General features: G+C 54.3%; 3 protein-coding genes across 13 annotated transcripts; 1 reads left to right on the top strand and 2 right to left on the bottom strand.

Moving 5' to 3' along the window:
• Positions 1–8921: 8921 nt before the first annotated feature.
• Ube3b (ubiquitin protein ligase E3B) lies at positions 8922–56976 on the bottom strand. 9 transcript variants are annotated; one of them, XR_013047886.1, is made up of 29 exons: positions 56819–56976; positions 53309–53390; positions 49825–50006; positions 49555–49675; positions 47428–47487; positions 47032–47136; positions 45685–45781; positions 44058–44143; positions 42982–43064; positions 39191–39296; positions 38790–38910; positions 37803–37980; positions 36243–36406; positions 35066–35233; positions 31854–32025; positions 30255–30373; positions 29618–29732; positions 28842–28941; positions 25129–25248; positions 20158–20334; positions 19936–20046; positions 18825–18962; positions 18517–18582; positions 17228–17286; positions 14848–15030; positions 14442–14553; positions 11500–11592; positions 9710–10749; positions 8922–9323 (listed from the first exon to the last, which is right to left on the bottom strand). XR_013047886.1 is itself a non-coding variant. In XM_006993942.4 (28 exons), exons 3-28 carry the CDS (start codon positions 49983–49985, stop codon positions 10558–10560), a joined length of 3207 nt encoding a protein of 1068 aa, XP_006994004.1. In that variant the 5' UTR covers positions 49986–50006; positions 53309–53390; positions 56819–56976; the 3' UTR covers positions 8922–10557. The 9 variants fall into 9 exon arrangements, 5 of the variants coding, with proteins under 5 accessions (XP_006994004.1, XP_015842938.1, XP_076417529.1 ...); XR_013047889.1 differs by having other exon boundaries at positions 49825–49967; positions 56819–56971; XR_013047887.1 differs by having other exon boundaries at positions 56798–56961.
• A 239-nt stretch (positions 56977–57215) lies between these two features.
• On the top strand, positions 57216–82319 carry Kctd10 (potassium channel tetramerization domain containing 10). 2 transcript variants are annotated; one of them, XM_015987455.3, is made up of 7 exons: positions 57216–57354; positions 62925–63138; positions 70794–70963; positions 73212–73301; positions 74522–74574; positions 75869–76064; positions 80097–82319. In XM_015987455.3, exons 1-7 carry the CDS (start codon positions 57352–57354, stop codon positions 80319–80321), a joined length of 951 nt encoding a protein of 316 aa, XP_015842941.1. In that variant the 5' UTR covers positions 57216–57351; the 3' UTR covers positions 80322–82319. The 2 variants fall into 2 exon arrangements, with proteins under 2 accessions (XP_015842941.1, XP_006994007.1); XM_006993945.4 differs by having other exon boundaries at positions 57225–57354; positions 73215–73301.
• A 123-nt stretch (positions 82320–82442) lies between these two features.
• Myo1h (myosin IH) lies at positions 82443–127426 on the bottom strand. Of its 2 annotated transcripts, XM_006993946.4 has the most exons (31): positions 127268–127426; positions 125178–125293; positions 123521–123719; positions 122099–122179; positions 118231–118410; positions 114370–114468; positions 112342–112455; positions 111907–111978; positions 111151–111270; positions 109232–109299; positions 108775–108880; positions 107881–107961; positions 106344–106435; positions 103826–103920; positions 100548–100594; positions 98668–98748; positions 97443–97548; positions 96498–96615; positions 93970–94083; positions 91821–91897; positions 90566–90634; positions 89055–89139; positions 88068–88227; positions 87108–87191; positions 86268–86361; positions 86086–86141; positions 85178–85313; positions 84874–84944; positions 84662–84759; positions 83588–83687; positions 82443–82844 (listed from the first exon to the last, which is right to left on the bottom strand). In XM_006993946.4, the coding sequence occupies exons 1-31, from the start codon at positions 127391–127393 to the stop codon at positions 82821–82823; spliced, it is 3069 nt and encodes a 1022-aa protein (XP_006994008.1). In that variant the 5' UTR covers positions 127394–127426; the 3' UTR covers positions 82443–82820. The 2 variants fall into 2 exon arrangements, with proteins under 2 accessions (XP_006994008.1, XP_076417531.1); XM_076561416.1 differs by lacking the exons at positions 125178–125293; positions 127268–127426 and having other exon boundaries at positions 123521–123765.
• Positions 127427–127699: the final 273 nt, after the last annotated feature.

The raw sequence follows: 127699 nt of genomic DNA, 5'->3' as shown, positions 1-127699 counted from the left end.
AGAGCTTTGTCCAGGCAGGGCAGAGGACGAGCAGACCGGGGTCTGGGAGCTCTGTGGAGGGGTCTCAGTCATTTATGGAATCAGAACTAAAGCCATCATTTGTTACCCTTGGAATCCGGGGAGCTGCGCACACGCTCTCCTTAGTGTGGTGCACATGTTCTTCCGGGGTTGGTCACCACGTTCGTGTGCCTCCTGGAAGTCCATGTGACCCAAGGTAAGACTGCCATGCAAGCTGGGCACTGTGGCATATGCCTGTTGTCAAGGCTGAGGCAGGTGGATTGGCTGAACAACCTCGAGTTTAAGACCAGCCTAGGCAACATAGCAAGACCCTGTCTGAAAAAAAACAAGCAAAAATAACAACACCCTCTTCAAGGGCTAAGTGCAGATCCATGGGACAGCTCCCTCCAGCAGCCACTTAGGGGTTCATGTAGCCCCAACCTTGAAGGTGAGAGGGAATGCCTGGAGCTAGAGAGGCTTCTGGAAGACCTGGATATCTGCAGGACCTGAAAGGACAGTGAATGACTGGCAGGCACATAGCTCCATGCCGGCCTCCTCCACCCTGAGAACAGGCCTGTCCCTTCCTGGCTTCTGAACTTGGGACATGCTGGTCATCTTCATACTTGCCTCTCACTGGTAAAATGATGACAAGTCTTCATGCTCTGTGGTCCCTGGGAGACCTTACTTAGGGCGTGTTTAACAAGGCCCTGGCAAATGCTAGCTACTGTTACTTGAATTCAAATCCCAGCTTTGCCACACCTTAGCTCTGTCAGCTTGAACAATTCATTTAGCGACTGTGTGGCCCAGGCTGGCCTGGAACTTGTGATCTACCTGAGGGCTCTTCCTCCTCTAGAGTGGGAGAAGTGGGGTGTACCACTGTGCCTGGCGCTCTTCAGCATCGTAACAATAGCAGCAACTTCCTGAGGTTCGAGGCGGACTCCAGGGGCCTGGTCAGTGTGGCTGTTGTGGCTGAGCAGCTTTGTCCTCTTCAAAGCCTTTCTGAGCTCCAGGTGTGGAGCCGGGCTTCAAGATAGGCTTTTGCCACGGAGCCAACTGACCTCAACTCTAAGATCTTCCGGCCTTCGTTTCCTGAGTTCTGTGATTCCAGGTATGTGTCGCCACACGCAGGCCACCCCTCACACTGTGGGCTGGTGAGCTGTCTCGGCAGGCCAGGGCACACTTGCCGCAGAGCGGATGTCCTGAGTTTGACACCTGGAGTCCACACGGTGGGGGGAGAGAACAGACTCCTACAAGTTCTCTTTGGACTTCCATGCATGCGTAATACATGTGTGTGCATAATCATACACACAGTCAAACAAGATAAATGTCAATAAACCCTTCACACCATAACTAACCCTGAAAGCACCTTGCCCACAGCAGCCCCGCAAGCCGCCATTAAGCATCCTTGTGTCACAAACACAGAAGCTGGGGGGCTGAGAAATGACGCCGTGGCTGGCTTCTGCAGTCAGAGGCCACTCTGGGACTTGAGCCTGGCTCTTCCTCTAGCCTGCTTACCTCTGCACAGGGGCCACACTACACCAGCAGAGCCTGTCGGGTTCCCAGGGGTGGTCTCCTTGGGAAGTTAGCTGCTAGGGCATGGCTGGTAATTAAGTGGGGTAGGCTGCTTGTGTAGGAGCGGAGGAAAGAATTGAAAAGCTCCCAGAGGACCCCGGTTGTCCCAGCCAGAGGTCTCCATTCCAAGGAAAATGAGAAATAGGTGCCAATTCAAAGTGTCACAAAGGCCCCCAGAGAACCAACCCAATAGATGGCACAAAACCAACCTGATAACTCCAGATCCTGGGTGCAAGGTGACCTCTCCATCTACCAGCGCTCTAGAAGCAACTCCCCGTGGCTGATCTCGGGTCACAGGCCCTCTGGTCCTCCCCACTGGCCATCTGTAATGCCCACATCCCTCCCCAGCTAGTAGGTGCCTTTATTTACGATCACCTTGGAAGGGTCGAGCAGACATATGTTGCTAAAGGGGCGTTTATTCTTGTTTATAAAATTTATGGCTTCACCTCAATTACACACTGTCAAAACGGGAAGGATCGGCCCCAAAGCCTCTTGCCGCCTGACTGCTTCAGACGTGCGTACATCTGTTAACTCCATGGGAGCTGTACAGGGAAATCAGGTCCACTATAACTCAAGCTCGCTGTCCTGCCACGAGGTGTGAGCTGCAGGCCTTGAGCAGACACATCCAGGCATGCATGTGGGCAGGGAGGCAGCGAGCAGCTGTGGTGGCCATGCCAGGTGGCCAGATGCACGGACTGGCCACGGCCTCTGTCAAGGTGCTTTAAGCTGGGGAAGACGCGAGAGAGAACTTTATTTCCATGGCCTTTGGGACTCAGCTGCAGTGTCCCAGCGGCTGGAGAGTTTTGAGCCTGTGGCTTTCCACCTGGCGATACCAGTGGGAGAAAAGCATGCCTCTCCAGCGTGGGGGAGTGAAAGTGGGCATGAATTTCGGGGGGACAGTTTGACAACTCTCACGAGAGTCCTGAGAGTGCATGTCCCCCCTCCAAACATCTCAGAGGGAAATGTGTCTCAGCAGAGCCCAGAGGGTCTCGTTTAGCGATGTTGCTCATTACCGTGAAAAACCGGACACTCGCGTGCAGGACGAGAAAGCTAGATGATTCCACGAGTGAGTGTGCTATTTAACAATGAGCGACTGTAAGAAATGTCATGACTTCTGTAGTAAGTGGGCATGGGGACCTGTTCCAAAATGCTGTGTAGCGAACAGTCCGAATTCTGTGGAATCGATGTGTGTATTCACACAGGAGGACTGAGTATTTAACAGTGCTTGCCTCTACATGAGACTATCCTGGGTTAACACTTATTTCCTTCTTTAAGTCTGGATTTTCTAACTTTTCTGCAGTGGATTCAGTTAGATTTGAGGAGGGCTCACTGTGTAAGAAGCCCAAGGGAGAACGGGAAGCAAGTGAAAGCCGGGCCTGGCCTGTGACTCTGCTGATAGAATGCCTGTCTAGCATGCACGGAGCCTTGGCTTGGTCCCCGACATGGACTAAACGTGTGTGGTGGTGCATGCCGCCAATCTCAGTACTTTGGAGGTGGAGGTGGTCGTACCAGTTCAAGGACAAGGTCATCTTGGCTACATATCAAGTCTGAGGCTAGCCTGGGCTACATGAGACCCTGGTCAAAGACAAATAAATAGAAAGACCGAAAGAAGGCGGAAGATGTGTCCCTCTGCCTGCCTTCCTCCCTTGGGACAGCTGGAGTCACGGTAGTCCCTGGAGGATGATAATCCCTAGAGCTGCCCACTACCCATGGGTGCCTCTGATACTGTCCTCCTGTCCTAGCACTGTGAGGAGACCCCAGGACCGTGGTAACTCTTACAAAGGAAATCCCTGAATTAGGACTTGCTTACAGTTCAGAGGTTTAGTCCATTGCCATCATACTGGGAACATGGCAGCATGGAGGAGGACGTGGTGCTGGAGAAGTCGCTGAGAGATACATCCTGACCCACAGGCGGAGAGAGACTTCAAAGCCTACGTCCTCCAACCAGGCCATGCCTCGTAATCCTTTCAAACAGTTCACTCCCTGGTGACCAAGCCTTCAAATCTATGAGCCTGTGGAGGCCATTCTTAATCCACACCACCACAAGCTTGCAGCCTGGGGGATGTGTGCTGTGCCGTTCCTGCCATAGACAGGCGACTGGCTGGACTCCAGCCTGTGAATGCAGACCTGGCTTCTACTCTAGAGTGACCCAGGAGGGAAAAAACGTGTTCCCATCCCCCCTGAGATGCCTCGCTGGACAAGTCTCCCTCAACATCAGTCTCCACCACCATCTCAGGCAGAAGCTGGGGCCACTGCCATCTCTCTCCTCTTTCATATTTATTATCTCATGCCTTTACATCCTGAATGGTCAACTTAATGCCCTCCGGACAAAGGGGCACACTGACAGGTGGAGAGATGAGAGGCTAACGTGCCTCAGTGCCAGCCTTCTGGAGCAAACCGGTTCCTTTCTCTCTTCTGCTGTGAGCGGAGTGGGCTGACCCCAAGAAGGGAAAGAGAAGCCAGTTGAGTGGATTGTCAGTCACAAGGAAGAAGATTGAGCCCGGAGGCCGGATTCTATAGAAAGGAATTTGGTAATCTGTTAGTAATGTCTGCCATGGCCTCATAAAGGTACAGAATAAGAGACATGCTTTTGTTGTTACGTCTGCATTCTTAGGGTAAAACCCTCACTGATCTCAAAGGAAGGGAGATTTCATAAGGAGGTGTGGTCTCCAGACTGCTTTTGGGGATCAGACTGCCCCTCCAAAGCAGCCCCTCCACATGATTCTCGACACCCCATGAGAACTAACTAGCAGAGGAAAAATTTCCAAGAGCTTTGAGGTGACAAATCAGGGCCATAGATCTCTAAGAGTCAAGCGCTTATAAATCTGACTAATTAATTAGTCAGCTCTGACGAGCTCCCCACCATAATTCAGCATCTGCAATTAGATTTCATATTAAAGCATGCAAATTCAAGATTAAAGCCAGTGAGAGACGGTGTGACAGCTCCACCCCCTCCAGCCTCTGCCATCCCATCCCGCACCACCACCGGCTCCTCGGGGTGCAAATTCTAGAATCTTCCCTTCGGCCGCTTTGTCTCCCAGGTCCCCATGGTGCTGCGCCCAGCGGGGTGAGGAACCAGTGCCAGCGCTTCTCCTGGAAGATGGCTACATTTAGATGAGGCAAACATTTTGGCCCAGGGACGTTTGAGGACTTACAGGTTGCAACATCCTGCGGCCAAAGGTCATGAAGGAAACCTCTGTATAGTTACCTGGCTGCTGGGGGACAGGCATGCCATGGAGGAGCAGGGGCTTTGGGATCAAGCCAGGTGACCTGAGGGAGGGACTCCAGATTGGATAATCTCAGGAAATAGGACTAATTTTTTGTTTTGTTTTGTTTTGTTTTGTTTTTCAAGAGAGGGTTTCTCTGTGTAGTTTTGGTGCCTGTCCTGGAACTCACTCTGTAGACCAGGCTGGCCTCGAACTCACAAAGATCCACCTGCCTCTGCCTCCCGAGTGCTGGGATTAAAGGCATGCGCCGCCGCCGCCGCCGCCGCCGCCGCCGCCGCCGCCACCACCACCACCCAGCAACAGGACTAATTCTGTGATTATTATAGATAGACTTTTCCCCCCTCGGAGGGAGGAGCCAACGACCCAAGCCCGCGCAGCCATGCTGCTCACAGTGCACAATGATGTTTCGATCAACGCAGAGTCACATCTATGACTTTGGCAGACCGCTGACATTATAGCTTTTTGAGTGCACTCTGTGATGTTCAAACGGCGATAAAACAGCCCAGAGCAGGTTTCTGAGACGGTTTCCCCACCAGAAAGTGACGCGTGGCTCCTTTAATTTACTGGAGGGTCAGGTGGGCGGTTGGCAGCTGCTTGGGTGACACCCTCCTCTCAGGTCTGGTGTTTCCCCTCGGCTGGGACCCGGGGCCAGCTGCTGCTCTGTGGCCTGCCGCTTCCTCCGAGTCTGCAGGACTTGGGAAGCCAGAGCTCGGAGTTCTCACTTTCGGAACTCTCAACACGGGTGTGACCTGTGTCCGCTTCCAGCAGCCTCTGCAAGGTGTTGGGGCCAGGGAAAAACAGCAGACAAGGGACAGAGCGGCCCTTCAGCTTTGCCTAGAGGCCTCTCCCCCTTTCTGCCCACTCAGCCCTGGTGAAGGCTTCGGGATGTTCGGACCTGGCATACTAGGGTGACGGTTTTCGAACCTCAGTTTTCCCAGCTGTTAAGTGGGCCTCAGAATAGGTGACACAGGACACTGGCTGGAGTGACCAGGGTACGCAATGCCACATTCCTTTCTTTGGATTAGTTAAAGCTGCCTGGAGTAGGGACAGTTGCCCACATTGCTCATGGCTGTAACAACACCCGCCCCAGCCCGAGGCACGGAGTTTTCTGGACCTATTTGTTAGGTGAGTGAATGCCCGTCTGGCTTCCTGGGCCAGCTCTCAGCTGGAATACCTGCCAGCTGCTCAGCCCATCTGGCGCCATCTGGGCCAGTGACAAAACCATCCGGCAGACTGTACAGGGAAGCCCCCACAGTACATACAGAGGACACCCCCTCCCCCGGACAGCGTCCTGTGTAGGAGCAGGTCGTGGAGTTCCCAGGAGCCCCTACCAGCAAAGGATTGTGGGTGCAGATGCCTGGCTGGTACCTAGGGATGGCAGATAGCTGGTGGGCAAAGCAGCGCCACGTTTGCCCGTGGCTCAGCTTCGCTCCCCTGCCTCCCTGGGGACCTCTCTCCCGAGTCTGGCCTTGTCCCCACTGGCTTCAAACTCCCAGTTTGGAAGGTAGCCTGAGCCCTGAGCCCTGGCTCCCCACGGAGCACAGCCCCTGCCCAGGACAACCAAGTCACTGCCCGGGGCTGATTCTCAGTTGGAGTGTTTTTGAGTTGTGATCTCATGCAAGCCAAACATGGGTAGGATGAGGCAGGCTACACCCCAGTTCCTGAGATTCCTGGGTGGGTTTACAGCAGTCTTCTTGGCAGAGGCTCAACAGAGAGTGGGCAGGGCAGGACAGACAGCCTTGGCCGTCACCACGTGGCGCATGGTGCTCACACGTGCCCTTGTGCAGATAGTGTTTCATCTGCCACCATGCCTCACATGTTGGGTCTTTTTGCCTCTGCCACAGGGCTTCTACCTCCACGGTGAAAACTCTGGCCTGGGTGGACATATGAACACTTCCTTTCTGAGCCTTTCTGAGCCTTTCTGAGCAAGGCCTGGCCCTGGCCTGGCCCTGGCAGGCAAACCTACTCTGTCAGCTTTGCCCAGCCCTGTGGTGACCTCAGGTGGGAATGTGACCCTTCAATGTATCTCATCAAAAGGATATGATGGGTTCATTTTGACTGGTGCAGAGCTGAAGTTTTCCAGGTACCAAAAGGCACAGTTACTACACACTGGACAGTCCCAGGCTCTGTTTCCTGTGATCCTTGTGACATCCAGCACACATGGGTGCTTCCGATGTTATGGAAACTATACAAATTCCTCACATGTGTGGTCAGAGGCCAGTAACTCTCTGGAGATACACGTCTCAGGGCTATCAAGGAAGTCCACTTTGATGACCTCAAAAGTCCCTGTCCTGGCCCCTGGAGAGAACCTGACACTCAAGTGTTCCTCTGAGATAAGTTGTGACAGATTTGCTCTGTTCAATGAGGGGGCAGTGATCGCACTCAAGTCTATGTTCATCAGCCCTGGCCCTGCCCTGGCCCTGGCCCTGGCCCTGCCCTGGCCCTGGCCCTGGCCCTGGCCCTGCCCTGGCCCTGGCCCTGCCCTGGCCCTGCCCTGGCCCTGGCCCTGCCCTGGCCCTGGTCCTGGCCCTGCCCTGGCCCTGGCCCCTGGACATGAGCCCTAGTTGGGACATGAGCCCTGTGGCAGGATGCTCTTGGCCCTGGATGCCTAGTTATGTCCTCCGTCCAGGCTCCCGGACTACTCCATCTGCTACACATATGCTCGTCATCAGCGTTGGCTGTCATGACCACAACGAGGAAATTATTTCAGTAGGACCCGTGTGCCAAGGGCTGGGGACTGCTGGCCTGTCTGTCCTAAGTCCTGATGCAGCCTCTCCAACATTGTTCCAACATTGGTGTGGGAGGCATAGCCCAGTTCCTGGAGATGCACAAGCGTGCAAACACCTCAGGTGTGCAACCACACCTCGGGCCAGACCCTGGCTGAAGCATTTTTTGGGGAGGCACTAGCCACACGGAGGAGTCACCCATCTGTGCGAAGAAATGGCAGGTGACCTTTACCCACTGACCGCTCTGTGAGGGACAGAAGTCACTCTGGAAGCTTGGTCAGGGTGCCTCCTCAGGCCGGTGGGTAGTCCTGACTTCTTGTTTTTTTTTGTTTTTTTTGTTTTTTTTTTTTTTGTGTGTGTGTGTGTGTGTGTGATTTGAGTCCAACTGCTGTTTATCCCAGGCTGGCCTTGAACCTTTAAATCTTCCTGTCTCAGGCTCCCAGGTTTTGGGGTTATTGGGGTGTGCGGTGGCTCTGCCTGGAGAAGCAGGAAGTAGACTGCCATCTAGAAGCTAATCCTGAGCCAGGCCCAGTCCCCGGACGGCTATCACCACACCGATTATCAGAACATAGGACTCAAACTCCAAAGTCTCCCAGACAGAAATGGGCATGGAACTGGGCTCACAGGCCTCAGTCAGGGGCCTGACTCCCCAGCCCATGCAGTGGGCCTCTTTCCATAGTCCCACAGCCAGTCTGAGCAATTTAAGGTTCCAGTGAGGTGTGGTGACAGGAACCGGTGATCCCAGCGCTCAGGCAGCCCAGGCACATAGTTCACCCCAATCTTGGGTGCACTGGATCCAGACGTGGACCAAACACAGGGGGACCCAGTGTCTGCCCGATCTCCACGCCTGGCTGCACAGCTGAAGGACGACAGGAGGCCAGGGTGTTGCCGACCTCACCTAAATGTTCTGCCGTTCGCACCGACTTCAGTTCCAAACACTATGCCAGGGCCGGGCTTTGGTTTCAGGTGGGTGTATATCACCCTGCAGGCAGGTGGTGTGTCTTTGGGGCTTTGCAGTATTTTTCTGTTAGTGGGGACCCTGGGGTCCCAAAGATGTCCTAAGCAAGAGACATGTCTGAGTTACCTGGTCTCTCCCCATCAAACAAGCTGGCATTTGTAGGTACCATGTAAATCAGGAACTTCAAAGCTATGCTTGCAATCCTGGTTCCACTACCTGCAGGAAGGGGGCAGAGGGAAACTGGCTCTAGGGATGTGTCCCTGAAATTTCACTTCCAAAACCAAAATTGGGCACGTGTGACAACTGCCCAGCTCTCCTAACTCAGCTCTGAAGCTAGGATGTCTGTCAAAGCACTCTTGTCTTTTTGGTACTGTGGGGGTGTGGGATGGTGACCTGAGCCGTCCAGGCACAGGGCTGAGTACGAACCAGAACAGGCACCGAATGCTCAAGTACAAATTTATTAAAGCCCTGACACGTCTTGAGTCCACAAGTTACCTACAAAAACAATTCCCACTCCTTTTTGGAAGCCACCAAGAGCCAATGGGGTGCCAGTGAAACCTGGCTGTGACACAGACTTGGTGCTTGGATGGTGTGATGTTGTACCTGCGGGAAAGCAGGCCCGAAGTGAACTACAGACAACCCTAGGTCAAAAACCAAGCGGGTCAAGTTGACATTGGTGTTCACAAGCCGCTCTCCCCGTCCACGTCCCCGCTGTAACTCTCAGGCTTCATGTTATTCGCACAGTCTGTGCACAGAGACCAGGAGTATGTGGGAAGCTGAGCACACACCCAGATGGCTGCAGACATCTTCCAAGGACCTTGCCATCCTTCCATCCAAGTGAAGCTGGCGCCGCTCTCCAGAAGCCCAGGGACCTTCCCCAGGCCCCCGGCCACAGCTTCCTGCCAAAGTGGGACAGGGTGTGCCCCCTTTCCCACAGTGTCCCAATGGAAGGCATTTCCTAGCTTTGAGTGCTATAGTCCTAAGCCGGCTCCACAGAGTGGAGGAGGGACCAGGACTCCTGGCCTCCACCAGGGTGGAGGGATGCAAGAACATGATGAGACAAGAGACACAGAGTGGTTACCAGATCACTAAGCCCAGCGCCTCTGCCTCCACATCCTGAACCTGGAGAAGGTTCTTAGGGGGAAGGGGGGAAGGAGGGCCCAGGCGCACAGGGGGAGGGACGACAGAGTGAATCCGAAACAAAGCAGAGAGAGCGGCGCCAACAGAGCTGGTGTGAGGGTGTGTGGGTATACCTCGGCCTCCTGGGCCGCTCAGTGCAATAGGACTCCTGTGCAGGGGACCGGCCTGGCAGTCCCTGGAATAAAGCACTGCCCAGACAGATGGCTGGGCACTGCAGGCGCTCGTGTTTCTCCGTAAGGTAACGAGGAGGGCAGACACACAGCCGTAGGTTCTGGGTACCCCAGAGATGGGGCTGCTCTCCAGGGTGAGGGGTTCTCTCCCAAGCTCGGACACCATGGGACAGGCCCGGGGCTGACAGCAAGGGTTCCCTGACAGTGTGCCCTGCTGAGAACTTGGGAGGGAGGGCTGTGGTGTGGAACACCTGCTCCCCTGTAAGAGAGACCCTAAACTGTGCTCAGCAGCCTCCCCGGCAGAAGCTGGGTTTGACTGCCCAGGAAGAGGCTGCTGTGGACAGGGTAGAGGCAGGGGACTCTGCTGTGCATAGAGGCTTGGCGAGGCCTTACCTGAGTTTTCAGAACGGAAGGAGGAGCTCACAGGCACAGGCTTTGTGTAGTCAGAGGGCAAAGGAAGAAAAGTCTCACAGAACTTCCAGGAGCTCCTCTGCAATCGCTAGGCCCAGGCTTCAGGCCCCAGAAGGCAGGGAGAGGGAGCATGGGGTGGGGTGGGGGTGGGGGGACGACCGGGGTCTTATTTTCAACAACACTCCCCAACACACTGAGTGCACTGTGCTGCATCCGAATTTGGGCATCTCATGGCTATTGAGAGGGTCTGAGGGCTCCAGTAAGCTGCCACCCTCCTGGGAGCAGGCTGCCTCCAGGAGCGGAAGGGCTCTGGAGTCTGGGTGCTCTGGAGGGCAGGTGGGGGAGACTGGGCCGGGCTAGGAGAGCTCAAAGCCTGTGTTCATGCTGATGGCGTAGCGCAGTTTCTCTCGGAGGACGCTTTTCTTGCTGTAGTTGGGCAGCTTGAGCAGGTTGAAGCAAGTGGAAGAGGTGGGCAGGCGGCCGCCTGGCTCCCGCTTGCGGATGGTGAAGAAGCCCCTGAGGACGCTGCCCAGGGTGTCCCCAGTGTCCTGCGAGCACACACCACAGCTGGGGTCAGAAGGTGCCCCTGCAGTGCACACAGGTGAAGTCCAGCGCGGGACAGCGGCCTGAGCGGCTGAGGGGAGCCCTGCTGCTCTGGGCACTCACACGGAAGTCCTGAGCTAGGTCACCCCTGACGAGGGGCCTCCTGGCTAACGGACACGTATCAGGTAACTAAGACCGCAAGGACTGTGGCCCATGGCTGACAAGCGCTCGGCTCAACTCTTCCCGAAGTCTGGAGGAGGAGGACCATCTAGTGCCTGACCAAAGGGAGTGCAGCCTGGAGGGAGGTGCTGAGGCAGGGGCACCCTGAGACCAGCAGGCTCCAACAGGGCAGGGCATCTAAGCCACACCACGGTCAGGCTCCTAACACTGGGCACACAGTCCTAGGACATTCTCCTTCACCCTGCAGGCGACAGGCGGCCTGCCAGGGTGAGCGTGGCCAGCAGGGGGAGGAGCTGGGGAGCAGACCTGCATTTGCCCTTCTCCTGAGCCTCACCCTCTCTGAGCCTGCCTCTTGGACCTTGCCAGATCGGCAGCCACGAAAAGAGCATCCTAATCACACCCCCCCGCAGGCCTTCCCCAAGGAGGGACCCCAGAGAAAGAGTGCTGACAGCCCACGCTGGCCTGGGTCTGCACTCATGGCCCGAGAGCCACGTAGGCAGGGGTGTGGGGTACACAATGGGCGCAGCAGAGAACCGAGCAGAGGGAAGGAAGGGAAGGAAGATGGCCTGACTGACCTGGTCATCGGACACTTCCACACAGCGGATGGAGAACGGAGGCTTGAGGTAGGCAAATCCTAGGAGTGGCGGCCGGGAGCAGCTGGTCACGAACTGCAATACAAGGCGCGTCAGTGGGACGGCTGGGGAAGCCATGCCAGGCCGCTCTCCCTGTGTGCTGCTCACTGATCTTTCACCAGAAGTCGGGGTGACAGGGAGGTGCTGGCCCAACACGTGCCCAGAACACATCACATATCTCAGGGTGCCACTCTCTGGAAACTGTGGCCCACTGTGCAAGACCGATGGCTTGTAGGGCACTGGGGGGACAGCCCGTGACACAGGTCTCCTGTTCACATTACTGGTGGACACTGCAGCTGAAGACGTCCCTCAACGCCTGCTGTGTAGTGCAGTTTAGAGCAGGTCTCTACTGCACTGTCGTACAGTGACAGCAGGAAGGGATCAGTGACATCTGTCCTCAGGGAGGACAGCAGTGGTGACATCCGAGGGGGCCTGGGTGAGCGGATGCTAGTGATGCCCGTGAGCCAAGGCCTGGAGCCAGTGAGTCCTAGCATGGCTCGTACTCATGACCTCGTGCATTGGTACACACAGCGCATCCTGTGGGCTGGGTCCAAAGGCAATTTGGCAGCAGTCAGCATGCTGAGAAAAGCCAGGTTTATAAGCCAGAGAGGCTGTGGGGACCAAGGTGTGGGACCCCGGATGTGGGGCCTCTGGGCAGCCAGCCGCCTTCTCAGCAGCATCCCAGCACCTCCTGGCACTCTCCAAACACAGCCCCTGCCTTTGCTTCAGATGCGCTCGCTCCGCTCTGGACACCTGACCAAGCTGGAAACTCACAGGTCAGCCCGTAGGGGAAGACCTGGGAAACCCCTGCTTCAACTCAGCGGGAACCAAACGCAGGCTGTTCTCTAAGAGACAGAATTCCAAGTCTGGCTCCAAAATTCAGTAGCTAATGTTGTGTGGGTCAAAGACGACCACTTAGTGATGTTATAATAGCTAGACGGCTTTATGTGTCATGCTTCAAAGGGTTTTATTAAGTCACTATGTTCCTGGGGCTGGAGGGATGGTTCAGTGGTTAAGGGAAGTGGCTGCTCTTCCAGGGGACCTGAGTTTGATTCCCAGTATCCAAATCAGGCCGCTCACAACTGCCTGTAATTCTCACTGGCTTCTGAGGGCACTCAGACACACAGACACACACACACACAGACACACAGACACACAGATATATATATATCAATAAAAATAAAATAAATCTTTATAAAAGTTACTAGGCTGCTGCTCTGACACGTATAACTTTGCAAACTGGGGCTGGCCAGAGGGACGGGAAACGTCAGCTCTCACTACATCTAAAAGCAACACGGCCATATCCTCTCGGGCAGGAACTTCCACCTCCTTCGGCTGGCCCCGGAGCCTGTGCAGCCACAGAAGGCAGGTGTGTACAGATGCGGTCCGGTGACAGGTGACCCGGGCTCACCTGCTGCACAGGCAGGTGACTGACGGTTCAAGTGTGAGACCCTTGCCTTACTCTCCAGGAGGCAGGCGTGCAGCCTCACAAGCAGCAGCCTGCTCTGCCCGGGCGTGCACTGCTGGGAGGGGCAGCCTAGGCTTCCAGAACCACTTGTTGCAGCAGATGCCCCTGTGGCCTGGAGACCCGTGGGTGAGTGGAGCCCGTGTGCACACTGGCTGGACTGGGGTGGCTGAAGGCTCCCTCAGTGGGAGGGAACTGAACTCGGGACGGCCAGCAAGGAGGAGGGCCAGCTGTTGGTGTGGTGGGGGAGGCCACCACACTGCCTTCACGAAAGCGGTCACACAAGAAGCTCACACGTGTGTATGCTGGGTGTGATGGCTCACATTTGTAATGCCAGCATTCAGAGGTGGAGACAGGAGGATCGGGGCTCCAAGGTCACGCTTGGCTACAGGTTACAGGGCAAATCTGAGAGCTCTTGAGATACATGAGACCCTGCCTGGAAAGAGGGAGGGAGGGGGAGCCAGAGGGAGCCAGAGAGAGCATGCGAGCCAGCCAGGCGGCCTCAGGGCAAAGACTCGAGGTGCTAAATGCACTCCTGGACTTTCCAGAGAGAAAGCAGGCAGGTGGCAAAGTGATGATGCGTGTTAATGACAATCCATCCACATGACGCAGGGACAGGCATGTGTGTTACTCAGTGTCCTATAAATGCCTACACTCTGGGAGGTCAGTCATCAGAAACCAACGGCGCCCGGGGACACAGTGGACACACAAGTCTTCACCGACACTAGAGCAGTGGGTAACGGCAGGTACCCCATCTGAGGAAGTACAAATAAGCCAGGCACAGAGGCCACACTTGGAATATTCCAGTACTCAAGATGCTGAGGCAGGAGGGCTACCCTGAGTCCGGGGCAGACTGAGCTACCAAGTCCTGCCTGGGCTACACAGAGAGAACCTGACTGAACACCTGTGCTGTCGGCCTGGACAGCTGTGTTTCCTCGGGACACCGTGTCTGTGTACGGGAAGCAGGCTCACACCACTGAGAAACGGTACGGGGGGTGGGGGGGGTAGTCCCTCCCGGGCAAGGAACTACACTGGAGCAATACTCAGAACTGTCTGTATTTCTTTCTTCTTTTGAAGACAGGCTCTCTCTGAATAGCCATGCCTGTCCTGGAACTCACCATGTGGACCACGCTGGCCTCTGCCTCCCGAGTGCTGGGAGTAAAGGCGTGTGTCACTATTTTCTTAAGTAACGAGACAGTGTGAAGATGATGAGGTGGGGCACAGGGGCACACAGGACCCTGCTCCAGTGAGGAGCAGACTGCAGGCCTGCTCAGCCCGTCCCTCCGGCCCCTGTTCCTCAGCTTTCGGCACAGGAGCGAGGCTATGCCGACACGTGTGGCCCTCAGTGTGAATTACAGAGCGGCCCGAGGACAGCACGGGTGTTCAGGAACGCACGGGAAGTTGTAAAGGAGATAGATACCTTCAGGAACATGGCTCTCTCGTCGGGCGTGAAGTCGGAAGCCAGAATATCCCAGAGCCAGATGATGACTCTGTGACTCCCATGAAAGCCTCCGTAGTACACCGTGTGCTTCCTGAAAGCAATCAGAGGGGCCAGCACTGGGCTGGTGTCATGGGTACGGGCAGGTCGCTGCCCAGCACTGTGCTGGCGTCATGGGTACGGGCAGGCCGCTGCATCGACATAAGCTCACACATCACGGCCTCATCCTTGGGAAGCTAACCGGGCAGAGGCTCCAGCTGGAGCCTCAGAGAGCACCCAGTGCTCAGGGGGCTCCCAGAATGACTCGGTGTTAGGAGCCCAGGGAGGGGAACAGCTCTCCTTCTGGACGGCCTGAGCATGTCACCCTTCCCTCCTCCCTGCCCCTTACTTTAAATCTTCCAGATCGATCTCCGCATTGTCCCCGGAGATGAGACGCTGAAGCTCAGGGGTAGAGAACATTCGGATCCACTCGGGCTTAATGATGGAACGGAAGCCACTGATGAGAGCACCTGTCTGGTGTTTGATTTGCGTGTGCATTCGAAAATGCGCCATCAGATGGATGTAGCTAATTCTGTTAACAAGAAGGAGAAACAATGGAACTAATAGTCTGGGGTAGGCTGCTGCCCAATGGGCTAGGAGACACGCCTATCACTTCAGAACCACTTTCCAAGAAACAAAGTGCACTCTAGCGTCTGTCAGAACAACGAGGGCAATGCCCACGATGGAAGCCCCCCTAAGTCACACATACACTGTGGGGCACCGGGCCTGCTCCAAGTGTCCAAGGCACAGCCCCCCACAGAACGCCCTGGGGTGACCCCCATGTTCTCAGGAGTTAAAGGGCCACCTGCATATAGTCACACAGAGAAAGTCTCAAAAAACAACAAACAAAAACCCCGCCATGTTAAATATAGCCCAAATAATTCTGTTTTGCCCCACAATGCTCAGGCCAAAGTCACTGACCTTGAAATATTTCTAGTTTAAAAATCATTCAGCAACAAACATTACACATTAATACATTCAAATGGATTTTTTGACTGTCTCCTCCTTCCATGTATTCTATGAAGCAGGTTACCAATAAGTGTGTGTGTGTGTGTGTGTGTGTGTGTGTGTGTGTGTGTGTGTGCATGTTAGAGAGACACAGAGAGAGGAACTTGAATACCCAGAAGCCTGGTGGTAAGCAGGCACTGCCAGGCCCGAGTCAAGCACATGATTGGGTATCCTTGCCATATTCTGAGGCTTCACCATAGGCCAGAGCTATGACACAAGTTTCCCTTAACTTCACAGCAGGAAAGAAGCTTGTTCCAGCATAGCCCGCACAGGCTCACCTCCCCGGCCCTTCAGCCCGCACGGACTCACCTCCCCGGCCCTTCAGCCCGCACGGACTCACCTCCCCGGCCCTTCAGCCCGCACGGACTCACCTCCCCGGCCCTTCAGCCCGCACAGGCTCATCTCCCCGGCCCTTCAGCCCGCACACACTCACCTCCCCGGCCCTTCAGCCTGCACAGACTCACCTCCCCGGCCCTTCAGCCCGCATAGACTCACCTCCCCGGCCCTTCAGCCCGCATAGACTCACCTCCCCGGCCCTTCAGCCCGCATAGACTCACCTCCCCGGCCCTTCAGCCCGCACAGACTCACCTCCCCGGCCCTTCAGCCCGCACAGACTCACCTCCCCGGCCCTTCAGCCTGCACAGACTCACCTCCCCTGACCTCTTAGGCTGTGTGAACTCACTTTTTCTAACTCTTATTTGCACACACACACACACCATCAGCCTTGGCCACAGCTCCCTACGGGGTGGGCAGGATCCTCAGGGCATTCCCATATCTGCTGTCTAAAGTTTCCTGACCCCTGTATATCTCAAAAGCTGTTCTAAACATTTCACACACTGCCCCGTGAGGAAGAGTCACAGGTCACACTCAGCAGGACCAGGGCTCCCCCCTGCACCGAGACCCAAACCTCAGCCACCTCTTCTCTGCGGGCAGTGCTTTGTTTCACGTTTTCAAACCAATGCCCCGTGGCTCCAGGGCAACGCTGATGTGTTTGGATCCTGCTGACCACTGTCTGACTGTTGAAGTTAAAACACAGAACTCCCCAGCACACTGGCTACCAGACTAGCTGACCCAGAGGAACACGGTGCAGGGGGCTGAACTGGGACTAGACGACTCACAGGAACAGTTCAAATCCTGAGCAGGGCTGGCAGACAGCCGGCGAGAGGCCCAATGCCCCTCCTCCTGCCAAGTTCTACCCTCTAACTAGGCCGGCCGGCCTGGGTGCAGACCGTGGGCTGAGGGGTTTGTTCCGGGATCAAAAGACTGACATCCAGGACGGATTACTAGAAGCGCATTATCTGTGACGGGAGCAGCTACCTCAGCACTTCCTTCACCCCACCTCACGTGCACATCTGCCACATCTGCACTCACACCGTCTTCCTGAGAAGAGCCACAAACCCTGCATGCTTGCCCGCCCTCAGGACAGCACGCCCAAGCTGCTCAGGCTCCAGCCCTCAGCGGGCTTTCACTACATTCCTAAGAACAGCGGCCGGTGCCTCTGACCTTCCGAGTGCTTCCGCAAAGACTAAACCGTCCACTCTTATTTTGCAAATTGAATTTAATACAATTCCAGCCTACGAACTACAACCAGAAAATTCCATTATGATATTTATGGACTCTTTCCACCTCAATCTATCTTAATAAATTCTCAGCCTAACTCCGGAGAGCCAGAATGAAGTCTTTTCAAGTGCTGACCTTAACCGTCTAATTGTTATACTCACTTATTTTCATTTGTAACAGGAATGGTCTTCCCTCCAGGAACCAGCTCATGGCAGACAAGCTGGGGAGAAGACAGGAGTAATTACCAGAGAGAGTTCTAACAGAACATGAAAGGCCCGGCACAAACGACCACGGTAACGACGGAGTTAAGATGCTGGGCTTGAGGGCGATCATTTTTTACCAAACCCCGGGGCCAAAACACCACCAAGAAGCCTCATGTGACCAATAGGAAAGGTTTTCATCTAATCCTCGTCCACTCGTGTGCACTAAGGGTGCTGGAAGCCACACAAGGACCTGTGCTAGTGAGTGCTAAGGGCAGCAGCGGGGTGTGAACACCCCAGTGGGAATACTGCACGGCCACCCAAAAACGTGGTAAGAGCGCAGACTTAGTGGGGGAAGGATTATATTCCAGGAGACATAGTATCACCTCTGCAACGCACACACGCACACATGTGCAGGCATGCACACACACACACACACACACACGTGCAGGCACGTACACACACACACACACACACACACGCACACACATGCACACACGTGCAGGCGCGCGCGCGCGCGCGCACACACACACACACACACACACACACACACACACACACACACACACACACGACTGCACACGCCCGTGGGGAAAGTCTGAAAGCCACAGGTCACACGTTACAAGAGCACACAGGAGTGCCAATGCTCTAGAGACCGAATTAGCTCTGAGGTGACACAGGCCGATCTGAGAACCAGCTCTGTACCAATATGCTCAGGGTTTCTCCAGAGCAGACCTCAGGCTCCGCGGACAGAGAGCCTCCCACAGGGACACAGAGGGGGCAGAGGACATGAGAGTCGTGCCAGTAACTGTGACAGAAATGGCTTCCGCCTGCCTGACTCGGGGCGTTTTCTTCTCTGCTCCTGATGACAGTGTGACAAGGATCTGACTTCCCTAGAGGAACTTCTCCTCAGGTGCTGTCCTTCCACATCACGTCAGAAACCGCCATCTCTATGGCCGGTCCTCAGCATGGATTTCCAAACTGGGGCTCACAGCTTGTCACCAACTACAACAGGAAGGCTGGGTGGAGGCAGATACCGCCTCAAGGCCCCAGAGGAGACGCAGGCAAAGCCCAGGCTCTGAGGGGCCGGCTGAGGTGAGCATGCAAAGGCCAGGCTGGCGGAGAAGAACAGGAAACCCTCCCTCCTGGCCAGGTGACAGACAGACCCTCAGTGGGCAGATTTCTGAGGGAAATCCCACGAACCTGCAGGTCTCGACACCGGAAGCAGCCTGCCAGACCAGCCTACATACCTGCCCCATGACGTCTTCGTCGTAAGACAGGGTCAGCCCGAGGTCAGCGATGTCTCCATCGTAGCGCTAAGGGAGCAGAGAGAGAGCAGGGGGGCTCGTGTGGGCGGAGGTCTTCCCGCCTTGAGGGGCCAGGGACAGCTGCGCTGCCCCACCGTCAGGCAGAGGCCGCTCGTCATGAGGCCGTGAGAGGGGTCAGAGGGGAGGGGTCAGAGGGGAGGGGTCAGCCGGGGCTGTTCCAGGTCTCAGGGACTGGAAAGGTGGAACCTAGCCGGTGTTGGCCGTGGATTCAGCGGCCGCTCAGCACTGACCTTGATGGAGGTAAGGTTTTTGTAGAACTCGGAGTCCAGCGAAGGGAGCTCATCCACGGAGCTGTAGAAGATGCTGTGGTGGTGGCCGAGCATCTGGCTTAGGAAGAAGGAGGCGAAGGGCACGTCCACCACGATCCCCTGGAAGAGCGAGGAGGGTGGGGTCTCAGCCTCCGGCCAGGGCGGCCTGAGGGCACCAGTGGGGTCTCTGTTTAGTCTGGAGCCGTCCCTCCCTCTCCGCCATCTAAGAAATGTCGGGGGAGGGGGGATCTTGGAGAGCAATGGTCTTGGGCACAGGCCCCGGAGCCACGTAGCGCAGGGATGAGGCTTCTGCTCAGCTGCTCAGGCGGCTCCACAACCCGTGTGTCCATGGATGGGCGCCGGGAGCTGTGAGGGACTCCCCCGGGCCTGAGGAAACCCCGCTACCTTGACCCCAGGAGCCCAAGGAGCAGAAGCCAACAACAGTCCTGAGACGCGGACCCAGCGCCAGGTCCGGCCGTCCCGGTGGATGACAACCCAGTCCCGCAGCTCCTCTTACCCCACTTTCCCGGAGAAGTGCCAGGCTCAGGGGCAGGGCACGCAGGTGCCCGCTACACTGCTGGCCACACCCACGCTCCCGGCCCTAGATTGCTAACTCCCAGGGACTTCCACCTCCTTCTGCTAACCCTAACCCTGAGGAAGTTTCCACGCAACTGACAGATTCGGCACTGGGCTGGGGGTGTCGGCAGCAGAGAGTACTGACTGGGCGTGGGAGCTCTAGGTCCTACCCCAAACCAACCACTCACACGCTACCTCTCAGGGATCACTGCATGGGTCTGTGGCTGTTTTGTTTCTGGTTTTCAAGACAGCCCGTTTTGGGTTTTGTTTTTCTCTGTGTAACAGTCCTGAGTCCTGGATCTCACTCTGTAGCCCAGGCTGGCCTCGAACTCACAGAGATCCGCCTGCCTCTGCCTCCCGAGTGCTGGGATTAAAGGTGTGTGCCACCGCCGCCAGCACGTGTTTTTCTTCTTTTGGAGACAGGGTCTTGCTGCCTATCCCAGACTGGGATTACAGGGTGCGCCACCATGCCCCTCTCAGGCGGCACGTCACGCCCGTCCACACTCTGAGTGCCTACCTCATACACGGCCTTTCCCAGCATCTTCCCCACAAACTCGAAGAGTTGCAGGTAATTCTCATGGATGTAGGACGTGGGGGAGGGGTACAGCCTCTCGTCGCCGCTGGTTGTCTGCCAGGAGGGAGGGAGGACAGGGAGAGGTGCAAGTTAAGAGGCCGTCCTCACTCCACAGGGGTTCCTTGCGTCTGGCTGCTGCCCAGCCACCGGCGCCGCCTTAATCACCTTGAACAGATTGAGCGCCGGGTCAAACACCCTCTTGATGATCTCCTCCAAAAACTCCTTAAAGACACCGTCCTGGTCGATGCCCGCTTCATCCACCCCGAGGTCATTGACGAACTTCACTCGGATCACACCTTTCATGGCATGCTGGGGAAGCTGCCGGAGCTGCTCGTAGCCGTCCTGCCAAGACAGAGTTCCCACCGTGAGCAGTGCAGCTTCAGCCGACCCGGGAGACGAGACGTGCAAGTCAGGGCACCGGCCCACGGGAGGATTCACTGGATGGCTCTGACGTCTCACTCCTTGGCATGCGGAGACTGCCCTCAGGAGGACACAGAGAGAATTAGAGAGAGTTGTGCTAGCTCTGGCCATCAAAGGCGGAGGATGCGGGGACAAGAGGGATTGCTCTCTCCCTTCTTTAATGCCGGGAGTATCTTTCAGCTCATGGGCAGAGTCAGGCCTACAAGACGCTGTAAGACAAAACGCCCAGGTCCTGAGGCAGCTGTGGGGAGGGGCTGGGGAAGTCAGAGCAATTGGGCTGCCTTTCTGAACTAGAAAGACCCCCCCCACCCCCGGCAGCAGAAATACGGTAGCAGAAGACAGGTGGGAGAGAGCCCAGGCGCAGTAGCAATGCTGGGCCTGCAGGAGGGTCGTCAGTGGCGGGCGGGAGAGGTCTGAGTTTGGCTGGACTGTGGTCAGCTCCCTCAAAACACAGCCATTTGTGGGGTGTGGCTCTGGCAGAGTGCGTGGGAAAGTGAGCTTAGCCCGTGTCCAGGCCCTGGGTGTGAGCCAAGCTCTGGAAACCAAGAGCAGTAAATGCAGATAATGAGTGCATGTCTCCGACCCAGAACTCCATATGCACGTTCCGAGTCTACTAAAACACATGTGCTGGCTAGTTTTATGTCACCTGAGAGGAAGGAACCTCACTGGAGAAATGACTTCCCTAAGATCTGGCTGTAGGCAAGCTTGTAGGCTATTTCCTTAATTAGTGATGGGTGGGAGCCACCCTGGGCTGGCGGGCCTGGGAGCTCTGAGAAAGCAGGCTGAGCAGGGCTGTGCGGAGCAGGCCAGTGAGCAGCGCGCCTGCTCCTCTGTGGCCTCTGGTACTGCTGCTGCCTCCAACTTGCTGCCCAACTGAGCTCCTGCCTTGGCTTTCCTTAGTGGAGTGTGGTTCAGGACATGTAAGCCAAATAAAGCCTTTCCTCTCCAAGTTGCTCTCGGTCATGGTTCCACCACCGCAGCAGTGACCTGCCTAGGGCAGAGGCCTCCCTCAGGGTTCTCGTCTGAAGAAGTTTTCCTGGCATCCGACTGTGTCGGGTGCTGGGGTTTCTGTCCTGGAGCAGCGCTGTCCCAGTTAGCCGACGTGACACAGACCACACCCATGGCATCTGTCATCCATCCATGTGCTGTCCTGGTCGACTCTGACACAAGGCCAGCGAACAAGCCAGCAGTACAGGAGCCCTGTTTTGGGGTACCCCCACTACCTTTCTGTCATGCTTAGTGATACAGAAATCCCTCCTGTGGGGTCTCTGCCTCCTGGCAGAGGCACTCTTAGGTTGGTGAGCCAAGGGAGAATGACCATAGTCCCCGGGCCCCTGTGGGAACAGGAAGCCAGCTGTGGGCACACACGTGTGAAAAGTGAGCACACGCACTCAGGAGGCTGAGGCAGAATCGCTGTGAGTTGGAGACCAGCCTGAGTTACAGAGGAGCCCAGGCCTGGAAACCAAGCAAACCCACCCGACCTGAGAACAGTTAAGGGGAACCGGCCAGTGAGTTTTTAGGCAGCTGTGGCGGCGGCACTAAACACCATGAACCGGCGCTTGGGCAGGACCTGGAGGACGGGCAGAGCATGCCTCCAGCATGCTCCTGCTACCTGACGACTTTGCTGTTCTGTCTCGAGTCCTGGCAGCAGGTGTGGATTTGGGGATTTAATGGGGTGGCACATGTGACCTCCCGAGCCAGCACGTGACGGTGCTCAGGCGATGTAGACTCATTCCTGCTTGATCTGAGCCACACCACCCTCTTCAAGAGGTTGTAAGAGGAATGGGCCACCTGCCTCCTCTGATGCCCCCTGCCCTGGGGGCACTGCTGTGGTTACGTGAGGGTCACACCCATGCCCCACAGGACGGAGTCAGCGTCCTCAGGCGTCACACCATGCTGAAGTGGAGGATGGTGAGCCAGGTCTGGCCACCAGGCCAGGCTGTCACCAGTACCAGAGGGGGCTAGACTCAAAGTCTAGGTTTATGTGGCCTCGGTTCTGCCTTTGACAGGGCAAGGGGTGAGGGGCAAGGGCTGGGGAAGAGCATGTCTGAGCTTCCCCCAGTCCTGACTAATAATGGCTAACCTGAAGAAAGGGCTGTTTGTGCAGGATGGCAAAATCCACCGGAAGCGTGGCCTCACGTCCACGCCAGGACGTCAGGGTCCAGAACAGTGAGGTATCAGCTTCCTGATGTCCCCTGTGTCCACAGCAAGCAAAGGCCTTGGGCACCCAGACCCCAGGCTCGTGAGAACTGGGATGGTGGAGTAAACGAGCCTTTCAGGTAATAATTCAGGTAGGTTCACCACAAAGTACGCTTGCTTTCATGGGAGGCAAGGAGGAAAGCGGGCTTCCTAAGTCAGAGACTGTCTCCTGTGACCCCCGAGGGACTCCAGCCCTGCGGAGCTGGTGCGGGGACCTCCCTTCAGCAGCGGCACTTGAGGGAGGAGCCAAGGGGCCCCACCCTCAGCACACAGCACAGCGCAGTCCACACCTCCTGAGTCTTCCAGGAGGTGGGTGCCGGCCATAGCTGATGGGGGAGGATTGAGACCCCAGAGACAGGGCAGCTACATCCAGGTCTGACGAGGAAAGTGTTGGAGACACTTTTAACACAGACAAGCTTTAGAGGCAGAGCAGAGGCTACATGGTGCCCACAACTTGGCCCTCGAGGCACCTGACAAAATTTAATTAGTTCACAACGTAACAGAGCTGAAGCTTTACACAGACCCTGAACTTAGGGGTCTTCTCTTGAAAATTCAAAGTCCTCTGGAACTCACATGCTACAGGATAGTTGATTACACTTTGAACCCGAGACTGCCTTATCACTGGAAAAATCTGTTTCCAGTTGTGGTGTGGCTCAGCCTAGCACACACCTTTAATCCGGAGCTTTCTGTTTATTGTAAACAGAATAAATAAAGTCAGCCATAGGTCAAGAGGTGCAGCAAGCAACCAGCCGACAGGAAGTGACCACCACAGAGGGTAAGAGGGAGCCGGGGGACGGAGAGACGCACAGGAAGTGGGGGGGGGACATTCAGTTTGAGGAGCTTTGTTTGGGACGGTGGAGGGGAAAGTTTTTCAGGGACGTGGGCTGAGGAGGAAGGGCAGCAGGGTGCTTTCTCTGCCTCTCTCAGCTTGCGGATTTCCCCCCAGCATCTGGCTCCCGAGTCTATTGGTAAATCGAATGATCGAGATTTAGATAAAAACAACACTCACACTGTCCAGGTGGCAAGTCAAGAGACAGAGCAGATGTGTGTCTTTGGGGTGACTGACATGCCACCACTCACCCACCCATTTCCCTGACACCGAAGCCAGACTCCAGCTGACATCTTAGTTGACGGCAGCTAAGAGCGGCCGCTGCCTGGCGGAGGCTGACAGACGAGAGGACCACGTCTGAGAGCATTGGCTGCAACAGTGGAGCGGAGGGTCTCTCCCTCGTGTAGCACACAAACCAGTGCTCACAGCCAGCAGCACAACCAAGCCTGCTCATCGTCCATGACCTGACTTCTGTGGTCTGGTCAGTGCCGGGGATGGTACCTAGGGCCTCACGGATGCTAGGCAGGGTCCTACCACTAAGCCACCCACCCCTCTAGAGCCTTACCTTTAAGACGGTGAGAACACCGACAGTTGTACACGCTACTGTTTGGACGGCTCCTGAGACCCCCCAGGTCCCGGGAGCTAAAACACCCAGTAAGCAGTGTCATAAACGGCACCCGTGCTGCCGGCGAGGCCGCTGGGCCATAGCCACGCGGGTGGCTGGTGACGTGGCCGCCACGCACAGGCAGAAAACACAGGTGAGAAAGTATGGACAGCACAGACAGAGGTCTGAGACATGACAAGTGAATCTAGTCCAGCCCACTAAGATGGAGGACTTGATCGGGCGGTGGTGGCGCGCGCCTTTAACCCCAGCACTCAGGAGGCAGAGGCAGGCAGATCTCTGTGAGTTCCAGGCCAGCCTGGGCTACAGAGCAAGTTCTAAGACAGCCAGGGCTACACAGGGAAACCCTATCTCGAAAAGACAAACAACAACAAAAAACTCAAAAGAAAGGCTGTGGCTTGTCCCCAACACCAACAGTCAGGAGGAGGTTTAAACCTCTGCTTTACAGAGGACACGCCTCTGTGGCAGCCTTCCACGGACTTTCCGCTCACCTCAAAACACATCAAGACACCGTGAAAATGTGACCCAGAGGCTACGTGCTTAAGGACAGGGCACCCACTTCTAACTTGTGAAGTGGCCACACGGAGTGGCAACCCTGGACAGGGTGTGGCTTAGAGGTGCCAGCTTGAATCTCCTGTTGTATCTACAGAGGCCTGAGCTCTGCCCTGAGAGACTTTGTGTGACCCAGGCAGGGTAATGCCGCACTGTCTACACCGCATCCTCAAAACCGAGGCTGGGGACAGGCTGGCCAGGACAACAGAGTCAGCACAGACCCGAGGAAGGAGGGGCGCTCACTGCACTGAGCTCTTGACCTTGTCTCACAGAGGTGTCAGGAGTCTGTTTTCCCAGGGGCCCTCACAGGGCAAAGGAAGTCACTGAAGACCCCCAGCACTGAGCACACGCTAGACTGAACAGCTACTCTGAAGCTGACTGGCTAAACGTCCCTTCCTGTTCTAAGAGCCTCATTCTGAGTTTTCATACCACAGTGTGACAAGAGGGTCTGGAAGCAGCAGGCACCCACTAGATCCACCCGACAGAGCACTCTTCTCTGGAGGTGGCCACTTACCTCCAACATCCGGGACCTTCGGATAGTGATGTGCGTGACGTGAGGGGAGGCAGAGCTGGTTTCCACAAGCCCCAGCTTCTCCTTCTCCTTGGTAACCATATTTCGGAACAGGAGAACTCTCTGAAATGAGCAAAGGTGGATCAGAAACAGTTATCAACTAATGCCAAACCAAACCAAACCAAAATCCACCCTACAAAATGACCACCATTCAAGTCAACTGAGATGGAGTAAGAACAGGACGCCCTGAGTGCTGTAGTGCAGAGGTGTCCTGTGAGAACAGTGAGCGTTCCCCAAGAACCTCTGGGAACGAGAAATACAGCTAACCCTGCATGGAGACAGCCCCTTTCAGAGAGATGCGGGCCACAGCTGGAGTCCAGCCAGGACCGGTCCAATCAAAACCCAATCTCACGTCGTCAGCGGCCATCTCAGAAGCCCAGGGGCACGGCCAGCTACGCGGGCTGTTTTCTACAGATGTGCCTGCTCTAAGGGAAATCAATACTATGGACTTCAGACACAAAAACCATTCAAAGGCAATCTTTCCCAGTCAGATATAGAAATGAGCCTACAGTGTAAAGATCCTAGGCCTTTCTGTCTGCATCCCGTGTCCTCAGACCTGCCCGAGTAGGTTTCCAGTCAGCACTCAGAGAGAACCTATCTCCTCAGCCCCAGGATTCTGACCAGTACCTTTATTTTATTTAAGAGACTCGGGCCTTTAGGTTACTCAGGCTGGTTTCTCTCTCCTGGTCTCAAGGCATCTTCTCAGCTTCCCAAGCGGCCCGGAGCAAGTGCACAGGCCACCGAGCCCAGCCAAAGGCCTTTCAGTGAGTACGGAGAACACAGGCCAGGGACCACGGCATCCCAGGGAGGGAAGCTGACTGAGCACACACAGCAGCCACAGCTGTGCTTTCAAACACAGAGCTGGGGCTGAAGGCGGGCCCAGCTCTTAAGAGCACTTGTTACTCTCAGAGGACCCAGGTCTGGTTCTCAGCACCCACATGGAAGCAGCCTAGATGGACATGCACAAAACAAGTGCAATTCTATCCAGCAGCAAAGAAGGATGCAATCACATCATCTGCAGGAAAACGGGTAGGCGTGGGGACCATCATGCTAAGGGAACTCGGCCAGATGTGGACAAGGCATTTTCTGCCACACGTGGAGTCTAGATTTAAATATATACATAGCAGGTGCAGGATGGGGAAGACAGAAAAGGGAGGTTCGGAGGCAGGGAGGGAAAATAGCAGAACCTGATAAAAACAGTAATAATGACACTCCATTTCACTTCATCCTTGTATTACCTCTATCAAGGAAAAACAGTCTTTAAGAGAAAAAGCAGTTGCCAGTGACTTCCAAGACAGCACAGGTACTCAGTGGAAGGACTGCCCCTCCATAATGTACCCGGAAGTAAGAAAAAGGACCATGCTCCACATCCCATCCGAAGTTCTGAGGGTTCCAAGATCGTGAGGGAGGGAGCGGACAGAGGGGGGCCCAGTGGCCCGCCCCACCTCTCCCTTCCTCAGCAGCTGGAGAAACAGTATTTAAGTCATTTGGGGCTACGACTCCAACTCTCTAGCAGGGCCACCTGTGAAGTGTGGGTAGCAATTGTTCCCAGAAGTGGAGCTGCAGATACAGGCCTCTCAGAACCACAGGCAGCCCGGACTGGGCTCTAGATTTCCATCGGGCATGGAAAGAGGGTCAAGGGCAACCTCACCCACCGTTTAAGAGGCTGGGAAGCCTCCGTGAGCCCAGCAGACACCTAAGTGAGGACCATTCTCTCCAGGACAGTGGGCCCAGGTTCAAGCCAGAGTTCACTCAGAGGTCACCTCCCCACTTCACAGCTACCTGCCCTACCTCATGCCACCCTGCTCTGCAGAAAATGCAAGACTCACAAGGCAGATGGTAGCCACTGCGAATCTTAGGAGATTCAACCTCAGACTGGAGACACCACCTTTTGGGGGCTGTTCAAAGTCGGAGGGCAGACATTACCAAGCAGCAGGTAACGGTGAGGAGTTAAGGGTTAACGGTGAGGAGGACTGCACCATCCCTTAGAGAACACGGAAGGCACAGCATGGCGGGCTTCGCCAAGCAGAGGTGTGCGTGCATGCACGTGCATTTGTGTGAGTGTGTGTGTGCGTGTGCGGTCTCTCAGGGATGGCACACTTGACTGGGTAATCTCCAGGAGGGTCCCTCATTCCTGAGGGCCTGTCAATGAAGCAAGAGTGTAAGCAGCCACGTCCCTGGCTCAGGCAGAATGAACAGTGACTCAAAGTGTTAAAATCAGTCAGAGAACAGTGAGAACTCCATGTCTAAGAGTGAGAATTACCAACCCTTCATTTTTGTTCTTTCCCAAATATGTATCTTTTGGGGGAGGAAAGAAGGGAGGGTCTTCTGAGGGGGCACAGTACTGTCCCAGTGTCCAGCACACCCCAGATGCTCCTACCACAGTGCTGACCCTTCCCAAGGCCTGCGCACGCCCCAGAAGTGACCGCACATCCCTGCTTTCCTTCCTTCTCTCTTCCGTGTTCTCTGATGAACCCCTGGCCCCCCCCTCTGCCCAGCAGACAGACCCCTGTCGCCCACCTCCCCCTCTGCTCATAGACCTGCCTCTGTCTAGTTCCCTAAGCTGGGGTGGCTCTCCCAGCCAGAGACCCCGCTTCCACCTCCAGCCCTTCTTGCTGGCGAGTGTACCTTGTGGACTCGGTCACCTTTCTCCTCTGGCTCGACTGCTCTGGCCAGTCCTCACATCATGGCCAGAACCATCTTTCTGAAGCCCAGCTCTGAGCAGGGCCTCTGTTCTGGACCAGCCTCAGGAGACCAGCCATGCTTCCCAAGGCTCTGGCTTCATTTCCGACCCCATCCTTCATACTCTCTCTTGTCCCAGGCCTTGAAGTTCGGCCCCTCACTTCTCTCTAAGTTGAACATATCATTTTTTTTTATTGTTTCTGAGTTACAGCAGAGTGAATATCCCGCTTTTCATGAATTAGAAAATACTTACTGATTAGATGCAGAGGAATCTAAGTTAAAAAGTTACTTTAAATCTCACACAGCGGATCTAAAAGTTCACATAACAAGTTTATGCAAATCTAAACTGAAATCCAAGCAATGAGAGAGTGTATCAATGGGGGATTATTGACTTTTTGTTTGTTTGTTTGGTTTTTGGGTTTTTTTTTTTTTTTTTGAGACAGGGTTTCTCTGTGTAGATTTGCGCCTTTCCTGGATCTCCCTCTGTAGACCAGGCTGGTCTCGAACTCACAGAGATCCGCCTGCCTCTGCCGCCGGAGTGCTGGGATTAAAGGCTTGCACCACCACCGCCTGGCTATTTTTTAATTAAAGTTATTTTTCACTTAAAAAATCAACTAATTACTTGGTTCGTGTGTGCAGGTGACTGTGTGGGTGTCTGCCATGCTGCTGTGTGGAGGTCAGAGGGCAATCTGCAGGGGCTAGTGCTCTCCTGCCACCATGTGGGAACCCTCTCTTGACCCCTTTTCCTCCCCAGGGCTCCATGAGGTCCACGTGCTGCGATTTCATACAGCACACACCTCACGGCCCCTGACGTCACCCCGCCTCCTCTGTCTGCACCCCAGTACACGGCACAAGCTGCCTGAGTCAGAAAGACCACCACTGTGTGCAGACAAGTGATGCCCCCCAGCCATCTCCACTCACAATGGGGGGGAGCCAGAATCAACACAGGGACGGGAGGTACCGAGTCAACTCACGTTCTTGTGAGGAACAACATGGGGGATGTGCTGCAGGAGCAGCTGAGCCCTCTTGCGGTCCTTGTCGAGTTCCTGGAAGAGCACTCCAGGCTTGAGATCCCTTCAGGAGAGACACAGGAGTGGTCACCAAAACCGGAAAAGCCTTTTCTAGGGCAGGCCGGCAGCGCAGGGCACAGCCAGGCGTGGTGCCCGCCCGCCCACCCACTCGTGGACGTCTTATGGGCACACAGCCACGCCTGCTCGTCCTACGTGCCCGGGCTGTGACTGTCTGGACGGCCCCCGAGCAGCGGGAATGGCTGGGGCAGAGCTGTCTGGCCCACAGAGCCCTTTCCAGCAGGGTTTGAGGGCCCTGCTCAGGGGTCACAACTGTAACAGGTCACTGACAGGAACGCTCTCGACTTCAGCTGCTGTCACAGGGCTCCCCAGCCCACCTCCCCAAACCGGGAAGCAGTCTTCACTCGGGTAATTCTGCTGATAAATGTCACTGTCACATCAGTCGGGAGAACCTCTCCTCCTGGCCTAGGTGAGAGCGACCTGTCACCTTCAACTGACTGGAGTGACACTGGTGGAGCCGAAGAGACCGCTCCGCGACACACCCAGACAGGCGCCTCACAGGACAGCAGCGCTCTCCACAGACAAATGGATGGGGTGCAAGAGAAGAGAAGGACCTTCGCCCCAAGAGCGCGTGCCAAGCAGCTGGCCGCCCGTGCTGCAGGCGTGAGGGAGGCCCCGGGCTTCCCCAGCCCTTCCCCAGCCCTTCCCCGCCCCGAGCTCACTTTCGCAGCCAGTGGTCCTCAGGAGCGAAGCGCCTCCGGCAGTCTCGCTCATACAGCACCATCAGCCATCCGTGGACGGACTGGAACAGCTCCAGGGTCTCACCCTTGGCGTTCTCTGTGCGGCGAACGGGAGGGTCAGAGCTGGAGGGCAGCGCTCGGCGTGGCGCTCTGGTACTCGGCCTCAGTGGAACCACAGGCTCTTCGCGAGTGCTCTAAATGGCCCTAGGGCCTGGGTACCTTTCGGGGGAGCCACTCACGCTGCACCCCAAGAATGCACCATCCAAAGGCCCTTCTCCTCTAAGGAGCTCTGTACTGAACTGGCAGAACGTGTCAGAAAGCAGACGGGCCCACAGCGGGAACGGGCACAAGCTCCATCCCCATGGAAACCAAAGTGCAGCTAGAAAGGGCGTTCCAGGGCAGAGCTCGTCACTAGGAACAACCCCACGTGCGCAGGCTGAAGGAGCCGGCAGAGAGAGACCTCCGCAGCCACACCACCGTCTCACGAGCTCACCCAGCCACGGGAGAAGACGTGCATTCTCTCCCACCTCTGGTAAACAAAGGTGAGACACCCACAGCTGAGGGGACAGACTGCCCCCTGGGGGGCAGCACCAAAGAACGGTGGACACCTTCACCTTACCTACAATTCCATCCCAGATCATCTTAAACACGAAGGAGTTGAGGAAGGAGGAGATGGTGACCAGCTCTTCCAGCTTGAACGAGATTTGTTCTTCATATACTTCAATGTCATCGAGGATGCTGCATGAGGCAGAAAAGTGTTCAGAATTTTCCACTGAGAAAAGGAGACAGATGAGACCTCACTGGCTTCTAGGCGAAGAGAGCACTGGCTTTTCTAGACACATCCTGCACGGCTTGCAGACTAACGCTGACGTCTAAGATCTCCTCGGAGAAGCCGGGGAGGAGCTGCTGGGGTTCAGATGAAGCAAGTCGGCCCCGAGCTGGAGACGGCTCTTGGGGGCTCGCTAATCCTTCTACCTTCTGCTGATGTGGAACTGTTCAGAGCAGTTCTACTTGGGGCCTTCCCAGTGAGCTGCGCGTGGCACATTCTGTCACGCCTCACCCGTGCCCGAGTGGGAGGACATTGAATGAGTCGGCGCTCACTGAGGAGCACCGTGAAACCACATCCCACACCTAGGAGAGAGACCAGTGGCAGCTGGTGGTTGTGAGCGAATCAATATTTGAAAGAATGAATGAATGTATGAATTATGAATGAATGAATGAATGAATGAATGAATACATGACACAGCTCAACTGAAAATTTATGGCAACCTCTCCACGTGCTCTAGAGTACAGCTCAGTCTTGGGTCAGCCTTGCCCCAGCCATTAGGGTGTTCATCCCGCTCACTAGGGGTTGACCCTTCTTCTAGGGCACCCAATCGCCAGCGACATGCCCCCGAACCCTCTGGATACGAGGTCGTCTAGTCTGAACATCGCTGCTTGAGGTCCGTTCTAGATCTTCCCAACGACCCCTGGGGAGGGTGGAGGACAGACAGCGGCAAGTGCAGAAGGGGACACAAGATTCTTGGGACTGTCCCAGGCTGTGCCTGGCGCGTCCCAAATAATGCCTTCTCTTAGTTCTGTCTGCATGGTAGGTGATGCTGCCTCTAACCACCAAGGATTGGAAAGGGCACTCGGCAAGGTCGGCTCTGCTGTCTGGAGCCAGCCTGATAACCGGGCTGCAAGCACTCGGCACTGATCATCTCCAATCCTGACCAATGCCTCAGAGGCGGGTGCTGGCGTTACTTCATTTATAGACGAGGAAACTGGTGTCTCAGTACACGACCGGCCCGGGTTTTACAGCCTGGGTTCTGAGTCTGCAGCTCTCCTGTAATCTACCTATCAGTAAGGAAACGGCTGGGGTGTGGTCTGAACACATCTCCAGAGACCCTCACGGCCACGGCCGCTGCCCTGAAAGGACCCAGCAACTGCTGAACGCCTGGTACGGGCCACGCTTTGTGAACACCGTCTATTCTTTTGGGGGAGGGGCAAGGGGTTATGGGTTCTTGCTATGTTGACCAGGCCGGCCTGGAACTTATGCACTCCAGTGATTCCCCTGCCTCAGCCTCCCGAGTAGCTGCCAGTATAGGCGTGCATCACCATGCCCAGCTCTTGGCCAGCTCTGACAGTGACCCTCCACACGGGTGCAGTTACTGGCTTCCCCACGGTGCTGACGGCCCCGCTGAGTCCTAGCCAGGGCACGCAGCCCACGCCGACCTACGTGATGAGGTGCCGGGAGCAATCACAGAACAGCATCAGCATGGCCAGGAGCTGCTTGGACTCTGCAGTGTCATTGTTCAGGCATTCCAGGAAGAGCTTTAACCCTCCATGGGGCCCCAGCTCACAGATAAAGGCCCACAGCTTGGGCAGCAGGTCATCAAGGTACGTAAGGCCTGGAAAAGGAGAGAAACCCAAGCTTCAGGTGGGAACCCCAGCTGCTCCGTTATTTCTTCCTTTCCAGTGGAAAAGCACAGCCCTGAAACCGGCGTGCAAGAGGAGGTCCGGCAGGAAGAGCTTCTCCACGCCGCCGAGAGTCCCAACAGCAGGGGCAGCTGACCTGGGTGGAGGCTCACAAGCACCAGACTCCGCTCTGCAAGGCTCCAGAGCAGCACCGGCCTGCAAAGCCCGGCGCAGCCCTGCCTGTAAGAGGAGCTGAAGCGGAACACGGCCCAGTTTCTGTCCCCATCCCTACAGCTGGAGTCAGAGCCAGAGCCTGCGTCTCCCTGATGAGCGGCCATGTTCTAAGTCGGGAAACCTGCTAAGGGCAGAGGTAGTTTTAAGCTTTGCAGGCCAGGCGATCTCTGGGGGTAAAAGCCTGAGACAAATTAAATTGATCAGAGTTTAACTAAGTGAAGAGCGGCCACACCCTGGCAGCACTCAGGACCAGACACGGGAGACGGCGTGCATCCCGGCCTGGCACTTCCTTTATTGAACTGGTCTGGTCAGCCGGCCACCCTGACTGCCTGAGGCTTGCTGGCACGGCTCTGACTCAGCCACTTGTCACAGGAGCATTCACACAGGTCAGCTGTCTGCTCGGTCTTCGTGGTAAATAAGAAGAGGCCAAGTTCACCTGACACTGTTACTACACTGGGTGCCAGCACAGAGCAGATGCAGGAACGAAGGGACGGAACGGATCTGGCTGTGTCCCATGACTGTGAGTGAAGGCTGGCATGGTCTACGGGCAGACCCTGCCTTGAGCAATCTCGCAGGCTCACTGCCCTTGGATGCGTTCCCTCCCACCTGCTCCTGAGACGCTATACTAAAACCAGGAAAGCGAGGAATGACTGCCGCAGAGACGCTCCAAAAGGAACCCTCGGGGCAAGCGACAGGTGCAATGGGAACCTAACCCACTTCCCGGGGGCTGCAGGGCCTGGACAGAGCCAGACTGGCACACCTTCGGCCAGCGCCGGGGCTCCAGCATGCTGCAGACACAGCTAAGACGGCCGGGAGAGCGGCAGGGCCTGCTCCGACCTGTCACCTCTCAGTGGGTGAGGCGCTCTCAGAGTTAGTTCCAGATGAAGCCTGTCTGGGAAAGATGCTGCCTGGGGTGTGACTCCGGGAGACCACGTCAGAGCTACCTAAGGGTGCGGACAGTGAGCTGATGGCCGGTGAAGAGGCAGAGAGGCTACAAGACCGATGCCGCTTGCTTCACGTCCCGCATCCTGGCCACACAGGGGCTCACGTGCGTGCAACCCAAATCACACACACTGAAGAGTTCAGCAACCTTCCAGTTTGAAAACACACAGAGTGCCGGGCGGTGGTGGCGCACGCCTTTAATCCCAGCACTCGGGAGGCAGAGGCAGGCGGATCTCTGTGAGTTCGAGGCCAGCCTGGGCTACCAAGTGAGATCCAGGAAAGGCGCAAAGCTACACAAGAGAAACCCTGTCTCGGAAAACCAAAAAAAAAAAAAAAAAAAAAAAAAAAAAAAAAAAAAAAAAAGAAAACACACAGAGAAACGGTGATCACACATCACACTGGGCGCAGATGAACTGTCTTACTGACTACCAGAAGAAAGCGACTGTCCCTGGGTGACACACACAGGCAGTGACAGCCTGACAGGTGGGCACAGGAGGCGGGGACAGACTTGGGAAAGCGAGCGGAAGGTGCAGTACAGCTCTACTGTAAGACCAGGTCACTGTCACTGAGTGTGAGCCCAGAGACGACCGATCTGCGGCTTCCGCAGGGGAGATCCGTTTTGTTGTGAGCGTGCCTTAAAGACACACCTGCCACCTCAGAATCCTCTCCCCCAAGAAGCTCTCAGGTCCTGGGGGCTGGAAACGCCAGCCAGCCCCTGGCCTGCCTTCCTCCCGCCAGTCTCTCCTGGGGAGCCGCCCCAGGCCCTCCTCTGCCTCCAGCTCAGCAGTGAGGCCACAGAGGGGCGCAGGCCACAGAGGTGACGTCACCCCCAGTCCTCCCGCCCCAGATACAACCTACCTATGAGTGAGAACTACAGACGCACCTTTAACACGCACCTGGAGCCATCTGCTCCCTTTTTACCACTTAGGCACCAGGGGGGACGACCTGGCATCACCCCGCCACGGAGAGGAAGTCTCAGGCAGGGTGACACCTTCCACAAAGAACCGTGTGGCCCTCAACAGCGCCTGTGCAAGGTGGGGGGGGTCTCTGCTCTTCTCCAGCCACTGGCCCCGCCCACCTTCGCCACCTCCCCGGGACTCAACGGCCTCTACTGCTCCTGCGGACTGGTCGCCTGACTCTGACTCTCATCCCAGGCAGAGAGCCCGGCAGTCTCTTTCCCTGCATCCTCCGTGCCCTGCACAGACAAGGCTCTGGCTATCTGGAGTGAATAAACAGGCATTAAGGGCAGGCAGGCAACAGCAAGCAGTAGGTAGTCTCTATCCCTTTCTGAAGCCAACAGCCTGCCCGGCTAGAACGGTCCTTCTAGACTCAGAGGATCAAGTCATACCAACAACGCCTGGGCCACACCGTAAAAGCCCTGACCCCAATTCTGTCCTCACAGAAGACTTTCCTGCTCAGCTGAAAAAGGAAATGTGGGGCACAGCCACGCGATGAGTGTGATGCAGCCGAGAACAATGAGGTCTGAAGAACTGGCGGGATGAGTGCTTATGAGGGATGGGCGGAAGAGGTAAGACAGAGGTGTGTCTGAGGACATCTGACTGCGTGTGCGCACAAGGGCCCAGAGGCCCACCGCTGGGACGGGATGGTCCAAGTGCTGCTGTTTATGGCTTCTTCCTGTCTCTGCTCTCCTCGGGAAAGAGAACTTTTAAACAGCCGTACTGTGTAACTGAAGAGCTAGGGAGGGGACCAGACGGCAGGGCTACCAGAGGCTTGCCCACCTCTGACAACAGCTCAGACAGAGGCGCCCACCCACCTCCACATCCACCTCTGGAGCCGGCTTCTCGGACAAGCTGCCCGCCAGCTGGGGGTGGGCGCAGGGCCCGGCCGGGGTCTGACCTGTGAGGATCTGCAGGCGGATCTGGGTCAGAGTCGTCAGCGAGGTCTGGTAGAGGACACAGATGCTGCAGACCTTCTGCACCTCCGCCGAGTCGACGCGCCGGCCCCCGACAGGCCGGAGGATGTTCCGGACCGAAGCCGACTTCTGAAACGCCCGCTTGAGGAGACCTGGCACGGAGGGAAGAAGACGCACAGCACAAGTTCAGCGGCCGCCAGCTCCCACCTGTGGGGAAGAGCACGGCGAGAACCCAGTCACGGCCGGGCGCCGGGGCTGCTGCGCGGGCTCCCCGAGGGCCTTTGGGATGAACTGGGGAAAGCTAACTCGGGGTTTACGGTGCGGCCCAGAGGCCCGGTCACATCACCACAGCGCCTGTCGGCACGAGCCAGGCGTGTCCAGCTCTGACATGGCATTCGCCGTTGTATCACCGAATTTCAGGAAGACAGAGGGGAACTGTGGAGGGCTGTAGTGTGTGTGTGTGGGGGAGGCAGAGGCTGGGCCCAGGCCCTGTGTGTGTGTTTGGAGGGAGTGCCGTGGAGGACACCCTCAGATCCTAAGCCCTGGCTGAATGGCGTTCCGCTGCTGCCTTTGGCTTTCCTGCTCCTAGGCAGAGGAACTGACATGTGAGGAGCCCACGCTCACCACAGCCCACCAGTGGCGGAACCATTGCTTCTCCCGGTCAGCAGTGCAGGCAGAAACCAGGCAGCGTATGCTGGTCACATGTCCTCAACTGGGATCACAGCACAATAAGGAACCACTCCTTCTTCAGTGTCCACATCTACCCCTGGGGTACTGCCGGGGTGCCAGCCTGGCCTGTGCCTCAGTGGCTCGTTGGAGGAGTCCCATGTGGGAGATTTATGACTGAACTAAAAAAGCTTAAAGCCCCTGCAAACGGACTTTCCAATCCTCCCTGGCGGTAAGGAAGAAAGGGTCCACAGAACGCTTTTCCCTTTGACTGGTGGAGTCTTCAGGCAAGCTGAAGCTCAGAGACAGGGGAGCGACCCCGAGCGTGCTGACGGCCTCCTCCTATCTCACTGGCTCTGATTTCTATCCTAGGACCCGTCACTGTGGACTTGAGCGCCTGCAGACGGCAGCGGGAGAGCCGGGCGTCCCACAGGCCGTCCCTCGCCCAGCAAGGAGCAGGAGCTGCCTTTTGGGGTGCGGGGGGGGGGCACTCACTCTTCACTGGAAGCACGTTCTGGGGGGGCGAGGGCTGCACAGGCACCGGCTCCGGGGGCTCCAGCAGCTTCTTGCTGAGGATGTCGCAGAAGAAAATGCGGATGAGAGGCACGCTCCACAGGAACTGCAGCTGTCTGGTGATCAGGTGCATGGACTCGTTGAGGCTAGGGCAGAGCGGAGACAGGCATGGCAGTGCCACCCAGGGCCTGCCAGGGAGAGCCGGCTCTCGTCCCCGGGGGCCTCCACCCAGGGGATACAGTAAGTAAGGACAGAGCTGGCAGGTCACTCGCCTACAATCCCAGCACTCGGGAGGCTGGAGGGTAGCAAGTTAAAGACTAATTGAGTTGCATAATGAGCTTTTGTCTAAAAACCAACAGACAAACAAGAGAATGCAAAGGAATTTCTTGTCAAAGACGCAGAATGAAGAAATGCCGTGGAGGGGTGGGCTTGTGAGGGCGTCCGGTCTGTCCCTCCATGGCTGCCATCCCTGAGGCGGCCATCCTGGAGCTGCTCCCACGGCTCTGTGAGGCAAGGGCCATCTCCTGCCAGCTGGTCTGCCCTTCCCCCCAGCCGCCCAACACCTCCGATGGTCCCCTGGCCTCAGGGCGCCTCTCCACTGCAGGCTGCATTCCTAGCACCACCCCCACTCCTAGAATCCATCAAGACCCTAAGCTGGCCCCTGCCATCTTGTGGGGACAGCCACAACCCCCTGGGCATAAGCCAGACCCTGGCATGCGGTATCGGGACAGCGGGACAACCTATCAGGGTCCAGAGACAGCCTTCTCGGAGGCATATGTCATCACCCCACATTTCAGGTGAGGAAACGGGTGAGGAGAGCTGCCTACAGGCCTCAGTAAAGAAGACAAGACCTGCCCAGTCCACGAGCTCTTGCTCTCCAGGTGGGGTGTGCCACCTTCCTGGGGCCATGTCCTTTAGTGTCCGCATGGGTCTCAAGGCCATTACTCAGGACAGAGACCGGGGACGCCATCCCAGAGCACACCTGTGTGGCTGCTGCCTTCACCCCTGCTCTTCCACGCTTGTCTTCCTAATGACCCTGAGTCTAGACACTCCCGTCCCACCCTGTGGAAAGGTGGGGGGGGGGAGAGGAGGCAGTTGGGGGGGCGCTCCTATCCCTTTACATCATTTGCCCTGTCCCAGCATCTCTGAGGCATGGCTGCCTCGGCAATCAATAAAAGTGATACCGGAGAAGGAAAAGTATCGTGGGCAAGGTTCATCGTTTACTAATTAAAAAAGTGAAAAATCATATGATCTCATTTCCATACATAAAGAACAATCAACAAGGGACGAGGATGAAAGGCCAATCACCCAGATCATTTTGCACAGGAGGATTCTGGGATGTTTGATGTTCTCCTGGCTCTGGGGATTGAACCCAGGACCCTGCGGCAGGGCCTCTCCCAGTGAGCCAGTCCCCAGCCCGTATCGCTGTTAGACAGTCAATACACACCACGTCTACAGCGAAACAAAACCACAGAAGCTGGGAGAAGAGAAGGGGAGGGCGGGCGGGCGGGCGGGCAGAAAGCTCTCTCCAGACAGACATACCCGTAGTCCACAGACTGGGAAAACCAGCCGAGCACGGGGTGCCAGTGGGTGAGATTGGACTTCTTCTGGGACACGTACTTCTGACAGTAGCACAGCATCTGCGTGAGCAAGCTCACAAACCCGTCCGTCTCTTCCTCTAACACCCTGGGGTGGAGGGAGCCCAACTGGAGGATGTTGCCTATGGAGAGAGAGGGTGAACGCCATGCCACCAGACAGGCGTGCTGCGGGGTCTCCCAGCCCCGCTCTCTGCCTGAGGCTCAGGCGTCTACGTCTCAGCGAGGAGGAGAGTGGACGTGAAGGCTATCAGTCAGCGCCAAGGGCTGGAAGGACCAGGCTGACCGGACTTTAAATCCCAGCGTGGCCACGGATGAGCAACCCAGCTCTCAACCCAGCCTGAAATCTCGTCCTTGGCTGTCAGGCAAGAGTAACGATGCCCACCTTCCCTACGGGCCCTACAGGGAGAGTCTGGACTGCGGGGTACACAGAGGCACACGGTACTTGGCCTGACATTTTAATACAACAGGAACACAGGATGTGGCATTAGCTCAATGTCCTGAAAACAGCTGTACTCAGTGTTTACCAAAGTTCTCTCCCCTTGGAGACAAGAGCTGTAGCTGAGGCTAGCCTGATGGGTCCGAGGGGTGCCAACCTCTAGGAAGAGCTCGATCAGAGAGTTAGGTGTCTGCTCTGTGTTCAAATGTGTCCACCCACAAGCCCACTACCACAGACACTGAGGCACAGTGGTCGGCTCTGATTGGAGCCCCACCCAAGAGCTTCCTCCTCCCTTTTAGGGAAGAACTCTGCAGCTACCTCACCACACAGTGTCCACTCGGTCCCGCTCTGCGTGTGATTCTAACCGTGATGCTAACATCTATCTGCACTATGGAGGGGAGTATGATTTTATACCAATTCCTGCCAAGTGCAATCAATGACCTCAACAAAACATGGGCTCCCCCATGGCATAACCAACCCGAACCCTGGACTCACCCATGAGACACAGCGTATGGCATCCTTCTAAACTTTCACAAGCATCACGGCACCGGTCTCTGTCTCTTAGAAAGACGATGAATTTGCGGAGCATGTCATGGGATTCTAAAACGCTGAGACGCTGGGAAAAACGGCCGACAGTTAGTGTGGAGCCGGGCAGGGCTTTCCCGAGAGGCACGGACCTGACGGTGCTCGCCCTCACTCAGGCAGAACCCTGCTTCCAAGCAGCAGGGAGATGGAGGATGACGACGGGAACCTGATATTTTGGCTGCTAACAGGAGCGTGTCTATGGCAGCTACTGGGAAAACGGGGGTGGGGGGGTGGGAAGGAGTAGGAATCAGCAGGGGCTGCTTTGCTTTTGGAGTCTATCGAACTAACCAGGGACAGAACTGGGGGCTCACCTCAGGGGTCAGCGTGCTGAGATGAGTCACGAGAGCAGGCACCGACATGATGTGGACGACGAACGGGTGCATCAGGTTGTCTGAGAACTGCGCAGTAACGACAGGACTAGACAGAAGGCAGACGAGCTGGGTGAGTGCAAATGACCAGTGTGCGCGCGCACGTGTGTGTGTGTGTGTGTGTGTGTGTGTGTGTGCATGTGTGTGCATGCGTGTGTGTGCATGTGTGCGTGTGTGCATGTGTGTGCATGTGCGTGTGTGCATGTGTGCGTGTGCGTGCGCATGCGTGTGTGCGTGTGTGCGTGCGTGCACTGCACAGCTAGGAAAGGTCGGTGCTGAAGGAACTGATGTGAGAAAATGCTTGTACTATATGACATTTGGAAAAAGGCCAGATAAAATACTCCACGGATGGGCCGGGCTTCTGATAAGGATGGAGAAACTTGCGGTACAGCCCACACACTCCTCAACCAAGCAGTGCCAACCGAGTGCCTCCCTGGGGATGACTCACCATCACCTCACACTTTAAGCACACGGTTTACTTTAGTATCTACGGCCTGGTATTAACATTTAAGTGTACACATATAAAAGTACAAAAACGCCCGGAAAAACAGAGGGAGACGTGAACAACATGCTTTTCCCACATGAGCGTGGGAAACGGCCCTTCTTTGTTTTTTTTTTTGTTTTTTTTTTTCCGAGACAGGGTTTCTCTGTGTAGCTGTGCACCTTTCCTGGGACTCACTTGGTAGTCCAGGCTGGCCTCGAACTCACAGAGATCCGCCTGGCTCTGCCTCACGAGTGCTGGGATTAAAGGCGTGCGCCACCACCGCTCGGCCTCCTTCTTTGGGTTTTTTCAATTAGCGTGCATTCTTTCCATAAGAAGATAAATATTAAACTAAGATAATGACCCAGGCTAGGCATGGCAGTGCACACAAGTAACCCAGCACATGGACACTGAGGCAGAAGACTCACGCTCAAGGCTAACCGGGGCTACATAAGAGACCCAGTCTCAAAAAACCAAGGGCAAGGGGTGTAATGTAGGCCAGGGATCGGGTGCTCGTCTAGCATACCAGGCCCAAGCACAGAAAACCAAACCAAACCACCAAAAAGACAGGGACCCCATCTCACACCATGTTCTTGCCTAACATGCATGGGGTTCAATCCCCAGCACCAGACAACACCCAGAGGCTGCACGCGGTTCATTTCTGGTGCTGTGACTATACCCTGACAAAGAGCAACACAGGACGGGCAGACCTGGCTTCATTCTGGGGAAGGCACTCACGCCGCCTGCCTGCTCAGCTAAGCCTCTGACATTTCAGGGCTGAGCCCATGAAACAGTGCCTCAACCGTCAGGGTCTTCCTATACCAGTTATCAGTCAGGACACCCCACCAATATGCCCTCTGGCTAATCTGGTCTAGAGAATTCCTTGAGGTGGATGTCCCCATAGTCTTGGGCATTTGAATATTGGTCCCTAGTTGGTGGCACTGAAAGGTAAGTTAAGGATGTGTGGCCTTGCCGGAGAGAGAACATGTCTGGTGGGGTGTGGGGTTGAGGTTTCAGAAGCTATTTCACCATTCACAAATTCACTGTGTGTGTGTGTGTGTGTGTGTGGTGTGTGTGTGTGTATGTGGTGTGTGTGGTGTGTGTGTGTGGTGTGTGTGTGTGTGTGTGTGGTGTGTGTGTGTGGTGTGTGTGTGTGGTGTATGTGTGTGTGTGGTGTGTGTGTGTGGTGTGTGTGTGTGTGTGGTGTGTGTGTGTATGTGTATGTATGTGTGTGTATGTGTGTGGTGTGTGTGTGTGTGTGTGTGTGTGTGTGTGTTTCAAGATCTGAGTTCCCAGCTTCCTGCTCCAGTCCCTGCTATGATGGTGAGTCTTACCTGTCTGGAATCGTAAGGTCATTTTATCACATCGATTAAAAAACTAGTACACCCTTCATTAAGACTCGGGAGACTCTGCTGTGTCAGGTTGACAGTTAAGACTAACAGCACAGAAGCCACGCAGAAAACAGAGGAAAAGGGTGAGAACTTACAAGCAGTAAGTGACCTGCCAGGCAGGGGCGGCGCATGCGCGCCTTTAATCTCAGCACTCGGGCAGGAGGCAGAGCTCGAGGCCAGCCTGATCTACAGAGCCAGTTCCAGACCGACAGGGCTATGTTGTAGAATATTAGTTGAAGATGTGTTACATTCATTTATGCTGTGGAACATTTGTTTAATGATGCAAAGATGTGTTGCATTTGTTCAACTCTGTGAAGCTGTCTGTGTTACTGTGCCTGTCTAAAACACCTGGTGGTCTAATAAAGAGCTGAACGGCCAATAGCGAGGCAGGAGAAAGGACAGGCTGGGCTAGCAGGCAGGAGAATAAATAGAAAAAAAATCTAGGAAGAGAAGATGGAAGAGCAAGAGGAGGAGAGAGGACCAAGGGCCAACACCCAGCTACACAGCAAGCCATGGAGAAAGAAGTAAAGAAAGGTATGCAGAAAAGAGAGAAAGATAAAAGCCCAGAGGCAAAAGATAGATGGAATAATTTAAGAAAAGCTGGCTAGAAATATGCTAAGTCAAGGCTGGGCTGGGCATATTTTTGTTTTGTTTTGTTTTTTTTTTTTTGGTTTTTCAAGACAGGGTTTCTCTGTGTAGTTTTGGTGCCTGTCCTAGATCTTGCTCTGTAGGCCAGGCTGGCCTTGAACTCACAGAGATCTGCCTGCCTCTGCCTCCCGAGCCCTGGGATCACTAGGCCCACCCACGTGAGTGCCTTTTCCTTGGAGCTATCTCGCCAATCCTGAATCTTATTTTAAAAGTTCTTGATCCTGCTCAATTATCTGCAAAGACTCACAGGGAGAAAAATGCTCTATTAAGCAGAGAAAAGGTTTTGGAGCAGCCTGACCTTGAGGAGAGGTCAGTGGAATGCTCTACAGAGAATTATGGAACCATCAGTTTTGGGTTGTTTTGGCTGTTTTCCGAGGCAGGGCTAATGTATCCCGGCTGGCCTCCGTCTCACTGTGCAGCCACTGGTGACTTCGAACTTCTGGCCGTCTGCCACGACCTCCTTACAGGCAAGCACCAAATGCCCAGTCTGTGGTCCTGGGGGATCAAACGCAGGGTCTCTCCTGCCCAGCCAACTGGTGGTCCATGTGGCCGTGGTGGTGAATGACAGAAACCTCACTGTGCCTGCCCTCCCATGACAGGAGCTGTGACAGGCCAGGACTCGGCACTGGGCTGCGCCACGCATCCGATGAGGGGGCAGGGTAGACTGCTCATCCTGAGCTGGCGGGACCGTGGCGCTCTTTCCTCCAGGACCAGTTACCAACCTCTCTCCACGTCCGTGATCCTCTCAACACATTACGGACACCCCAGAGCGGTTAGGAGTGCAGCCTCGCCCACTGCAGGTCTAGATTCTCGAAGGATGCCTTTCACGTCTACACATTTACACACTGAACCAACGAGGTGCAGGCCAACACCGCATCCTCACACTCTCTCTGCTGCCCCCCACGCCAGCATCTGCCGCCTGTGTGCCGAACCCCGTTCTCTCAGGACCTCCCCCTGCCCTGGGCGGGTCTTCCTTTTACTCTTAGGAACTCAAAAGGCCAAACAACTCCATGCAGGACGGACCCAATTCACTGCACATAGCCGTCCAAAGATCACACAGCAAAACGCACTCCTGAAGGCCGGGGGAAAGTCAACTGTCACAGAAATGTCCCTTTCACTAAGATGAACACTTCTCACAGAGTCTGACACGGTGGGGGGAAAGAGAAGCAAGGAGAGAGGGGTGCGGGGGTGCCAGTCTTGCAGCTGTGTCTTACCGCAGCGCCAGAGAGAAGGCCGCTGTTAAGGTGCCTGTGGACAGACAGGGCCGGGACCTGGCCAGGCCTCGGGTCAGCAGTACCTGAAAAGAACATTCAAGCTGTCAGCCTGAGCATTGAGTTCCCATAGCCGTCTGTCCATTTGGAAGAGGAGCTCGGCAGCAGTGGCCCAGAGGCAGGAGGATCCCTGAGTTTGAGGCTAGCCTGGGCTACAGAGCAGGCTCGAGATCAGCTTGGTTACACAGCAGACCCCATCTCAAACAAAACAAAAAGGAAGCAAAACTGTAACAGGAACGATTCAGATAAACCCTGCTCCAACAGAAGGAGGCTGCTGGGTGTGGAGGTTCCTTCTGCTCACTCCTACCCCAAATACACTGAAGCATTTTTGTAATCAACAGCGAAGGAAGCGAGGACCTGCGAGCTGGGTGCAGTGGCCCCCGCAGTCCTGGCTTCCCAGGAGGCTGAGGCACTCAGGTCTGGGGTCTGAGGTTGGCTTGGGCAGAGCGGCAATTCTCAAAATCAGCGTGTTTTAAAAATCCATGTGAAACGTGACTTAAGCGACTGTTCACCGGTCCAGCCAAAGACGACAGCTGGCAGGCCACTCTTCGCCCACACACTACCTACTGTGCCGGGGAGTGTGGAACTGAACTAGGAGAGGGCCCTCCCAGCACTGGGCAGAACAAAGAGTCCCATCGACATCCCTCCTAAAGCCTGGAAAGCCCACAGCACCTCAAGATCAACCCACTTCTGCCCACTCTCCGGCCTGGGAACTGGCATCGCATACGGAGGACAGGGAGCCATCTGAGGTCGCCGAGTTGGAAGCACACTGTCCCCTCTACCAAGGAGCGGGAACAGCCCTGGGGCCTCCTCCCACGGCCCCGGTGTCAGTCAAGACTCTGGACTGTCTCTGCATCCATTAGCTACGACACTCTAGGGCTGAGTGCCCCGTCCTCCCCACAAAACCACAGTGACCTGAAGCAAGGGGGGGAAGAGGACACTGTGGACCCAACTCCCCAACGAGGGAGGACACAGGGCACAGGTGGCCCCACGGGCACATCAGGGATGGGGTCACAGACCTGCAGCACAGAGTAAAATCCACGCTGGTTGAGATGGCCCATTATATTTGCACAAATGTGGTTCAGGGCTGGCCGAAGGCTCTCACCTAAATGGAGAAAACAGCTTGAGGAGGGAATCTCTCGCCACCATGTGACCAGTTCATGCAGGACAGAGGGCAAGACCAACGGGGCTTTGGATGAGCAGTGTCCCCAGTGACTGGGCTGTCCCCAGCAGGGGCTGCTGACTGGAAGGTGTGGGACTTAAGGTGTGGCCCTGAACCTCAAGAAGCAGAACTCTGCTGGAGGAAGCATGTCACAGGCTGTGTGTGTGTGTGTGGGGGGGGGGAGGTAGGCTTTGTTTTTATAGCCTTGCCCCATTCTGTCACCCCCACTTCCTGTACAGAATGTGTCCACTCTGGTTCCCAACTGGCAGGCCAGTCTCTAGCTCCTGCTGCCAACCTTTCCCTGCCATGGTGGACGGTACCCCTCTTGCGTCGCCCAACTGTCAGCCAAAGGGAACCCCTTTCTTCTCCCAGCTGCTTCTGCCAGGGAGAGAATGCTGAGAGAACGCCCCAGGCCACGACCCCAGGGGAGGGGGCATTCCGCTCCTGTCCTAGCCCCTCAGGGCAGACCAGAGCCCCGGAAGGCCGGTTCCCACAGGTCCGGCTCAAGTGTCACTTCCCGGGTGGATCATCTGACCCCCAGCCAGAAGAGACACTGCTGGCCCTGCCTCCTCGGCCCCTGGCAGGACTCATAACTCAACAGCTTTAGGACCCTTCCTCAGGCCAGAAAAACGCATGAAGCAAACACTGGTTGCTCACTCAAGGCATAGGATTTGCTCGGAACAGACATCTTCAGTTCACCGGTTGATAATTTATAGCACTCGGTCCAACATAACGGCTCCGGACAGCCGCTGTAACACACTGTCGACTAACGGCAAGAATAGTCTGGATTTTTATCATCTGTTTCCAGTCTGTAGCTGGTGGACTCCATGCCTGTGGAACCTGCTTCAGCTTGGTGGCCATCTGCTCAGCATGGCATCTCCAGTGTCTGTCTATCACAGTGTCTGGTACGTATGAGGCTGTCTGCTGAATGAACGTGTCAAATACTGTGGACAATTTCTCGGGAAACTCTACAGTGAAATTTTCTGGGCAAAATAGTAAACATCTTAGATTTATTTTTAATGTATGTGTATGAGCGCTCTGCCTGCATGTGTGTCTGTGTAACACGTGTGCCTGGATGCCCTGGACCTGGAATCACGGAGAGTTGTGAGCCACCATGTGGACGCCGAGAAACCAACCGGAGTTGATCTAACCGAGCACCTCCCCATCCCCTCACTACTTTGTCTTTAATTTTTTTTAACAAATAACACAGAAGGCGTCAGTGGAGCCCATCACTCCCAGGCAGGTCCTGGGGGAGTTAGGAGGAGAGCAGGAACAATGCCTTTACACAAGCGTCAGAGGCAGAGGGTTACCGTGAACGCTACCAAACACCCGACACTAAGAAGCGGCCTGGCAGCAAACGCCGGGTGCGTGGGCTCAGGCTCTGAGCCTCCCCGCCCGAGCTTGGGGGCCACAGTGCTTCTCACGAGCCGGGCCCCTCTGTGGAAATGCCGGCTGGGAAGGACGTCTGAAGTGGGCCCACACACCTTTCCCCCGGAGGATCTTCCAGGTTGAAGTGTCTGTGAAGGTGACCAGCATGGTGAGGTACAGTGTGATGAGTCTCGAGTCTTGTAAGATTTCCGGCTGCAAACGACGGGGTAAGATTAACACTCACGCCCACGATCCCACTCCGCAGGGCACGTGCTTCCCACACGGCCGACTCACACTGGAGTCACACGACATAGTCTACACTTTCAGTACTTAGCCTGGGCTCAAACACTGCTGGGAACGGAGAACTGAGCCGTCCTGGGAAACGGTCCCAGGCTGCCTCACTCTGTGCCTGCAGCTGACTGTACGCTGGAGCAGGGCAGTGACAGAGGACAGCTGCAACACAGATTAACGGGGACTAGGACTTACAACTTTGGGCCTATTTCCTGGCTGTGTGATCTTGGAGAAGTTTCTTAACCTCCCTGTGCCTTGGTTTCCTTAACTGCTGACGTGACTATGGACAGCAGCACTGTCCTTGATGCACACGCAGAACCAAGAACAGGGCCTGGCACGGAGCTCAGTCCAGGCTCTGCGAGAGTAAGCGGGCAAATGCGAGGCCGCTTTCTGGGCTCAGAGACTCTACGGTACGCACACCTGGGAAAGACCCCAGAAACACTTCAATCCCACATTTGGTGAGTGTTGTGGAGACTCAGAAACATGCAGAAGCCTGGCAGCCGAGCAGCCTGACGCCCAGAGCCCCTCCCCACCCTCCTCTAACCCCGGCTGTTGAGTTATTCTGTGTTGTGGTGAGGACCATGCACGTGTGGTGTATGTGTGCACCCGTGCTGGCGTGTGCAGGCGTGGTGTGTGCAGGCGTGTTTGCGTGTGCAAGCGTGCTGGCATGTGCAGGCGTGGTGTGTGCAGGCGTGTTTGCGTGTGCAGGCGTGCGCAGGTGTGCTGGCGTGTGCAGGCGTGCTGGCGTGTGCAGGCGTATCCGGACATTCCGCGTCTTCCTCTGCTGCTCTCTCGCATCTCTTGGACAGGGTCTCTCACTGACAGGGTTTCTCACTGAACCTGGGGGCCGGCCCTGCAGCCCAGCTGGCTGGCTCCTGGCCCCACCGCCTGCCTCCCACCGCTGGTTCACAGGCTCTCACGGCCACGCTCAGAGCTGGCTCAGTCACCTCCCTGGCCTGAAGAGGGGTCTGTGGTATGGGAGACCACGGCTAATGTACCCAATGTTCAATCGTGCTCCTGAGGCAGGGTCACAGTAACCAGAGCACCTACCCTGCTCTTTCCCAGACAGTGGCTCCTCTGATCCTCTGCTAGATCCCCAAGGGCACAAATAAAGAGCAAAATGATGGGGACCAAGGTACCAGGGGAGCGGATTTGCTGGTTTGGGTGTTTACCTTGAGCTGTTCAAGAAGCTCGCAGCAGTACCACAGGATGCTCTTGATCTGCTTAATCCACAGCAGAGTGAGGTCCTTGGAAAGAGCCAGGGACACGTACCATACCTACAGGCAGCAGGAAGAGTAGAGGTGTGGGCAGTTCTGGGGCCGCATCGCAAGGCTCTATTAAGACAGTTGGACTGAATGCATAAGCGGAAAGCAGATGTACCTCAACACTAACCCCGCGGTCAGAGACTAGAAGAGGCAGGTAACCATCTGAATAAGAGGCAGGAGCAAAGGCATCCCTCAGCCACCCAATACTCACTGCTCTTCTCTGTGATCCATTGAGCGGGACCTCTCGGTTCTAAGCTAGCCCGTTAGACCTCGTAGGAGACTCTCCGGCTCTGACGCACTCACCTTTGGCTCATTCTCTGCATCCATGCTGCTCAGGATGCTACGACACAGCTTCTCCAACCTCTGCAGGGGCAGAAAAGCTGGTTATGAATTCCCCAAACCAACCACAACATGAGAAGGAGCGGAGTACGTTTGGTGGGCGCCTGGAGCATGGCGGCAGCATGTCAGTGGTTCATACATTCACGATGTGTTCAATTCCTCCTTAGAGACAGATTACAGACACAAGGCTACAGGCAGGTTTCAAACTGGTGCCTTACAGAGCTCACGAGCCCTAGGGATGTGGGTTTTTTATTTTTAGGTTTTTCAAGACAGAGTTTCTCTGTGTAGCCCTGGCTGTCCTGGAACTCGCTCTGTAGACCAGGCTAGCTCAAACGCAGAGATCCGCTTACCTCTGCCTCCTGAATGCTGGGATAAAAGGTGTGCACCATCACTGCCTAGCAAATTATATTTTTTAAATTAGTGCATTTCGAATAAAAATCCAGAATGGTGCCTCTTTTGGTCTTACTGTGGCTTAGGCTGGCCTCCAACTCACGGCTATCTTCCTGCCTTGGCCTCCCGATGGCCACCATTCCTAGCCATGACACTTCTTTTGGAAAACTGGCCTTGGACTCTGGCAGACCAGCAGCTGGCTTTCTAACCTGTGTGTAAAGACCCACTGGTTTCCTAGTGAGAACTTACTCAAGGTGGAGAATCTGCGCTTGCTAAACCCAGCAGGGCTGCATAAGGGGCTGATTTGACGACGGGTATGGTTACCAGGTGTTTGGAAGGGTCTATGCTTGGCTGTGCGGTGTGCTCTGATCTAGCGAGGGGGAGGTCTTTTGCCCCGCCCCTTGGCATTGGGCGGGTGGGCTGTGATCCAGGTCCTCCTGAAGCTATCCTGTTTCTGTCTGCCTCCTCTTCGCTCTCTTTCTAAGTTTCTTCTCCCTCTCTCCTCCTCATAGGCACCCTTTTAAAAGGTGGGAGCTGGCCTCCCACACCTGTGCCCTACACGTGGCACTTCTGTGAACACCAAGTGCTGACCCCTGCCTCACAGCCATCAGCCCAAAGCTCTTCAGTCATGGCTTTCACCCTGATATGCAAATCGAGGAAAAGCAGAAACTGGAGAACAGCTCACACCCGGGCGGGCTGCTCTGCCTCCACATCTGCACCGGGAAAGGCGTGGCTGCAGTTCCCCCTGTAATGGGGTCACCCCGAGCCTGAAGGTCCTCGTCTTTGTGACCGTTTGTTCTCTTCTCTCTGCTGGGCTAGGAGCACCACAGGCAGCTTGCCTGTCTCCTTCCCCGCTGGGGCTCCCCAGGACGACCCTGAGCGGGACCACAGGCACCTACTGTTTCCCTTGGCCGTCCTCCAGGCCAGTCATCTTAATGCCACGGCAGCAAAGCGGTTAAGTTTTATGATGTAAATAATGATAAATAAGACACCATGTTTAATCTTAGACTATCTCTTTGGAAGACCGGAGCCCTTGACCCCTGTCCAGGGCATGGGGAAGACCCCACTGCTCTCTCAGGCCTCACCACTGCATCCCACCACTCCCTGATCGCTGATTCCTGTTTCCTGTTGTGCTGTCTCCAGCCGCTTTCATTCATGTCCCTCAGCTGCCCTATTCTTAGACATCTGAGGAGAGCTCCTGTTTGTAACCGTTACTGTGCAGAGACCCTCAGAAGTACAGCCGAGTCTCCCCGTGGGCAGCCGGGAAGTGTGCCTCATGCAGGCACCTTAGGACAAAAAGGTCCGTGCTTATCCACACCGAGGTCTGGCACAGGGAAAGACGCATGTATGCGACTGTCAGGGTGTGGGAGTTTGAACTCCACTGGCACCATTCTCAGAGGGAGTGGCACTGTTAGGAGGTGTGGCCTTGTTGGGGGAAGTGTGTCACTGTGGGGGCGGGCTTGGAGGTCTCTTTTGCTCAAGCTTCCCTCAGTGTGACAGTCAGTCGACTTCCTGTTGCCTTCTGGTCAAGATGAGCACTCTCAGCTCCAGCACCTCGACTGCCTGAACACTGCTGTGCTCCCCATCGTGATAATGGACTGGACCTCCGAAACTGTAAGCTAGCCCCCCCCCCCCAATTAAATGTTTTCTCATGCTATCCCTTCACAGCAATAAAAACCTTGACTAAGACTCGGGGCTTACCTCACTGTCCTCATTGGTTTTGCATATGAACAGCAGTTTCCTGGCAATCTTAAAAATACAAAGTGCACTTCTTTTACTGGACCCAGAGTCGTCCGTGTTGAAAAACTCATCGATCTCTCTCCTAGATGGGGAAGGGGCAAAATAAAACAAGACATACTACGTGAGGAGCGCTAGGCACCGGGGAGGCTTCTGCAGCATGTGAAGGAAATCTCCTTCCCCTTCTGCTCCTCGGCAGCGGGAGGAGACGGGCCAGCAAGGAGCTGCTCCCACCTGAGGTCTCTGTGCAGCCGTCTGCGGCTGAGGAAGCTGCGGACCACGGCCTGAATGACCACAGCTGAGCGCTCCCGCTCCTTCTGCTCCAGCCTGCCTTCTCGCGCCTGCCGGGCTCGGTCAATGAAACACGCTCTGGAGGTCTGCGACACAGTGAACATGTTTGCAAACCAGCACGAACCCTGCGGGGACAGGAGAGGTGCTGGTGTGGGTCACCTGTGCACACGAGGGCAGGGGCACCTGGGTGGTGGTGACGACGGACGGCGCCGTTCAGCAGCCTCCATCCCCCCACAGACTCATGGTCTCCTGACCCAAGTCTCAACTCCCTACCAGCTCCTGTCACGTCACCCCCAGAGACCAGACTGCACAGCTGTGCCGAGGAGTTCCATTTCCTTCAGGGAAAGGGCAGTGCTTGGTGGAGAGCAAGTCTGAAGAGTGCACAGAGCAGGAGTCAGCCCCACCCGGAGAGCACCGGTTAAGCATGTGTCAAAGGTCCCCGACACGTGCCTCCTCCGCTGCACTGCCCACACTGACAAGGCAGTAAACCACCTCCTTCCACATGCAGGGGAGGAGCTTATGTCGTCATCGCCGTGGTCACCCATCCACGCAACACGTGTTTACTGTGCCTGCTGTGCCCAGCTACACGTGGGAAGAGGGCTTTTGAAAAGATGATTATTTAACAATGTGTAGTTACATTGTATTTCAGCAAGAATGAACGAACATGTACGTATGTGTATGCACATATACAGTGCCACAGCGCATGCCCGGCATGCCCGTGTGAAGGTCAGAGGACAAATTATGGGACTCAGACTGCCAGGCTGGGCAGAGGCCCTCACCTGCTGAGCCAACTTGCTGGCCATTTTAAAAAGTTATCTGTGTGTGTGTGTGTGTGTGTGTGTGTGTGTGTGTGTGTAGTGTGTTTGTGTGAACAAGTATGTCATGTGCATGTGTAGATATCAGAAAACAATCTGAGGAATCAATTTTTTTACATGGGTTTTGGGGCTTGAAATCAGGCCATTAGATCTGCAAGGCAAGCACCCTGAGCCACCTGTACATCTAACCCTGTCCACCTGCTCCTTACCCCTGTCCACCTGGACATCCACCCCTGTCCACCTGTACATCCACCCCTATCCACCTGGACATCCACCCCTATCCACCTGCACATCTACCCTATCCACCTGTACATCCACCCCTGTCCACCTGCACACCCACCCCTGTCCACCTGCACATCCACCCCTGTCCACCTGCACATCCACCCCTGTCCACCTGCACATCCACCCCTGTCCACCTGCACATCCACCCCTGTCCACCTGCACATCCACCCCTGTCCACCTGCACATCCACCCCTGTCCACCTGGACATCCACCCCTGTCCACCTGCACATCCACCCCTGTCCACCTGGACATCCACCCCTGTCCACCTGGACATCCACCCCTGTCCACCTGGACATCCACCCCTGTCCACCTGGACATCCACCCCTGTCCACCTGGACATCCACCCCTGTCCACCTGGACATCCACCCCTGTCCACCTGGACATCCACCCCTGTCCACCTGCACTCCACCCCTGTCCACCTGGACATCCACCCCAGTCCACCTGCACATCCACCCCTGTCCACCTGGACATCCACCCCTGTCCACCTGGACATCCACCCCTGTCCACCTGTCCATCCACCCCTGTCCACCTGCACATCTACCCCTGTCCACCTGGACATCCACCCCTGTCCACCTGGACATCCACCCCTGTCCACCTGCACATCCACCCCTGTCCACCTGTATATCCACCCCTGTCCACCTGTACATCTACCCCTGTCCACCTGCACATCCACCCCTGTCCACCTGCACATCTACCCCTGTCCACCTGGACATCCACCCCTGTCCACCTGTACATCCACCCTGTCCACCTGTACATCTACCCCTGTCCACCTGGACATCCACCCCTGTCCACCTGGACATCTACCCCTGTCCACCTGCACTCTACCCTGGTCCTTTACCACTGAGACACTTGCACCTCTATCCTTGAGATACCTTGGCACACAAAATCTTTCTTTACATTTATTGAGGCTGAAGAGATGTCTCGGGGGTTAGGAGCACTTGTTGTTCTTGCAGAAGACCCAGGTTCAGCTCCCAGCAGCCACATGGTAGCTCACAATCACCTGTAACTCTAGTTACAGAGATCTGATGCCCTCTTCTGGCCATAAAAGTGCTGTACACTCATGATGCACATACATACATTCAAGCCAAACACTCATATATAAAATGATAAATCTTTAAAAAGTACATTTAAAACTTACATTTTTTTTGTGTGTGTATGCACATGTGTGTATATACATGGAGGGAATGTGTACGGAGGTTAGAGAACATGCAAGAGTCAGTCATCTCCTGCCACCAGGGATCAAACTCAAGGTCAGGCTGGTCAGCAGGCGCCTTTGTACCCACTGGGCCACAATGCAGGCCCCAAGGTCTTCTTTAAGAAGTCATTTTTGTTTGATTCTTGCTTGTGTGTATTGTGTTCCACACGAGTGGGTGTAGCGTGTGCATATGCACATGGAGGCTGAAGTTGATGTGTGCCGTGTCTTCCTCCATCGCTCTCCACTGTTTGTGAAGGGAGGGTTCCCCACTTGAGCCCACTGCTCACAAATCAGCGGGTCTACCTATGCTGAAGGGGCCTCGGGGACCCCATCTCTGCCTCTGAAGTGCTGAGATCACACTCAGGTGCCACACCTGCCCAGCACAGGTGGATTCCGGGGGCCTGAACTCTGGACCTCGTGTTTACATGGCAAGGACTTTTCCACCAACCAGGTTTCCAGCAGCCATGACAGTCCATTTAATCTGGACGGGGGACGTTACACATCACACGCTCTGCGGCCAGGCCACACAGGGACCTGCTCTTCACTGACAGGTGCTGTGCAGGGCAGAGGTGACATTGAACAGTACAGGATCACTAGAAATTGCTTTTTGCTCCAAGTGGGTGGCTTTGACTGACAGCCAAATGGACAAAGCATTTATCCACTGAGCCTCCTAACTGGGCGATCTTTTTAGCTATCCCACAACATGGCATCATCAACCTAGCCGACCAAAACACAAATGTGACCCAGGCAGAAATGCAGAGTCTTGGAAAAGCATCTCTCACCAGGTTAATTCACTCAAAGCAGCAGCTGCTTGGAAACACGCAACGAATAAAAGGTGGAACTAGACTCCTGCCCCGTGAACATATCCAGGGACCTCTAACCCCGTCCTCACCTGACTCACACTTGTCAAATGACACCAGGGATTTGCCCAGGTACAAGGTTATCATCAGCAATACTCAAGGAAACGCTGTTTTGTGCAGGTTAGTCAAACACACTACCACCAGCCAGTCCCATCAGCAACTCCCAAAACAGACCTACGTAGTCTGCTAACCACAGGGACAGAAAAGCTAGAACTAGAGAGGTAGCCATGTTTCTAACTGTTCCCTCTTCTGCCAGGCCTGGAGAGCGAGCTCACCTGAGGACCCGCCTGTACAACGGAGATGCTAGGTGACCATGGATGACCTTGCACAGCCTCTGGCTTCAGAGGAGTTGGTTTTCTGGCGTAGGAAAAATTCAGAATTAGTACTGTTTTGTAGGTGTGACATCCCAATGTTACTGAGTGTAAGTAATATACTGTGGTTGATTTTAAAAACCGTCTAGGGGTTGGAGAGATGGCTCAGCAGTTAAGAGCACTGGCTACTCTTCCAGAGGACCCCAGTTCAATTTCCAATACCCACATAGCAGCTCACAACTTCTGTTACTCCAGTTTCAGAGGATCCAAGACCCTCATACAGACATACACGCAGGCAAAACATCAATGCACATAAAACTAAATTATTAAGAGCAACCCTCTAAATCCTCTTAGTTAAAGTCACATTACAAAAGTAACTCCAAGAGGTAACACAATGTTAAAAAGTAATTACTCTTTACACTTTTTCAATGCTCTGGAAAAGTGTTCACGCCGTAGAAGTGAAAAAACAGGCTCTCTGTGAGACAACAGGAAAAGGCCAAGCGAATGTGCACGCATGGAGAACACACTGCAGGGAAACACGGTTGAGATCTCAGGTTTGCTCTCCAGCGTGGTAAAAGTGAAGGGCCAAAACCAAACCAAAGTGGCCATTTTAAGTAGTGGGATTATGGGGAGCCCCTCCTTTTCACAGGAAGAGGCATATGGGCCTGAGTCACACAGACAGAGCTGGCACCAATGCCCCCCGCCCCCACCCGCTCTGTCAACCCTGCCGGCAGGGAGTCTCAGCGTCTTCTGCCTTTGATAATCAGCTTTGACGCCTGTCATGAGAACCGTCACGTGTGTACCACGGTTCTACCGAGCTACTAACAGAGCAGTTACGAAGCCTAGGGGGATGTGTTGCCTTTACCGACACAAAAGGGTTCTCCTTTTTTGACATTATTTCCAACTGTGTGTCTGTGAGGGTGTGAGTGCAGTGCCCAGGAGGGCCGACAGAGGGTGTCAGATCCCCTGGAGCTGGAGGGACAGGTGAGCCTTGTCAAGTGGGAATTGAACTTGGGTGCTCTGCAAGAGCAGCAAGTGCTCTTAACCTCTGATCTCTCTCCAGCCTGTCTGTTATTAATCTTCCCATCTGCACCAACCACTCCATTAAGCTGTTTCCCTATCCTCAAATGAACTAAGATTTGCGAGGCCCAGTACTTGGGACCCTGAACCCCTGGGCCTATTGCTTAAACTGTGAACAGTCAAGCTCCTGAGAGGGCTCAAGGCATGACTACAACACCAAGTCCTCTCATTAAGATGGCCCGACTAGTGGCTTCAGAGATGGCTCAGTGGCTATGAGCGCTGGCTCTTCTTGCAGAGAACCAGGGTTTGGTTTCTAGCACCCACAGTTCTAGAACATCCGATGCCCTCTTCTGGTCATGGGCATGCACATACACACACACACACACACAAGCAAAACACTTACACACCTAAAATAAAATTAAAAAATGAATCAAGAGATCCCTAGCAGTAGGCAGGACAGGGAAGCAGGAGCAGGAGTCCCCTCCCAGAGGAAAAACAAATGACTGCATGCAAACTGTACCCAGCATCCATGACGACCTCAGAGCTTTCGCTTCTCCCAGGGACCTCCCAGGATCTGATCCCTTTCTTGGGATTATCCCCACGAGAAATCTCACACACTGGCTTCTGTTTACACTGCACAATAATCTAAGCTTTGTGGTTTTCCTCATTCTTTTTTTTTTTTTTTTTGGTTTTTCGAGACAGGGTTTCTCTGTGTAGCTTTGCGCCTTTCCTGGGACTCACTTGGTAGCCCAGGCTGGCCTCAAACTCACAGAGATCCGCCTGGCTCTGCCTCCCGAGTGCTGGGATTAAAGGCGTGCGCCACCACCGCCCGGCTCCTCATTCTTCCTATAGTCCCTCCACCTGCATAGTTCATGAATCAAGATGCACAACTATTACGTTCTCATTGCCCTGAAAGCCACAGAGAAACACAGCAAAGACTGGAACAGGAAAGGCCTCAGATCCGAGAAAATGACCCTCAGACCTTTCTAGTCCTGATTCCACCTCTCATTTCACAGGCATTTAAGTACTCTAGGCCCCCATCTGCTGAGGATAATAACAATACTCAATCTCAGGGTTGCTAAAGGACTGCATGGAACATCTGCCATTGTGAACCTTAATTTAGTCACTGCAGTATTGAGATTGGGAATAAACTGGGACTTATTAATGACCAGCATTTGGAAGTTCATCAGATCTAAGGAAGCCCTACTACATTGTCCTTACAATGCTTGGGATCTGGTTTGGGAAATAAGTGTTACACAGGTAGGAAGATTAGAAAACACTAAGTTGGTAAGAATTCAGATCTGGAAGGGTAAATAAGCCTAGTGTCCTCTAAGTGCCTCACCGAATAAGGGCAGCAACACTGTGAGAAGATCAATTCTTGCCCCCCACTCAGTCTGGGTTATACAACTAGTAAGTGGCAGCGCCAAGCTTTCAACGTTAACAGACAAGATTCAGGCTCTGCAGTACCTCTACATTCCCAGGCAACCTGCTTAAAACCCACCTACTCTGGATGAGACTAAAGTCAAGGAGAGCAACCAAACCACACAAGAGTCCAGACTGTGAAGTAAAAGAAAACCACACTGCTGAGCGGGTTTTCCTTTATGGTGGAAAAAGCTAGGTTGCCAGACTTCATGGCCACCATTTAAGGGCAGGTCACGTAACAGACACAGTACAGATATTTAACTAGCTCTTCCTTTATATCAGCTTTATCCTATTAGGCTACAATACCCCAATTTTAAAAGCTCAAGAATAAGCAATAGGTCTTAAATAATCCAAGCTATGGCTCATAGACACCTACAGCGAGATGCAGAGCGGATACATAACTTGCCAGTGTCCTTCGGGTCCCTGAATTTGAACCCCAAAGGAATTACTTACTGGCAAGTCAAACAGACAAGATGCAGGATTGCCCCACTCACAGAAGGGTACAACAAAGAGAAGTTGAGAATGCCAGGCTTCCTGTGGCTAGGCTGAAGTCAAAATGCGGCCAAGTTTTTCTGTGTTCAGAGCTGTCAGGAACCACACTAAGACGTATCACAAAAAAACCCTCTGTGAAACAATCTAATTACTTCATTTACAAAGGAGGAAGCTGAGGGTGAGAGATGTGACTGGACTGACCCAAGGTCACACACTGGCAAGCGCACAAAGCTCGAATTCCACTTCGGGTGACGCTGCTAAGACCCAACGCCTTTCATTTGGCACCAACATCAACAACCACAATAACAAGTCCGTCTCGCCCTTAATTAGTTGGCTATAAAGGCCAGTTGCCACAAACAAACAAACAAACAAACAAAAAATCGATGGAAAGGGGCCACGGAGAGATCCCTAGAACCAGAGAGTCGCCCCCAGAACCGCCCCCTCCGACCTCACTAAAGCCAAGACTCGGCCCCCAGACAACCTCCCTCAGTCCTCGGTCCCGCCACCCAGAGAACCGACCATCCTGCTCCCGCTCGCTACCCGCAGGCCGGAGATCTTTATCCGTTCGAGGCCCCCACGCTCGGGGTCCGGGCCGCAGCTGCCGCCGCCTCAGCCCGACACCCCCGAGTTCGCCCAGACCCGGGGCAGCGGCCGAAGCCCGGCCACCATCTTGCCCCGGGTGTTGCGCTCCGAACTCCGCCTAGAAGCAACGATCCAGTTCCGGGAAACAACAGTTCCGCGCAGCTTCTTTGCCCGGGAAAGAAAGCGTCTCTTCATCCCGTCCTCTTCTTTGGCAGCCGAGAAGAAGAAACATCCAGAAGTGGGATACACGCCTGACTCAGCCAACGGGGAGGTGGGACCCACCCGAGAGAGAGAAGGGTTACAAGGGGGAAGAGTGCCCACTTCGGGCTGCAAGGGGACACTTTAGGAAGGGTCCCAACTGCGGGGCGGAAGTGGGGTGTGGACAACGGAAGTGCCCGCCCCGGCCCCGCCTCCGCCCCCTGCTTTGAGTAAGCTGGGTGTTTCCTGCCTCTCAGTCCGGATCTGGAGACTCCGGCGTCCTCCGACTTTTCATGGTGAGGGCGGTGGCCGTTTGTCGGGGGGCTACGGGCCGGCGAGGGCGGCGGCGAGGCCGAGGGGGAGGGACCCGCTGGGCCCGGCGCGGTGGGCGCGGTAGCGGCGGGGTGCTGGGTAGCGCGTGCGGGCGCGGTCGCGGCGGGGGAAGGGCTTTGGGGCTAGAACTGGGGGCGGGGTGGGGGGGGTCCTGCGAAGGGGCGTTGGGATTTGCGGAGAGGTGCAGGGCGGTGAGCGGACGGGCTCCGGGGGCTTGAGTGGTGTTGGTTGGAGATGGGACTTGGAAGATGGATAGAACAAAGAGACGACACCGAAACCGACGCTCGGGGTGGGACATGAAGATTCGGGGTGGGGTGGGGGGCGGCGTGTGGAGAGCGAGGGGCGAGCGGGAAACCTTGGAACAGAGCACTGGGGCATCCTAGGGGCTGCGTCTTGAGTGGTGGGGTTCCAGGCAAGACAGGAAGGGGCTTCCTCGATCCTCCAGACCCACGGTCTGGAGCGAGATGACTGTACATTCCGTGTTTGGAATTCTGGGGGGAGGGATGCCAGGTGTCTGAGGTCAGGGTATTCGTGACCACCCGAGTGTAGCCTCAAGTGGCATCTGGGTACCTATCTAGTCACTTCCGTTGAGGCCTTAGGTGACCACACCTCGGGAATCTCAGGCTGTCTCCTGTTGCTGTCTGGGCTGTGGGATGGTTTCTGTTTACCTGGGCTTCTCAAGGGTCTGTTCCTTGAATGGTTCTTTGTCCTTGGGTGGGGATGGGCAGAGATCAATCCGGTTCCTCTCTGTTTGCCACTTAACCCCCCTAGAAGATCAATCCCAAACTGAAGACAAATGAGTCAGCAGGTATTTGGCTTTGATCGGCTCTAGTTTGTGTAAGATAAGGAACACTTTGGCAAAAGAAGGCCCACACCACCAGTAGCTAGCTCTTCAATGGACCCCCAGGCCAGCAGCATTACCTGGGGACTTGTTCAAAGCGGCCATGTTTTCAACCCTAACCACAGACAACCTGGGCACAGATTTATCAGTTTATTTTTACAAACTCTGCAGGTCGTTAGTGATTTGGGTTGTGAAACGGAGGCATTTGACATCAGTCCTTGCACAGTTTCAATTCTTGGCTTTCTTTCCTAAAAGCAAGATTGATAGTATCCTCACTAGACTCTTAAGAGAAGCAGGTTAAAAATTAACAGTAGAACCAGGCAGTGGACGGCACACACCTCTTTAATCCCAGCACCGGGGAGACAGAGACAGGTGGATCTCTGAGTTTGAGGTCAGCCTGGTCTACAGAGTGAGTTCCAGGACAGCCAAGGCTACTCAGAGAAACCCTCTCTCGGAAAACAAACAAGCAAAAAAATAGGAGAATACCGTTCGGCCAGGCTCTTGGAATTGGTGGTAACTGCCTTGGAAGCAAGTTCATGGTGCAGAATGCTTCATTTACCCTCTTCAACCTAGTTTGGTTCCAATGGAGCTGCAACCTTTTCTGCTTTGTAGCAGAGACCTCAGTTTAGGAAGGTATTAAGGTTTAGCCACTGTGAGTGCATAGTGCCTCTTAAGCTTCCCTGGGGGAAGAATTACCCTCAGATGGCTATTAGATAAACTGGCCATCTGAGCTTACTTAGCATCCGAATCACCTGAAAGAGCCTTTTAAACCCAAGTTAGTGGCAGCTGCATCACCTGCTGCTTACCAGCCTTCTGATCACTTGATCCGGGGTCTAATCCAGGCTGGCACGAGGGTTTTGACTCTACTAGCTTTGTTTGAAAACACCTGGTCTTAAGGAGTAGAAGAGAAACTTGTAGAAGTAGGATTAGGTGGCCCATGTTTTAACTTTGGTGGGGCGGGGGTTGGAAGGTGATAGTTTGAACAGTCTGTTTTACAGGTTGGGAAACTGAGACACTTTATGTGCCATGTTCACAAGATACAATCGATCTTGTGAACATGGCACATAAAGTGATGGCCTGAGAGGGCAGGCCAGGGCTGCTTGGTCCTCAGGCTTGTTTCTCTCCGCTCACATGAGACGGGCTGCAAGAATTTGGTATTTTCTGGGTGGTTTTGTTGTTATTGTTGTTTTTTGTGTTTTCCTGTCTTATTTGTCTGGCTTTCCCCTCAAGTTAATAGTTCTCTCCTTTCTGCTGATTTTTTTTTAATCTTTTCAAACATGCAGATGGCTGCTTCCTGCCTTGGGCTCTGAAGCCGAGCAGTGAGACTCTTATTTATGTTGCTTTGGTGGTTTTTTATGTGTGGGTCAGGAATTCACTGGGCCAGCAGAGCAAGAGGTTAGTTAGAGAGCTTCTTCAAGACCACAGAGCTAATTATAGCTGAATTATGGGGTACAGAACCTTTCAGAACAGAGGCTTGTCATCTTGGCCTCGCATTAGAACCAGCTGGGGGAATTTAAAAAAAAAAAATGTTTGTGACCACACCCAGAAGACTGATACATCACAGTTTCTATGAAAAAGGACCCAGACATTACTGTCTTTTTAAAGCTCCTCTGGGGCTCCATCGTGTGGCCAGGTAGAGCCACCGTTTAGAGTTGTCAAAGGTGTCTTCAATTAGTCGGGGAGGAAAGAAGCCCAGATTCACTCATAGCACCGGGAAGATGTCAAAAACAAGTCCGTATTTCAGATGCTTTCCCTCCCTTGCACTGGTAACCCGGTCTGCGCTCCACCCGCCCTCGTTAATGATATCAGCCAGTAAAAGGACCGGACAGCAGCATCACTGTGTATGGCCGGGAAGGGCTCTGCAGAGAAGTCTGCCACTCTCAGGTCACTGTCACTGAGCCCTGAGGGCGTGGATGCAGCCAGAATCTGCTGCCCCAGGGTCTCTCCTGACATTAGGCTAATTAGTTGACTTGGAGTGAGGGGCTCTGGCAAGTTTCCAGGTTTTCCTTGCCTCGCCCGGTGTCTCGGCCTCCTTGGTGATCTTTAATGCCTCCGTCCCTTAGTCATTCATAGCTGGAGACAATGACTTGAGACTTGGATAATCATAATTGGAGTGTTTTCCGCTGGAGTGTATAACCGGCCTGGGGCTGTGCTGAGTGCGCTCTGCTCCCCTGGCCTGTGGCAGTGGGAGGGGAAGCCAGCGTGTCTGTCTGACAGCTGGGGCGTTCAGGTGTCTGCCCATGTTCCTGCCACCGCTAAGTGTCAGAGTCGGGGCCTTGAACACGGGTCTGACAACTGAGTCCTTAACTACAAGTTGCTTTTTCGTCTTTTTTTTTCTTTCCTTCTTGACTTCCATGTCATAGCTCTAAATATACCAAGCACCAGGAGCAACCCGGGGCCAGTCAGGCCTCGCCCACATCCTTTGCTTGCTTGTCACGGACCCTCACAGCTTTGAGACGTGACTGACCCTCTGTGGGCCATAGGATGGAGATGACAATCCCTGCCTCTCACGTTGTGTGGCTGTCTTGGCCAGAGTGGCAGGAATCAAGTGGTCAAGGACATGAGTGTGTCTAGAGTGTGTCAGTGTTCTTTGACGTAATCAGAGTGGGGCTGCACAGGTGCACATTCGTGGAAACTCAGCCTTCTGTACACGGAGAGTGTAATTCATCGGATGCTGCAGTGCGCACAGAAATGCACAGGTGTGTTTATGTCCTGTTCTGTGTGTTTCATATCATGTGCCTGGCAAGATGGTAGACTGCTTCCACAGACTGTCTATGTTTTACATGAGTGCGCATGCGTTCGTGTGTGTGTGTGTGTGTGTGTTATACATTATAAGTTTATATCTGAAAAGATGTAGAAAAGTGTTTCCATTTGGGGCAAATCCCCACCACCACCACACCTGTAAGCCTTTCTTTTGCCCTCCAGGTCATCAAAGTTTTGGGAAAAGCTTTATTCCTAGAATCACCTGCCACTGGTGGACATAGTTTCTGGAGGACGTGTTTGGCCATGACTGTTAAAATAGCATCTCCAGGGCTGGTTTGAAAGCTGTGGGGAAAGTGTGCGGTGTCCTGCTTTCCTCCTGGTATCTTTTATTTTGACAGCATGCCTTAGACCCCAGGAGAGCCCTGCCTGAGCTTTTGAAACCAGATTGTGTGTGTGTGTGTGTGTGTGTGTGTGTGTATCTGTATCTCTGTATCTGTGTGTGTATCCAGCTGTGATTTCCAGCCACCCCTGAGGGGTGGGGAACAGAGGTAGAAACGCCTGGCCAGAACTGAGAACCTTGAACGGTATTTCCCACACTTGCTCACTGTCTCTGCTCTGACGGGTCGCTTCTGTTTTGTCCCCTGCCTATTAGAAAGATGTATGTTTGTCATTTATAATGTAGTAAGCGTTCACTGTGGGAAAGTCTTTCTGGTAAAAATAAGAAAACTATCCTTTTTCGGGCAGCTGGAAGTTTGTGCCTGTCAGTGCCCTCTGGCCGGAAGATACAAGGCGCTCAACCATGCCCGGGTGGCTGGCTTCCCTCCCGGTTGTACTGGGAGAGGAAGGTACCTCAGGAAGAGGGGGAGCAGGAGTGTTCAGAGAAGTGTGCGAGACTCCGTCAGCATGCAGCTGACTCCGTCCTGAAGGTAGGGCGCCAAGACCAGCAGAGCAGAGGCGGCAGCAGGCGCCCGAGGCAGCCAGGAGAGGCTGGCTGTGGCCATGTTGGTGTTCTGGATAAGGCCGGTGTCCTTCAGGTGCCAGGGTGGGCTGTTGTTGTCTTGGTCCTACAGCAGCTTTTCCAGAGCGGCTTCAGGTGACAGTGAAGTTGTGTGACGTGTCCAAGGCCTCGAAGGGCTGGCAGCCCACGTTGTCTGTGGAGGCCACCTTTCTCTTTCTCTCTCTGTTCTTGCCCCAGATTCAGGGAGCGGATCCAGCCCATCCCTACACATCTCAGGCTCTAGAATTTGATAGATTCCTATTTAAAAATGAGTTTCCCGAGGTCGGTAAGGACCGGGCGCTAGCCCTGGTGTGAGCTCCCCGTTTATGTCTGGAGGTGCTGTCTGGACTGCTGTAGGATCTCACTGTGGGGTGACGTGAGGAGGAAAATTGCTCCTTTTCCTGAACTTGCTCCCCCGTCGGCTGTTGCTTGTGCTCAGGTCACTTTCCCCAAAGGACGTTGTGGGAGTGGGAGTGGGAGAGCTTCCCAGCTCACAAAAGCGTGTTAATCCGGAGTCTATCTACAGATGGGCCTTTAGCTGCTCGTGTGTGCCGTAAGGAAGGTAGAGTGACCCAGGCGTGGCCCGGGCTCCTTAACGTGCCGGCCAGGTGCTGTTACTACGGATAGATTTAGAGGCAAGCTCATGCCAGCGGGGTCAGCGGGCAAGGTTAGCCTGGGAGACTAAGTGTGGATCGGAGTGAACTGAGGGATGCATTCCTCTCCTTGGGGACAGCCGGCCCCCCAGCAGCCACCATTTGTCCACCTGCCCCAGTCAGCCTCTGATTTTAAGAGAAACCAGAAATTGGATTTGTTTGTTTGTTGGTTTGTTTGTGGCCTTTGAGCTCTTTCTTGAGTTGTCAACAGTGAACGTTTTAAATGCAGTGTACACATGGACCAAAGCAAACACTCTCTGGAGTGAGTGCTGTGTAAATCAGCCTGGAGCTGGAGGGACTCGAGGGACCTGGTGTCTGACCCTGTCCTCTCGCTGGCAGGAAGAGATGTCAGGAGAAAGCGTGGTGAGCTCGGCGGTGCCAGCGGCTGCTACCCGCACCACTTCCTTCAAGGGCGCCAGTCCCAGCTCCAAGTACGTGAAGCTGAATGTCGGGGGAGCCCTCTACTACACCACCATGCAGACGCTCACCAAGCAGGACACCATGCTGAAGGCCATGTTCAGTGGGCGGATGGAAGTCCTCACCGACAGTGAAGGTGAGTCTGCCTGCCAGCCGTCGGCTGCTGGTCCCTAGTTTGACTTTGCGCTAAGTGCCACAGACATGCTAGTGCTTAAGGACGTCTGTCTGTCTGTCTGTCTGTTGGGAAGTCCAGTGTTGGAGAGTAGTTGTACACACGCTTGTGTGCAGGAAGCCTGGGGAGACTAGACTTAGTCTGGGGGTGTGGTCAGGGAGGGCTTCCTGAGGAAGTGGCACTGGAGCTGAGGCCAGACTGAGTAGGAGTCACTGGTGCCGATGAGGACTCCTAGTCTTGACGGGTCTGCTGTGTGGCTTTGAGCAGGATTCTTGTGCTCCAGGCCTCAGCTTCTTGTAAACGCGGCCAGGGCGCCTTGCCTTGCTGCTCCTCTTCCGGTTGGCGGGGTCCCAGCCCCGCCTGGGCCGTGCTTGCTCTCAGAAGACAGGGTTTACGGGTGGGCGGTACCCTCCTGCCGTCACAGTATTTGTGGAAATCCAGACAATGGCGCCCCAGCTTCAGGAGGAAGCAGATGTTATCTGAGAGTCCAGGGTCCTTGTGCATCTCGGTCCTCCCTGTTGCAGCCGTGGCAGGGTTCTGGAAGCAGCTGAGAGGCTGTGAGGGCTGGGGAAGCTTCTTGAAGAGGACCCTCTTCTGGGTGGCCTGAGGCCATACTGCAGACCAGACAGGGTTCGCAGCCCTCGTGGCTCTGCCGGATCGTGTCTGTGGACCGGCCGGCCTGCTCCTGCTGTAGATGCACGCTAAGGGTGCCTTTGTCCCGTGCAGTCTGGGTCACCCAGCATCTGGGGACAGTGTTGTCACCACCATGGCAGACAGGTCACACGTGCCCATCAGTCACCAGGCCTCCTGCCCCCCGGGGAACTCTGGGTCCAGCAGTTCGCGGCTGTCGTTTCTGTTCACCCTCGGTGTAGCCCTTTGCTGTGGGATCAGTTACTGCTTTTTCCAGAACTTCGGGGCTCGCAGAGGAGATGCACCCTCCTCCTCCACCGACCCGGCGATTGGCTGGTTCTTATTCTCTGAGGTTGGGCATGGGCCCATCACCCAAGCCAGATCACAGTGGGTCAGCCACTGGCTTGCTGCCAGAGCCCTTCAGCCTCGTGGAGGCCTGGCTGTCAGGTTGGCATTCTGACCTCAGCGTCGTCACCCATGTCAGGCAGAGCCATCCTGATGCCCTTGGAGGGACCATGGCACAGCCTGACCTATGGCCTACATGCTACTCCAGGAACATCCTTAGGTCCAAATAGGAGTAGAGTCCCTGCATTTCCAAGGTTCACCCCGATTTGGGGACCCATCACTGCTAGCTGCACTCAGGTTTGCTGCAACCAGAAGTGCCAGGGCTGGATACGTGGTTCAGCTTTTGCAGAGGACTGAAGTTGGTTCCCAGCACCCACGTCAGGCAGCTCACAGCTGCCTATAAGTCCGGCTCCAGGGTATCTGATGTCATCTTCTGCCTTCTGTGGACACCCAGTGCTCATATGGTCACACAGACACTCTTTTTTTATTTGTTTGTTTGTTTTGGTTTTTCGAGACAGGGTTTCTCTGTGTATCTTTGCGCCTTTCCTGGAGCTCACGTGGTAGCCCAGGCTGGCCTCGAACTCACAGAGATCCGCCTGGCTCAGCCTCCTGAGTACTGGGATAAAAGGCGTGCACCACCACCACCCGGCCACAGACACTGTCTTTAAAAAACAAATGTCAAAAGCAACTGCTGAGTGAAGACCCCACGGTAGGGCTTCTCACGAGAAGGGAAGGAGGTTCAGAGTTCTGGCAGCGTATGTGCCATGTTGCTAGACGTCCCCGGTCATGGCGGAGAGAGAGTGGCTTGGGGGGCCGTGTCCGAGCTGGCGGGAGCCCCCCTTTCAGCTCCGCCGCTCGCCTGAGCGCTGCCGTGTGCACACAGTCCTGAACAGAGAAGAACGTGGGTGTGGGAAGTCCCTCGGGCTGAGTCCTGCCGGCCTCTGCCACACGGCAGAGCCACAGCCGACGTTTGTGGGGCCTTTGCTCCTGTCGGGCACGGCGCCAGTCTTGCCTCCCGGGCCGTTTACTGGAACATTGTGACATGAGTGAGTGGCTTTCCCTGAACCTCAGCTCGTGGTACTTGACAGAGTTATGAGACGCTGGAGAGCCACGTGGTCAGCGCCGAGTGCTTTGGGCACACTGGCCGGCAGGAGGGCAGAAGAGCCTGCCGCTTCCGTGGGGGAGGCAGGGAGCCCCACCTTGCCCTTCGGGAGTGGATGTGCTGCGGTTTGGCATTGCGCCCTCGGGGTGCCTTTTCTGGCACAGTGGCCGTGAACAGACCTTTGCCTGACTTCTCGGAAAAGTTGACTTCTGGCCGGGCTAGAGTTTGCCCGTGAGCTCGCGTCGGCATCTCCGTGGCCCAGCGGGTTTGTGCAGCGGCCCCAGAGTAAGAACTGGATTCTGGCCTGGGACGGTGCTCAGTGGAGGGAGCGCCTGCCAGGGACGCTGACGCGGGGTTCAGTCCCCAGCAGCCAATAAAAAGCTGGGCGTGGTGGCACGTGCCTGTGATTGTGGCATTCGGGAAGTGGAGGCAGGAGGGTCAAGAGTTCAAGGCCTGTTCTCTCCTCCCCCGTTTCTCCTCAGCACTGGCTGCCCCTGACTCCCCGTGGTCGGATCTCTGACTAACACATTCAGAATTCGAGTGTAGAGACCGGCTGAAGCAGAATCATTCACTTGACTGTCTGCACATCCTCCCAGAAAGCCACGCAGTCCAGTGTGGCCTCCGTACCTCGTCTGCTGGCCCCCCTCCTCTGTAGTGGCAGCTGGTGGCCTGACCCGGGGTCCTGGGTGCAGCTCCGTCTTCTCACCCGAAGCAGCTGGGAGGCCTAGGTTGGCACAGTAGGGAATCTCCAGGCGGATGCAGTGTGCAGCCAGGCTTGGGAGCTGCGTTTTGAGGTGTTAGGTTCACCGCCGCCGTGGAGGTTACTGAACAAGCTTTTCTGTGAGTGTGGCTTCAGACAGTTCTTTTCTGCTCGCGTTCATTCATCATTGTCCTCATGACGTCATGAGGAAATAGCTCCTGCTCAGGTTTTCCCTGTGGTAGAGTAATCCCTTCTCGACACATGCTGCAGCTGATGGAACATGTCTGGTTGATGGCCCCGTGTTAGCTGTTGACTTTCCCCTGGGGACGTGGCCAAGGGCTGGCCCTTCCCTCTGCTGCCTCGCCGTCTCAGGGTCTGCAGATCAGCTCTTAGCTGCCCCGGGTGTCCCTCCCTACTTTGTTCCCAGAAGCAGCGGGGACAGCGTCTCCCATGGAAGCCAGAGCTTCCTTCCACTCAGGTGGCTGTCGGTTCGGCGGTTCACGGTGGCCTGGACTTGTGCCAGCACTGGGCACCGCTGAACCTTTCGACCACTGCCCAGCTGCTGCCCACTCAGTGTCTGTTTCTCTTTGCATTTGCTGCCTTCTGTGTGTCGTGCGTCTCTTCTATGGTAATCGGTTCGACTGCATCTGTACCAGGCTTTTTTTGGGGGGGCCACCAGCCCGCTCCCAGATCATGACATGGAGACTTTGTGGGGGCGGGGGTTTAAGACAGGGTTTCTCGGTGTAGCTGGCCTCGAACTCGAGATCCTCCTGCCTCTGCCTCCCGAGTCCTGGGATTAAAGGCGTGCGCCGTCACTGCCAGGCAACAAGGAAACTTCTTATTGGTTATGAATGCTTGGCCTTAGGCTTGTTTCTTGCCAGCTCTTATGACTGACTTAACCTGTTTCTCTTCATCTACGTTTTGCCTCAGGGCTTTTTACCTTTTCTGTCTATATGTCCTACTCTGTGTCTGCTGGCTGGCGGCTGCCTGCTGGCCCTGGGCATCTCCCTCGTTCTCTCCTTCTCTCCCCCATTTATTCTCTGCCCACCAGCCCCGCCTCTCCCTCTTCTGCCAAACTATTGGCCGCTCAGCTCTTTATTAGATCAGCCAGGTGCCTTAGGCAGACAAGGTGAAACAGCACATCGTTTCATAATTTAATGACACAAATGTAACACACCTTTGCACAGTTCAAGTAATACTCCATAGTATAAACAAGTGTGACACATCTTTACACAGTTACATAGTCCACAGTACCCATCTAATTCACAATTTCTTTTCTCTCTCCTTTCTCTCTGTCACCTGCCGCTCTGTACAGTACGTGTTCTGAGTCCCATCTCCTTATGATCCTGTTTGGAGACATCGCCTCCCGGTCTGACTTAACTCGGTTTTCTGGAGAGCCTCTACATTTCTGCATTGCTCTTACGGTCAGGTCTCTGTGTCCGTCCTCTCCTTTTCCTCTTCCCGGTCCCCCCTTTCACTCCTTCCCCCCTCCCTCCCGGTACTGGGACTAGAGCCTGGGAACCGCACTTTCTAGGCAGGACTCTGTCTGCCCTTCGGGCCCATCCACGGGTCCTGATCTGGCTCAGTGATTCTCAGATAAGGACTGTTGTTGTTTGTGACCTAAGGGACATTAGCAGTGTCCAGAGATGTCTTTGGTTGTCACATCCTGGGTGCCGGGAATGCTGCTCAGCGCCTGCAGCGCCCTGGACAGGCTCCGTCTCCCGAATCTTGATCAGTGGAACCAGGGCTGGAAGTTGTGCCCTGAGACTCGGTTCGGGAATTGGATTTTGTAACAGGTATCTCAGAGTGACTGGAGACCGGGCAGGCTTAGAGTTGGAAATAGCTGAGTGTGGTGAGGAAGGGCTTCCTAGAGGAGGAAGGGAAGGGTTAGGAGAGCTCAGGCTTCCCCAGAGAGGAACCACCAGTGTGATTGCATGAGGGGAGCCCAGTGGTCCCATGTCCCAGCAGCACCCCTGCCCCCCATCCCCACCCCCAGCAGCCTTGGTCCCTGAAAGCCGCACTGACTCCCTCCTGAGTTCTGGAACACGCTGCTTCCCGACAGTCCTGGTGTCCTCTAGCACCACAGGTGGGATGGGTTCATTGTCACAGACCTGTCGCTGAGTGACAGACTGGTGTCGTGCTGTGTGCTTCCTGTCTGTCCTCTGGTCAGACCTGCATGCCAGCACTGTGCATTCGTCTGAAGAGACTGACTGCTGGACTGAGAGCTGAGGGGAATACTGAGGTGTGAGAAGGCAGGTGACAGAGCCCTGGCAGTCACCACTGTGTAGACACCGAGGCATCCTGGAGCGCATCCGAGCCTCTGGGCTGTACGGCCCGTCCTGCTGTCGTGATGGCCCTGGACGCCGTCCTGAAAGCTGTGTGCTCCAAGGAGCAAGGAGCCGCTTGGTGGCTGTTCGCTGTTCTCCGTGCAGGCGCTCGAGCGGACTGTGAGGGGTAGATTCCTGCCTTGAGCGCAACCAAAATATTTCAAGTCAAAATGCTAATTGAAACCTCATGGAGCGTGTGCCTGGCTCCTTTGCCCTTATTTGTTCAAAGTATGTCTTCCCCACAAGCACTTCCTGACGTTCTTGAGCTGGAGCCCAGTGTGGGAGCCCAGTGTCGCAGCCCGCCTGGGGGTTTGTGGAAACTCTGGGCTGTCACTGGGGTGGTGGAATGGGGGGCTCTTGAGCTGGTCGTGCATAGACGGCAGGGCACAGGCAGGCTCGTTCCTGTCAGCCCAGTGTGTCACCGACTGCTGTTTCTCTTGAAGCTTCGGGGTCCTTGTTCTTTTTCTTCAGATTTGTTGTGTTGTGTTTGGTTTTCCGAGACAGGGTTTCTCTGTGTCATTTGGAGCCTTTCCTGGAACTCACTCTGTGGCCCAGGCTGGCCTCGAACTCACAGAGATCCGCCTGGCTCCCGAGTGCTGGGATTAAAGTGGTGTGCCACCGCCGCATGGCGAGGGTCCTTATTCTTAGTGACTGAATCCTGACCTCCACCCCCACTTTGGAATGCTACCAAGCATCTTGGGGACTCTGTATCTGCGGAAATGCATAGAATAAGCCTCCCTGAGAAGAGCAGTTGAGGTAATACTGGCATTCCATACTACGTCCTCATTTGGTCTGAGGAACTTGGGGGCTGTGGGCTGGATGCATGTAGGCTGAATTCAACTTACATATATATACATGTTTTATTTGCCTTTTGATGGGTTGAGAACTGTTTAATTTACCATCCTTTAAAAAAGAGGAGATTGACAAAAGAATCCGAATTTCTGACTTTTCTTGGAATGCTAGAGCTCAAGAAGCCCTGGACCCACTTTCCTTCTTGGCCATTTTTGACTGAATAGGTTGAGGCCACACTTGGGAAAGGGTGTGCTCCCTAGCCGGCCCTGGCCTGGACCACACGGCTGCACACAGGCTGCTTGCTGTGCATTGTATATACTAGAAAGTACCTATCTTGTTTTCCCAGACCCAGAAGGAGGGATGTGTGGCACCTGGAGGTCAGTGCCGGAGGATGTACCTTTCCAGCCTGCTTAGCAGCACGTGCCCGTGCTCACAGACTGGCATTCTCCCCCCTGCTCCATGTGGCAGTTCCCCGCTGAGGCTCTGGAGGGAGGCTGCCCTTAGCAGCAGGTGCAGAAACAGACCAGCAGTCTGCGGAGGCCCAGGAGAGGGACATGGGGATGGCCTTGTCGGGGTACAGAAGAGCTCAGAAAGCACCAGAACCACAAGAGGCCACTGGCAGAGGCTGGGTATGGGAGTTGGGGTGTAATGAGGTGGCCAGGTGTGTAGCATGTGAAAAGGGTCCTTTTCTCGTCCCCTTCCCTGGCTTAGGGGCCTGGGGATCCAGGGCAGGGCACGGTGGGGTCAAGAGTAGAGGTGCCGGCTCCTGCCTACCATGCCCTCCACGCCATGCTCTGCACTGGTCAGGAGGGATGCCAAGTCCCCTCGCCTGCAGTCACTGTGTGGGCTGCCTTACCCATCTGACTGCTTTTGAAAAATTGATTTAAGGTCTGTTTATCTTTGTTTTATGTGTAGGGACATGTTGCCTGCATGTATGTCTGTGTACCACATGAGTGCCCAGTCCCCACAGAGGTCAGAAGAGGATGTTGATGCCCTGAGACAGGAGTGACAGATGGTTGTGAACCGCCATGTGGGTGCTGAGACTTGAACCCGGGTCCTCTAGATGAGTAGTCAGTGCTCTTAGCTGCTGAACCATCTCGCCCGCCTATTCCTCCCACCCCCAGCCCCACCCCACCCCACCCCGACCCTGACTGCTCTCGTGAGAGATGACAGATCTTCGCTCCTTTCTACCTCTTTCTTGGTTGCTCCTTTGTCCCCAGGCTCCGGGCCTGGCCTCCTCGGAACACCTTCCAGAGACGTCCCATGTCAGGAGAGGGATTTTAAACCAGTGGGCCCGGGTAGAAGCGTCGTGAGCCGGGGACAGTTGGAGAGGACTCTGGTTAGCAGGGTCAGTCTTGGTTCTTACCCTCGTGCCCGGTGCTGGCCAGCAGGTGGGACGCTCCTCCGTGTCCAGTGACAGGTTCTGCTGCCGTCACTAGCCCAGGAGTGCGTGCGGTGTGACGTCATGGGTAGCTCTAGCCGTGTCTGACGTGTGACCAGAGGTCACAGTCGGGGATGTCTGGCCGATCGGCTCTGCTGCTGCTGGAGTTGGGTTTTGGTCTCTCAGGTGTTTACCAGGTCCTTCAGAGCACACGTTCAGACGTTAGCTGCTCTGGGGTCTCGTGGGACTGACGACCACAGGAGTCGGGGAATTGTGTCCAGCCATGGTGCTCACCTCCCTGAGAAGTGTCATGTGACGAGTTACCCTGTCACCCCACTGCAGGCTGGATCCTCATTGACCGCTGTGGGAAGCACTTCGGGACAATACTCAACTACCTTCGAGACGGGGCTGTGCCCCTGCCTGAGAGCCGCCGGGAGATCGAGGAGCTGTTGGCAGAGGCCAAGTACTACCTGGTGCAGGGCCTGCTAGAAGAGTGCCAGGCGGCCCTACAAGTAGGCACCCTCTGTCCGTCCTGCATGAGGGAGACCAGATCTGTCTGCCACCTTCCTTCCCCCTGCCAATGGGCCCTGCCTCACTAGAGTGAGCCTGGGACCTGCTGCAGCAGGCTTGCACTCAGCCCTCAGGGAGCCGCCCCCCTGTCCCTAGGATGGGGTGGTTGTACCATCCCACCTGGGGTGCTCTTGTCTCAGGGGTGCTGGACAGTGCTTCAGAAACCCTTCCTCTGCTCTGCACCGCGCAGCCGCCTGGCTGCTCAGACCTCCATCTCAGTGCCTGTGCGTCCTCTCATGTAGACCGCAGCCCCTCTGGCTCCCCCGGGAGTCTGACTTCCTACATCTGCCACGGTTGGAAGTCCAGAGAAACGTCCAGACACGCTCCCTCACTCTTCTGTGTCCTGAAGCAGGGCCAGGGAGAGCCAAGCCCACAGCACGTGTAGTCGGGAGCTTTTACTGTGGAGCCTCAGAAGGTTCCTTTGTGCTGTGATGGGGTTGCGACTGCACCTTCCCTGAGCCTCGGAGCTCTGTCTGGCCCTCCCTGGAACGGTCTTCATAGTCCCGGGTTCGAGGCATCGGCCTCGCCACACACCTCTCTTGCCTGTGTGCCTTTGTAATGTTACAGATTTCCCTGGAGTCATTCTTATATTTATTGATGTTATGCGGGCACATCGTTTAGGAGGTAGAGCATCACTGCGTGATTGATGGCTTGTGCCCCATAGCCTTCCCCGCCTCCCTTACCCCCTTCCCCGCTCCCCTACCCCCTTCCCCGCCTCCCTTACCCCCTTCCCCGCTCCCCTACCCCCTTCCCCGCCCCCATACCCCCTTCCCCGCCTCCCTTACCCCTTTCCCCGCTCCCCTACCCCCTTCCCCGCCCCCATACCCCCTTCCCCGCCTCCCCTTTCCCCTTCCCCAGGCTGGCTCTCTGCCGCCGTCTGTTCTCAGCTTTAGCCATGACCTCCTGGACTTAGAGAAAATTAGACTTCCCCTCTCATGCTCCCTCCCCTCCACCAACCTTCTGGCAGAAGTGTTTAATCGCAGCTTTGCGTTAGACAATGGCCTGAGTTCACCCTGCCCTTGCCAATCTCGCTGTGCCCTGGGCATTTTGTTTGCTTGATCCCCAAGTCCACAGATAGGAAGACGAGTCTCATGCTGGGCTGTCCAGATGTCCCCAAGATCCTCTGTGTCGCCTTTGTGTCGGGACGTGTCCTCTGGCTCCTCCGTCTAGATCTGGGGTTCAGCCCCCAGGACTTGCCTCCTGTCCTTTCCCTTCTGTGTCGGAACACTGCCCTCATGGCGTGCCACCCTCGCTGAGAAGGTGCCACGTCTGTCCTTGACTGTCCGCTCCCTCTGTGCCTCTCTCCTTGCATTTTCACGCTGTTGGTTCCGATGTCATGGTTGAGAAGCTCCCCATGCATAATGGAATGACCCTTGGCTTCTGTGGAGGCCCAAGGAGAAGCTACTATGTGGGGCCGGGAGTCCTCGTCTTCCAGGCCTTCAGGGGAGTCCTCTGTAAGGAGCCCTCTACTGCCAGGTGTGCCGGGGCCTGAAATTTGGGCACTCAGAAGGCAGAGGCAGGAGGATCACAGGTTTGAGGCCAGCCTGGTCTACATAGCAACTCTGATTAAAAACTACAGAAGCCCTGTACTTTTTCTGTCTGTGGGGTGTAAGCATGGCTGCCTGTCGTCTGGGGCTGACAGGCTTGGGGGACCTGCGTGTTGTCAGAGCAGCAACATGTCTCCGTCCTCTGCTCTGCCACCACTGCAGGAATGTGACCTTTCTCCTGTGACCGAGATGCCTCTGCCCTCCCCCTGCCCCTAGCCTGCGGTCGTCCCGAGGACTGTCCGGCTTCTTGCCTCCCTCACATGGGCTTTGCCTCTGGCTCTCCCCTCATCTCTCAGCCGGCGTCTGCTTGCCAGCTCAGCCTTTGACCCCCTGTGTGTCTTCTGACTTGACGTCTCCGTTCTGCTCATCACTCCAGGGGGTTGTAGGGGCTTTGGCTGTCGTCACCTGCCCGGCAGAGAGAGCTGTGCCATCCACTGTTACTGGGCAGTCGGTCGTGCCACAGTCCCGATCAGAGCAGACTCCTGCCCTGGTCTTACCCCTTCCCAATGACAGGTGCCAGGCGTCGTCTTCTCTCCCCCATGACTGTCCTGTGTCTCCTCATCAGGGCCTGGCTTCCTGGCTGGCCAGCTTAAACAGCTGTGTGCTAGACAGACCCCCGGGCTGAAAGCGTGTTTTGTTCCAGCAGAACAAAGATGCTTACGAGCCCTTCTGCAAGGTTCCTGTCATCACCTCCTCCAAGGAAGAGCAGAGGCTTATAGCGACTTCAAATAAGGTGTGTAGAGGCTTCTAGAGGACCGGCCCTCACCATTCTTTACCCCAGGGACTCTTGAGGAAAGAGGGACAAGACACTTAGTTAGAAATAAAGAGGAGAGAAACAGAGAGAAAACACAGGATAGACTCGGGTGGGCCTGGATCCTTATCCACTAGCCCAGAACTTTATTCCAGAGGTCTGTTTATAATAATGCCGAGGGGTGGGGCAAAAGATCTCCAGCCCTTGCTAGTTCCAGTCACCTGGTACCCAGGCCCATGGTCCTGTCAACCGCCCATGCAGTCCTGCTGGGTACAGCCACTAGGAAACCTAGGGGGCTCCAACAGAGGCTTGGGAGTGGTTGGTTCGTGGGTTGGGGTGTGTGTGTCTGTGTCTCTGTCTGTCTGTCTGTGTGTGAGGGGGGTTGTCCAGGCTCAGAGGCAGTGTATGTGGGTATCTGTATCTGTGTGTGTGTGTGTGTGTGTGTGAGAGAGAGAGAGAGAGAGAGAGAGAGAGATTGATTGTCCAGGCTCAGAGGCAGTGTGTGTGGGTATCTGTATCTGTGTGTGTGTGTGTGTGTGTGTGTGTGTGTGTGTGAGTGTGAGTGTGAGAGAGAGAGATTGTCCAGGCTCAGAGGCAGTGTGTGTGGGTATCTGTATCTGTGTGTGTGTGTGTGTGTGTGTGTGTGTGTGTGTGTGAGTGTGAGTGTGAGAGAGAGAGATTGTCCAGGCTCAGAGGCAGTGTGTGTGGGTATCTGTATCTGTGTGTGTGTGTGTGTGTGTGTGTGTGTGTGTGTGTGTGTGAGAGAGATTGTCCAGGCTCAGAGGCAGTGTGTGTGGGTATCTGTGTGTGTGTGGGGGCCGGGGGGGGGGGGGGGGTTGTCCAGGCTCAGAGGCAGTGTGTGTGGGTATCTGTGGGGGGGGTGGGTGGGGGGAGATTGTCCAGGCTCAGAGGCAGTGTGTGTGGGGGGGGGGTTGTCCAGGATTGGAGGGGGGGTGTTTGGGGGGGGGGGGCAGCAGGGCCTGTGTTCTGAGATAAAGGCCGGGTCCCGAGTAGGAAGCCCCACATCCCCACATCCCGTGTTGTCCCTGCCCCTGGAGCAGGCCACGCCCTCCTCCTCCTGTAAGCTCCGCCAGTCCCTGCCCGCTGCCTCTGCCCGCAGCCCCTGCCCGCAGCCTCTGCGGAGCCAGTACACACTGACCGCACGCCGCCGCTGCCGGTAACGCCTCTCCTTCCCCCCGCAGCCGGCCGTGAAGCTGCTCTACAACAGAAGTAACAACAAGTACTCCTACACCAGGTGAGCGCCAGCGGCCAGCCGTCGGGCCGGCCGCCTGTGTCCGTCTCACCGGAGGGAGGCCCTCCGCCCCGTAGCTGGGTAGACCGGTGGGCAGGCAGAGGGAGCTCCGAGGTGGGATTCCCTCGCTGGACATTCCCCCTTTGGTGCACTTGAGTGCTGTTGCCACGGTGTGCAGCCACCAGGACTTTCCAGAATGAGGGCGCTTTTCCACCCCACAGGCAGTCAGCGCCCCTCATCTTTCCTGGCCTCCAGCGGCTGTTAACCCACATTTCCATGTCTGTACATTCGCCTGTTTCCAACATGTCACGTGATAGAACATGTGGTGACCGACCCCGTCACTTGACGTAGTGTTTGCAGGGCTAACACGCCTAGCACCATCAGTAACCATTCCCTTACGGCAAAACGCTGTCGTTTTCTTGTGTGGACTGCCGAGTTTATTCGCTCGTCAGCATGGGCGTTCGGGGTGTTGGCACTTCCTCACTCTTGAATAATGCTGCTGGGAGTTCAAGTTGAGGGGTTTTGTGGACTTGGGTGTTCCTTTCTTTTGAACGCTAGGAGTGGGCTACGGTCATCTGTGACTGGTGCAGTTATGGAGACCACACTGTTTTAACAATGCCACCAACAAGATGGGCGTTTCTAAAGTGCCTTTGCCTCTCAGGAACATGCTCTGCAAATGAGCAGCTTGAGAGATGGAGGGATTTAGTGGGCTCACGAGACCCACAGACTGACCTAGAATGGAAAGTCTTCCTGGAGCTGGGCGATGTGGTGCACGCCTTTAATTCCCCCCACTCAGGAGGCAGAGGATCTCCATGAGCCCGAGGCCAGCTTGGTCTACAAAATGAGTTCCAGGACAGCCAAGGCTACCCTGTCTCAAAAATCAAAACCAGAAGTCTTCCTTGGGCTTTGCTGTTATGTACCTCATGGGGCTTGGCCGAGAAAGGGGTGGGGCGGGCTCAGTAGCCTTTGCCCAGAGGCCCTGCCTTCAGTAATCTGCTTAGGCCTGTTAGGGCAGGCATGCAACCAGGGGTGAGGAGGCGCACAGCCTTCAGGCCACCGCTGTCTTTTGAGACCCAGCTCTGCCATGTAGACGTTTCTGGACTTGGACAGTGAGCTGGTGTCTTTGGGCTCGCTTCTCCTTCCTCGGGCAGTAGATACTACAGGCCGTTCTCGAAGGTTCGCCAAGTAGAACTGGAGGAGAGAGAAGGAAGCAGGGAGGCCTCTCCTGCGTGGAGAAGCATTGGTGGGCAGGTGTGGTGGCTGCAGCCCGGGCTCACCTCCTCAACACTCTCCGCAGCAATTCTGACGACAACATGTTGAAGAACATCGAGCTCTTCGATAAACTTTCCCTGCGCTTTAACGGGAGGGTCCTGTTCATAAAGGACGTCATCGGGGATGAAATCTGCTGCTGGTCATTTTACGGCCAGGGCCGGAAAATTGCGGAAGTCTGTTGCACCTCCATCGTCTACGCCACGGAGAAGAAGCAGACCAAGGTAAGAGCTGGGTGGGTGGCCCTGAGTGCGCGCGCATGCATACCCTCCCCGCCTGCCCCACTGGGCTGGGCCAGGTCTGTATGTGGTTCTCTACCGACACCGCACAGAGATGGCCGTGCTCCCCGCTAGCTCGGGCAGTCCAGGCGGAATCAGGTTTGTCCCTGCGCCCGGGTGCACCCGATGGCCAGTGCCCTCTCTGTCTATCAGTCATTGCTGGGCCGTCAAGGCTGAGGTGGCCCTGCTGCCTTCCCAAGCTGGCCCTTGACTGCCCCTGGCTGTCCATCCCCATCCTTCTATCTGCTGACCTAGATCTGTCTTCTACTCTCGTGGGCCCCACACGTCATTCCTTTTGAGATGATCATCTGCATGTGTCTCTCTGCATGTGAGTGCAGGTGCATCGGACTCCCCGGAGCTAGAGTTACAGACGGTTGTGAGCCACCTTACGTGGATCCTGACAACCACTCAGGTCCTCTGGAAGAGCAGCCGGTGCTCTTAACCCCTGCGCCATGCCTCCAGCCTCCCACATGTCACCTTTCCAAGCCACCTGACTTCCTCACTGAGCTGGGTATTGGATTTACTTTGCATCCTTCTCTCAAGCCAATAGTGTCTGTCGCTCTAGCGGAGCGGAGCTGTCCTACAAAGCTGGATCGTACAGCAGAGTGCTGCTCACCCACCTAGGGAGAGGGTGGCCTCCCTCCTCCCCACTCTCCCTCCCCCTCACTCTCCCTCCCCCCACTCCCCCTCCCCCCCACTCTCCCTCCCCCCCACTCTCCCTCCCCCCACTCTCCCTCCTCCCCACTCTCCCTCCTCCCCACTCTCCCCCCTCCCCACTCTCCCCCCTCCCCACTCTCCCCCCTCCCCACTCTCCCCCCTCCCCACTCTCCCCCCTCCCCACTCACCCTCCTCCCCACTCTCCCCCCTCCCCACTCTCCCCCCTCCCCACTCTCCCCCCTCCCCACTCTCCCTCCTCCCCACTCTCCCTCCTCCCCACTCTCCCTCCTCCCCACTCACCCTCCCCCCCACTCTCCCTCCCCCCCACTCTCCCTCCCCCCCACTCTCCCTCCCCCCACTCTCCCTCCCCCCCACTCTCCCTCCCCCCCACTCACCCTCCCCCCCACTCACCCTCCCCTCCACTCACCCTCCCCCCACTCTCCCTCCCCCCCACTCTCCCTCCCCCCCACTCTCCCTCCCCTCCACTCACCCTCCCCTCCACTCACCCTCCCCTCCACTCACCCTCCCCTCCACTCACCCTCCCCTCCACTCACCCTCCCCTCCACTCACCCTCCCCTCACTCACCCTCCCCCCCCACTCACCCTCCCCCCCACTCTCCCTCCTCCCCACTCTCCCTCCTCCCCACTCTCCCTCCTCCCCACTCTCCCTCCTCCCCACTCTCCCTCCTCCCCACTCTCCTCCTCCCCACTCTCCTCCTCCCCACTCTCCCTCCTCACTCTCCCTCCTCACTCTCCCTCCTCCCCACTCACCCTCCTCCCCACTCACCCTCCTTCATACTCTCCCTCCTCCCCACTCTCCCTCCTCCCCACTCTCCCTCCTCCCCACTCTCCCTCCTCCCCACTCTCCCTCCTCCCCACTCTCCCCTCCTGTTTGCTGTGCATCCTGTCATCTCTTCCTCACTCCGAGAGAAACCTGATTACCTGTGACGTTAATTCTGCCAAGAGCAGATTGCCGCGGTTCTGGTCGCCTGTGTTCAGTCCCCGATCGTGTTACTGTCACCACTGCAGCTCTGGGAGTTGTAGTTCTGTGGGGTCCCAGAGCTGGCAGAACACTGGTGATACAAAGCAGACCCCCGAGAGACGCAAGACCCTTTAATTGATGATGGAAATTGAAGTCACGGGATCTGACAGGTCGAGGGTCGTGTGCTGCACATCACCCGGCGTCACGGCCACCACCTTGTGATGGTGGTTCCCTGTGCCTCCCACTCCTTCCCTGCACGGGGAGCCTGAGCTAAGTACTCAGACTCTCCTGACAGGTAGAGACTGCTTCTGAGGTAGCCAAGGGGAGAGTGCTGAGGCCCTCTGTTTCAAACATGGCCGGGGGCCGGAGCCGCCTGCTCGCTGTGCAGGCTGCGTCATGCTCTCAGTAAGTTCTTAACCGTTCCCAGTGCTCATTTAGAGCTTCCTGGGGAGCAGAGGGATTCAGCAAGCCCATGCTTGGAGCCCAAGTGGCCTTAGACGAGCAGAAGTCTCCAGGGGGAAACCGGAGCTTTTTTGTGAGGCTTGTTGATTGCAGGGTCTGGCTCTGGGGTCAGGATTCTTCTCTTTTCCTGGCTCCTTTAGTGATGACCTCGCCCCTCTGGTGCCCAAGGCCTTGGTTTTCCAGGTAATTGGTGGCAGCACGCTGGTCCTGGATGACAACAGTGCCTCCTCCTCCTCCTCCTCCTCCCCAAACATTGAGCTCTGTGGGGCCCACACCTGCGTCACTGTCTAAGCTGCCTGTTCTTTGGGGGGGGGGTTCATGGTAGAGACTTGACGGCATTCCGGGTGCATTCCTAGGGCTCTTCCCACACTTGGCCCTGTGCAGCCTGCCTGTAATAGGGTCCCTAACCCTCGCTGAGGCGATGGTAATCCAGCAGAGCTCCGCCCGCCCCTTCCTTGTGTTCCCCGTCAAGTTGTGTGGCCTCTGTGAACTCCTGGGTCAGCACTGTCACCGAGCCTGTCTGTGGGCTGCTGTGTCTGCAGCCCTGCACCACGCATCACTCCTGCAGTGTGCATCACCCCTGCAGCATGCATCACCCCTGCAGCATGTATCACTCCTGCACCACGCATCACCCCTGCAGCATGCATCATCACTCCTGCAGCAGGCATCACTCCTGCAGCAGGTATCACTCCTGCAGCTGCATCACTCCTGCAGCAGGCATCACTCCTGCACCTGCATCACTCCTGCACCACGTATCACTTCTGCACCACGCATCACTCCTGCAGCAGGCATCACTCCAGCATGCATCACTCCTGCAGCATGCATCACTCCTGCAGCGTGCATTCCTGCAGCATGCATCACTCCTGTACCTGCATCACTCCTGCACCACGCATCACTCCTGCACCACGCATCACTCCTGCACCACGCATCGCTCCTGCAGCGTGCATTCCTGCTCTCCTCCTCACTTCTGCTCCTGATGTTCGTGTGACAGCTGCTTTCGGGCCTCCGTCAGGAGCCCAGCATCTTGTGTCCTCTCAGCCCCGCTAGCGTCTGCCGAGTGAGCTTTCCCGGGACTGAGATGGTCTTGCCGCCTCACGATCCTGAGTAATTTAGCCCACGCCCTGTTAGTGTGTCAGGTGTTGGGCAGCAGGTCTTGTCCAGTTCCTAGGGAACTGTGGTTTTTTGTTGTTGTTTCTGTTTTTAATATTCTGTCTCCTCTCCCTTGGCACGGGGAAGAAGGTCAGAGAACAATCTGGGAGTTGGTTCTCTCCTATCCCATGTGGGTCCTGGGAATTGAACTCGGGTTGTTAGGCTTGGCACCTTCACCCGCGGAGCCCTCTCACTGGCTCCAGTACCCACTGTTGTGGCTTTGCTGGCAGCGGCCACTGCGGGACTCAGGCACACGTCCCAGTGCAGCTCTGTGTGAGGAGGGCAGGCCCTGCCGCTGGGGGCTGTTCAGGTGCCGTAGTTTCCGAGGCTCCCTCCTTCACAGCCCCCGAGGACCCTCCTTGTCCTGGGCTCCCTTGTCTCAGCTGCTCTAAAGCTGGGGCTTTGCTTCCTCCAGCTGCTGCCGTCTTCCTGCCTAGGCCCGTGTCTGAGGCCGCCCGGCACGAGGTGAGAGACAGCAGCAGGTGTTCATCTGCCCACCCTGCTCAGACCGCAGCTCTCCACCAGAGAGGAGGGCGTCACCCGAGCAGCCACAGGCCCTGGGTGCGGCCATGAGTCTGCCGAGGCGCCAGAGTGAGACCATGGCAGACAAAGGGGTTGTTCCCCCAAGGCTGACATGTTGGCTCTCCTGTGACTGTCTTCATTGTCAGCCTAGGAACCTGGTTAGCCCGCTGGCCCTGCTAACGGACCCACTGTGTTTGGGGGGCACAGGTTGAGTTCCCCGAAGCCCGCATCTATGAGGAGACCCTGAACATTCTGCTGTATGAGGCCCAGGACGGCCGAGGACCTGACAATGCACTCCTGGAGGCCACAGGCGGGGCGGCTGGACGCTCCCATCACCTGGACGAGGACGAGGAGCGGGAACGGGAGCGGATAGAGCGAGTTCGGAGGATCCACATCAAGCGCCCCGACGACCGGGCCCACCTCCACCAGTGAGCGGGCGAGCACCAGCTGCCCTCCCTCCGCCCGCCCTCTGCCCCCGCCCCCCAGACCCTGTGCAGGCTTCGGGGTACCTCCCACTCTCCCTGGAGTCTGGAGACACTTTTGTAACAAGCCAGATGATTATTTTGATATTTCTCGACAAAGTGGATTGCTTCTGTGTTGACCCAGGTGTGCACCCCTTCTGAACCAAGCTGTGTCTGCGGGCCCTGCTTCTCGCGAGAGCCTGGAAAAGTGTGAATGAGTCTGGCGTGTGTGAACCTTTGTGGCAGTATTTATTTTTATGGCTGTTGACTACCTATCAGGGCTTCTTAAGTGACACTCCTTCCTCTAAGGGCTCCTTTGACAGTTCTGAGGGGCTGTGTGGGTGGCAACCGTCCAGCAGGGTGTCCGGGAGCGGCCTGGCCCTGCCTGTTGTGTTCTGACCAGGCTGGGAGCCTGCTCTGTACGGTTTTGTGAGCTTGTGGTGGTGGACAGGGGACCCAGTGTGCTCCCAGCCCCCTGTCTGGCACGGAGCAGACCGTTCCCTGGCAGTGAGCTCTGCTGTCATCCGGGTCCTTCCCGTTGCTGGGCTTGTTGACACACACTTCCCAGAAGGTCATCTGCACACCTGCAGCCATTGCTCCAGACCGCTGCCTTAAGGGTCTGCTCCCTGCAGGGCCCCCGACACGTGGCCCCCGGTGAGGACACGCCAGGAGCCTGCAGGCTGACTCAGGGCGCTTCCCTGCTCTCCTATCGCTGCCTTCAGTTCTTAGTTCTCTGCAGACCAGAGTGGGCGTGCAGATACCTTTGAGTCTTGTGTGTTCGAGGATGTGTGTGGCTGCTGGTGAGGACGTGTGACTGCGGGCACGGGTGCCGGTGAGGACGACGACGACATACCTGTCACCTCTCCTGACTGACACGGTGGTCGTGAGTAGACTAGTGACGAGGCGAGTGCTTGATGACGGAATTGTTACTATTTTAGACCAAAGGTATGAAGTGGATAATCTGTCAGGTTTTTTAAAGTTTCTAGTTTGTGACAGTTTTTACAGCTCACTTTGTGCGTGACAGTCGTGTACCTTTCTCTTGTATCTGGCAGCGAAGCCAACAGTAAACAATCCCGACTGGATCGAGGAACTGTGTACTGGGTAGATGCTTTTTACACAAGGGTGTGGCAAACCTTTTGTATGGAGAGCCGAGAAAGGGAGCTTACAAATCATGTTTCGTGAGTTTTTCTACTGTGTGTTTTCAGTGTCAGCCCTGCCCTGCGGGTTCACCCTTTTAGGAAGTGACCGTGAATGTCAGTCCCGGTGTTTTCTGTAGGAATGGAAAAGCCATTGTAGACACTGTTCAAATGTCCCTGTGCAGGATGGCTGGCAGCGGTTGGCTCGCCGTGGCCTCTGCGCCTTACGGTTTCTGTTCGGGCAGCTCTACTTCCTCTTTCCTCCAACCTTGTGCCTACAGCTTTGCACCTCCCGCGCCCCGCGATAGGACCAGGCCTGGCACACCTTCCACGGTGCCCGGTAGCTCCGGCAGCTGGGTCGGCCAGGGCCTGGCGTCAGTCGGTCCAAAGCTCTGCTCCGCATTGCACAGGCCAGCATGACGGACAGCAGCCAGCATCTCCAGTGCAGAGCCATCCAGAGCATCACTGCGCTTGGGTCTGGTGTAAAGAGTGATATTTTATTGCACACTAATGGCTCACAATTAAATTGGAATAGCTTTTTGTCCTTGGTAACCAAGTCCAGTGTTTGTGGCAGCTGGGCCCACCCCACCCCCCTACCCGGTCCTGACGCGGCCTCTGTTGCCTTCCTGGGGAAGGGGGGCTGTTGGACCGCTCTCTGAGTCGGGGTCCGCTCAGGTGCCACCTCCCGTGCCCGCGCTCACGGCTGGCACTCAGCCCATCACGAGCCTTCCTGTCCGCACTGTGGAAACAGTGCTGGGAGCTTTAGACACGCTCACTGTTGTACAGCGTCTGTGCACACGTGTAAAATACACATTAAACTGTGCTTCTCTTCACATCTGCCTCTGGTCATTTCGGGAACGCTGGTCTGCGGGGCTGCTGATGTGCAGCAGAGAGCGAGGGCCCCTCCTACCTCCCAGTCCAGCCTGTTCCGGGGGGTGTAAACAACCTGTAGGGGCTAAAGCCCCTGTGCGAACCTGGCCCAGCCCCTGGCCACAGGGAAGTGTCATTGACAGCAGAATACAAGTTGTACCCCTCGATGACGACATTTCCTTTACTCCCAAGTCGGCCCCCCACCCTGTAATGACTTCTTGGTGTGCCTGGTTGGGTTCCACTGGGGACAGGTGGATGACTCAAGCTTGGCTCCCAGGAAACATTACCACCTGGCACCCAAGCCGCTGAGGTCTGGCTTTGCCATACGGCACAGATTCTGCTGATGCAATCCATTCTCCGGGAGCTGCTGGCACTGTCCTTGAAGGCATGGCTAACTGGATCAGATCCGTGCTTGCTCAGTTGGAACAGAAACAGTGACCTTAAGGGGCAAAGGTCATCCTCTGTCAGGTCTTCTTCCCTGCCGACACCTGAGGAGAGGGACACCTGCTTTAGAGCCTCAGCCCTGGAGGAGGGAGCGGCCGCTGGGAGCCCCCTCTACCTCCTAGGGGACCAGCCAGGTTAGAAAGGAGCTCACAGAGACCTGTCAGTGCCCCATCTTCAGCCTTGGGCAGGCACGGAAGAAGATGGACTGTGTGGCCGCAGGGTCCTGGCATCACTCATTACTAAAAGATTGCCTACTTCACATTCAGAGTGGCCCTTCGCTTGTCCCTGACCGGGGTTGTGAAAGGCACGTGTGAACTATTTATACCTGCAGACCGGTTTTACATATCAGCGTAAATGTATACAGAACACGCATTCCATAGATCCCCCCCACACACCTGCTTTCAGCATGTCGCTTCCTTACAACATAGCACCCCAATCATCCTCGGATTGCTACGACCCAGAGAGGACGGGGAGGCCCTGTGACCAGTGTGTGAGAACTAGCCTCCAGTTTTCACAAACCTGTGAGGCTCCCTAGACCTAGGATCTTCTACAGCTCAGGGTGGTACCTGAGCACACAGGAGAGCCTTTGGGGAGCCAGTGATCATCTGGGCTTTAATACTTGTGACACCTGATGACAAGTGAGACCTGGCCATCCTTCTCACTCACTGTTGCATTTCAAGCGCCCTTTGGTCCCTTTCTTCCAGAGTATAAGAGCGGAAATGGACTCGTTTTGTTACATGCATACACAGATCCCCTAGCACTCCCTCCCTCCCGGGCAGCCACTCACCACTGTTAACTGTCCGTTTTTATCCTTGTAGACCTGGTCTTCCTCTCCAGTCTCAAAAACGATTGTGCCTTCTTTCCCAGGACTGATGTAAAACTGTAAACTTGAAGCACATCGAGTGACAGATTACTGTCGTGCTCTTTAGAAAGAAACTCCCTCGGCAGGCTGTGCTAGCCGATGTTTGAATTCCTGCTTTATCCCACCGTTTGTTACTACGTTCTCACAGTTGGGCACCCACAGGCTTCTGTGGTCTCTCGGCTCAGCAGTTCGGCTCTCTCAAGGGCCGTCTGACGCATAATGGCCTGCATGGCTCCTGCTGACGATCACAGCTGCCCAGGGATTCCTCCAAGTTCCAGCAGAGCAGATGCACTTTCAAGAGTACACGCTGCCTCTCCACCCTCCCTGCAAATTCCCCCCTTAGGTGGTAAAAGCTGGGGCAGAGAACAGTCCCCTGTCCGGGAGCAGCTGGCTGGAAGGTACTTTGCATAGCATCAGGTTGCCATGGGCACTCGGGCCGAGGACAGGAGTCCTCCACAGGGTCTCACCGCCAGCCTTGGGCCTCCCCCTCCAGCATGCTGGGTAACCTCCAGCATGCTGGGTAACCCAACCTCAGCTGGCCTTGCTTGGAGATTGAACAGCTCAGGGACTGCTCCAGCGCTCTGAGAGAATTAACAATTCTCTCTCAGTGCCAGTTCTTACACCCTCCAAAACAACAGCCTTTCTGCCAGCCCTTCAGTCCATCGGCACCTGTAGGGCCATAGCTGGGCTTCTAGACAGGCATCCCCACCACAGCAGAGGTGGACCTGCACCCTCTGGGCACACTGGGAGAGTAAGAAACATTGGCACCCTCTCTGAAAACTGAAGAAGACAATGACTTCCTGAGGTCAGCAATACTGACTTCTGTGTATACCCTGAGCCCAAGATCGGGGTGGAGAAAGGAATGTTATTTGCTACAGAGGCAAGGGGAGTTTCTGGACCCCCTAGACCCCACTGGGGGACCCCCACACACACACACACCGCATCTTTATGCAGGTGGGACTCGTGCTGGCAGCCTCGTAACGGTGAGTAAGCCCCTACCTTCCTTGAACAACCCGGACGGCATGCTCCTTCTTAATCAGCATGGCCAGTTTAGTGGCCACCTCAAATATGTGCTCACACTGCAGAATGGCATCCCCCTGTGGAGACAGGTGCCAGAGGGTTCAGGACGAGTGGTTTGAGTGTAGAGGATCCCGCAGGGTTCGACTTAGTTTCAGCCACAACAGCTCGCTGGGGCCGGAAGCTGCAGCTACCTTTTGCTGTTTGTCCCCGGGTGAAACGTGAAGAACCAGGATTCCATCACTCAGGCTGCTAGTGGAGACCCCTTAGGAGAGATCCAGAGTTTGGCATTAATAAAGGAGAGGGGACCTGGGGAGATGGCCAAGCACGAGGACCTTTGTTTGGATACCCAGCACTCACATAAAAGTGAGACATAGTGAAAGTATCTGTAACCCCAGCATTGGGGGGGTAGGGGGGTCAGATAGGTGCATTCACTGAACCCCACAGCTCAGTGGCCCCCATCCCAGAACATGAGAGACTCTCAGACTGCTCACCCACCCCTCAGGGCTGAGTACTCAATCTTCTGCTTGATTCTGGAAAGTTCAACCACGTACGCCGCCCTTGGAGTGAGGAGGAGTTGCCGCTGACGGGCCTTGAAGCCTCTCCTGTCGTACTTGATGACCGGGACGCCATACTGCAAGGTGGTTGGTGTCACCAGGAGGGGAAGGCCACCTCACCCGAGGGCAGGGGACAGACAGCCTCTCCTGGAATCCAGTGGCGCTGCCTTAGGCACTGGGGCTGACTCAGCTTTTGTATGAACGCCTTGGCTTTGCTGCCCTGGTTCTGGAAGATTTCGATTCTGAGTTCTACCTTACGACTCGGCCCTCCGAGGAAACTGAGGCTGCGGCTCCAGCCTCCCAGGTCTGCTCTGAGAGGCCCACAGAGAGGAGGGCATTCGTGCCTCCTGGGTTTTCATAGTTTGGGGGGGGGGGGGGTCTCCATTCTCTCATGTTTTTCCAGAACTAAGCAGGCGAGAGCAACCACCAAACACATGAGCAAGGGCCTCACTCATCCCCCTCAGCCACCCCACAAAGCCACATACGATTGGAACCCGCCTGGGAACTCCTGGCGGCTGTGTTGAGAGACGAGCGTCTGTACTGGTCATCAGTCTACTGCCCCTCACCAGTATGGTGTCTCATGAGAAAGGCCCTGGCTACATCTCTCAGTTTCATCGAAAAGCAAACCAAGGTGGTTTGAGGGTCTGGCAGGATGAAGGAATGGCAGTAGGCCTCCGTTGGCAAACGCCACCTGGTAATCTTAATGCCCAGAGTGGCCGTGGGAGACCCCAGCGAACCCAGCTGCACCCCTGTGTTTAAGTGGCATTTCTAGACACTCACGGGGAAGACACGCCCCGGCCTCAGACATAAGAAGGGTCTTGGTGGAGGCCGCACACAAGGTGGGTGTACCTGGATTTTCTCACTGCCGAGCAGTTGAAGCACTTTGGGATTTATGTCACTTTCATCTGGGGAAGGAACCAGAACAGCAGGAGTGTCACCAGCCCCTGTGGAGAAGACCTGCTCCCTGCTGGGTCTGTGCTCCTCCCGTGACTTGTCAGACAGACAGACAGACAGACAGACAGCACACTTACCCAGCCGGCTGCTGGCAAAGGGTTGGCTTAGGCTGTCTGCGTAGCCTGCCTTCTTCCCCTTGAATATTTCACTCGTGACCACCTTTTGCTGCATCTGGTAACAGATAGTTCAGAGCATAGAGTCGGCGGCCCCCGGCTGTTTTCAGACACGAGTCTTGTTACAAATGCCCTACAGCTTACACCTGTGAAGCGTGGGCTGATGCTTTTGTGGGTAACCCTTACCCATACTGGTTCCTCAGGGTGGAGGTTTCAGAGCTTAAGGGAGTGTAGTGGTTTGAAAGAAAATGGACCCCCAAAAGGCGTGGCACTATTAGGAGGTGTGGTCCTGTTGGAGGCTGGCTTTCTGGGATTAAAGCCATGAGTCACCATGCTTTGGCTGTATCCTTGAACACATGGATCTCTGCCTCTGGAATGCTAGGATTAAAGAAGGCGTGTGCTACCACTGCCTATCCTCATGTTTAATATTGTGGTTGCTCTGTCTCTGACCCCAGATAAGTTTATTAGGGTGCACAATATTTTGGGGAACACAATACCACGACAGCATATGGCCCAGGGAGCCTCCAAGTGACTCTACAGCCCTTCACAGAAAGGGTGACAGACGGGTAAGAGTCCTCTAGCACAGACAGTCCTGCCTCCTGCAGTACAGGGGCCATCTGGATTCTGTTCCCATGGTAACAACTGCTAACTGTAGCAGCTGATACTTCTCAACTCCTCTGTAAGTCATGGGAGTAGTGTGGCCCTTGGCTCAGAGGTGGACGGTAAACGTCGCCTTTCGTACTGATGATCTGACTTGCAAGGCTGGTCCCCACCGCCATGCCAATGCCACGCCTTCTGTCCTACCATGGCTTTCCTCTCGGCTGAGACTCCCCGACAGTACTTCCGCACAAGGTTCCTCACGCACAGCTTCCGGAGCAGATTCGAAGCCTGTGGGGAGAACACACTCCTTTCCCACCCGCCTCCCTCCCTCCCTCCCTCGGGCTGTGGTGACCCACACGGCAGCTTTTAAGACCAGACATGGCGGTATGATTTTAGTGGGACATCAGTCTCTTTCACGCAAGGCCGGTGGTTCCCCGCTGGTCTGCCTCCAGCAGGTCAGCACTACCGAACTAGATTTTGCTAACTTGAGGAGAACCACTAAAGAGGAGGCTGTGAGACTAAGTCTTACAGAGCGGAGCTGCAGTGGAGGCCAGGAATCTTACAGTAGCTGCCACTGTAGTCTACAGCAGCAGTTCTCAGCCTGTGGGTCATGACCCCTTAGGGTCGTTCAACGCCCCCATCCCCAGAGATTGCACATCAGATATCCTGCATATTTACATTATGACTCATAACAGCAAAGTTACAGTTATGAAGTAGCAACACACATAATTTTATGGCTGGGTATCACCGAATTATGAACTGATTAAAGAGTCACAGCATTAGGGAGATTGAGAACCACTGTTCTAGAACATTCTTTGTAGAGCCCATTCACTTAGCTTCAAGACTGCTACAGCATGGTTGGAAACCATTGAGTACGCCGTCCCATGTGTGTAATCTCAGTGCCTGGGAGGCTGAGGCAGGAAGGTTACAAGTTCAAGGCCAGCCTGGGCTATATAGTAAGTCCCCGTGTATTTGGAAAGGCTCTGTCTGAACAAGTGTCTGTTGGATTTATAACCCCACTGATGAATTCTGAGGCATACCACTTCTTCTGAGAGCTTTGAAAAGCAGCCCTGTCGAGCCAAAGGGAGAGCGCAGAGGCACACAGCAGATACGATCTCGGAGCCCCCATAATCTGCAGCGACACCAGCCCACTTCAAGACTTACATTTTCCAGGATGCCCGGAGGCCTCAGCCAGCTCTTGTCCAGGACACTCTTTGGCACATGGTAGCGAAGATTTAGGATGTAATTCTTCCTGACGAGCACTACAAACTCCTCATTGTCAGGGCAAAGGGGTTTGTCACGGTTGATGAAGCCCTTGACAAACCTCAAGAGGGAAGTGACAGAGGTGGTTTACACAGCCACACAGGCCAGGGACCGGTAACGTGGCACCCCCACCCTGCCACACCTGCCCCAGCGGCGTGTTCTGGGCCACCCACACCGCCTTCTGTTCTAACTCGCTGGAGTTAGCTGCTGGTTAAAAAATGAGCAGCATGACATAAAAGCCAGACTTCAGTTCTCCCAGAAGAGGAAGGCTGGCCATGCTGGCTGGGCTCCTCTCCACCGGGCAGACCGGTGACAGATGGCCGCCTGATTGCAGTCCCCTCAGCACCTCGTCCAATTCTCTGCTTGCTCACTTTGCCTGCCTGGCTCCGGAAGTCATCGGACTGAGGGATATCACAACACTCAGCTGAGCTGTGACAGCTGGGATTCCCAGCATGCTCTGAGGGCAGGCCTTTCTGTACAAACCAAAACCACAGCTGGAGAGATGGCTAAGTGCACTTGGTGCTCAGTCACAGGGCTGAAGTTCGGATCCCAGCACCCACAGCAGGCGGCTCACAGACACCTCTCACTCCAGCTCCAGAGAGCCAGGGCTCTCTCCTGGCATGCACTCACACCATTTACACACACACCCCTGCCCTTAAAAACACTCACAGAAAGCCAGGCGGTGGCGGCGCAACCCTTTAATCCCAGTACTGGGAGGCAGAGGCAGGTAGATCTCTGAGTTCTGCAGGTCAGCCTGGTTTACAGAGTGAGATCCAGGACAGCCAGGGCTACACAGAGAAACCCTGTCTCGAAAAACAAAACCCACAGCAACCCCACGGAGCCCGTGACCACTGCAGCGCGCTGGTCCCCGTCACGCCAAGACCTTACCTCCGGATGATCCGCACAGCCCACCTCCTCCTCTTGATCTCCCTGCGAGCCAGGGCTCCGCGCCAGTGGGCTTCTAACTTGGTGGCTGAAAAAGAGTCCACTGCTGCCATTAGAAGGTGGGACGATCATGCAGAAATACAGAAGGCTTTTCCAGAAGGATCCATCCCCTCAGCACATGTCTGCCCACCTGAGGGCTCTGCGGGGTCCAGAGGTGCAAAGTGGGGTGCACCCCGTCATTTCACGCCTGCTGCTCAGAGCAGGGTGACAGCAGAGGCTGAGAGAACCTTTGTGGAAGCAGAAAGTTCCAGGAGGGACGGTCCTGGGGTTCCTGCCGGGGACTACGGACTAGTCTTAGCCCTGTGTTTAGTTTCTCGAACCCAGTGCCGACTTTCAATTGCCCCATTCAAAGATGGATTCATAAACAAACAGGGACATGAAAAGTTAGGGCCTGGCTTGTCTCTGTATTTTAATATTTTTTTTTCTTTGCGTGTGTTTGTGTGTCTAGATTTTCAAAAGGCCTTTCTTCCCCGGGTCAGCAGAGTTTCTATTGGAGGTAACATTCCAGCACTCGGGGCCCAGGGCTGGCAGGCCGTGATCTAAAGACCAGCTGCCTATTCATATAAAGTTTTACTGTGATATACAGTTAAATCTGCTCATTTGCATACTGCCTAGAGCAATTCCGAGTCAGCGGCAGCAGAGCTGAGTAACTGTGGAGACTGTACGACCCACAGATCGGAAATATTCCTGGCTTCCACAAGCACACATGAGCACAAGCACCTGACACATTATTTACATGTAAAATTATTGTTGGAGGTTTTTGCTCTTTTTTTTTGGGGGGGGGGGGAGGCCTGCCATCCAGCTACCAAATAAATCACACACGGAGGCTTATTCTTACTTACAAATGCCCAGCCTTAGCTGGGCTTAGTTTCTAGCCAGCTTTCCTTAACTTATTCTGTCTACCTTTTCCCTCTGGGCTTTTCCCATTCTCTTACTTCTGTAAATCTTACTCTTACTCCATGGCTTGCTGTGTAGCTGGGTGGCTGGCCCCTGGGTGGCTGCTAGACCTTCCATCTCTTCTCCCAGTTTTCTCCGTCTATGTATTCTCTCTGCGCGCCAGCCCAGCCTATCCTTTCTCCTGCCTCGATATCGGCCAGTTCTCTATTAGACCATCAGGTGTTCTAGACAGGCACAGTAACACAGCTTCACAGAGTTAAACAAATGCAACATAAAGATAACACACTTTAAAATGTTCTACTACATAAAATCTGTGCATGGAACAAGTATAGGCCATATGCCATGATTGCAAAATTAGGCCCAAGCCAGCCCCAGACAAGGGTATGAGGATGGGGTGGCAGAGGTGAGGGTGTGGAGATGGAGTGGGCAGAGGGGGAGGGTGTGAGGACAGGTTGGCCAGAGGGGAGGGTATGAGAACGGGGTGGACAGAAGGGGAGGGTGTGAGGATGGGGTGGGCAGGGGAAGGCTCGTCCCCCACTTTTCTGCCCAGTCCTCACCTGCTTGTCTCTTCCTCACATATTCCCTCCTTCGAAGGCAGCCTTTGTATGTGGCTTGGATTCTTGAAACTTAAAATAAAACAAAAGTTTTGGTGAATCGGCTTCTGCGATTGTGATCATGATTTCCAGAAGCAGGAAGGACCGCCCCCCAGAGTGGCCCCCCAGAGCCTGCACTGAGCCGTGCTGGGTGCTGAGTGTGGGAAAGACAGGAGCAGCTGGGTCCCCTGGGCCTGGCTCCCCGTATGATTCTCTTTCCTTCCATGGGGTGAGGAAGAGGCGCAGGGTAACAGTGCCCAGTTCATCACAAGAGGGGAAGGACATCGGCACATCTCAAAAGGAAGCACGCAGGCTCAGGTACAGATGTCTAGCATCCTCAAGAGGACGCCACACTGAGCAGTGGGAACCCCAGGACACCCCTCAGCTCTAGCCCTCATCACCCCCTCCACATAGTGAAAGGTCCCACCAGAGGCCAAGTTCACGGAGAGCCTTGCACACCAGCACAGCGCAGCCTCTAGGAAGTGGCTGATCCAAAGCCCTGGAGCCTGGCTAAGCCAGTGCCGGCATCTCAGGCAGGTGGGTGGCCGTGAGTACCTACTGTTGGAGGAGTCGCTCAGGGGTAGCATGTGTAACGGTCAAACCTTGAAACCAGACTGGCCCAGGTTCAAGCCCGGCTCTGCTGCAGACCGGCCATGTGATATTCAGCAGCTTACCGGTATCTCTGTGTCTCGTGAAGTGGGAGCAGCAGAGCCTACCCACAGCCTTGGTCTGGGAATACGGCTGTTGGACTTGGTGCACATGGCACAGAGCAAGGACCCCAGCTGCTTGGTGTGCACAGTGCTCAGGCCACCTTAGATTTCCAGTGAGAGAAGCACCCGGTCCCCATCTAACTCCTGCCATTTGCCATTCACAAAAACACCCTGGCCGTGGGCTTTGAAGGCATGCCTGTTGCCATCAGATACATAAAAGAAGTTGTGAAGCCTGGACTGAGGGGGGTGAGTCTCCCGTGACTTTACACTTCAGTGTGCCTTAAGGGTGCAATCATAGACGAGACACCCTGGACATGTAACACGTCTACACCTGCCCTCGGAGCCCATCAGTCCAGAGGCGTCCCATCCTAATCCTGTAACCCCACGTCTTATCCCTGGTTCTTAAGTGAGGTCTTTGAACACATCAGACACCCATATTCCAGGTTTCTCTTTCCCCTCTCCCGGGTTAAGCTTGTTCGTTTCTCTTGAAAGCGGGACAAAAATCATACCTAGTTGATGTTTACTAAATTCAAAGGCATCTTCGGTAGCAAACAGGGTTCTGGGGAAGCGAATGAATATTTTGGTTCTAGCAAAAGCAAAAAGAAACATGCAAAAATTATTGATTGATCAGTTCCCCCCCCCCATGGTTGGGGAGTGCCCCACCCTCCCAGTGCACATCCAATCAGAGCTCTAGAAGGTGACTGTGGGGCGTGGCCGTTCCTCGGATGTGACTAAAGTAGGGGTGGAGGGGAGACAGTAGGTTAAAGGAGGTCCGAAATCCAGGTCAGTGTCCTTTATAAGAGCTAGAACTCACAGAGATCCGCCTGTCTCTGCCTCCCAAGTGCTGGGATTAAAGGCGTGCGCCACCACCGCCCGGCATGTTAAAAGAATAGACAGTGCAGGGACACTTGGCTTAGTCTGGGAGGAAGGGACTGGACCTCCCTGGACTGAGTCTACCAAGTTGATCACAGTCCTCGGGGGAGGACTTGTCCTGGAGGAGGTGGGAATGGAGGGTGGGCTGGGGGTAAGGGGAGGGCGTGGGAGGGGGGAGAATAGGGGAACCCATGGCTGATATGTAGAACTGAATGGTATTGTAAAATAAAAAAATATATATCACAAAAAAAAAAAAGAGCTAGAAAAGGACACGGAACCAAGCAGGCAGGTGTGGTGCCATCGGCTAAGGAAGGCCAGGAGCCTGCTGGAGCTTCCAGACGTGGCAAAGGCCCTCCAGTCGGAGCCTGGCCTGCCCATGCCCTGATAGTGGACCCTGAGCTCTGAGAGAATGCATTTCTGCTCTGGTGACTTATTTATTTATTTATTTTGGTTTTGGTTTTGCGAGACAGGGTTTCTCTGTGTAGCTTTGGAGCCTGTCCTAGAATTCACTCTGTAGCCCAGGCTGGCCTCGAACTCACAGAGATCCTCCTGCCTCTGCCTCCCGAGTGCTGGGGTTAAAGGCATGCACTGGTGATTTTTTGTGTAGCCCTAGAGAGGGACTCCACCATGCTACCTGAGGTTGCTTACAGTTATGCTTCTGGGCCTTCAGGAGGGATGATAAGGGGCACCTACTACACAGTGCCTCGTGTTGGAGACGTCCCAGAGCAGCCACTGGAGGGGGGCACAGCACATCGTGCCCCACGATGCCAATTCCAGGGTTATAGAACAGGATAGATGTGTGTGACCCTCTCAGGGATGTGGATGGATGGATTAATGAAACAGAGAGAGATGCCAGCTGGGCCGGAGCTGGCAGATAGCTCGCTGGTAGATCCAGGGGCAGGGATCCCTGAAGCGGGCAGGACCCTGCTGTGTAAGAACTGGGCCTCTTGAGGCTTGAACACAGTTCTTTGCAGCCACACGAGCTGTGGCCAGAGTGACTAACAGCACAGACCCAAGCCATCCCAGCTAATCTGAGTGAGTGCCCAAAAGTGTTCCACACATGGGGAAGATCTCTGCTCCGGACACTGGATCCTAGAGTGGTACCCGGCATTCTAGAATGCCATTCTGGGATGCCAAAAGTGAAGCAAGATGAAGTCAGCTCTCTGGGAGATGCTGAGCAGCGAGAGAAGCTTGGCCAGCGCAGGCAGGGCCCTACCCTGCCCCCTCTTTACTTCGTGGGCAGAGGCTGCACCCAGCAGTGGAGTCAGGCTTACAACACCTGACTTCTTTTTTTTTTTTTTAGACAGGGTTTCTCTGTGTAGCTTTGCGCCTTTCCTGGAACTCACTTGGTAGCCCAGGCTGGCCTCGAACTCACAGAGATCCGCCTGGCTCTGCCTCCCGAGTGCTGGGATTAAAGGCGTGCGCCACCAACGCCCAGCTAACACCTGACTTCTTTTCGACCACTGATTCTCACTGGAACCGCTCAGCTACATTTAAACTTAGTGGGTAGCAGAACTGGCTTGCAAACAGTCTCCAAAAAAAAACATGAGACAATACCAGGCCATATCCGACTCTTGGACTGTATGCAGCCATGGACTCCTGTGAAGGAGAATTTTTAAGAATTTTTTTTTCCATTTTAATGGAGCAGTTCTCGGTGAAAACTTTGTAGGACGATAGCATTGTACCTCCATGTCAAAGGCTGAACATGCCTGTTCCATGCAGATCAGCACATGGAATCTGTTGAGCACAGGGGAGAGACAGTTTGGGGGTCTCCTGGCCACTTACTTTCCTAGCTTGTAGTCCTGAGGTTGGTAGCCGATATACTTGATCAGGCGCTCGACGCCCTCTCCTGGGGGTCCATGCCAATGTGGCCAGGTGTCTGGGCACAAAGACTTGTACCTGCCGGGAATGGAGGAGGACATGCTGAAGCCATCAGGACACCCTGCCCTGCCCTCCACAACACCCCCAGAGGTCTCCTGGACCCCTTGTAGTGTGTATCAGCCACTCAGAGAGCAATTGCCTCAGCAATGCATATAGGGCGTGAAAGAAATGAGGAAGTGTTTCTCCCAGCAGAGCCATTGCTGGGCCCTCGGCCAGATGACTCAGTCCCACTCCTATGTATATATGCAAGAGCTGCACCCATGTCCACATAGCCTTGTACAGCATTGTTCATAACAGCCCAAAGTGGGGCAGCCTCGCTGTGTATCAGTGGATGGCTGGACAGGCAACAGATGCGCTCACACACGGGGAATAAAACCCGCCATGCCTGGGACTCGAGGATTTCATGTGAGTTGATGTGTGTGAGTGTGTACACAAGCACATTTACATGTGTGTGGGCACAAGAGGGCATGGGCATGTATGCAGAGTGTGTGTGTGTGTGTGTGGTGTGTGCATGTGTGTAGGCCAGACGCTGGGTGTCTTTCTGTTTCTCTTCACTGTTCACTGAGGCAGAGGCTCTCATTGAACTCACAGTCTGCCGAGTTGGATAGCCAGCTTGCTGTGGGAATCCCATCTCTGGCTCCTGAGTGCTGGGGTTCCGAGTGGGCTGTTAAACCTGCCTAGCATTTATGTGGGTTCTTATCTTAGCCTGCTGGGGATCAGAGCTCTGGTCCTCACACCTGTGCAGTGCTGTGGGCCGCAAGAATGTGTAATAGAGATTCAGCTGTGCATAATAAAGCTACACCTAGAAAGCTCAAGGAATTCTTCTAGAGGGAAGCCATGTATCAAGGAATATTTAGTGTTAGCCAGCTTTTAATATTCAGCTGCTTCTTGCTATGACTTTCTTGTGTGCTCATATACTACTAGGCCACAACAGAAAACAGTGTAAGCTCAGACCTAGCTGCTCATCTGAACTAGGTACACCCTTATAGAGACAATGCCCATCTCCTAAGCCTAGGAGACAGGCAGATGTGCAGATGCATAGCTTTGTTTCTTGTGCAAATGAAGCTCAGACCATCCTTCCCCAGACAGGCCAAATGGCATTCCAGAGCAACTGACTCAGAACAAAAGAGTTTTTTGCATAATGAGGTGTAGTCAAGTCTGGGGCAGGATTCCTGACTGGGGGGGGGGGGTTAGGGTTAGAGTCGCATGGCTGGAGAAGAAGGAACAAGGCAGAACTTTTGGAGAGAGGAGGGGTCAGGTCAGGAGAGTAGGAGAGGAAGGAACAGAGGATGAAAAAGACATCGATAGCCGAAGAGCTCAGTTGGGGCTATGAGAGGACAGGAAAAGGAGGGACAGAGAGGAGCTGAGTGTGAGGATGGAACTGAAGCTGTGTAGATACAATTTTGTCTTAGAGAAATAAAGTAAATGGATGAAAGAACACAGTGTACACAGATTCCTCAGATAACACAGTTTCGCTCAGATAACCCCATGCCCGCCATAGTGTCTTCCCCAGGACCCTGTGAGAAATCTTCTCCAGCAGGCCCCTGGGAAAATTTCAGTAGTGCAGCAAGCACGTTCTCCCCTAGGCCATCTCCTCAGCCCGCCCTCCCCAAGATACGAAGATGAGGAGGCATGGCAGAAACAGAGAGGATGAGGCAGAAGTGTCAGGCCTGTGTTGAGGATGCGGTGGGCAGTGGCTGTGACCTCCCAACTTCTTCCCCTGATGCCAGATTAAGAAAAACAGGTTGAGTATTGGTGACAGGCTGACAGCAGGCAGTGGCGGCACAGCTGGGGACCACAGGGAAAGGGCGGTGGGAAATGCTCTGGTTGGCCCTACGATGCTTCAACTCAGAAGAAGCCTCATAATGCATGGGCTGAATGTTCTGGAACAGCCAACAGTGCAAGCGTTTTGACTTAACGAAAAAACGGCCGCTTTGGGATTCTCACCCCAAGAGTGCATTGCCGTCGTTGTAGAGTGGTCATGTGCTGCCAATCACCAAAGCCACGGTGGGTGTGGCACTGATAAACACCTGACACGTGAACTCCTGCTGTGGGGAAGGGTCACAGCTGTGAGGCCCGGGAGCATCCTGACCTGTCCGGGTGTCTCGAACCCGGCTCTTCCACGGCACCTTCCCAGCCCAGCACATGGGCACTAACACTTAGAGGTCTGGATAGTGCACCCTGGGTGCCCAGCAGGTCTGTGTGCCCAGACTCTCCCCCAGACTGCAGGAAGTCGAGTTAGGGCTTAGAGAGCTCAATAGAAGATGAGAAACCGGGCCCTGGTTTTACAGCAGAACAAATGTTAAGTGTCCTTTTATTTCACAGATCCCACACTTCAGATCTGACCCCAGCTCCCTAGGGAATGCCATCTGATCGGCCACACTGTCTCCGGGAGACCAGCTCCAAGGGCCGGGGCTCAAAGCGAGCCTCACCTTTGCAGGAAATGCTCATACTTGCGCCTGTAGGCGAAGCCCGCCCTCCGCACACGCAGATGCTCCATTAGCCCCAAGTACTTGATCTGGTGGCTGATGAGGAAGTCGTCAAACTTGCCTTTGGAGAAATAAGAGAAGAGTGACGGGAAAGCTCCCTCAGCAGAACTAACCCAAGGCTCCAGGCTGCTGCTCCAGGCTGGGTCTAGCCCAGGAAACCTGTTATCAGGCCTCAGCTGTGTTTCTTAGGTGGAGGGAGTTGGTAGGCAATTCTAGTTTCTCCTGATAACACCACCCCAAAGTGTGCTAACGCAGCCCGTAATCTCACGTGGCAACAACTGTCTGAAGGTGACTGTGGTCACCTCTCTAGGGAGAGCACATTCCAGGCCCCGTCACCTTACGCATGTTCCGTTCACGAGCGCACCAGCTGCCAGGGCTCTGTGTGGAGAGCTTAGACAGTGCCCGGCAGTCGCAGACCGTTGTGGACCGTTGTTCACGGCCGCAGAGAACTCTGCTGCCATCTGCCACCTTGGACACCTGCCCGGCATCACCAGGCTCTGAGCGGCGCTCGCTTCCTCTGGACCATCAGGGACGCCCTTCTCAATATGTCTATCATCTACTGTTCTTGTTCTTTTTCTTTTCTACTATGTTAATATCTTTCTTTTTCTTTCTGCCAATACACATAAACACACACACACACACACACACACACACACACACACACACACACACACACACACGTAGGTGAGAGGACAACCTCAAGTGTTAGTCCTTACTTCCTGTCTTGTTTCAGATAGGATCTCGTTTGCTCTGTGCACTGGGACACCAGGCTAGCCCACGAGCTTCCATGGATTCCATCCCAGCCTCCCACCCCATCCCAACCACTTTGCTCCCCCGTCCCGACCTTTGCTCCCAACCTTTGCTCTGGGCTCAGGGAACAGGACTCACTGGGTTCCTTCCTCTCGTTGGGCTTGATGCAGCGGATGTACGAAGGCTCCTTGGAGATGAGAAGTTCCAGGAGGCTGCTCAGGCTGTTCTTAAACTGCGTCCCCACCTGTGTGGTGAGAACACACCGAGTACACGCCCTGCTTCTGGCTGAACTCTGGAGACAGAGCACGGCGCGAGGCTCCAGCCCCCAGGCCTGAACTCGGCCTGTTAGTTTTGCCCACGGACTGGAGGCTGTAGATGTCTTGTTCTGGGAAGGTCAGTTCCCATTGCTGGGGGACTTGCCAGACAAGAGCCACTGGCTTTTAAGGGACATGAAGATTTTCCTAACTAAGAGAGAGTGGATGAAACACAGAAATGTGGAGAGAAAGAGGCCGGGGATGTTGCTCAGGGAGAGGGCTGTGCCTGGGAGCTAGGTTCCCTGCTCAGGCGAGCATCCACCCAGCCTCCTCACCCAGGAGTATAGCCACAGTGTAATGACTGGGGTCTGAGATGTCTCTCAGAGACCCACGTCCTGGAGCTATGGGTCCTGTGCAGCAGCTTTGACAGTGATTGGAGGTCTCCAGCTTCACTGAAAGACAAATTCAGAGCTCATGGGTGCTGGAGTTGGTGGGGTCTTTAGGAGGAGCATGGGTTCTTTAAAAGGCAGGGCCTCGTCAGAGGAAATTAGTTACTGAAGTTGTCTTTTGAAGGATACATTTCCCCCAATCCCTTGTGTGTGCTGCACACACCTCTGCCGTGGTGTGCCATGCCACCCACGACAAGAGGCCATGGGAGCGCATTCTCCAAAGACAGGAACCGAATCAACTTTTAAGCTGTTTTCCTCAAGGATTTTGTCACAGTGTGGGGAAAGCTGACTCACAAACGAGGACACCTCACGGAGCCAGCCACCACTGGGTCCAGTCCCCTGTCTCCTCCCCCAGGTCTCCTAGTCCCTTTTTTCTCTGGTGATATTTTCTCACATTCTCTCCCTCCCAGACTGTGAACCCCTTGAGGGCAGGGAACCCCCAGCCCGGCACAGTGCGTGTCTGCAATGGGATGAACTGATACAAAGCCTAACACACACACACACACACACACACACACACACACACACACACACGTTCTGTAGTTATCTGTTAACGGACCGGGGAGAGGGTGGCTTCAGAGGGGCAGGTATGGAGTGGTCACTGTCCCCTGTGCCTTTTGTTCCCTTGCCAAATTCACACCAGCCTCTCTCTGGGCTCACCGTGGGTGGCCGCCTCCGGTTTTCAAGCTCGGCCACCAGGAAACACTCCCTCAGGATGCTGTTCTTGGACCCACACAGCACCTGTGTGAAGAGGGCCAGCATTGAGCTCGCTGCTCTGGGAATCGCTAGAGGCCGGGAGACAGCAGAGCCACCCGCTTGTGGGCTCTTGGAGACATTCCTCCATATAATAGTGTAGCTAGAGTTTTCCTGCCTGGCCCACAGTCAGGACAAATCTTTGTCACCCGCCAGTCCCACAGCTGCTCAGACCACCCAAGTAAGCACAGAGACTTATATTGCTTACAGACTATATGGCCGTGGCAGGCTTCTTGCTAACTGTTCTTATAGCTTAAATTAATCCATTTCCATAAATCTATACCTTGCCATGTAGCTCGTGGCTTACCAGCATCTTTACATGCTTCTTGTCCTGGTGGTGGCTGGCACCACCATGGGTGCAGGGGTTGGTGGGGTCCTTAGGAGGAGCATGGGTTCTTTAAAAGGCGGGGCCTCGTCAGAGGAAATCAGTTACTGAAGTTGTCTTTTGAAGGATACATTTCCCCTTCCTGTTCTTTCTTTTCTCCTCTCTGTTAGTCCCGCCTATACTTCCTGCCTAGCCACGGCCAATCAGATTTTATTTATTGACCAATCAGAGCAACTTGACATACAGACCATCCCCCAGCACAGCCAAGTGCAGACCATCTCAGACACCTGCACTCAGGCCCGTGGTCCTATCATCCTCTATGCGGACCTGCTGGGTAACGCCACAAGGAACCCGAGAACGGGCTCCCACAGGACACACAGAACATCCCACAGCATAATAGAGTGGGAAGAAGGACAAATGGGGAAAGGGGCTGGGGCTGGAGGCAGGCTCGCCTCCGTTGTGAGACCCTGGGTTCCACACTCAACATCGCCAAAGAGCACACTAGGATCTGGTGTTCAGATGCTGCAGTCCTTGCCTGTGGACTTGCGGATGTATCTAGTTTTCTCTGACATGATGACGCCAGAGTTGTCCCCAGCCCAGCTTAGTGCTGTGGGACCAACCAACCCACGACCATCAGTAAGAGGGTGGGAGTGAGGGACCGCCAAGGTGCAGTGCACTGCACTGCAGGGGGAGGAAACGGGATGGGGGACACGCAGCCTGGCCTCAGCCATCTGGAGGGGGGGGACAGGACTCAGAAACCAGCAGATGTTGGCTTTCAGGGGACAGACATGGTGGCATCAAGCCAAACACTAGGCTTTGCATTATCTGGTCCTGCTCCATCAGTTTTCGAAATCATCTGTTGTAAGGAAAGTGCACGCCCCTTCTATTCTTGTTTGCAGATGGTACCTGGTGCCTTGCACATGCTCAGTCCGAGCCCCAGCCTGTCTCTGGGTCCTGTCTTCCGCCTCTTCTCATCTTTGACTCTGGTTTTTTTTCTTTTAGACAGTTTCACTAGATCACTCAGGCTGGCTTTAAACTCAAGATCCTCCCATCTTCCTCTCCACCCCCTTGGGTGCTGGGGTTACTGGTGTGAGCCACCACATCTGGAAGAACTCCTTAATTTAATAAAATTAGGACTATGCAAAAAAAAATGTGCTTGTATTTATCTAATAGAATGTCACTCAGCCTTAAAATGGGAAATTCTCTGTTGGTTTTTTTAGACAGGGTCTGGTGTGGTCCTGGCTGGCTGGGGACTCCGTGTGTGGCTGAGGAGGACTTCAAACTCCTGGTCCTCTTACCCCGGCCTCCCAAGTGCTAGGGAGGATTACAGACTGCCCGTAGTCCCAGCTTAGGACATAAGGCATGGATAAGAAAGTTCCAGAAATCCAAGAGCTGCCATTGATTTCTATCACAGGCTAAGCCCTCACCATTAAAACTATGTGGGATGAAGATTCAAACTGACCTCCTTCAGATGTCTGTAAAGCAGGTCGTTGTTTTTCTCCAAGAATCCTGTTTAAAAAATAAAAAAGTCCTAGTCAATGCGATGCCACACTAACTGATCGCTAAGACACATCCTGATGGTGTCTGAGGTTGCATGGGGTTTCCCAGCCTTCTCAGTACTGAGGCAGGGGCTGGGTCCCAGCAGTAAGCTGTGAGCTGTGCTGTGTGTTAAGCATGGAGCACCACCCAGGGCTCAATTCATGCTGGGATCACGTCCCCTAACTGTAACACATCACATCAGACAGAGCCAGACATCATGGGGGGACACACACAACCCTGCACACTCTCAGATCCAGACATCATGGGAGACACACACCCCTGCACACTCTCAGATCCAGACATCCTGGGGAACACTCCCCTACATACCCCCAGACAGAGCCAGACATCATGGGGGACACACACACACCTGCACATTCTCAGATCCAGACATCCTGGGGACATTCCCCTACATACCTCCAGACAGGCATTCTGGGGAGACACCCTCCCTAAATAATTCTAGAGTGCCAGATGCTCTAGGGAACAACTTCCCAGGCTGAGAGCCAGGTCCTCAGAGGGAATTTACAGCAGACTGGTGTGTGATGTGTGGCCCTGAGCCTAAGTGATCCAGTAGCAATGACCTATGTATGACCCACAGAAACAAGGGAGGGTGCTGAGCCCCTGGGTGGCCAGCTGAGACCATGTGACTTAGGAAAATCAGCCCCACTGAGAAAGGCAAACACCAGTGGTGTCCTTTTCCACACCCTAGTTGGTTTTTTTTTAATTTGTTTGTTGAGACAGTGAGACAGAGTCCTACCATACAGCTCTAGCGGGCCTGGAACTCGCTACATAGACCAGGCTGGCCTCGAACTTATAGAGACCTGCCTGCCTCTGCCTCCAGAGTGCTGGGATTAAAGGTGTAAGTCATGATGTCAGGCCTTTCTCCCTTGATTTTTAATTTTTTTGTAAGCTGGGTCTCTATAGCCCAGGTTGGCATCCAGCATCCAACAAGCATGGAGATTATTATAGGCATTTATCAGCATGCCTGGTTTACCCGGTGCTGAAGACTGAACCCAGAGCTTAACACATGCTAGGCCACTACTCTACCCACTGAGCCACACCTTCAGCCTGACATCTTAATTTGTATCATTCAAAAACTGGCCTTAAGTGGTACACTCAGGAGTCGTAACACATGCCTTTGCTTCCAGCCTTCCCCAGGCTGAGACAGGCAAATCCTTGCAAGTTCCAGGCTAGCTAGGATTATACATTTAGACCGTGTCTCGAAAACAAACAAAAACCTTCACTGGTTTATGGCTAACCCAGGGGTTGCACGACGTAAGTAAAACCAGCCACAAATGGGTGTGCGTCAAAAAGCCACATTGAAAATGCCTGGTAAGCAGCTTCTCATATGGTGGTTGTGAGTTCTCAAAACGAGCGCCCCCCCCCCCCCCTTTTTTTTTTGTTTTTCGAGACAGGGTTTCTCTGTGTAGCTTTGCGCCTTTCCTGGAACTCACTTGGTAGCCCAGACTGGCCTCAAACTCACAGAGATCCGCCTGGCTCTGCCTCCCGAGTGCTGGGATTAAAGGCGTGCACCACCACCGCCCGGCTAATGCTCGCTTTTAATAGACCCTGTAGCTCAGGCAGAACTAAGAAGCCCAGTGCAGTTCCTGGCGCAGAGACTCCAGGAGACACCGTGAACTGCTGTGAGCTCAGGGGGACCATGGCATTCCTCTCACCAAACCTGGGACCGTGCCTGCCCCGGGGGTAAACCCAGAGGATGTGAGTGTGGCCCAAGATCAGAAGTCATCACAGAGCCAGCCTATTCTTTCAAAAAATGTTCTCGATACTGCTTTGCATTTATTTAAGAAAGGAGAAAACTAAAAATGTATTCTGTTACTTTAAAAAGATTTGGTTTTTTGGGACAGGGTTTCTCTGTGTAGCCCTGGCTGTCCTGGAACTCACTCTGTAGACCAGGCTGGCCTGGAACGCACAGAGATCTGCCTGCCTCTGGGCAGTGCTGGGATTAAAGGCGTGCGCCACCACTGCCTGGCTTTTAAAAGATTCTTGGTGACAAACTTTTTGGTGCCTTGAAAGACACCATCGATAACGAGAAAGGTCAGTTCTCAGAACTGGGGAGAATACCGGCAAATCTTTTATCTGACAAAAGTGTCCAGAATATATAAAGAATGCTCGAGATTCAACAATACTTTTTAATGAGCAAAGCATCTAAACAGGCATTTCTTCAAGGAAGATATGCAAATGACTGGTATGAGGAGTGTTTGGCATCAGCCGCCTCTGGGAGAACCACAGGACAGGCCTTCACACCTGCCCAGAGCGCGGCTGGCAGAGCATTGTGGGTGCTGGGCAGAATGTGGAGAGGCTAGGGCCGTGGTGGTGAGGAGGCTCCTCAGAACACTGAGTAGGGCAATTCCTCACTATCTACCCAGGAAAACGAAAGCAAGCCAGGTTATCTCAGCTGCTCCCGGAGCTGAGGTGGGAAGATGGCAAGTTCAAAGCCAGCCGGGGCAACTTAGTGAGACTGTCTCAAAATTCTAAAACTTTCCAGAAAGGGACTGAGGGGCTATCTCAGTGACAGGGCACCTACCTAATGTGCATGGGTCCTAGACTCAGTCTCTGGAACTGCTGGGGGATGGGAGTATACAGGCATGTTCTGTCAGTTTCACCATGGCTGGAAGGTTAAGCACCCTGAACGCTTTACCAAAAGATGAGCACAGACAGACTTATCCAGAGAAAGGAATATTACTCAGCAGTGAAAAAGAATGGCACCGTGATAGAACCTTGAAACATTATACTAAATGAGGGAAGTCAGACTCCCAAAGACCACATGTGTGATTCTCCAGTCCATGACAGGAAGGCTGTGGACTTAGAAAGTATATTACTTAATTCTCTAGTACTGTGGGGGAGGGACAGAGGGAGTGGGAAAAGGGTAGTGTGTCCAAAAGGAAATTGAGTGTACAGTTACCCAACTCTGGAATACACTAAAACCCTCAAGTTGCACACGTTAATGGATGAACTACGTGGTGTATGAATACTTAGGTTTTAAAAATTGGTGGTTATATCTAAAATAATAAACAAAACAAGAAAAGCCTTTCATGTGGCATGCTTGAATGCAACACTAAGGAACTTTGGGGTGGCCACAGATAGTATTTGGTGGAGGACTTGGTGACCGGTGTGCACAGTTGGGCTATGACTCACAACCTCCGCCACTCATCTTTGGTACTGTAGGTGACCTCCTCCACTCACCTTTGGTACTGTAGGTGACCTCCCCCGCATAGTGCAGGAGGCGGAACTCCAGCCAGCCAATCCTCTTCCAGCCCTTTGGCCCAGCCAGCTTCCTGCTGCAAGACACACATAAGCCACTGGACCCCTTCTCCGCCGCCACCGCCACTGCGGCAAGAATGACAGAGACACCCTGGGCCAGCTGCTCAGGGACATTGCCGTCTGTACTGAAGCTGACTCCATGGAGGCTCCCAGTGAGCCCTGCTCCCTGTGTCTGGCTGTGTATCGGTTCTCACGCTTAGTGCCTCCCTTCACACCTAAGCTAGTGAGGAAGAAAAACACGCCTGCGAGAAACACTCAAGTTTTGTTTGTTTGGTTGGTTGGTTTTGGTTTTTCGAGACAGGGTTTCTCTGCATAGCTTTGCGCCTTTCCTGGATCTCACTCTGTAGCCCAGGCTGGCCTCGAACTCACAGAGATCCGCCTGCCTCTGCCTCCCGAGTGCTGGGATTAAAGGCGTGCGCCACCACCGCCCGGCAGTAGCACACAACTTTAATCCCCGTACTCAGGAGGCAGGAGGATCTTTGTGAGTCTGAGGCCAGCCTGGTCTGCATAGTAAGCTTCAGGCCAGCCAAGGCTACATAGTGAGACCCTGTCTCAAAAATGCAAGGAAGGAGGAGGCGGCGATCCAGTGAGATGGTTCAGTGGGTAAAGGTGCTTGCCACCAAGTCTGATGCCCGTAGTTCGAATCCAGGGACCTGCCTGGTGGAAAGAGAGAACTGACTCTCCCCCAAGCTGTCTTCTGACCTCCACACAATGTGGTAAGTGTGTTCACGGGCATTCTCACACACGCAAATAAGTAAATTAATATATATTTTTTCAAAAGGTTTGGTAAATAGTTCATTTGGCAAAATGCACAAGCATGTACAAGCATGAGACACGAATTTGATTTTTTAGAACCCAGGGTTTAAAAAAAAAAAAAAAGGCCAAGGTTGATGACATGAACCTGTAGCCACAGCCCTGAGGAGTTGGAGACAAGCTGGTCCCTGGAGCTTGCAGGCCAGTCAGCCTAGGCTAATGGACGGACCCTAGTCCTGGTGAGAGGCCATTTGTGACTGTGCTCAGTCCGTTGGCCACGCTCACTTCATTTGCATATACCGCTTCATCCACTTGTCCCTCGCGTCTGACAGGTTTACTGTGGATGACAACTTCTGTGGACACTCACAGAGCTGCTGGGTAGGTGTGGTGAGACCCCACTTTGCAGAAGTGAGGCTCCAATGCCGAAGAGGCTGCTCACCTCCGCTTTGCCCATTCACTCAGCGGCCACGCTGGGACAAGGACTCAAAGCCAGGCTTTTGTTTTGTTTTCTTTTGTTCATTGGTTCTGGGGGATGAATCCAGGTCTGACTGGCCAGGAACTTGTTACGTAGACCAAGCTGGCCTCGAACTCAGAGATGCTCCTACCTCTGCCTTCCAAGTTTGGGTTTAAGGGAATGCCTAACTCCTGGTTCTAGACCCTGTTTACATTTTTCTCTTATTTGTCTCAAAGACTAAGTTAGAATTTGAATTTCCTTTCTGAGCCATTGTGAATGTTTTTGATCGGCATGGGGCTTACGTATAAATGTTAACATCCAGGGGCTGTAGAGATGACTCAGAGGTTCCCAGCACCTACATAGGATGGCTCACAACTGCCCATAACTCCAACATGTGTGCGCATGCATGCATGCATGCACGCACGCACGCACGCACGCGTGTGCTCGCGCGTGCGCGCACACACTCCCTGCTGCACATTCACACTATTTTAGACACAAATCACTTTTCATTTTTATTTTACCAGCACTGGAATGAAGCCCGGGGCTTTGCACTGCTGGGTTGAGCTACAGCCCCATCCCCAGGTTTTCCTCATTTGTTTCTCCATTTTAACGTCCTTGAGTATGGCCTGAACTCCCGATTCCCTGTCTCAGCCTCCTGAGCACTGGAATGGCAGGGCTGTATCCCTGCATCTGGCTGTCCCTCCTGTCCCTAAATTGTTCACAAGGACCATCTCATACCTGCACCACACATGAAATGTAACCACCATGGCCGAACAAAGAGGGACAGACGCTCTACTTCCCGTCAGTCCGATTTCTACCAACAAGGGCATGCTGGCACATGAGCCGGCTTTCAGGATGCTACTTTTGTGTATGAGGTCACTGTGCTGTGTGTATGCGTGTGTGCGGTGTGGGTGAGCATATGTACATGGTCGGAGGAGGACAGACACTGCTGTCCTTCTCTGTCACCCTACGCCTTATTCTTTTAGGTCGGCTAGCAGCCAGCAGGCTCCGGCAATTGTCCTGCCACAGCCCTGGGGTTACGGATGAGTGCAGCCATGCCCAGCTTTTCACGTGGGTGCTGGGATTGGAACTCAGGTCCTCAGGCTTGCCCAGCCAATGCTCTCACCCACTGAGCCATCTCTACAGCCCCAAAGTTCTTGCACTCGGACACAGGTCCAAGACAGACGCCATAGCCTCCTCCCCGCGGGCCAGCCCCCCAGATGAAGTACACACGTTTGGAAGTGCGCGTGCTTGCCCACTTTCTCTTCCAGCCTCTCCAGGAAGCTCAAGTCTGTAGCGGGACCTGGACGGATGCATTCTTCATCCTTTCAAAGGAAAAGACACCTCAGCTGCGCACTGTGGCCTGTGCCGGCTAAAAGCCAAGCGCGTTGTCTCCAGCAGTGGTTGAAGGTTCTAGATTAAATTCCTGTCACCTCGCATGAGACCGGGTGTACCTCTGCGAGGAAGGGGTTACCCACCACGTGTGCTTGGACCCTGGGCTGGCTGAGGGAGCCTCCGCCCCCAGAGAGACTGGAAATGCCACACAGTGACTCTCCTGCATCTGGCTGGTCCAGGCTCCTTCCCCATCTCCCTCCTAGTCTTTCCATTCCAGGCGGGGCTTTGCTGTGTATCCAGGCTGCCTCCAGCTCCTGCTTTACTCTTCCCAGGGCTGAGAGCGTATGCACACCACCAGCACAGGCTCCAACCTGTGTCTGTCTGTCCATCTGTCTGCCCTTCCTTCCTTCCTTCCTTCCTTCCTTCCTTCCTTCCTTCCTTCCTTCCTTCCTTCCCTCCCTCCCTCCCTCCCTCCCTCCCTCCCTCCTTCTTTCCTCCTCCCTCCCTCCCTCCCCCTTCCTTCTCCTTTCTCTTCTCCCTTGCCTCTAGTTGGCATCTCGCCACATAGCTTGGAGTGGTCTCAAATACATAATCCTCCTGCCTCAGCCTCCTGAGTGTTGGAACGACAGGCATGTACCACCACACCCCAGTCTGAGCCATTTTTCTGTCCCTCCTTACCCCCTCGCCCCTTAGTTAGTGTCTTAATATATAGCTCAGGCTGGCCTCAAGCTCATGATTCTGGAATGCCGGGATGGCAGGCAGGCCCCCACCACGTCTTGCTCTGGCCATAGTTGTGGACTTCCCGAAGACACTTGAGATTGCCAAGGCAGCTGATGTAAACAGTCTGAACGGGTCGTCAAGAGTCAAGAAGAACCGCACGCACCATGCAGAGGCCTCATGGAGCGAAAGCGGCTGAGCCTGAACTAGTGCGTTTCTCAGTGCTATGTAGTCCAGGCTGGCCTCAAACCCACAGCAATCTGCCTGAGTTGCTGGGGTTACACGGGGTTTCCTCTGCCCCTTTCAAGCCCTGGGAACATTTGTCCACCTGTGGCAGACACCCAGCATGTGGGGGTCCAGCCCCCACTTTTATGTCCAGGGTACTTGAGCAGGGAGAAGTGGGAAATATTTAGACAGAGATACCTAGACAACAATGAGAGGAAAACCAGGAACACAGGATAGCCTCGGGAGGGCCTGGCTCAAGACCCACCGGCCCCTTCTGTCTCCACTAAAAGGCTTTTAAAGGAATGCCAAGGGGTGGAGCAATAGACCTCCCCCCCAGCACAGCCAAGTGCAGACCATCCCAGAGAACTAGTGCCCATGCACGTGGTCCAGCCATCCCCTATTGCAGCCCTGCTGTGTAAAGCAAGCTCAGTCTCACTAGGAAACCTCTGTGGGCTCCCACACCAGTGGAGGAACTGGGCCATTGTTTTCTCACCAGAATAGACATGATTCCTCGGTGTCTCTCTTCGACCAAGTCACAGATGATCTTGTTGTTGAAGTACTGAACTGGCTCCCACTAAAAGGACGAGAGGGAAGAGCTCTCCCAGCATGCACAGGGGCATTGAGCACATTGGTTTGACAGGGATTCTCCAAACACTTTCTCAAAACCTGATTTTCATTTCCAACCTGAAGAATTACACTTTGGGAGGGGCTGGAGAGATGGCTTGGCCGTTAGGAACATTTACAGCTCTCACGGAGGACTCAGATTCAGTTCCCAGTATGCACATCCTGTGGCTTACAACTGCCTGTAACTGGCTCCAGGGAGCCCTGCCCCCTTTTCTGGCCCCCACGGGCACCTGTGCTGAGGTGCCCGTATCCACACAGACACATAGCTTAAAATCTTTGAAAATGATGCTTTGGGGGCTGGCGAGAGGGCTCAGCAGGTAAAGGTGTTTGCCACACAAGCCTGAGTTCGACCCCTGGAACCCATGTAAAGGTGGAGGAAAGAACCGACTCCGGGAAGTTGTCCTGTGTCCTGGCATGTGCACCTACACACACATCATGCAGACGGACACACAAAACCAAAATTTAAAAATCCTCAATCCAGGAACTATCCAGCAAGATAACACTTCCCAGATGAATGAGGAGGGGCCGGGGTGGAGCTGGGGCTAGAACACCTCACCAGTGTGTTCAAAGCCCCGGGGCTACTGCCAGCCCTGTGCCCTCCTCTGTCTGTCCGTCCTTCCCCTCCCTCCCTCCTCTCCTCCCCTCTCAGAGCCACACACTCACTCAGATTGAGAAACGCGTCCAGTGCTCACCTCGATGCCTTTGGATTCGTACTCGGCCAGCCACACACTCACTCAGATTGAGAAACGCGTCCAGTGCTCACCTCGATGCCTTCGGATTCGTACTCGGCCTGCTCGGCCTTCAGCGTCCTCTCTATGAGCAGCTGCTGCAGTTTCTCGTTGCAGTAGTTTATACAGAACTGTTCGAAACTAGAGACGCAGGGGATTTCGATCATGCAACCAAACATGCAACGATCGTGTGCAGCTAGGACAGGCACAACCAGACCACCTCTTGGTGAGTACACAGCTCCTGTCTACCGAACGGTCCACTAATAAAGGATGGATCAAGTGGGAACAGGGTCAGGTGGTTTATGGCTCTGCTCCCGGGACAGCGTTGGAGCGGTCAGGGATGCAGCCTGTGGGTGGAGCACGTGCCTAGTGTGTGGATTGAGGGCTGTAGTTCCAGGATCAGGAAAACTAAGTCCAGCTCCTTAACCATGGCGTAGACTCTGACTAAAACCACAAAGAGGAAAACATGGCAGGCAGACAGCGGCAACTCACCCGTTCTTGTCAAAGACTTCGAAGCCGTAGATGTCCAGCAACCCAATCACAGTCTTTTGGGTGAAATCCTAGTGGGAAAAAAAAATGCATGCCATTAGCTGCTAGTACTGCGGCTTGGGCCATCCATGTAGCTTCCAAAACTTCATTGAAACATTTATTTTTAGTGTGTGTGTTTGCAGGTGTCCACAGAGGCCAGAAGAGGGTGTTGGATCCCCTGGAGCTGGTGTTACGGTTGGCTGTGAGCTGCCTGACGTGGGTGCTGGGAACCCAACCGGGTCCTCTGCAAGAGCAGCAAGTGCTTTTAACCACTGAGCCATCCTTCTAGCCCTTACCCAAAGGCTCTTGTGTTGAAACTTAATCCCCACAGTGAGGCTTTAAGAGGAAACTAAACATGACTGTAGAGTTTGGAGGTGTGGGGGGGGAGAGCTCTGGGGGGTCATCAGCTAGATAAGAACACCAGAGTGGAGCCCCCATGAAGCGCTGCTGCTGACTTCCCAGGAAGAGAGAGGGAGACCAGAGCAGACGCGTAGAGCGCCTCCTCTCTTGCCATGTGGTACTCATCCTCCTCCTCCTCATCAGAGTAATGGAAAACGGACTGATTCAGCTAGGTTTGTCATTTTGTAATACTTGAAGTCATGTTGTTGTCCCCAAGGTTGGGACTGAGTGACAAAGGGTAGCCTCTGGGGCCGGTCAGCCGGCTCCTCCTGCCGGCTCCTCAGCCGGACCTGACCGTGGTTTGTCTAGGCTAGCAACATGTGTCTTCTGCTTCACATCCTGGCTTCATGTCTCTCCAGCCTCCCAAGTGTGCATTCAGATCCAAAACCAACAATGAAAAGTGACCTACAAACTGCCAAGGAAGCACTTGCCTGGGCGAGAGGGGCAACCACATGGATGCCATTTTATACAGGCATGGGGGTGGACACCCCACAATGAGGCTCTGGCTTCAGTGTTTCTCCCCAAAGTCTACGTGTCAGAAATATCTTCCGATGCATGTTATCGGTACTTGGAGGACAAGATCCTGAGGAGGGGCCACCAAGATGAAGAGGATCACCAGTGCATCGAGCCTCCCTATGGGATGTCCTCCGCCACGTCAGGGTGCTGGAGGAGACGACACCAGATGCAGCATCGTGCTCTCAACCCCCCCCAGCCTCCAGAACCCTGAGCTAAGTAAACGTCTACACTTCTCCATCACCCAGCTTGTGGAGCCACAGAGAATGTGCTTGTTATTATTAATTTAAAGATTTATTTATGTGTATGTGTGCATGGATACGTGCACACATGCCACATGTATTCAGGTACACACAGAGGCCAGAATTGGTCGTCTGGGTCCCCTGGGACTGGAATCACAGGTGGTTGTGAGCCAACCATTGTGGATGCTGGGAACTGAACTTGTGTCCTCTGCAAAACCAGTAGCATTCTTAACTGCTGAGCTATCTAGTACCACTTACTATTTTTAATTGGTCACAGTGGGCTCTTCTGTCTGAGTGAACTGAGATGCTGCCTCTCCGGTCTGTATTCTGCACCCTAGGCTTAGAGTCATGCCTCAATGTCTGGCTTTAGATAAACTCCCATCTTACCTGATTCCACTCAAAAAAGGAACTTAACCTAAGCAGGAGTTTGGGGATCAGCTGCATGTTCTTAGACATATTAAAATTCTGTGTCTGCATGAAGCTTCTGTGGGCACACAAAGCCATCTGCCATACCACAGGTGCTATGGATGCCAGACCTTGTGAAGGACTGCCAAGCCACATGGTATGTATGCCTGTTGGCCTACTGTGTGCAGGCATTGGAAGACCCAATATGATGTCACCCCTGCCCATGAGGAGCTTACGCTCCACCCTTCACAGCCACTTTACTATGGGGACGGTAAGACATCAGCACTTTGGTGAGACCAAGACATGCCACCCGCGTTGACCCACCTTGTTGACTAGGGAGGAATTGATTTTATTGACCAGCCAAGTAAACGTCCGTCCGTAAACGGCCTTTGCCATGGCATCTCTAGCGTAAACAGAGAGTTCTACCGTCAGTGGGCATATCACCTGGAAGAAAGGGCAAGGTACGCCGCGTTACAGACGGGACAAGCCCTGCCCCTCAGTGGTCCCGCTAGTCTTCGATGGTGACTGAGCAAAGAATACACGTTAGGAGACCGGGACCCAGACACAGCCCTGCCGTCCCAGGGTTTGCGGGCTCAGCTTGGTGCAGGGTTGGGAGCGCGGACCAAACCCGCGAATCACACAAAGGAAAGCCATGGGGCAGGCAGAGTGGCAGGTGCCGCAAGGAGAGGTCGAGGCACGTGATCAGGGAAGGGGCCGTGATTCAGGGCTCTGGGGGCTAAAGGATGAAGAACACGGAAGGGCATTCCAGCAGAGGGAACAGCATGTGCAAAGGCCCCGTGAAGGAGCACCATGTACAAAGCATGAGATGGTGTGGCAGGTGTAGCGGGGAGGGGTTAGGAAGGGGGATGAGGGGTGGGAGGTGGGGATGATTAATGGGGGATGGAGGAACGGGGGTGTGGGTGTGGGGAGATGGGGCTGGGACCCCAGCAAGAGCTGAACCACTCAGGGCCTGGTAGGCTGGGTTTGGGGGTTTGCTGCCCACAGCGGACACCAGAGAACTACCATCTGAGTCAGGCAGTCATGGGTGGGGGACACAGATCTCCCCAGTGACATTTTCACCTCCTCTGTTTTGGCTTCAATCTTCCTGTGGGTGAGAGCTTCCAGGAGAACCGCTGGGCAGACCCCCAGGAGCTGCAGGAAAGAATTCCGTCGTCCCTTGGTGACTCTGAAGAGCCTGTGTCCTCTCCAGGTCCAGGGTCCCCCACCCTCGCCACTGTGCTTTAGGGAGGAAGGGGCCTCACTGAACCCGCTATGTGCTGCACACCCCTGTCATCTCAGGGAGCCCCGAGACCAGATGATGCCGACTCAGGGCCAGCCTAGGCTGCGTAATGAGATCTTATCACAAAAGAAACAGAAGCAAGTTCAGTGGTCGCAGCTCCCCCTAACGCTCCTAACCGGCACCAGCAAAAGAATGTGGTGCTGGCCATCTGGGCTGCTGTGGACACCTGGGGGCCGGGCTCCCCACTCCATTGCTCTTCAGGAAAGGAAGGTCACCTTGGCAATCCACTTGATCTCGTGCGTGTCCGGAACGCTGGCACAGCCTTGCTTGTCCTCCTTGAAACAAATGTTGCCCAGGTGTAGGACGCTGGCGATGATCCCAAAGAGGTTCTAGATATGTTTAGGCAGGCGGGGGACAGCGACAGAGGGGTCAGCAGCACCTCCCTGACCAACGGCATTGAGACATCTCCCTGCCCAGTTCACAGAGCCAACTACCTCCTCCCTAGGAATGTGCCCTAGTCACTTCCAGTATTAATTAGCTTAATGAGGAATGGGGGCTGGAGGAGAAGCCTCTTTCAGCCCCCAGCACAAAATATAAATACACGAACATTTTATAAAAGCAGTTTGTAAGCCAGGTGTGATGGCACACACCTTTAATCCCAGCACTGGGGAGGCAGAGGCAGGTGGATCCCTGTGAGTTTGAGGCCAGCCTGGTCTACAAGGCCAGAATAGCCAGGGCTACTGCACCAAGAAACCCTGTATACAAAAAACAAACCCAAACAAAATAAAACACCCTTATTAAAAATCAGTTTATAGAACAACAAACTCCCAGCTAGCAGGGGAAGTGTATGCATGTACCTCCAGCACTTGGGAGGCTGAGGCAGGGGGATCACTATTTCCAGGCTAGACTGGGCTACTTAGCAAGACCCTGTCTCAAAACCAACCCCATAGGTAAGTCATTCAGTTTTCAAATAGTGTGTCTCAAATATTATCATTTTATAAAACTACATTTTGGTCCTTGAAAGATAAACAGATTTTTGTTTTGTTTTTCAAGACAGGGTTTCTCTGTGTAGTTTTGTGCCTTTCCTGGAATTCACTCTATAGAACAGGCTGGCCTCAAACTCATGGAGATCCGCCTGCCTCTGCCTCCCAAGTGCTGGGATTAAAGGCGTGTGCCACTGCCACCAGGCATGAACATATTTATACTCAGAACAGAAAATCAAAAGACAAAATTCTGTTCGGTATTTACCCATGATGCAGTTTGTTTCAAAACTGAAGAGTAAATAAAGAATAAATGTGCAAGCCCAGTGGATCTAAGTCGAGACTGGACTTAACCTGGAGGGGGGACCATGTCCCCTCCCTCTACGCTGGAGAAACTCAAGCTGACAGGAAAGAGGCAAAATGCCCATTTTTTTATTTGACCAGGGTATGACTGATCTTTTAAATTGTTTAATACATGAGGCAGATTTACATTAAATAGTCTTCACTATTTATCTCAAAGTACTTGCATTACAATATGTCCAACATTTTACCTTATGCATGTTCACCTGTGGGCATGTCCATACGTGTGCGCATGGGTGTGTATTTGTGTGCATGGAACAGGTGTTAGCTCACAGGCATCATGCCCACCTTTTAGTTGTTTATTTATGGTTACCAGTTCCTCACTGATCTGGAACTTACCATAGGAGCCAGGCTGGCTGGCCAGTGAGCCCAGGGACCCCCTTCCTCTCCCCGCTCATTGCTAGGATCACAAGTGTGCGCCATAATACGTGGTCTTCTTTTTTAAGGGGCTGGAGAGGTGGCATGGTGGCCATGAGCACTTGTTGTTCTTGCGGAGGACCGGGGTTCTTTTCCCAGCACCCATATGATGTCTCACAAGCATCTGTAACTCCAGATCCAGGGGAATCTCCCGCCCTCTTTTGGCCTCAATGGGCACCAGGCACGTATGGGATGTACCGACATACATGCAGGCAAAACACTCAAACACATAAAATACATCTGCACTGGGTCTGCTGGAACTGGAATTGTGAGTGGTTCCCAGCCACATGGCATGGGCAATGTTACAAGAGCAAGTGTTGTTAACTGCTGAGCCGTCTCTCCAGCCCCTACACCCGGTTTTGATGTGGGTTCTGGGGATAAAGCACTCTGCCAACTGCACCGTCCCCCAGCCATATCTGGGACATGCTTATCAATTCCTCCACTCCTGTCTCATGCCTTTCTTTGCTGAGTCCAGTGGTCCTACAGTGACCAAAACCCCAAGAACACAGGGAGGTTCCCACCCAGACAGAAGCCCAGGGCCTTTACCTCAAGGTCAGCTTCCGTAAAGTCGATGACAGAAAAGGCATTGGACACAGTTTTCCAGTCATTCCTGTCGTTGATAGGTGACTCTCGGGCACAATGACCCTGTGACACAGTTGGATCGTTAGTGTCATTTTAAGGACAGTTGACCGTGCACACACCAGTTCCTAACGTGAAGTGGTTTTCTGATCCCGCAGAACCCACTTCTGTAACGTCCCGAACCGTAGAGAAGGTTTTAAACCACCTCGCAGAGGTCACTGGCTGGCGGCAGCTTCTTTTCAGTTTTATTTGGCATTTTATCTTTAAAAGTCCCTGTCCTGAGAAACTTCCAAAGTTAGTGGACTGTATTTTCAGGACCTGTTAAACATGTTAAAACATGTTTCCTTTGTGCTAATTGGAAGGTGTTTGTCTAAAAGGGATCGGCTGAAGCATGCAAAAAAATAACAGTGCTTAAATTTGGATGATGGCCTTGATGAGCTTCAACGTTCAGAAAAAAAAAAAAAAACCTCACTGTAGAGTTAGACTGGGGGCAGCCTCACTGAAGGAGGGGAGGATGTACACTTGACAGACTGACAGACAACATTCAGTGGTTGGTGGCAGAGATGGGACCAGACTTCTCAATCAGCTCTGAATGTTGCCTTTTAAATAACAGACCCGCCAATGTCACAGTTTTTATTACACATATTTATTTATTGTGTGTATGTGTATGTATGTATGTATGTATGTGTGGGCACACGCATGCCTGGGTGTATGAGTGCAGATCAGAATTGGGTCCATTCCTCCTCCATGTGGAATCCGGGGATACAACTCAGGTCATCTGGCTTTGAGGCAAGTGGCTTCACCCCTCCAGCCATGTCGCTGGCCCAGCAACGTGGCAATTTAAAGAGGAAACAGCGTAGACATTTCAAAAATTATTTTGCATTTGGGGTACAAGGTGTTCCCAGTTTGCTGGCTACCTAAAGACTTATCAGCTAACAATATGTCTGTATTGTATACAGCATTCACCAGAGAATCAGCCAGAATAAAATGCACAGCTTTAGAAAACAGAGTTCCGTGTCTGTGAGTTCTGTGTCCTCACGTTCAACCAAAAATATTCAGATAAGTTGTGTTGCACTGAGCACGTGCAGACTTCTCTTGTTATTATTCCCCTAAGTGGTTTACAGTGTAATAGTGTTTACGTATTGTGCCTGTGGACATGTGTCTGTGTGTGCACGTGGCTCCATGTCTGGGCATGGAGGTCAGAGGTCAACGTTGGGTGTCTTTCTTGATCATCATCTTATTGAGTCAAGATCTCTCACTGATCCTGGAGCTCACTGATTTGATTAGTGAAGGGACACTAGCCCACTGGATTATGTGGCTCTGGCAGGCCTTGCCCTTCTCTTATTCCCTCTGCCTTGCTAAAAACCATTAGACTACATTCCTGGAGCTAGCCACCAAGGTCCATTCCCTTATTTGGCTACTTCCTCCTCCTGAGGCTGACTACCAAGGTCCAGCTACCAAAGTATTGAAGTCCAGCAATCAGAAGACCCCTTTGGCTCACCTAATTAACATGCCCAATTAAAATGAAACACCTCATCCTAACAGGGGTTTTCCTCCTTTACCTTTATAAACCACCATTTGCCTGTGGGCCACATCTGTCTCCCCTCTATCCAGAGGCAGTCCTTTGTCTGACCCCTAGACCTCGGGGACAAATATTCCTGCCCCCTTTCCCCTCTCCCTCACCCTGTATCTCCTCTACCACTGCATCCTAGTCCATCCCAACACAGACCTCCCCTTTTTCTCTTCTTAAAAATTACACCTGCAAGGTCTGGGTCAGAAAGCAGCCACATTGACTTCTCTCCCCCGCTTAATAAAGGGTCTCTCGGCGAGAACAGGTGTTTGGGTGTGGTTTGTACCTAATTTGGGGTCTGGGAAGAAGCCTCCACTGTGCAGGAGCCCCCTCCAGTTAGCCTGGCTGGAAGTGCGTCTCAGGGGTCCCCTCTCTTATCCCCGCCTCCTCACTTTTAACATGGATGCCAGGGATTCAAACTGAGGTCCTCACGCTTGCGTGGCAAGCACTTTTCTGACTGAGCCGGCTCCCCAGCCCCCATAACTTCCTGTAGCTGCGTTTGTATTGTGTTTGGTCATGCAAAGGACCTGGAGACACCTTAGCATACACGGGAGGATGCGTAGGTCATATGCAAACACTTTGGCATTTTACACGAGACTTGAGCATCCTCGGATGTTGCCACCCATGAGGGGTCCCCGAATGGATCTCCAATGGAACCTGACAGCTGTCCCTTCCCACAGGACATCTTCTCCTGCCCCCTGCAGGCCAAGCGTGTGCAGATCTGTCCCTTTGAGTCACACAGTTGGTTTAGAAACTGCTGATAGTGTCCCTGGCGTTGTGGGGCACCAGGATTTAAAAAAATACAAAACACACGCTGGCAAAGCCAGTGAGGCATATGGGTCTGATTGAAGCAGTAGGGCCAGGAAAAGAAATCTATAAAAATAAAGGGCTGTGTGTGTGTGTGTGTGTGTGTGTGTGTGTGTGTGTGTGTGTGTGTCTGTGTGTCTCCAAGAGAGAGATGTGATTCTCCAAGGGAAGACAAGATGTTTGGGGAAGTGACTGAGGTTTCTGTCACTTCACTCTTGTTCCAATCAGTCCCTCCCGGCCATGCGCCAGTGATGACACAGATGTGTGGCTACCCTGCGAAAACCAGGTCCTTAAAAGGAAATGCAAAACAAACCCAAATCAGCCGCTGTGTTCTGAGAACCAGCTGCGGACTTATCAAACATAGGACTGTGTTAGGAAACTCTTTGCTTCTTTCCATCTGGCTTTGCTTTTCCAAGTCATTCCTGCTCTTCTCCTAAGGGTTCTATGCAACGCTGGTCCTCATTTTACGATGTCCGTTCTAGAAAGCTTTGCTCTCTCTCACACCTGCATTCTGCACGGCCTCCTCAGTACAAAGCCAGGCCCAGTGAGAAGGAAAGGAGGAAGAAAAAAAAAAAGCTTTGGGCAAAGAAAGGTGCTAGCCACTCCAAATGCTTCACACAGCTGGGTGTCTCGGAACCCAGGCAGAGGCTGCAGAAAAAGTAATGCCTCAGAGGTCAACTCTGAACAGTGCTAGCTCCCAGGCCGGCACCCAGGGCCGGCCTGAGCTCTCGTCCCTTTGCAGCGGCTCTCGCAGCGGAAGGTGGGGAGCTGTAGAGTTCTGTTCAGATTGGTGGATGGGGCAGAGGGAGACAATGCCCGTCACACCTGCACCAGCCACCCTCACCTCGACTGTGTGCCACATCTAAGGGGAGAGTGTGTGTGTGTGTGTGTGTGTGTGTGTGTGTGTGTGTGTGTGTGTGAGAGAGAGAGAGAGAGAGAGAGAGAGAGAGAGAGAGAGAGAGAGAGAGAGAGAGAGAGAGAGAGAGAGAGATATGCTGGCACTGAAAATTAGGACCCTGTGCATCCTTGGCAGGTCCTGGACCACTGAGCTGCATCCTCAGAACATGGGACGTGATATCATAACAGCTCTGGCAGCCCCATCCCACCCTGGAAGGACCAAATTTAAATATCCGAAGGTTGACCCCAACATCTTTTTTGTTCACTAAGGTGGTGCTGAGTTTCGAACCCAGGGCCTCGTACATATGAGGCCAGTGCTCTACCCCTGGTGGTGTTCCCTCTGTTTCTAAGACAGCTCATCCGAATCCCGTTTCTACCAGAAATTAGACATTGGTTTGCTTTCCCAATGTGAGATGGCTGTCAGTCACGAGAGAAGTGCATTAGCTTGCTTGTGACAGGTGTCATGCATGAGAGGACAATCAGAACAGCAAACGCCCCCGGCCCCCTCCTCCCCCTCCCGAGGGCCACCAAAGCCAGGCACCGGTTCCTCTAACCTGTGAGAGGTATTTGTACAGCTGGGGGTCCTGCTCAAGTCCCAGGGAGGCGAGGCGCTCCACTTCCCCACCCGCCAGCAGCTGGTAGAAGATGTGGAAATTCCGCTCCCCGTGGTTTTGATAGACGACTCGGGATTTTTCGATCAAGTAACTGATGATATGCCCGCCTACGGGGATGCCCTTCAAAACAAACAAACAAAAAAAAAATGCAGGGTGATGGCTATGACAAGTCCCCTCCCACTGTGGACCTGATGAACAGCAGCGGTCTAGCTCAGGGTGGTTTTCTTCATTGTTGGGATGGGGGGAATCTCAGTAGCAGACTGGCTTCAGCGTTACTGTGTAGTCCAGGCTAGCCCTGAACTCACACTTTTCCTGCCTCATCTCCCAAGTGCTAACAATGACAGGAATGCACTGTTGTGGCCAACTCAGAAGTCTTAAAATGTGAATGAATAACCATCTCCCTGGGTCAATGATTGACGTTTCCTCGGCTCTGGTTTTCGACCACTCCGAGGTCAGGAAGGTACTTTCTCTGCTTATTTTAAAGTTTAATGTTTCAGACTATGGTCCATCATGCCAATTTTAAGGTAACTTAACATTTGTATTTATTAGTATGTGTCTGTGTGTGCAAGCATGCATGCACATGTACCATAGCATAATGTGGAGGTTGGAGAACAACTTTCAGGATTTCATCATTCCCTCCTTCCACCATGTGGGTTCTGGGGATCGAGCCTGGGCCATCAGGCTTGTGTAGCAAGTGCTTGTACATACCAACTCATCTTGCCAACCCACACCGTTTAATTTTTGTATATGGCGTGATATAAAGGTCAAAGGTCTTCTGAAATCATTATTAACACTTTAGTGTCAATAAAAACATCATTCATTGGAAAGATGGCGTCGTCCCTACTGAATCTCAGGGGTGATTTTAAATAGATTTTTTTTTTTTAAGTATGGCTGGAGAGACAGCACACTTCTTGCTGTTCCAGAAGGGAGTTCAAATCCTAGCACTCCGTCAGATAGCTTACAACCTCTGGTAACTCCAGCTCCAGGGGACCTGACACCCTCTTCTGGCATCCGTGGGCACTTCCACACACATAGCACATGCTCACATACATAGATTTTAAAAAATTAAATATTTTATCACTTTTGTGTGTTTGTGTATGTGGCAGCAGGGCGAGGACACATGCATCCCCTCAGCTTGGGTGCGGAGGCCAGAGGACCTCTCATCTTCTGGAGTCCGTTCTCCCCTCCTACCACGTGGGTCCGGGGGTTGAACTTGGGCTGCCATCTTGGTGACAAGTGACTTTGCCCTCTCAGCCATCCCCCAGCCCCACCTCACTCCCCCCATGATAATTTTAGCACCCCAGTGAGTTACCATGGTTCTATGTCTTCGTGGACAAGAATTCTATCTGACAATGTGGGGTGTGGGCAGACACATGGATGGCGAGGAACCCCCACACATGGCTGCTGGGGTTCACAGGTGAACCCGTTAGAAGATGACAGATTGCTCCAAGGATAGGCTCCTGTGTAGCAAGGCTCTTGTCACATGATCCAGAGTACAGCCAAGTGCTGTGGTGCACAATCCCAACACTCGGGAGGCTGAGGCAGGAGGATAGCCATGAATTTGAGACCAGCCTAGGCTCTGCAGTAAGTTCTAGGCCTGTCTGGGCTACAGTGTAAGGCGTTACGTTGTGCATTATGTATTTTATGCCTGGCTTTCCTCAGTCAACATGATACATTTGAGAAATCTATTTGCTGTAGGCAAAACTGTCCACTTGAAAAAATTATTTTGTGTGTGTGTGTGTGTGCGCACGTCCAGACAAATATTATTTTTAATATCTTTAAGGCTGGGTGGTGGTGGCACACACATTTAATCCTAGCACTCGGAAGCCTGGTCTACAGAGTGAAATCCAGGACAGGCTCCAAAAGCTACACAGAGAAATCCTGTCTCAAAAAAAACAACAACAACAACAACAAAAGTAATAATAAAGACAGTGTGGATATCAAGAGGAAGGGAAACAGCTATTATCAAGCATGGAGAACAGAGAGACCCCACATATTCCTGTCACAAAATCACCACTATGGGGCCAGTGAGATGGCTCTGTAGATGGCCAGATGATCGTTACCTGTCACTAAGCAAGATGGTCTGAGTTCAGTTCCCAGGACCCACACGGTAGGAGAGACCTGGCTCCTGCAAGCTGTCCTCTGACCCCGACACTCACATGGTGGTGCATGTGTCCCCTGCCTTGAGAATCAGCTGCATGCAGCCGTGATTGCAGGAGCCAGCACCCTGGTAACCCTTGGACTGGTGGGTCTTGTTGGGCCAACTTCCGACTGCTGGGAGTTTCTACATCTTGCTCTGAGTGGTAACGCCCCACGGACAGATATATATTTAAAATGCACCGAGCTGACATTTTCAGTGGATATGTTCAACTTTGATTAAAAAAAAAAAAAGTCTGCAACCACGCAGAGGCAGGAAATATCTTTCCAAGTCTACGTGCATGCTACCACAGCAGCTCATGGACCAACTTCCGGGAGGCCCTGAGGTAGCCAGACTAAACGGCTCCTCAGCAACCCCGGACACCTGCTGCCCCCTAGCCTGTGACTTAGCCACTTGGAATGTATGTCTGGAAGGGGAGTATATACTCACATGCTCACATGCAACAGATGCACTTTAATTGCGTGTGTAGCACCACCTCGTTCATTCATTCATTCATTCGCATACTGCTCACGGCTACCTTCATGCTACAACAGACAGCATTTTGATTGAGGCTGTCTGTCTCACAGAGTGGAAGATATTCCCTACCTTGCCCTATCTGAGAAGGTTGCATGTCCCTTCATGCAGACCCCACACCCGCACAATGTGTTGTTTGCTTTGCATTTGTTTTATTAAAAAAAAAATGGCAGCCTGTCCGTCCCCAGGGCCCACCTGTGTGACACCAAGCTGTGGTATGTCTGTGTCACCTCACTGTGGAAGCACACCCCATGTCAGCCTTCCTCTGTGGGTGGACAAGGAGCCCTCTCCATGCTGGCCGCTGCACCCGGTCTTCAGTCATTGTGAGCAGGACTGTTGTGGACATGGTTACGAATCGGTGGGACACCTCTACAAGTGGAATGCTGCCTAGACTTCACAGTAGCCCAGGCTAGCCTCAAATTCATGGCTATCTTCCTGCCTCAGCCTCCTGAGTGCTGGGATTGTGCACCACAGCACTTGGCTGTACTCTGGATCATGTGACAAGAGCCTCGCTACACAGGAGCCTATCCTTGGAGCAATCTGTCATCTTCTAACGGGTTCACCTGTGAACCCCAGCAGCCCTGTGTGGGGGTTCCTCGCCATCCATGTGTCTGCCCACACCCCACATTGTCAGATAGGATTCTTGTCCACAAAGACGAAGAGCCATGGTAACTCACTGGGGTGCTAAAATTATCATGGGGGTAGTGAGGTGGGGCTGGAAGGTAAAGTGTTTGCCCTACAGTGTAAGGGCCTGACTGGGTCCTCAGCGCATGTCTACAATCCCAGTGTTCTTACAGCGAGGTGGGAGGTAGACACACCAAGGGCTCACAGGCCGACTGGCCTGACATGCAGCGGTGGGACACGAGACCTTGTCTCCAACGAGGCAGAGGGTGAGGACACTGAAAATGCCCTTTGACCTCCACATGGGTGCCACGCTGCATGTTCAGAATGCACCTGCAGCATGCATAGACAGACAGACAGACAGACAGACACACACACACACACACACACACACAGAGATTGTTAAAAGTTATCCTTACCCTGAATTTTCCCACCGCTTGTGTCAATAATGCCCTTTCCCCCAAAAGTTACCTTGGTAAAGGGTCCCCATGAGCCTGTGCAGGAATTGCTGCATACCTGGAAATCAAACTGTATGTCCATGTATTTCCCAAATCTGCTGGAGTTGTCGTTCCGGGGTGTCTTGGCATTTCCGAAAGCCTTTGGATACAAATGTTACACGGTGTCGCTTTGGCTCACTGTGCTTGGCAAGTCCCTGCCCCCAACCAACATGCTCATTTTGAAAACAGAGGGCGCTGGGAGGGGCTAAAGAGGGAAACCACACTTGATCTTCTTAAAAAAAAAAGTCACTAGCTACAGAGGATCCAATTCTAATGCTGTATTTGGACACAGGGAAATCGGGGTGGGGGTCCCCCCAGAATCTCTGAGGAGATCTATTAGAAATCACTGAGGACAGTATGTGCGGCTTCGCAGGCTCGGCTGTCGGTCCATCACCACACCCTTCTCACACGCAAGGGCTCACACGCAAACCCCTTTGCGGAGCATCTCTCACGGACGGGGCAGCCGCACGGGGGACAGGGACTTGTCCTGCATCAGCCAGCAGGTCGGTGCATCGTCATGGTAATATTGACAACCCACGTGATTCCAATTAGATGGAAGTGCTAGTCATACGGGCTTTTGTCATGTGTCCCACGGAACCTTCAAGGCCTCTGGAGTCTCCAGGACCCCGAGCAGACACATTCCTCAGCTGGGAAGATGGGCTCTGCGTCCGTCCGAGGGCTTTGCGGAGGCCTGCTGGTTTACATCCAAACCTGCAGGCTTCACTGGAAGGTCATGTCCCTCCCTGTGACAAGGTCATGTCTGCTGTGGGATGTTCTGTATGTCCTGTGGGAGCCTGTTCTTGGGTTCCTCGGGGTTTTACCCAGCAGGTCCGCATAGAGGATGATTAGGACCACGGGCCTGAGTGCAGGTGTCTGAGATGGTCTGCACTTGGCTGTGCTGGGGGATGGTCTGTATGTCAAATTGCTCTGATTGGTCAATAAATAAAACCTGATTGGCCGTGGCTAGGCAGGAAGTATAGGCAGGACTAACAGAGAGGAGAAAAGAAAGAACAGGAAGGCAGAAGGAGTCACTGCCAGCCACCGCCAGGATAAGCAGCATGTGAAGATGCCGGTGAGCCACGTGGCAGGGTATAGATTTATGGAAATAGATTAATTTAAGCTATAGGAACAGATAGCAAGAAGGCTGCCACGGACATACAGTTTGTAAGCAATATAAGTCTCTGTGTTTACTTGGTTGGGTCTGATCGGCTGTGGGACTGGCGGGTGACAAAGATTTGTCCTGTCTGTGGGCAAGGCAGGAAAACTCTAGCTACACGTCCCTCCCTGTGACAAGGCCATGTCCCTCCCTGTGACGGTGCCCGTCAAGCCCCTTTTCCCCTGTGGTCACATGCCTATTTTTACTGCTCTACCCAGGCAGAGGACTCCTTTTCCTGGGGAGGCCTCCTGGAAGTCACCTCAGGGGGTCCTCAAGGTCACTCACCTCCAGAATTGGGATGGAAAGCAGCAGCCTGTCCCGGGCTATCTGGAGTGACTCAGTCATCGGGCAGGTCACCGCGAAGTACTGGAGGATCTTCTTGGAGGCCTCCGTCTTCCCAGCCCCGCTCTCTCCAGAGATGAGGATGAAGTGATTGTTCAGCTCTGAGCACATCATGCGGTAGGCATTGTCGGCGATGGCGTAGCTAGAGGAGGAACGGACGGAAGCACCCCGGTTCCTGATGCTGTGGGGTCGCCCTGGCACTCACACACGAATGGGCAGACAGACCGACTATCCTGCCTCTAGGGAGCCACAGTCAGACTGCGCCACCTCAGAAACATCTCTGCTAGGATCCCCCCGAATGACCCGGTGCAGAGAGGGCCAGATGACAAACTTCAGGGACACAGGAGTTCAAGGCAAGGGAGGCAGTTTCAAAATCTACCCACGTGACACCGAATCTAGAATCACCTGGAGGTGGGCGGGGTCTGTGGGAGATTGAGGGGAGAAGATCCGCCCACCACGGGCGCCATGCCTGGGATCTTGGACTGTGTGACTAGGGGACAGAGAACTGAGCAGCAGCAGTGTGCGTTCAGCGCTGTCTGCTTCCCGATTGCGGATATGGTGTGACCAGCTGCCTCCTGTTCCTGCCTCCTTAGTTTCTCCACCATGACGGACTCTGCCCTTCAACCGAGAGGCAGAATCGAACCTTTCTCCCCAAGGTTGCCTTTATCATGGCAGTTCACCACAGCAACAGAAGAGTAGCTGAGGCAGTTTAGTTAATTTGATTCTAGAGATTGGATCAAACACACCGCCTACCATAAAGCACACATCGAGCCCCACTGAGGTTATTTTTCTTACATCCATTTCCATTTCTTTTGAGAGTAAACCAGATGCTAAATCACATCCCTGTGAGACATTCTGCTAACCTTAGGTAAGAAACAGCATCTTGTCTGAGCATTAAATAACTCCATAAATACAATAAAATACTGTCTTCTCTTTTCTCAACACCTGGGGCACAGGGAAACCAAAGATTAAAAACTCTGATACCGTCAGCCCACGATGTTAAACTACTATGAGCATTTTATTCCTGGAATTAGAAACCAACCTCGAAGCTCTCCTGAGAGCTGGTGAGCTGGGGGCTCAGTGGAGGAGCCATTGACAGTGCTGCTGAGGAAAAAAATCTACCGATGTTTTAGGAGGAGGTTTAGCCTCCAGGACACAGGGGAGAACTAGCCTAGAGGTCAACAGCAGAGGGACGCAATTGACAGTGTGCAGACCAGGCAAGAAATCGCTCAGACCCAGACCAGAGGGGGCCTTAGCTGCAGTAACTCTCAGGCACCAGCAGGTGGCACCACAGCGGCCACATCCCAAAGATGATAACTCTATAGTCACTAGCAGGTCTGAGGTTCCACAAAGATCCCTCCTCCTATCCATTTAGCCTGAGATGCTCATGTGACCTGCTAACATTTTTCTACTGCTTTGACATGAAAAGAGTGCAGGACCTAAGGGACATCCATCATGGAGGCGGGAGGATGGATGGATGGATGGATGGGTGGACAGACAGATGGGAGGATGTGAAGAAGGAAGAGATAGGGAAAATATGCAATGAGGAGGGGAAAAAAAGGAAACTGGGCCTGGATGTGACCCTAGGGAAGCTACTTACACGTGAGGTGGGAGTTCAAAGAAATTAACCCCTTGGTAAAGTTCCATCTGGCTGGCGGTGTAGATTCCCAGCTCCTGGTATGGATTCACAGACACAAGCAGCGTCCCAATATATGTCTGAAGGAAGAAGGGACCATACCCTGTGTGAGGAATCCTGTGTACAAATAGAGCCGCACACTCCGACCCCCAGGCACTGACTCCACATTGACAATGTCATCCAACGAGGCGTGTGTGGAGGGGTGAGAGCAGACAAGATGCAGCCCCGACTCAAGACAGCATCAAAGAATCTGTCGTTCAGGGGTGTGCAGAAGGCAACGTGCAGGAAGGCTGCATTAGCTAGCGGGCTTCCCGAAGATTCCACTGAGGAGTGGACATCTGTGTAGAAGCTTGGAGGACAAAGAGCTAGTCATGACCAGGAAGTGTGCTTCAGGATGACGGGTCCAGACGGGAGGGCTGACGGCACTCAGCCAGTGCAGCTAAAGCCTGTGCATGTGGGGAAAGAGGCTGTCGCGGAGAAGGCCTGAGAGCTGCAGCGCTGTATCCGTTCTAAACACAGTGGGTGGGGAAGACATGCCCTCCCCTAGTGAAAGGAAGATCAGCCTACTGCTCTCCCATAAGTGGATGTCCCTGAATGGGCGCCTGGACCCAGTTAATGCTTTACAGACGTCTCCCTGAGCTCCGGCTGAATGTGCAGGGCAGAACATGCAGGACAAGCCTGCTTACCCACACTCGAAAGCCCCACAGAAGCCTCTCATCGCCAGCACTTCTTCAGACTTGAGCTGTTGGCTCTGCTCCGATTCAGACCATCCCAAGTACTCACGTCTGTGATCTAGCCACTGACTGAAGGCCCCTTGGAAAGCAGTCATAAATAAACGAGCTGTTCCAAGGTCAATGCCAAAACAGAAATAGTTGGTTTCCTTTGAAAATACGTGGGGCACCTTCAGATTCTGAACTTGTGGTTTCGCACCATTTAGGGCAGACATCTACACCAGACACACTCAAATCATTGCGGATGACTTTTTTAACCACCGGGACAAAAGTCAACTGGAGACCCGAAGAGAAAAGGGTATTTTGATACAAATTTTCCGCTATTTAATCAGTGTAATCAGTGGCCTTGAGAGTAGAAAGTTGTCCCTGAAGTTCACCCACTGAAACCGGCAGCTTTTGGTCTAGCCCTGATGACTCTGTCATACCACATCATTTACACTTTGCTTATATGGAAAGTTTGTTTCCATTTTTACAAGTAAGTGTGAGCATTCTGAAAGTCAGGGGATGAAACATTTAAGAAATATTTTTTTCTAGTAACTTTGGTTTCAACACATTGAATTATAATATATATGAAATAGTATATGTGTATGTATATAATATATATATTATATACACACACTTTATAGTGCGCACACACATACACACACACTATAAGTTGTTTCTGCTGGAGATCCAGCCCAGGTCCCTGAGCATGCCCATCAGGACAAGATCTGTCCGAGATGGTTTTGGTAAAAAGCTATTTTCTTGGTCCTTGAAGCTGTACACTAAGCACAAAGGTGATCTCTTAGGTTCCCTGCCTGGCAGCTATTCCCCCACTTGTTCCAGAAGTTTCCACAAGCGTCAAGGATGCTGGGACTTTACCCCTCACCCCCAGAGTGGGCTTGTAAAGCAGCCTGACCAATCGAATCCCTGTCCCTCTCTACGGGGATTGGTTGAAAGGCAGGCACTTGACCCAAAATGAGCCAATCAGAGTCAGCATCTACTCTGGACCATCTGCTAGAGATATCTCCAGAAAGATACCACCCCCTTCCAGGGAAGCAACGCCAAGCTGAAGCACGGGCTGTCACCCTGCCGCTCAGCCCAGAGAAGTTGCCTCAGGAGGGATCAGCAGCAGGGAAGACAGATCAGAGCAGTGGCTGCTCGAAATCCTAGTCTGTTTCTGGATTCTTGAGTTATGTCAATTGGTGGAGGTCGGTCTAAGCGACTCCTGCCTCCCCGGCTGGGTGGAGAGCGCCCCCTGCAGGCCCCTAGTGGTGAGGTCATTCAAGGTCCCCCAGGCTGTGCACAGGGAGGGACAGGCTGTGCAAGCAGCTGCTTACGTACGTAGATGAGGTTCTCTCTGAAACGCTTGCGAAGGTTCTCCAGGAAGGCGGATTCGCTGGTGTAGGCATCCAACAGCACGAAGTCCTGCACTCCGACCTTGTCGCGGGCAGTGAGCGTCCCCTCCATGTGCAGACGGATGTGTCTCTTCCTCACTTCTTCTTTCTGTGGGGAACAGGACATCCCTCAGCAGGCCACTCACCCGGAGTCTGGTGTCTGCCATGAAACACGCTAAACCCTGGGGCCGAGGTGACGGTGGCTGAGACATTCCGAGCACGTGTCTCCACCGGTGTTTTTACCACGCTTTTCCATGCTTAGGTATGTTTGGATTCACAAATACTCACCGTTGTGTCAAAATTGGCCACAGCATTCAGTAAGATAGCACCCTGTTTGGGTGTGAAGTGTGTGTGTGTGTGTGCACAAATGTGTATATAT

The sequence above is a fragment of the Peromyscus maniculatus genome, chromosome 23, assembly GCF_049852395.1.
Source record: "Peromyscus maniculatus bairdii isolate BWxNUB_F1_BW_parent chromosome 23, HU_Pman_BW_mat_3.1, whole genome shotgun sequence".
In the NCBI taxonomy this organism is placed as follows: domain Eukaryota; kingdom Metazoa; phylum Chordata; class Mammalia; order Rodentia; family Cricetidae; genus Peromyscus; species Peromyscus maniculatus.
This window is presented reverse-complemented; position numbering and strand designations above follow the sequence as displayed.

What these genes read in the sequence shown, in the direction of transcription:
- Ube3b (XM_006993942.4), bottom strand. Translation starts at nt 49,985, where the DNA reads ATGTTCACTGTGTCGCAGACCTCCAGAGCGTGTTTCATTGACCGAGCC. An exon ending in GAAGATCCTCCGGGGGAAAG is followed by an intron (nt 44,144 to 45,684) that starts GTGTGTGGGCCC and finishes TTCTCCATTTAG; the next exon opens with GTGAGAGCCTTCGGCCAGCC. An exon ending in GAGGACCACTGGCTGCGAAA is followed by an intron (nt 28,942 to 29,617) that starts GTGAGCTCGGGG and finishes TCTCTCCTGAAG; the next exon opens with GGATCTCAAGCCTGGAGTGC.
- Kctd10 (XM_015987455.3), top strand. An exon ending in AGTCCTCACCGACAGTGAAG is followed by an intron (nt 63,139 to 70,793) that starts GTGAGTCTGCCT and finishes ACCCCACTGCAG; the next exon opens with GCTGGATCCTCATTGACCGC. An exon ending in TTATAGCGACTTCAAATAAG is followed by an intron (nt 73,302 to 74,521) that starts GTGTGTAGAGGC and finishes TTCCCCCCGCAG; the next exon opens with CCGGCCGTGAAGCTGCTCTA.
- Myo1h (XM_006993946.4), bottom strand. Translation starts at nt 127,393, where the DNA reads ATGGAGGGGACGCTCACTGCCCGCGACAAGGTCGGAGTGCAGGACTTC. An exon ending in TTTCCATCCCAATTCTGGAG is followed by an intron (nt 122,180 to 123,520) that starts GTGAGTGACCTT and finishes TTGTATCCAAAG; the next exon opens with GCTTTCGGAAATGCCAAGAC. An exon ending in CCGGGGACAAACAGCAAAAG is followed by an intron (nt 84,760 to 84,873) that starts GTAGCTGCAGCT and finishes CTGTCTCCACAG; the next exon opens with GGGGATGCCATTCTGCAGTG.